Source organism: Phasianus colchicus, chromosome 14, assembly GCF_987193195.1.
Source record: "Phasianus colchicus chromosome 14, bPhaCol1.hap1.1, whole genome shotgun sequence".
NCBI lineage: Eukaryota > Metazoa > Chordata > Aves > Galliformes > Phasianidae > Phasianus > Phasianus colchicus.
The window spans coordinates 11124876-11232686 of NC_143449.1; the positions used below are offsets into that span (position 1 = coordinate 11124876).

The window sequence follows — 107811 nt, forward strand, 5'->3', positions numbered from 1 at the left end:
CCCTGTTAACAATTTCCCTTAAGTAAAAATTCAGCAGATTCTGGGAAAAAGAAAAAAAGAAATTATTCAGAAAACAACAGAAACCCAGGCAGACTTTTCCAGCAGGTCAGTCAGCAGCTGACAGTGTTAAGTGGTGGAGGACTGTAACCAGTGCTTACAGCAATAAGACATGCACCACTAGCCCAAAGGTTAGGGAAGCTGACTTGAACAGTCACCCAAGCAGTATGGGGATCTTTTACTGCTTTCTTGCTCAAGTCCCATTACCACGTGCCAATAAGTCAGGTCTCTTTGAGAACTGTACTAGGTTAAGTTAACATTTCTTTCTCTTAGAGTACATCTTTACTAATGACAGGAGGTAGCATCAGATCCTAGCAACCTCCCTAAACTGAATGGAGTTTACAAGAGTTATACAAGAGGCAAAATTTTACCAGACACTTCTGCTGACTCTGCATAGAGAAAGACTAAAATCATAGGCTGAGAAAAGTCTCTCTCTTTACTTCTAACTTAGAGCTTGAATAGAACAGGACAGTGAAGTGCAGACGTGCAGTGACCTCCAACCCCCTCAGCCACCATCCCATCCTGCCAGCAGTCAATCACTCCACCATTTACATTTTATGGGATAGCAATGCTGGCCTCTCACATATATTTGCACTGTAACATCTGATTTCCCAGCACATGACATCAGCAAGAAGTGGAATAGATAAGCATCTTCCACCAAAACATAGTTCAGTGACCTAAATTACATATTCAGCAGTGGGAACGTTGCAAGCCCTAAATCTCACCAGCATCTCTCCAGGATCAAAGGCTGCTCCTGCTGCAGAGCTCTTTCTGGATGAGGAGCAATTTCTTCCTGAATTCAGACTCTCTCCTGAACGCTTCCCAAGATCAGCTACAGCAACATAACCGAGAAGGCAGTCCAGAAACAAACAAATTATAGAGAAGTCATTAATTAATGTAGGTTCCGAGCCACTGTCGGATGTTTCTTTGTGCAAGAGTAATGCAAATATCAGGGAAATACATTCCTTCTCCAAGTTGCTGCTTTTAGAATGGTAATTAAATCATAAAATATACTTCTGCATGTATGTTTAGAAAACACTTTTGCAGCCTGCAGGGCAAACATACATTCATTCCCAGTTTGCCTGCACCCATGACTGTGTGCACTGACAGCTGCATACGCACACTCACACAGCAGCAGTGACACAGGCAGAGGCTGAGGCACTTCTCCCATCCTCATGGCATAAGCAGTGATGAGCATCAGAAGCCTTGTGTAGGCTCAGGACAGAAGTCTGACAACAAAACTAGATTGACTAGATTTTCTGAACCACTTGTTTTTAAGACCCTTTTGTTTATAAGCATGCTTTGTTTTCAGCATGCAGGGAAGTCTCCCCTCCATTAGGGAGCCTCCCCTACTTCTAATTTAAGATCATGAGGATGCCTAATTTCTTCTCTTCCCTCCGTGGAAATACAACCAACCACATATTTCAACCCCCTCCAGTTTTATAAGGGGGATAACTTGTATCCTTCAACTCACAGGTGAGATAAAGACCTTTCCTGTATTGGGAGAATCCTTATCCCAAATATCCGGCCTTAATTAATCTAGCTGTGTATCCCCAGCAGAGTAGCACTGGGTGGTGCTTCACATAGAACTACTGCAACAAAGCCATACTCAAACCTCTGCCAAAGCTCATGTGCTTTGTCTTGCTATAGCTGCACTCTAGCACCTGATGGTGATGGGATCACCCATGGATCCCCTGGGAAAGCTGCTCTGCATCTTTGTGCTATATCCAGCATACATGGTAAAGAGCAATGGCCATTTAAGAACCACACCAACATTCCATCACCCACATTTTTACTATCTCCTGACCTGTGGTCTCAAGACACAGCTCTGCCAGTTCAAACTGGAGTGATGCCTTCATAAATCCAGTACTCACAGCTGGTCAAAGCAGCACACACATCTGAAGAGTACACGTATACAGACATACTGATCTGTGCATACTACACTGGTAATAAACCCCCATCACAGGTAGTTGAAAAATCCCAATCGCACATCCTCTCTGTGAAGGCTCAAAGACAAGGTCTGGTTGCCCCTGCATACATGAGATCTCCTCATGGGCATCAAGGGGATATACAGAGTGCAGTGCATGCTTCCCCTCTAGTCAGGTCAATGAGGTACAGAAGGAACTGTTGTATGGTGTATCCTCAAAATTTTGAAGTGGCTACACTAATAAACCTTTTTTAAATTCATCACTAAGGATGTTTGAAAAACTAAAGAAAAAAAATCAGAAGTTTGTATGAGATAACCAAAAAGAGAAATACCAAGCATTTTGGTTTGCAGATTTAGGAAGAGATCACCACAAACATATACTGATGCACAGGAAACCTAAAGAAAATCACAGTCTTTTATATCAGTTATGCCTCTACAGTTCTGAAGTTACTGTGTAACTAACTCTTCCCAACTGTCATTTCTTTGCCCTGTGAAGCAGTACAAATAAATGACAAGAACAGGATTGACCAACTTCAATCTCTTATCAAAGGATAATGGATGTGGTGCCTCGGGTGTCACTTTGATGCCATTTTTCATCAAAAATAGTAAATTATGCAAAATCCTGTGAACGCACTTCTTACTGCAGGGGGTTTTCTACCTGAAAAGGTTGAAGATCCTGAAATCTTGAGAGCCCTTGCAAGCAAATTAAGACATTTGTTTCCATCCTGACAAACTCCAAGCATATAATTTACATACTTCTAGTAATAGGAAGAAAAAAGCTTTTCTTCTTTTCCAGTCACCTCTGCAACATCAAGTGGTTTTTTTCACCCTGTGTACCAGCTGCATATCCACAAAATAATACAAAGAAAGACCCCAGGAAAGTGGCTAGCCAGAAAAACAATGGGATTTCTTGAACTACTTTTTTCTCTTCAGGTCTCACAGGAAGCAACACAGAACTCACCAAAAATATGCATAAAGAAAAGGGACTCTTGTTAACTTGCATTCCAATTCATAAACTACCAACTGTCTCATTACTACTGAATTATCATTCAGTTGCCACTAAATTAGTTGAAATTTCAGTTTCCCAAATGCAGTACATCCAACCCTTTTCATTAAAAAGACAGCACAATATCCCCTTTCCTATAACAGCAGGGACTGGCTGGCTACTCCCAGGCTTCTGGTCAGAATAGCTTTGCCCAGGAAGTACAAAAATAAAAGTACAAAATTATCACAAGTAGCTATATAAAACAAGAAAAACAAAAAGCACATAAATCAAAACACAATTATACTTAAGTAAACTGATGAAATGAATATGGGCAAAATATAAAGAGCAAACCCAATATCCAGCTCTTAATAGAGCCAACATTATTTCTAAGATTAACATTTCTCACACTGCTGTCCAGAATAGTCCACCACCAGCACTATGCAGACACTGGAAATATGCATTATGTACATGAACTTAGGTAACATGAAGAGAAAGAAAAAAGGAGCAGAAAAAAGTAAAGCAGAAGAGCACTTTGATGTTCAGCATTCAGCTGCATTGAGCGATGGGTAGATAGAGCAAGGAACTAGACATCCAGTTCTGTTTCATTAATATTAAACTTGTTCTACTAGAAAAAACACAACATGAAAACCCTTCATTTTAATTAGCTTTGATGTCATTGCAAAAGGTTTAAACTTCAACAATGCTTTGGTCCCTTTATCCTTTGAGGGGCAATTCTGGAAGAGCCCATTCCCTAGGAAACCAGGATAGCAGCATCGCTCCCCAGCCCTGCAGACTTATTTCAGTGCCTTCAGCCCTACTTCTTGGCTTTCTGCTTTTTGGTCAGCCAGAGAAAGGGGGAAACCATGAACTTGGCACAGCTGCAGCAGGATTTGGTTTTTGTAGCAGAACATCAAAAACACAGCTTTATACAGAGCAGAATCAGTCCTGGTGAGGGTATAAGAGACTAACTACTGAGTAACACCCTCCTGCCTTTTCTGAGAAACCATGAAAAAAAATGAGAAAACGGTGGGAAGAGCATACAGAAAAACAGGATGCCTAATTCTTCCATTAAACCACTGTGTTTAGGTTCAGGTCAGCCTCCCGTGGCAGTACACGATGATGGAACAAGTTGACCTTCTCTGGCATAGACATGATTTCTCAAGCAAATTAACCTTTTTCTCACCTACAGACAGAACAACAAAAACAAAACAAACAACCCATAAATCAACCAGTAAACCTGTTATTTTAGAAAAGACAGAGTACTGGAGTAAATTCTTCCAATATGCCCTTACATCATTCATAGAGACAGAAAAACAATTACAAAACAAATCAGATCTTTTCTTTAATTGATTGCACTCAGAAGTTCTTTACTCAAGAAGAGAAGTTGCCAAAAATAAAAATCGACGTGTATTTCAGTTCTAAGCAGTGGAAATATAACTGTCTTTGGATTCTTAATTTTCTTTCCAGCAGTCTCTATGCTACAAGAAAGAAACTAAAATCTTCTTTGATAACTCCTTCAAAGATTGAACTTCTACATACTGAGCCTTATTATACATAAGAGATTATTGAAAGAGGGTAAACCAGAGTGGAGGAGAAAGGGTTATTTGTGTGGGTTGTCTTAAAATAGTGTTTTTTTTTTTTTATGAGAAAGAGAAAGATGGGTAATATTTGCCTTTTCTTGCCAAGAAGTGAATCCAGAGCCATGCAGTTAATAGCCCCCATCACAGTTAATTGCTCTTCCCTCCTTCCAAAGAGGGCAGTAAGACCCAAAGCCTACCATTCTCTCTATCAGTGTTAGCCAGGTCCCAGTAAGCAGCTCTGAGTCTCAGCAGAAGCTGGAGAACAGCAACTACAACTCTAAAACTCAGCTGGACATAGGCTAACTGAAGCAAAGCCCAATTAAAGCCATAAGAAACCTGTTCAAATTTCAGCCTCCTCAAATTTAGCACAAAAAGCACAGCAGCCACGTGAGACTTCTTCAGCTTGAGCATTACATTAATTCAAAGTTCCTGCCCCAAACCCAACTTTGGTGGGCTCATGCCCAGCTTTCTGCATAGTCTTTCTCACCAAGCAGCTATCAGCCACTGCCCCAGCATTTCAGCTCAAACACCATTGATAAATTCCATTACACGTGCTAGCAAAGCAGGCTTTGATAAGTGCATGAACCTAGATGGGACTCCTTTCAGCAGGCTCTCCTGAAAGAAACCCTTTCCCCTTCATGCAAACTCAGCTGGCACACCTCCCACACTATCACATGTGTGATCAGCTCTAAGATGAACTGCCTTGGTTGCAGGGCATGAAATATCACAGTACCACCAATGTGACTTCACAGGGCTAATGAAAATTTCAGCCAAACTGGAAATATTTTTACCCCATCAAATATGACTTGTAGATCACAGCATCCCTTCACTAAAAGGGCTGTTGAACTGATGCTGAAGTCACCAGTATGTGCTAATTGCACTAGAGAAAGTTTATCACAGTGAGGTTAACCATGACAGAGATGTGGGGTTTTTTTTTTAATTAAAAAAAAAAACTATGAGACAAATCTAAAATACTTCCCACTAAGTTAAAATCATTTGCACTAAAAGCTTTACTGCTCTTTATAACTAATGACAAATTAAAGATGGCCATGTAAATAAGATGTGGGTTGATCTGGTTTCTGCACTTTTCTGAAATAAGTGACATATCAGTCAATTCAAAGATGACAAATATTTATTGTGAGAACCAATATTTACAATTAAAGCTTTCACTCTTCTCCCCTAAAGTACTAATCTGCAAGGAACACTTCTACAACTTGTGCTGAAGCACACATTCTGATGGCATTCCCACATGAGATGTAATTCCAAAAGGGGAAAGTTAAGAAGAACTGGTTTCGTTTTGCACAAGAAATTTCCATTCCTGTTTTTAGGCTGCTGCCTTTCTGTGAAGAAATGCAAAACATGGGAGATAGAAAAGGAAGAGCAAGGAAGGTACAGACAGTTTTCAAGACTCTTTAGCAGGGTCTGTGATGATAGGAAATGTTTCAAACTAAAAGAGGGAAGATTTACATTAGACATAAGGGAGGGTTGTTTTATACAATCAGGGTGGTGAGGCTCTGGCACAGGTTGCCCACAGAGGTGGTGGTGCCCCATCCTTGGAGACACTCAAGGTCAGGCTGGACGGGGCTCTGAGCACCTGATGCAGCTGTAGGTGTCCCTGCTCACTGCAGGGAAGTTGAACTGATGGCCTTTAAGGGTCATCTCCAACTCAAAAATTTTATAATTCTTTGAAGAAAGGCAGACAGAGCTTTAAATACCAAGCAGGGTTGGAACAATCACAAGTTGAGAGCATAGAAAGTGATGAGAAAAGCAACAGGAAAAATGGAAGGAAACCTTAGAGAGAGGTAAGAAAATTAGAGCAGCTTTCAGGTACTCTGCAGCAGCAGGGGGCTGCAACAGAACAGGCTGCAGGGCAAGGCATTATCCAAAGAAATGACCACGTAAATAAAGTGCCTTATGTTCCAGAAAGTACCTAAGTTTTGTGGTTCTTAGACACACAGAACACAGAACACCTAACTCACCTGCATTTGTTGCCTCAGTTTACTGGGAGTCTAATAGTCATTTTAAAAATTAGCAACACTCTTGCTTTGAAATGTTGGCTTTACAAGTATTCCAGAAGTATCTCAGTGACTAAGGAGAACCATAAAGTTAGATATTCTTGCCATAGAAATCCTGTCATCGAAAACAGGGGGGGGGGAAGCACATGTGGTAAAAGATATGTCGTTTTTATTATTATTATTATGTAAGCGAAGTCCTCCATCAGCTCCATAGCTTCCTTTCTGCTGCCACTAGAGGGAGAAGCGTATTCCTGGGATCTCACGGCTCCTAGGCTATTTCTGATTCAGAAATATTTGTTGTATGGAAAAACGTTTGTCCCTGTGTGATAAGCATGGATAACGCAATAGAGAGCCTCTAAAAATAAAGTGGGACAAACATTGCGGCCTCTTCCCTCAAATAAACTCCAATTACAATCCTTAAACCTTTCAAATTTAAACACTGATGTAATTGTTCTTTTTTGCTGGTAACACAAATCCTGCTACTGTGTTTACTCCCATTGCATCCAGGGCAGGGGAGGCCAAACAGGAAGAAAGCAGAATACTGCATTTCTATCAATATAGAACAAAGAATGTTTTTTAGTGGCTTAATCCACTGCTGATTAAAGAAATCTGCTAGCTGTGTGGAACACTGGAAATACATCCTGGGCTGAAAATAAATCCTAGAGTAACATCTAAATAAACCAGAAATCCTGGATTTACATATTCCCTTCTTTTTCCCATCCTAACTCAACTGAGAAACCAGCACTGAAGAATACTTTGTGTTAATGCATTTTAAACACTCAGACTAGTAATGATTGCTTTTGGTGTTTATAGCAGTGGCAAGGCGATTCTGCTGGTATGGAAGTGTTGTTGTAAAACATTTTTAACCATAGGTGCTAAACCTTTATCCAATGAAACCCACCCTCCTATGCCAATGTACAAAATCTCAGCCATGCTGAGTAATTGAAACGAGCTTTGAAACACAGGCTGCTGGTAGACATCAATGCTAATCAGGCCTGGCTTCGTAACACAGAACCAGACAATCTCAGAGGAAAAAGGGCCATTCCCCCAAACAGGGCAGTTTGCAGGCTCAAAGCATGACCACATTTTCTTGGATACTCATTGTCCTCTTCCCCTGCCATAAAGAACAGCAACACTGACCACCAAGGTCACATGGAATGAAACTTGGCATATCTTAGATTTAATTGAGCCACAGGTGCAAATAAAACTACCTAGAGTAAAACCTTGCCCCTAGATTATTCTTCCCTGTCTTTTGAAGGCAGTTGCAAAGCAGCTCTGTTAACTACTCATAAGACAGCTCCATTTGGACTGGGTCTCCAGAGGCTAGGTTTGTCCCCTTGTTGATAAAAGAGCCAGCTTCAAAGGCAGGACCTCTTCCACCTCTGAGTGTCAATTCCTTCTTCACAGGGACACACACTGCTGCTTCCAATCCAGCTTGTCCTCTAGGACACCCATGTGTTCTTTCCTGCAGAGCTGCTCCCAGCTGATCTGCAGCATGTATGGCCCATGGAGCTACACCAAACCAGATGACTTTCAGTCATCAGCTCCTGCCTCCATCCTGTCAAGGTTGCATTGGAGGGCAGTCCTGCCCTTCAGTTTCATGTCTGCTTCCCTAGTTTGCTGTCACCCTCACAGCCATCCAATCCCACATTCACAGAGCCTTTGGTCCCTAGGGTGCTGTACCAGGGTCAAAAAATTGGCTAAGCCTCCACCTCCAAAAAGAAAAAAAGAATCTTTCCCCAATTCCTCTATCCTAACCTACAGCTACAGTCCAGTATAGCACCTAATCCCTACTGTGCCTACTGAGTTTCATTCTGAAGTGGAAGATTTTACCTACACCATTTAGACTGGAAGGTGACCAGCCTCCATTTGCTGTTCTGGCACTGTCCCACAGCTCAGGGCTGAAATATTGCTGCCCCATCCACACTCAGCCTAAGCCCTGCCTCTCCCCACTACGTGTTACAGTAGGACAACCTTGTTATTTCAACTGTCATACAAATAACAAAAAGTGAGAGAAGAGCAAGCAAACCACAGGCTTCCACATGCAGGGGCTGGCACTGAAGCACAGAGGGGAACCACCTTTCCATCAGCTACACACCTGGGTGCCAAGGCACCAAGCAAAACAAGATTTTCTTTCCCCACTGCTTTACTTGGTGCTTTTTCAGAGCAGCTGCAATACCTCCCTCACTGAATGTGAGGTCACTTTTGCACTGTTGCTGTAGAGAGGCTGGAAAATAGAAGTGTTCTTAAAAGTTTCAACTTATGACCAATCATGGCTGCAGTATTTTTGTTGTTTTCATCAACATGAGGATGAGGTTCATCATTCCTGGATTTAAAACTGCAGTTACCTTTGTTCCAGTCAAATGATTTTCTTCTCCTGCAATGATTTCATATCAAAGCTTAAGACAACATCCCAGATGCTTTCTCCTTTTGCATTCATATACATATACACATATGCAGCAACATTTCACAGTAAATTTTCCTTTCTGAAAGGATTTCCAGCATCTGCCTTACAATATAACAGCATATGCAGTACCTCTGCCACTCAAACAGGTCCTTTAAATCCAAAGTTTGTGTCAAAATCTGCTCTGAAACAACTCTATGATACATACTGCACATAACCCCTGGATTGCAGGTTAGGGTACATTTTAAGTATGAAATATTAAATGAGATCATAACCGTTAAATCACTGTGCTGTCACTCCAACACTAACTCAGGTTGGCAGAGCTCACGCTCAATGATGTCACCAACACTACCTTGCTGCTGTTGTGAACCCAGCCCAGCTCGCATCAATTTTTTCTGATCGATGCTAAGTATTAACATCTATTTTTACCTTGACTTGCACTTCAAGTCATCAGTTGCTTCCTAGTGCTTTAATGGGTGAGGTAAGGGGTAGTTAAAACTGCAGTGACAGTGGCAGGAGTGTGCTCAGAACATGGGACAACACAGGAACTGGAAACCAAGTGCCATCCATTCTGCAGGTTGGGGAGATGGCGGAACTCTAGTCCTGAAATGCAAGGACAGCTGCAAGATGGATTTCACTCACCTTTTCACACATTAAACACTGTCCCACATCAGCTCCCACTGAAATAAACAACTCAGGGACTATGCAACAAAAATAACAGAACAGTTAGGAAAAAAATTATCTCAGCCTTCTAAGAATAGCTTCCCTTGGCTAAGTTGCTCCTTTATGGCTTTCCTTGAAGCACTGATGAGCAGAATAACAATTGGGAAATGCTATGAGCATTGTTGGGAGGCATGTTTCCCCACAGTTTCCTGCTTCACAGAAGGTGAAATGTTTTCTACATCTTTCTCTCAAGGCTAGAGATACCATGCTGCCCACACCATGCTCCTCTCCACCCACTCAGTTTCCAAGACCTATGTCTGTGCATACAAGTCACAGGTGCAATGGTTACCCCCCAGTTAGGGTACTGCTGAGGAACATCCATACTGAACCTGCCCCACTTGCAGAACATAGCTCAGGGAATGGAGTGGTCTCCTCACACCAACACCTTGTGGCAGCCATAGCCACACTGAGTTCATGCAAATAAGGTCTACACCACTGCTCTGAGGCATTTCCTTGGCTTGTTCCCAAAGCAGGAGAGACTTGAAAGAAAAAAGGCTGATTTCAAAGGTATTTGGAGTGGGACAATGCTATCCCATGACTGAAGTCACTGAGATTTGCTGTGAGGACTTTACCCACAGGCACAGGAGGCTTGCTGTCCCGTCCAACATTCTGATATGCTCTGGAGAAAGAGATCAGGGCAACCAGAACATCCTACTGTCCCACATAGCAGTGCTTCATGAATTCCCCAAACCATCCTGATAAGAAAAAAAAGCATCTGCACGAGCAGTACTTCAGATATATGGGTCATTAGGGAAGGGACTGACAGGAGTCAGTCGCTGTGCTAAGCATACGCTTACAGCCAAATGAATGGACAAAAGGTCAAATCAAATACTATCTGCACTCGGTTTATTTCAGGACCCCTTCTTCTATCACTACTGGGGAGCCATGGCCCTTTCAGAAACAAGCTGTTCCTGCTATTGCTGGCTTGGGACAAAAAGCACACTGCTGCTAACCTCTTACATAAAGTGAACAGACAAACAGCTGAATTGCTGACCCCTAATGGCCTTTTCCCTAGGATTTGTGGGTTTGCACAAAGAAGCCAACATTTTACATGCGGTCCTTGATGGAGTTTGGAATTGTGCAGCAAGGCTGTTTAGAGTACAGGCTCTTAACCCAATTGTTTGTGTACAATGTTTCTCCTTACTAACGCCAAACACTGTAGGTCTCTGGGTTATTTTTTAAGCTGCTTGGTCATAGTTTGAAACCCTGCATGTACCTCCACTGTCACCAACAGCAATACAAGCATGAGCTCCAGCCAGGGCAGCTTCTGTTCTGCTCCATCCTTTTTCAGATGAGCCACGCAGCTCAGAGCACCCCAATTATTGGGATCTTAGCTGGAAGTGCAAAAGTTCTCTTCTGTATTTGCACACAGACATGTACCTCAGGATTATTTTGAGTGGGATGTGTTCAGCAAGGTCAACCTGAGTTTTGAATGTTTTATCTTCCTTGTTCCTTCCAAACTGATCAAATGATGACCACAGATCTTTATAATTGTTATCAGTTAACAGGAGTCTATAAGAAATACCTAAGCAAGTTCCATTTTGCTTCGCAAATGGATAACCAAGTGCACAAGGTGCCAGCCTGCAGCAAAGCAGCACATCTCCATACTGAGTAATCTGCAACAAGCCTCCATTCCACCCACCCACATCTGATGGTGGAAGTACATAACACTGGGGTTCTGAAGATCACAAGCTACCTGCTACCAACGCACAGGCTGTGCAGCCTAGAGAAGAGAAGGCTCAGGGAGACCTGAGAGCAGCCTGTCAGTATCTAAAGGGGGGCTTAAGAAAGAAGGGGACAGACACTTTAGCAGGATCTGTAGTGATAGGGCAAGGAGAAATGGTTTCAAACTGAAAGAGTAGAGCTTTTGACTGGATATAAGGAAGAAATTTTTCACAATCAGGGTGGCACTGGCACAGGTTGCCCCATCCCTGGAGACACTCAAGGTCAGGCTGGATGGGGCTCTGAGCACCTGATGCAGCTGTAGGTGTCCCTGCTTACTGCAGGGGGGGGTTGGATTGATGGCTTTTAGGGGCTCCTTCCAAATCAAAGGGTTCTGTAACTATGGCAAATATCCAAACCTCACACCTCAGAGAACACCTAAGTGCAGGCAGTCCAGCAGTTACACTGGTGCATTTACACAAACACGAAGCAAGCTGAGGATAAAAGCACAAAAGCACAACAATACTCAATTCAACAACAACAAAACAGCATTCAGGCATAACAGCAGGCACAAAAATCACCATTGTACATTTGCTTTCCACTCATTCTGGCACTGAGCTACTGAGAACCACACTACATATTATTCTGCACTGTCCAACCACACCAAATTCTACTTTTGCATTTTTGTTTTAATTCAGAGACACACTAATTGTTGTGAACACAAAGTGCTACCTGGGATAACACTTCACATGCAAATTGAGGGCTCTAAAATTATTGTAACGCAAGAGTACCATGGTTTATTAACAGCAGATTTGCAAGGTTAATTTTCAATTATATATTTCTTATTAGTTTCCTAGCTGTCTTGCTATTATTAAATTTAAAGAGGAAGATACTTTCAATGTGTCCGGCTTCTGTGGCATTATTGCTGATAATTATTCCTATTTTCCAATTTGTGTTACTCTCGTGTCTTGCAAAATTTGTAATTAATGAGCAAATAATTATAGCAGCACTTACTTGAGCTGCTTTAGTTAAAGCTGTGTCAGCTTTTGCATTAGGATCCCCATTTTTCAAGGGTTTATAACTCAAGCATAAAAATTCACTCTGGGCAGAGCCTTATAGTAAGAGCTGTGTGCTGAGCATGATTTTTCGTTTTTAAATGTCTCTAAGCAGCATTATACAATTCCTCAAGTTACACAAGTTTTAAAAAAAACCTTAAAAAACCTTAAGCTTCAAAAGGCATGAAGTTTACAACTCCCCATTTATCTATGCTCCGCTGTCTCTAAAATAAGAACATTATACCTTAGGTGGAGGCATTCACCTTTAAATATATTGAATAAAATGCCTCAGTATTGCCAAAGACCAGAAGCAGGTCTAGTGGTGGTCATTAGCCTCATAGACAGACACAGAGCTTGACACCCAGAGATGCCTGTGCTGATCACAACCAGCCTTCGCACTTAGTTCTACTAAGGCACATGAACAGTCCTTAGAGTCAACAGGGCACCCAGACAGGCACACACATTCACTGCCCAGATTCAGCAAAACAAAGCACTGAGTTTGAGGAAAGTTTTTGGCTGCCCCTATTTGCTGCATGCTATTGTCCCCACTGAGCATCACAGTGCACCGTTCCTCAGGATGCCAAGAGCCCAGAGGCCCTTCAGTCCCACACAGGACGTTCTCCCCATGACACTGCCAGGTCCTGTGGCTCCTTCTCCTGCCCAGCCCTGGAGCAGACACCCAGCTCCAGGCATAAGGAAATACTCTTGGAGCTGCTTGATCTGAATGCTGAGCTTAATTAACTCAACACCACTGTAATTCAGCAAATTGGGAATAGCAAGAAATCAGCAGCACATGTATACCAGATTCAGTTGGGTGTGTTTTAGCTCTGAAGAGCTGGGGTGGTTCTAGCAGAAAAGCAGCAGGAAAAAAAGCAGCATTTCTATGACATGCAGCCTGAGACGAGACAAAAACAGAACAAGGAAGCCTACCTGCTCCAGCTGGTCATGGGAAGCAGGGCTTGTCCTCCTGTAGCTCCCCACAACCCAGCCCTGACCCTCCTCACTAAAGGAGCAGCCTCTGCCCTCAGGGCACCCTTTATTCATTTTCCTTTAGTTGGTGTCAGCTGGGGCTCTCCACACCCTCCTTCTCTGTAATTATCTCCTCATCTTTGAGTTAATTGCTGCTTGGGGGAGCCCATCTCCTGCTTACTGTGTGAGTCAGCCTTGCACCAGGGCACTGGGGTTACCGTTCTGACCGAGGGGCTGCAAATTCACCTCCCTGGGACCATCCTCGTACCAGTGGTGGCATATCCACCAGTAATTCACTGATATCTTTATTTCTGCAAAGCATGTACACGGAGCATAGCCCAACTATGATATTTTTATTCTGCAATAAGACCTTGCTATATAAACCAGCTGTTCCTCTTATTAGGTGTCTGTCTATCCTTTAGGTAAATATTTTCTCTTGCTAACCTGGTGTCATGAGCTTCCCCAGTTAAGATTGGTTTGAGGAATCTATATGCGTTGATGTCCCCTAGTTGCTGATGGTCTCACATTTTGACTGTAACCATGGTGCTGCTGGATTTATCATGGCTGCATGGCACAATGTGTATCTCATTATTCTTCCCTGGCAGCTTTGTATAGCTTTTATTTAGCTGTAAAAATAATTTACATTTCTTGAGCATCTGAATTAAAGATAAAATAGGACTATGACATCAAGGGCTGGAGATTTTATGCAAATTTATTTATAAAAATAAATCACATTTAGAATACAAAATTACACAAATGTCTCCTACAAATCACCCATCCCTTTAAAAAAGTTAAATCTTTCTTTTTTTAAGAACAACGCCTCAACACGTTATCCACAGAGCTGCCACATGAACGGAAACACAGCAGAAAATCCGGAGTGAAATCAGGGAACCTTGGGCTGATAACATCGGTGACGTGACAAGGAAATTTTTGCACCTTCATCGCCTGCGATTGCTGCAGGTCACCAGCCCCTCACTCTCTACTTCAGTTGTTTCTGTCCTAGGATGGAATTCTGCCTCCGTTAAGTCAACGGCAAACTCTTGGTTGACTTTGCTGTGATGCTCAGCTGGAGGAGGTGAAACTCAGGAAAGGCAGCAGCATCACAAGTCCATCTCAGCACAGCCAGGCACCCATGTCACACACATCACTCAACTGCACGGACTGATCCAAAAGTTGTAGTGTCCAAATGTTCTGAAATAGTGTTCCTAGGAACGCCCCGCAACTTGCACCTAATCCCAACACACTCAAACATCAGAAAGCCCACAATTTTTTATTGTCTTCTGGGATTTCAGAATGGTGTAGAATACATAAGTGGGATCTTTGACAGTGGTTTTCCTGACTCTGAAGCTAATTGAAGTAAACAGTTTAACCACAGTTCTTATTATTTCAAAACGGTTATAAACTTTGAATATGAATATTTCTTTCTGCTCTAACCTCAGGCTTTTCCCTTAGTCCCTTCTGGTGCTTGGTTATTTTAACGTTGTCTTCTCTTACACAAGATCTCTGCTTTATATTCATGAAAGAGAAATCAATAGCTGTTTTCTCGACTTTCCATTGAAATAATCCATATGGGGGTTCAGCTGTGATCCACACTTTCAGTATGAGATCTCTTCTGTATGCAAACCTCAGCAGACATCTCTGCATTTCCATCATTCAGGACTCCTCACTGCACAGTGCTATCGCCATCGCACTTCACACAAAAGAGGTCAGAGAATTGTTTCCTAAAAAGAAAACAAAAAGGATTAAAATATGAACTGTCAGTAGGCGTACAACAAACCCCACAGGTTTCCATTGCACAGATGTGCTCCTGCAAAGATGGGCGAACGGCACCGGCTGACACACTGCAGGCAGGAGGCACAACAGCGCTGCCCCGTGCAGCCTTTCTGCCTGCCTTGCTGTGCATCTCCTTTCAGCACAGGCATGGAAGCATGGCTGCTGGTTTGGGGACCTCCTGTCACAGCCCTGTCAGCACAGATGTGCAGGAGTTGCCTCGCGCAGGGCTCTGCTGAAGGCCGAATGCTGCAGGCAATGCCGTGCTCCTCCTTTAGCTCTGCTCCCACGCAGAGGCCAAATACAGCTCCTGAATCAAAAGCGACACAGGAGATGACTTCTCCTGCAGTCAGAAAGCAGCGCTGTGGGGGGTTGGCCATGCTGAACCCCTGTCATCCACGCCACCCAAATTGCTGAGCCTCTGCCCGTTGTGTGAGCTCTGGAAGCATCACACTGCACTGTGATCTTGCAGAGTACCTGCAGCCAGCTGTCCTCTCAGAAACACTACAATGGCTATTTAAGTATTTCATGCTGTCATGCAGCTTAACTGGTCAAGTGAAATTGGTTACATCAAGCTGAAATCAGCAAACAGCATTAGCTGTCTTCATTTACCCACGCAATGAGTTTGGATGCTGTGCTCCCCACAAGAAGACCTGTGGGATTTTGTCATTGTTAGAGGGAGATTTTGGTTCCATATGAAAAACCCAGCTCGCCCCACAACTGTTATCACACTGCTGTTCTTATTGAGAGCTCTTCACTTGCTTCTAGAAAAGGGGACCTTGGGAGCACAGCTGTTGGTAGACAGGCGCAGAAGGAATACACTTTATCACCTGGGTGAGACCTTTCCTGGTCAGCTCTTGTCTCATCAGCATACACGAGAGTGCTCTGGGCAGAATTTTGTGTCCCATCATTGTTGGCATCTACAATGTTATGTGCATAGGGCAGGAGAGCGATGCTCAGCTCCACATGTAGGCTGCTGCTGGACCAAATGCGTTCATTCATTAGGGCCTCCAAACCATGGAGGAGAGATGAAGAAATGGAGAGGGGAAGGAAAGGAAGATGTATGAATTAGAAATGTCATAATTAAAAAGAGCTAAGTTAACTGGAGACTGATTTAACGAACACAGAGTAGTTTGACATCTCAGGAGGGAGTAATACTGCGACAACCTCAGGCAGGGCTTCAGGCCTCAGCCAGCACAGAGCTGATGTGTTGAATCCCACTGCAGACAAATGGATTTCAGCACATGTTTAAGTACGGGGCCAGGGAGGGATGGTTTGTGAGAGCTCTGTAAAAGCCCAACCTTCCATTCTCCCAAACCATATGGGTTTGACTTCCCATATGGAGTGACAAAATAAAAATATATTCTAAAAATAGCTTTCAAAAATGCACTGGCTGAAGGCTGCTTCCTGTGCTACAATTTGATTAGTCTTGTGTTTTATTTCTACAGCAGTGATTCCAATTTATCTCTGATTTGGAGCTTGAAAAGCTGCTTTTATAGTTATAGGCAGAGGAGAAAAAGGCATCCGGGAAGCAAATATAGAGAGCTCTTCTGGCTTTATAGGAGCTGCAGGAACAAGCAAAATGATTTTAGAGCAGCAAAAAAACAAAGTGATACTGGGAGATGATCTATCTTTGCAGTCTGTATTTAACTTCTCTGTCAGCCTCTCCGCTAGGATGGAACATTACATATTCTGTGCAGCTACAAAGCAACCTGAAGGAGCCAAAAATTGTCAGGGAAGAAATCCCCCGGGTGGGAAGGAGCAGTGCCAGCACCGCCTGGCAGCAAACCTGGCTGCCACGGCCACCGCACCCTGTGCTGCCTGGTGGCATCCGATGCAGAGAAGCTGGCAGTGCAGGCGGAAAGTGGCTAAAGGTATAAGCAGCCCCACGGGGGCTCTGCTGTAATGAGCCCTCTTAAAAATCATACCCTTAAAAAAAAAAAAAGGACATGTGAAATTAGATGCCAAAAAGCTTTAATCCTCTTCAGCTAAGTCTGGGAGCAAACCACCCAACCACCCATGGGCTCCTTTGGGTCCACTGCTCTCCAGTTCTCACCCGAAGACTTAAAACACAAGTTCCACTGCTGGGCTTAGCAAGGGGTGTGTTCTCCCCATCGGTGTGGGAGCACAACTGGCCTAGCATTACTGGCCTTGCTTTTCCAGCATTATCATTTTCCCACATTCAATCTGCATCCTCTTCTCCCTCTTCCTCCTCCTCCTCCTCCTCCTCATCCATGTCCCACCACAGCTCCTGTGACTGCTGTCCCCATGTGCTGTGCTGCCGGCTCTGTCCCCATCTGCAGCACCAGCAGCAGTGGCAGTTCCAAATAAGGTCTGTTGTTTTGTTTTTTTTTTCTCACTCCAGACTATTAAAGCTCTAAGAATGCCTTTTTGCAATCTTAGCAAAAGCTCTACATTTACCCTTAAAGGAGATGTTTATAACATCCCTGCAATATTGAAGCCCAAAGAAGGAGAATAAAAGAATATCAGAATGGGAAGAAGCTGAACTGTGAAAGGATTAGAAACCAGTTTTGTCTAAACATTTTGTAGGAAAAAAAAAAACAAGCAACCAACCAACCACACAAACAAACAAAAACCAACCACAAAACACACCACTTTGGAAAGAATTATTTACAAATTATTACAAAGTTCAAAGTATTTGACACTGTTTGCTTTGGTATGATAAGGGGCAACAACAACATCCCTAATCATAGGGGCTTACCCAAACTACTTCTGACAGCAAAATTTCACCAGAAGTATATTTCTTCTAGGAAGGATACTTTGCTTGCTTAAAAATCATTCTTACATTGCTAATAAGTCTCTTACCAGTAGATTATAAGTATCTCTTAAGTCAGAAATATGTTCCATGCCCTGAGCGCAGCCAGCAGCCCTTCTCAGAATAAATGCTATTGAAGTTGGTGCAAATTTTGCCTGAGGAGGTTCACTGCAGGTGTTTGGTTCTGTGTGCATAACGTGCTTCAATACAGAAACTCCTACCCACTATTGTACAGTGCCAGTCTTCAGAAACATGACGCAGTGCTATTCTGACCTTTTCACCTTCCTTGCATGTAGAAATGAGGGGACGCTCAAGGTAAAGGCTGGTTGGGCTCTGAGCACTTGATGGAACTGCAGGTGTCCCTGCTCACTGCAGGGCAGTTGGAGTGATGGCCTTCAAGGGTCCCTTCTAACTCAAACGATACTATGATTTTCAGTACTTCATGACCAGGGAGCAGAGATCCATGCCACACAGGCTGGGTAAGGCCACTGACCTGAGTTCTTGGGACTGCAGAGGACATACTTCTATTAGAAACATCCTAAACCTGCTGAGCCAGGGAAGTATTTAGGACAATAGGAGGATGGAAGAATTTAACTTCAGTAAAGAAGTGATGGAATGGCAGTCCAGCATGGCTTGATGGCACTGGGAGGTGTGAGGAGAGGGAAAATGAGAGCCCATGAGAAATACAGCCTGTGTAGAACAAGATGTGTGCAAGGAGATCGGTGCCAGTAGACCTAAGCAGATGTGGATTTAGCAGAAAAAATGGGGGGGCGGGGAGCCTGGGCCAGCCTTCAGCATGCCCCCATGAGATGCAGCTGAGATGCACAGCCTTTATTCCACACCTGGATCAAAGCCAGGGCACTCCTGGGAGCAGCTTCTGCCGTTCACCGGAGGCAAACACGGCTGCTCTGTGCTGCAGGGTGCATCAGAGACAGCTTGTCTCAGAACGCTTCCTGGAAACCAGCACCGTGTCTTATTTCTAACACAGAGATGCTCACTTGTGCATAATAATAGCAATAATAATAATAATAATAATAATAATGAAAGAGGACCAGCGTCTAGATGTTGTTGTTCTGCACTAGTCAGGATGAGATGTGAGGTAGGATGAGAGGCAATGGCCTCAAGTTGCACCAGGGGAGATGCAGGTTGGATATTAGGGAAAATTTCTTCTCCAAAAGAGTGGTGAGGGAGGCACTGGAATGGGCTGCCCAGGGAGGTGGGGGAGTCACAGTTCCTGGAGGTGAAAATGGAGATGTGACATTGAGGAACATGGTTATGGGCATGGTGGGGATGGGCTGACAGCTGCACTCAATGAGCTTAGAGGTCTTTTCCAACCTTCATGGTTCTATGAATCCAATTTTTGCATGGGTGGGTCACAGAAGAACAGAGATTGGAGATGCATACTGCCAGTCAGGCTGTTGTGAAGCATCTGACAAATATACAGATCTAATTCCTGCACCTAGAACAGAGGCTACGGAAGTTCTTAAATCAAATCACTTATTTTACTTCCTCACTTTCCTCAATATTTTGTTGCAAAGGCTTTGTGGCAACTCATGTCAAAGAGCCAAGTAAATGTTTTCTTGAGCTGTGTAGAAGATGATGTCAGGCAGTGATAGAAGTGAAATACTGACTTTGTACAACTGTTTGTACCTCAGATAGAATTGACTCATTTTGTGAGATTATAGAAAATGCATTCCGTGATTATATATGCCCCTAGAGGCCTTCTGGAGGTGAGATTATGCATCTCACAGTGTTATTCTATCAGGAAAAAAATGGACTAAGTAAATAAAAAATCTGCAGGGTGTGACTTCATCATGCACTGTTGACATCTGCTTATATGATTTAAAGGATGTTGCTGTGAATATCATAGTCACTAATGTAAATGATGAAGAAATCATAGGTCAATCATATAATAATAAATATTAGCATAGGTTTCCCAAGGCCAGAAATAGCTGAAATGGTAATTGGATCTATGGTTTTACTCTTGAATTATGTGATACTGAAAACGCTTTGGTCGCTGCTGCTTTCCTGGAACCTTTTCCATTAAGGCCAGACAGGTGCACTCTCCAACCTTTCTTATTCCAAGAAATAAAGTCACCTTTCCATAGAGATGATTTTCCTTTCACCACCCCACCCTGCATGAAGCTGTGACGTTGGGGATGCAGTGCTGCACGCCCCAGTCCCATCCATTTGCTGCCCTGGGCTGGAGGCAGGCATCCAACCCCGTCCTCAGTAGCGAGCTCTTCCTGCTTAAACACCCAAATAAAGTGCTCTCAAAGTGCATTAATGCAATAGCCACTATATTAACTTTGATGAAAGACTGGTCTGAGCAGTAGAGTTTAAATTGACAAAACACCTGAAACTCACAGCGCTATTTATGACACTGCTGAATTAGTGTGGACATACAGCTGACACAAAAGCCTGTGGCTGCAGCTTTAGCGTAATTCATTTAGAAGTTGTCTGGCAACACCCTGAGCTGCAGAGCCTGGCCCAGCAGAGGTGTTCTTGCTCCCCCCGAAGCCCAAAGTAAAGCCAAAGGCTCAGCCACAGGTTGGGAGCAGCTGGTTGGAAGGGATGCTGCCTGGACCCTGTGGGCAGGTGGGGACCTTCCCTCTGCTACCAAAAATCAGTGGCTGCCAACATTTGGCTGCTCAGTGGGCAAGGGCACAGGGTTGAAGCCCTCCCCATCCTCCTTCACCTTCCCACCATCCCCAGCTCTCCCCACCTGGGGCCACGTGAATTTGTCCCAGAGAGGCCTGAAAGCCGGAAGCTGCTACAAGATAATATTTTAAGTAATAGCAGTTGTTGGGCAATTACTGTATTACCTGGGGATTCCTGCCAGGCACTGCACATGGTGGGATGTGGAAATGATGCTAAATCATATTTTACGGGGGAAAAATAAAAATACAACACAATCCTGTAATGCTAACTGAGTGTTGCTGTGCTGTGTTCCTCTAATGCCTGCAACTCCTTAATGACAGTTCTCGTAGCAGTCGTGTTCTAGTTGTTGTCTGATCCTGAAACTCTCTGTAGAAAGAAATTCGGATACTGTGTATTTGAGAGCAGTTACACGAAAGTCTAAAATTAGGTCATAAATTATATAACCTTGCAAGGAAACAAGAAATTTAATGACTATGCCAAACCAGAGATAAAAGCCAAGGAAGGAAATAGCATCTTCCTCATTAAATATTAAGGATCAGATCCTTCAAACATTTTCCAGTGATGAACTCCGTGGGAGTTTGGCATCTGTATTTCTGTGTATTCTATAGAAGATGCTTATACATCATATACAAGTGCTAAATGTGATTTATGGGGCATACTCACAGGAAGTGTATTTATAATGCATAAATATATTCCATCAAGAGCAGAGAAGGTGATCAGTGACAGTTCTTTAAGAGGTTCAATCAGATACTGCGGTGGCTTATTTCTAGTGCTGCTCCAAAGGGGTTTTTAATTACGAGGAGCAGGTAGGGGCATTCCTTTCTGGCACTGACGGAGGCAGCAGATAGCACAGATGCGGAGATGAGCCCGGTGCCTTCTCAGTGGGATTCAAGAAGTGCTGTACAAGAAGAAAGATTACCGGCTTCTAACAGAGGATTTGAGAATTCCCTGCAATGCTTGAATCCCTCCTTCATTTTCGACAGTGCCATTAGTCCTTTTTCTAACCTCACACAAGATTTCATCTATTTAAAATGACGCAGGGGTGAGACCTTGCACATATCCCCCTAGAAGTCCTACATGATTCCCCCGGACCAGCAGTACGTGCTGATGCCCTGAGTGCGGTCACAGACGCGGTAAGGATGTCTGATACAAAACGCACTCCCGACCTCGCCGTTGTCAGAGTCCCTCTGATAACCACGTCCATTTTTTCAGGTTTGAGTCATTTGTGGTTTGACTCTATAATCCTCGTTCTGAAGCCTGAGAAAACTGCTGTTGATGCCCTTGGCAAATTCTTATCCTAAAAAAGCATGAAAAAGAGTACCAAGTAATTTCAATTCCATAAAATATATTAAGTGCATCGCACAGGTATGTAAATGGGAAACTCCATAACTGTAATTTGCCCATTTAGAGCCTGATCTAAAGGCTATAAAAGTTAATTTGAAATCTGTTCATTGATTTTAATGGGCTTTAGATCGGGCCCATATTATTCACCATGTATCATGTTTGTTTCAGTGCGAGACTGCATCTATCTAAAACACGAATGTTGTGGATTACAGCTCATGCCCATTCTCCAAACACAAACCTTAAGAAATTTATTGAGTTGGTTACACACATAAAATCTAAAATGCAAAGAAAAGTCCCAAATAATGATTACGCTTTTTAAAAGTGAGATAAAAAATGAGGAGGCCTTCTTTTCATTATGTACTAATGCAATATAAATGTATTTTAAGCATCATGAAATCCAAATGGAATTTCTCACAATTTCTCTTTCCCGACTGCACTGGTTTTACAAAAAAATTACATGTAAATGATTCAAAACCTCTCGAAGAAACAGCGTTGTTTTTTTTTCTAATTTGAGCAGGAGAAAAAAGTGTTTCAACCCAAGCTCAGCAAGGGATAACAGCATTACAGTCACTGCACGGAGAATTTAGGCACTCATAATTCTAAATCCTTCTGAAACGCTTTATTGCTATAAGGTGGCTAATACCAGCCTCTACACAACAGGGCTCCCATAGCATTAACCATGAGAGATAGGCTTCCAGAAAGAAACTATAGCAAAGTAATTGTAAATCTCTAATGATGCATAAAACCAAGCTGAATTGGTCCTGAATTCTCAGCATAAAAGAAATGAACCATCAGAAGAACCAATTCTGGTGGCAGTATAACATACCCCAGTGTGGAAACTGTTTATGGTGTTTGCTGCAGTGGAAATATTCCTACTAATATGCAAGCAATACGAATTCATTAAAAAAGCCCAAATGATGCAAGTTCTCACAATGCCGTGTGCGACATTAAAAACAAATCATTAGCCAAAAGAAAACCTCATCTGTACCCAAACAATTCACTGTCTTCTTTTTCAGTCACAGACACTATTCTGTACAATGAATTCCATGAGTTTTGGATGTTTTTAAGCCAATGTTACAAGGCTTTCAGTATGATATGTACTTTGTGGCAGGCACTGCTCTGCAAAGCTGTGCCAGCTGTGCTGGGGTCTCCAGGATTGGCCTCCATTTGTGTGGTGCCATGGACATGTGTTGGTGGGACCTAAGGAAGCCCAGAGCCTCACATTTCCTTAGCTGGTTTAAGCAATTCCCGCTGGATAAGCATCCAATAAAATATTTAAATCCATAATTAATTATACCATTTAATTAATTAATGATGCAATCTACAAACTATAACAATTGACCCAGTTTATACCAGAAACCTCAGTGCACCAACCTGGACCTTCACCCATTAATCTATCACTGTCCAGAGGCACCGTGCTCCAGAAGCAGACCAGATTGATTATCTGAGAGACCAGAAATCACATACTGGTGCACAAATCAGGCACAGCACACACAGAGGTTATGCACATCTAACTTGCAGAAGCTTCAGCATGGCCAGAAAGAAGACTTCTTTCAGGATGAGGAGCCAACTTTACTTTGGTGTCTAGGAAATCTCAGGCTTTTTTTGGAGGCTGCCAAGAGGTATTGCATGGGATGATGCTTTTCTAGTGCCAGGGCATCTGTCCACTGAAAACTAGATTGACGAGGCTGGAACTGTTGTTTTCATTTGTTATATCATTTCACAACTCGAAGAGCCAGACATCTGAAAGCTAGGAGACATCATCGCACCGTGTCAAAATTGGCGAAGGCACAGATTTGAAATCTGCATGCGTGGACAAAAATAGGGTGCATCTGAAATTAATTAAAATTTCTAGGCGCTACCCAGAGAACAGTATTTATCCCTAATAAGCGTGCATCAATGTATATCATATTTAGTGCATGCTTTTTAGTGAAGCTGCAATTTTCAAGTCTTGCATGTATGACTTTAAGGCTTAGCAATGAATTTTCATTTAAAAAAAAAAAAAAAGAAAAAGCATTTCAAAGAATTCTCTTATTAAAAATAAGAAGTAAATGTTTTAAGTGATTTAAAGTTACACCGACATGAAATGAATTGCAAGTGGCCCACTGGGGCTTTCTGCTGCTGTTGCAACTCTCTGTATCACATACTGTATGCACACTATAAGGCATACCATAACTAGGTACATGGATTACTGCCTTATCCGTAACCCTTGCAGAAATTATGGGAAGAAAATGTAAACAAATCTCTGAGAGAGTTGAGAAAATAGCATTGGTCTAACTCTTGTCCTAGTGCAGTTAATGAAAATTTCAGCACAGTTAGTAGTAGAAAAAGTCTGGATAAGTGCAAAACCTGAAGAAATTGAATTTCTCTAATTAATATAATCCTTATATATATACACAAAAATAAAGGAATGGGAAAAAAAGACTGCTGAGAGAGGAGAAAAAGCCTGCAGGCACAAGACAGAACTGAATTGGTTCATGATGTTACAAACGCCATTCACACCAGCAAGGTGCTGGCACCTGGTGCTTGTTTTCTGCTTGTGAGTGAAGGGTCTCCCTGTAAGGAGTTTTTATGGCTGTTCACTTTGGAGAAAAATGTCCAAACAATGTGACTTTTGGTTGTAAAACCTCACACCATCAGTACTATCCCAGGTATTCTGTTTTACACCTCTATGTTCAACTGTACCTTCACTTTTTCTAGTGAAATCAGACCAACACTAGTTAAATTTAAACAAGAAGCTAAAGTGAGATGAATGGTTTATAGGTGCTTCATGCTTCCCTACACTGATTAATAGATAAAGAATTCACACCTCTGCCAAATTAGTTGGCAAACCCTACAGTAATTTATTCCTTGTACATGATGATCTGTAAGCACAGTGCCTTCCAGTAGGCTCTCTCCAAATACATTTTGTGCTGGTTGGCTGCACCCAGGTATTTACATTCCACACACCTTGTGTTCGTAGTCAAAGTTCCTCAATAAGGTTTTCACTTTAAATCAAAGCAGCAGTGATTATTCTTGCACAAAATGCCATTATTTGTCAGTGTGGGCAGTTGTATTAGATTGTGCTGTTTCTTGGTGACCAAAGAATGGCTCTGTTTTCCCTTTTGCTTTCCCTTATGGTGTCTTGCATATTACTCTGCTCTATGTATGAAAGAAATCTCATTTGCTGCTCACTTATGGTGTTATTTTGCCAGAAGCATGCATTTTTCACTTTAAAATTGTGCTCTTTAATCCCCAACCTAATCCAGAACATGCCTACCTCCTTCTAAAGCACAGTATTACAAGGAGCCCCATGGCCATGGATCAGCCAAAATTTTCTCCCTGGCTGAAGCCACCCAGAGATGGACTCGAACTTTTGCAGTTGGGACTGAGATTATTTTTTTGCAGGTTATTTTTAGAGCAACATAGATCAGGTTAGGGGATGCACCAGGATTCTGGTAAGAGATGTAAATAGTTTAATCTGACTCAGCAATTACTTCACAGCTCAAATTTTCCAAGGGTAACACAGACCTCGAGATGGATATCCCTGTGTTAGTTAAATGGAAATCAATAAATTCATTTAGAAAAACATAATTTCATTTTGCTTTTAAACCAGAAATTGAGATACGTGCATTTCTCCCGTATCACTCCTCCCAGACTTAAATATATCCTGTGTCATATAAGTAATCGTTTTGAACCTACTCTAGGACACAGCCAGAGACATGACTCCAATAACACATTATCAGTAAAACAAAGCAAAACAGTTTTACGTCCCTGCTGAGTTTGTGTATACACTCTTAAATGAGCAGATTCTCTCATTATTCGCTCTGATCTGGTCATCGTGTGCTCAGTCACAGCTGTCACAACAGGTGCCCAAGTGTTCCCCCTCTTCATGGCACTGTGTTTTCTTCCCAGAGTTCATTGTCACATTCCTCTGCTGTCTTTCTTCTCTCCAAAGCTGTTCCCAGAGTCAACTTTATAATTACTTTGAAAAGCACCAGGGCTGGCTGTCTCTGGATATGAAAATATATTACCTTAAGCATCAGATCTTCTTTGCTATTTGATGATCTTTGTTTCATATCATGAAACCAGTTTCTCCACCAGTTTTGGCCATTCTCGATTTGTCTGGACCCTTTCTCCATCTTGCTTGAAATCTCTGATCATTTCCCCTAACTACAACATACAACCCTGTACTGCAGAGTGTACACGAGGACTGTGCAGCAGTTAGAGGCTGAGATCCCCACTACATCAGGTTATTTCCCTTATGCCAAACAAAAGCAGGAATCTCCAGTGACCCAACGGTTTGTCCAACATTACATTTAGCATGAACACTCTTTGAAACTAACAATGATGACCCAAAATATCAGCTCATCACTGTTGTTTCTCTCTAACATCCTTGGGCAGCAGGTTGGGATTCCCAGAACACAGTGCAGAACCTGTGCCTGCACACTGACACGCTGCTCACTGGGGGTCTTCCACTGCCAAAAACCCTATGAGCTCCAAAATTACCAGCAATGTGCTGCTGTGCACTAACATCTAATACAACAAACACAACAAACATTTTTAGTTCAGTAACAAATGTTTGCTTAGCTTGAAGAAAGTCTCTTTCGATACTAAAGTGACAATTTCATATGTGTGGGTTTTTTTTGTTTTGTTTTGTTTTGTGATTATTTTCAAGCTGTATGTTGTACGTTGATGGCAAAATATACACAATTCAACCAATTCAGGATCTGATTTCTAAAGAGCTATGACCCACTGAATTGCAAAGGCTAGTGAGGGAGACTAGCCTGGAAGCCAACTATGTAACCTATATCAATCCCTTGAAGCACTGAAAAGACTGGCACAAAATGCTAAGGCAAAAGCTTTCTACAATTTCTCTTCAATAAAATTACACAGGAGCAAGGAAAATATCCAGCTTTTGATCCACAGAACAAATAGATTCAATGCAGTGCTAATACCATTCAGTTTGTTTTCTCCCTGAAAATCCACAGTACGGGGTTGAGACATGCATTTATATCTCAGGTTTCATCCATTTGGGACTGAAATCTTTTTTTCCAGCATACCCTCACAGTACTGCCTTCCATGCCCTACAGCACAGCATAACCTCCCTACAGCAATTACAACTGCTTACAGTTGAGAACAAAGTATTGCAGAAATCCTTCATGCGTCTGCACCACTTTTAATGCAATTTATCAGCTGACAAGCAAAAGCAGAGGCAGTATCATATATCCATTCGCATTTCTGTTGGTTACCTACAGTTTGAAGAATTTATCCTCTACGTTATCTTTACAGCTCTTTGGGAATATTAATTAACATGTTGCACTGAAATTACTTAAATTCTTGCTGCTTTAAAACTGAGCAGAGAATTCATTCCTCTCTTTCTTATTCCCTCATTTTTTCCCAGATTACTTTAAAAGCAAAGTAATTATAGCTGATGTGTTCTTCAGGGAGGTGGAGGGTTATTCCCTTCTCTTTGCAGCTGTACCAGTTCCACTATCAGCATGTTTTGGGACTGCTCACGGCTCCTTTCAGGACAGCATCCCCGCTTCTCGCCTTCCCAGGGTGGGAAATATTTCCCTACTGTCGTGGAATCACTCACTCAGCTGGAAGGGGAGCAGCAAATCTGTTTTGAGGTGGTGCAAATCTGTCTGGCTGCAGTTATATACTGATCTCAAAGAAAACATAAACCTACAACAGATAGAAGGAAAGGAACAGAGGTGAGCAGAGCTTCAGCGTGAGGCTTGAGAACCAAATCCAAACTGAAAGGCAGTGCAAAAACCCTAATGCAAAGAATGTAAAGGATGAATGAGATGAACCATACCTTTTTTTTAAAAAAAAAAAAAACCAACTCATTCTAATTTATTAATTTTTTGCTTTGCTTAACTTTCTCCAGAAACCATTGGATAGAACAGGAACTGCCCCCAGGTGACGTGTGTTTCTTCCCCCATTCTTCACTTCCCAAGCTGACTGCCAGGCATTTATTTACCAAAAACCGAGTGAAATCACTGCTATGTGCCAGAAAGCAGCAGTTTTGAATGGCCTTCTAGTTTTACACTGCATTTCTATAACCATAGAATCTCCCTGGTCCATATTATTAACCTCTTTCTATTCAAGGATCCAGAAAAGGTGGCTGTGTCAGCTGCTCAGCCTGAAGTTCAAGACCTTTACGGGTGAGGCAACATTTTAGAGCATAATAACTACACAAAATCCTTATCAAAGACTGTCACAGAGTTGGAATTACCAGCGGTTATCAGTCAATAATTGTTAGAGTAACTGATGGGTAAGCAGTAACCCTTCACATGCAATTCTTCTCTGGGAATGAGAAAAGCAGCTGGAAAGAATTCATAACAAGAACCTTGCAGAGCTCAGAGAAATGTGATGTATAAACAGATTATTATTTCCTGTGGATATTGATGATAAATGAACTGGATTCAGTGTGTCTAGGAAATATCTCCACACTCTAAGCCAGCTGAACTCCCTGTGGCTCAAGGTAAAAACCTCTCCTGTAGCTTACAAGAACTCAGCATAAAGAAAGCACTAAATATCTAGGTCACTAGAAATACAAAAGTTGAGCATTCCTCTTATATACTTCTCATTCAATTAATCTTTCCTGCGGGTTTTCAGTGTAATGAGTCATTGATTATTGCAAGGGGTGCTTTATTAGGTAAATTAGTTCATAAAAGAGAAGCAGTAAGAACGGCCAAGTAGCCACATAAACAAACAAATGCAGTATGTTGGTCACTGGGTTGCAAGTCAGCCTCAGGGGACTCCCAGAGATTTCCATTGTAATTCCTCACGACCTTCCACTGAGACAGTCAAGTTGTGAATCAGTACGGATCACAAAAGGTTTTGCACCACTAAAAATTCCTCTCTACAACTCCCTGCAAGGAGACTGTGGCAAGGCAGGGTCAGCCTCTTCTCCCAGGTAACAGTGATGAGAGCTGATGGCCTCAAGGCACACCAGGTTCAGGTTGGGTACAGTGGTGATACATTGCCATAGGTTGCCCAGGGAGGTGATGGGGTCACCATCCCTGGAAGTATTCAAGAAACGGGGAGATGGAGCATTGAAGGACACAATTTTGTGGGTGGTAGGTGGTCAGTTGGACTAGATGACTCTTCCAATTTAATGATTCTGTGGTTCTGTAAGATTTATAGTTTATGAAGATCCTGAACTCTCTGCAGTGTTGAACTGCAGAAATCTAAATTAAATGTTGCCTGGTATTTTGATCACACATGGAGTTACAGCATGCATGCATATCTTAGCTCTTTTGATGGCTTTCAACATTGAGAAGTGTTCCTATCATTGCAAGGATGTTTACCAGCAGCAGTCTCATTTTGTCTCTGTTAACATGCCCTTTGCTGTCCACAGCCTTGGAAACTGAATTTTAGGTGTTTGCCAGGAATATGCCGTGAGCATCCTAGCAAGGAACAGTGACAAACACTTCATTTGGAAGATTCGTACTGCAGAGAAAAAGAATACCTATTTTACAGTGAAATATTCATAGAAATCATTATACCTTTAAGCAGGGAAAATGCTAAGTTCAAGCAATAAATTAGTCATTTATAACATGCATTTAGATCTTTCCCAAAATGTGCTATTAAGTCATTTTACACTGCAGCCCCCATGGGAGTAAGAGCCACGTCTTCCACTATAGGACTGGTAGAGCCAAATTTAAAGCACATTGATGGTACTCACCGAGCACTAGTATTACATAATGGCCCCTCTGAGCTAACCCTGAGCCCATGGCATTGATGCCTTTGGACAGAATAACTACCACAGCAATGAACATCTATCTGGCTGTATAAAACAGAACTAGAAACAATAATGTAAGCATGGTATTTAAGAAGTAACATGGAGTCCTTGCACTCCACGGAGTTCTCTGGCTTTCCAAACAAATGATGGATTATAACAAGCCATTGTGTATTCTTTTCTGTTTGTCAGTGACCTAGTTCCAGTGCTGTCTGTGATACTTCAATGAGAAACTAAAGCTTGGGGGTAGATCTTCAGCGGGAGTAACTCACCCTGCTCGCTGTACAACGCACTGCGGGCAGAAAGCATCTTCCAGGGAATAGGCAGCACTCAGAAAGGCTCATTTCTCAGCTTGAACAAAGTGAAGAAGAAAGATGCCTCTGCAACGTCAGCAAACAGGTGAGTACAAACATACTTTACAGTTTAGGAGTGACTTCAGTGACAGAAATTTGGCTGTTTGATGACTCACAAAGATTTTGAGTTGTAGATCTCTGATTAATTTTTTTACCCAGGAAGTTCAGAGGGCTGATGGAATTGGGCTTTTTTCTTCGTCTGATTATTACAATTAACGTGAGTGTGCTGTGGGAATATGGAAAAACTGCATTCTGCCTTATTATCATCTTGGTAGTGTTTTTTTATTTTCTAGAATCGCAAACATTGCACACTGATGATCCTTGCAGTGATTTACAGATAAGGCATTTATACATCATTTAAATCATACTTTATAATTTATAGGTTAGTTATTTTATTTTAGTGTCAATCAAAATCAGAAGCTGTATGAAAGCTCAGAACAGGAGAAAGATTTTTCATGAAAAGCCTTAATAATCTAATGATGATATTTGAAGAGTTAGCACAGATGAACCTGCCATTAACACCACAGTTGTTGCTATTTGTTTAAATAGCCCATTTCATGCTTGTTTGTAAAAAGTTAATAATTACAGTGTAGCTAAACTTACATAAATAAACGTGTCTGCACTGGATGAAACCTGAAACAGAGCTGGAGCTCTCCTTGAACAGTAAAGAGTGGATATTGAGATTTCAAACTTTCTCACTGCAGCACACATCATCCTTGTGTATTTGAGCTTTTGGTTGGATAATTCCCCTGAGACTGTTGAGGAAGGCAGCATCCCCAACCCCATCCCATCCCAGCAGCAGGAATGCCTTTGCAGAGCACTTCAGTACTGGTGCTGCTGGTTTAGCCCAGACAACAGCATGCACAGCATCTGCACAGGAAGGCAGAAAATGAATGTGAAGTGATCCCCTTTCAGGTGTCTCTCCCTGTCCCTCCTGGGCTGGAAGGCTCCCAGCGGTGCCACAGCACAGCCATGGAATGGTGGCAGCCCTGCTAGGCAGCCACGTGCCTTCTTGTCTTCTGGAAGCTGGAATACATACACACCTTTCTAATTACACATTTTTATTTACACTTACTTTCCTGTATTTGTCATTGAGATCTTATCAAAATGCTAACAAAGTTTTCCTCCCTTTTGTGGCTTATAGCACACACTGGAAAGAGTTGGCCAGCAGCCCACTAGCATTGGTTTGCCTGTCAAGCAGCAATATTGTCTCCATACAGAGGTTAATCTGAGAGAACCGACCAATGTAACATCCCACAGCCCAGCACAGACTGCTGCTTTTGACAGGCTGTGAGCAGACAGGCTGGGACAAAGCAGGGCACCCTGACTCCTGGGGATGGCAGAAACCCAACACTGTTCTGTGTCCCACCCAATGACATGGTGGTTGAATACCAACTGCTTACTGCCTCCTTCATACCTGGGAGACCTCTGCCAGTTGTTGATGAATGCATTTTCATGGTAAAGGGATGCTGTCAGAACAACACAGGACTCCAGGTCAGATGATCTCAGACCCTCAGAGGAAGTGTAGGGGAATGAGTCGTCCTGTATGGAGAAACCCAGTTTCTCTGAAAGAAAATATCCCTCTTACAAGGAGAGAAAACACCTCTCAAACCTGACCCTTCCAGCTTTTGTACTGCCTAGAACACACTGTGCTTTCCTACAGTAAGGAGCATTCTGTCCCATATGATTTGGAAATATCATTTGCCTTCTTCCCTACAGATGGCAAACTCTTTGGTTTCTGCCACTGCTAAACATACAAATAAATCATCAAGATATGATCTGCTAACATATTCAAAATGATGTTTGGTCTCATTTTTTTTTTCTAGCATCAAACATCAATTTCATTTCGTAATGAATACGTTTCATCTCATAACATTTCATTTTTCATACATTTAGCAAAATTGCTTAATATGGTTTTTTTTCTTTTGCAAAAACAGCTTTATTTCTACCATAAAAACATGCAAATCTAAGACTCATACACTTATATAACATGCTGAATTCCCTACTGTCAGTTCAATACCTCAATCATAAAATATTCATCATCTCTACGTTTTTGTTTGTTGTTGTTGTTTTTGTCTTTTAACAAAATGAATTTGGTATCGCAACTCTTTAAAGTAAGTCCTGTTAAGGTACCTGGACAAAATGTTGCTGACCTCTCCATGCAGCTGGTTCCACTTCCACGTGCCCATTTCCACCTCCACTCCCCACTTGCTGCAGCCGTATCGGCGCTGGTGAGGCACATCCCATGCTCACTGCACAGCTTAATGCCCTCTGCAATTCCTATCTGAGCAGCTGTTAGCTGGAGACAAGAAGACTTATTTCTATTCATTCCCCGCATAATCCACCTTATGAATTCACACCTCACCTATCTGTGCATTCAAGGACCCAGAAATACAAAATATTTCCTACTGTGTTTTAAACCCACATCCTCCTGGATACAAGATAAGAGCTTAATAGCTTTGACACCGCACTGTTTTCATATTCATGCATAAGTTATGGATATAGCAACAGATCAGCACTTCTTTGTGCTTCTCATTGGCTCTGGTTCGCTGCCTTAAACTGTCTGAGTCAAGGCCACGTTTTAATGCCATAGACGTTCTATTCAAATACCAGTATGACCACATTTTAAAAGCCACCCTGTACCACTTCATTGCCGCAGATGTCCTTTACATCTGGCAAGGGCCGTTTCTCTGCATGTCAACAGTAATTCAGTTTAACAGCTGTCTCTTTTGACAAGCTTAGTGTCAGACTCTGAAATGACAGGGTGACAGTTTTCCTTTTCTTTAACAGAACATAGTGCAAATTAACCATTTGAATGCAGGATCGCTGAACGCCTCCAGAATACAGTTTTCAGAGCAAACTGAATAGGACTTAGGAATTGGTGGTATCAGGACCAAAGCTGAAAATCAATAGGGTTTGCAAAACTGAGGCACTTCTCCCACCACTGAGACTTGGACCTGAAAACTAAGCGTTCAAAGCCCAGAAAACATTAAACTGAGGTGAGATAGACGTTGGAGATAAACACTGAGAATTTGCAAACTGGTTTGATAAGCACTTTTCCTGTATTGCATAAATACACAGGAGAATTTGCTGTATATTTAGTTAAAGTGCTTGTTAATAGAGCAGCTAATGGTGTCGTATCAGCTTTCAAATGGCACTCGCACACACATCGTTCTCCACAAATGCCACGCGTACAAAGCACCTCTCAGCATCATTTCCCCAGAACTAAAACTATGCCCAAAATAATTCTGCACATATGAATTACCGAAATCTTCAGCACAAAATCCAGCTCTTGGGCAGGAACGAAGTGCCACCACCATTTCTGCACGACTGACAAATGCTACACAGGCCTTGCAGAAATCTGGTGCACGAGTGAACTTTATGGGTCTGGCTACATTAGGCTGACATTAAAAAAAAATATGCAAAAACGATGCTACACTTAAACTGCAGATCAACTGCAAGTTGTATGGCAAAGCCACTTTGCTGTGCTGATGTTCTACCCCAGCTGCCACAGTGAGAATGAACAAAACATCCCTGACTGAGCAAAATGCACGCCCTATTTCCATCCTTGAAACCAATGGCAAATCTCAAGGTGATTTCAATGGGACCTGACTCTGGCTCACACAGTTTATGCTATTTTAAATAACTATGAATACATTTCTGCTGTTTGTTCCTAGGTAAGCTCATACATCTAAAGCACTACAAAAACTCTGGGGTGGAAGGGTGATATGGAAAGCCTAACATTTAAACACTTTTAATAAATACATTTGTTTTCTTATTTTGATGCTGCAGTAAGTACTTCTATGTGTCACCCATTGCCATAACATCTGGACATCTCATAACATTCTGCAAGAATCACGTTCAGATGCCTACTACCATCTCTATAAAGCATGCAAATTTGTATGAGCTGAAATGAGAACTTTTCCTGAACTGTTCAGTCACGTAGTACAGCCAAGCCCTTCCTCATTATCCTGCTCTTTTTACACATAAATGTGTAATAAATAAATCACTTCTTCTCAGCCACTCTATACGGCCTCTCTTATAGGTATGCATTCCAGTTCAGTACTTCCTTGAGCCATCGGGAATGAGACAAATTTTGATCCCAAGGCTGCAGGAAGAGTTCTCCACTGGCTGAACAAGGTCTGGTAAAATTAACAGCCTTCCTCAGCCGAACCTGAGGTCCCCACTCTGTGGGAGCTAGCACAGACCTGATGATGGAGCTCAGCTCCCTGGTGCCTCATTTCTCACCCAACATCCTCTGGCTTTTCCTTTTCGTGGCTCAGAAATTTGTACATTCATGGCCAAAGGTGAGCCCCTCCAAAGAGAATATGTTGCATTTTATTAATATACCATGAAGCTAAATCAGCTCCAAACAGACATTTTCAGCTCAACATCAGCTCCGTGGGAGTGAGCAGGACGTCGGGTTTGGAGGGGTAGGTTGTTATTAGTATTGCACACACATCTCAGCTATACAAAGCACACAGAATTATTTATAACACTTAACCTCTCTAGAATCTATCACGTGCCTGAAAAACTAATAATTCTATAACTTAAGCTAAACAGAGCACTATTCAGTTGTAAATTTTATGGCTACTATCTCCACCTCTTATGAAGTGTGAAAAGAGGCTTCATATCTGTCAGTCTTTTCTCAGAAATGACTTTCGCTGATTACTTAAACTTTCGTTAAATAAGCTTTCCACAAGCTGTAAAAACAGAACACAGTGGGGAAAAAATTGGCTCTCTTTTAAAAGTGCTGTAAAGTCTCTTTTTGAATGAGTAATTAGAAATGTGTAAACTCTTTTATGGATATGTGAGAAGCACACACAAAAAATGTGACATTCCATGCAAGTATTTCTGTGTGCTATCAAATTTCATTGTATTTCACAGAGACCAAAACTATACAGACCCAAAATACACATACATTAGTGGACATGGGTTATTTGCCAAGAATGAATTTACATACAGTACAAGTAAAACATCCTAATTTAAATCTACGACAATGGATACTCACATTCTTAAAGAGAAATCAGAGTTGTTTGTCTTTCCACTCATATTTATACAGATTGCAAAGCTGTTGACAGAGCATGATTTGAGCTGGGCCTTTCCAACTGCTTACTGTTATTTTTATTGCCATTGTCAGCTATCTTTTTCATATCAAGAATGGAGCTTGGATGAAGATGCTCTGATTTTTCAAAGCCATAAACAAATAAAAGGAGACGTCACGTCACACAGGATCTGGGTATCGAGTGGGCAGTGGGGAACCTATTGCCGGCCATCATCCCCAAAAAATCTCCCTAAAAGGCCTCAATTAAACCAATACACTTTTTTGTCTTCATTTCCTTTTAAGACATGGCTGTTCTGCCTCTTTACAGGGATGCTTTGTAAGACAGAGGCATGGTCACTGAGTGGGACTTTGTCCTCAGCTGGGGCTCCTCAGACTGTAAGAAGCCTTGCTGCATAAAATCCCTGCAATACTAGAAATATTAGATAATAAATAGGAAAGCAGCAGTGTTTGTGCTCTTTTGAAGTGGGATGCACAGAGAGGACCGCATGGTGAGTCACACACTGCCTAGAAATACAAAGCTCCAGGGGTGCACATTTGGGTACGTCTGTGGCTGCCAGCCCAGATGAGTGCTCTGACCCCAAACCAGACTCTGCAAATGCACCACAACTCCTTTGTACTGTAAGTGCTTTATGGCAACCCCTCTTCCTCACCTTAAAGCTCTGATGTTATTCATGCTGAGAACATAACTTTGCCTTTGGACATGGAGGCAAGTCTTTTAGTGTAAAAATAAGTAAAAGATACCCATATATTTGCAAGGGCAGATGGGTGCTATGCACCCAAAAACACCTGCCTCCCACATGCAGGGCAGTTCGGGGCCCCATCCCCCCAGGACAGCTGAGCATGACCCCCTCAGGCTGGTGGGATGCTCTCTTGAAAAGCTGGTGGACACCATGCTGTGTACACGCACTGTGCACTATAAATAGTAATGTCTTCTGTGCTGCTCTCCATGGAAAAGCCGGCAGGAGGGGAAATAGTCTCAAATCTGTGTCGTTTTCAAGCTAAAGAGAGCCAGACTCATTCTCTCCTCAGTGGGGAAGCTGTAGGTGGGGGGTATGCCCCTGTAACCCCGTGGAGGCTGAACAGCCAGAGGAGGAAGCAGGTTCCAGCTAATAAACCGGTGGGGGGGGGGGGGGGGGAAGAGTCCCCCAAAATCAAACCCATCCCTCCAAGCACAGCATCATAATGCAGGCTGCACTGACTGCCCAGGCTCCTCGCTCCCAAAAACGGCTCAGGGCACGGGGTGCACACCCCATGGAGCAGCTGTACCCCAGTTCTCCTTCATCTAGAAGATATCAGCACCTTCATTTTATTTTCTCATGCCCGGGAGCACAACTAAGTCCCCATCTGCAAAGTCCAGCAGTGATGCTGGCAGAGCGCGGTGCCCCCACTCCTGCTCTGAGCACACGGCTGGCACGGCGCTCACTGCACTGCTACACAGCCACCCACAGCACGGCTGCTAGGACAAAAGCATGCGAAAGGGAAAGGCTTCACACATCTTTAGTGTGGAGAATGTATTTAGTGCTCCCAGAAGCTATTAGATGGGGTGATACGGGCAATTTATTGTTTTGTCAATATCTTTTATTTTGATTTAATAACTTACAAAAACTGGAGTCTATCTGCAGCACAGCCGCAACTTTTGCTATACAACACCACTTAACTTTCAAACACTTTAACTTTCAGGTCAAATCTCTGTCACGTTGATAAATGGATCTATTTAAATTTTTATCACCAGAGAATTCTCTCTGGTGTCTTATTCACTATCAGATTTCATGCACAAAATAACAGGATACTTATTATTTTTTGTTATCCACCACACACACACAAAAAAAAAAAAAAGAAAGAAAGAAAGAAAGAAAGAAAGAAAAAAGAAAAAAAGCACAGATGTCATTGTGAAATGTCTGTAATTTGTCTGGGGACACAGATGCGAAGATCTTGCATTTATACAGGGAGCATATCGTTTCTATTGATTATTAGCTTAAAACAGAGGTGTACCAAGTCTCACTCGAAGCGTGCCACGTTTTGCTCTTGTACACTTCAGCATTGCCAGTATGGATGCCCTGCAAAGCCACAAACGTTCCACAGAAACATTCCCAATGTTTCTGAGAATAATATGCAAAAACATTGGGCAGAAAAGTCTACTGTAGGATATATACACTAACCACAAGCTATTCACAGAATCACAGAATTGTAGGGGTTAGAAGGGGCCTCTAGAGATCATCAAGTCCAACCCCAAATCCCTGAGTTAAGAAGGAAACATCAAAGAGTTCTATGCTCACCCTCACGAGGCATTGCCATACAGTGCTTGGAAGGGTGGTTAATCTGATTTGGCTATCTGACTACTGCTTCATTAAGCAAAGTAAGAGGAACGGCTGCAAGGTCAACACATTTTTAGGTATTATTGTAAATAATCACCTGGTTTTCCTGCCAATAATCAGGACCAAAAATATAATCTGTATAGCACTAACTATGCTATATATGTTTAACCTTTACTTTAAAATGGCATTAAACACTGAACACTGTGGCTACTGTAAAGATAGTAAAAACAGATATTGGAGGAATATAACAGTGTTTAATGACAAGTTACAAAGAGTTCTACTGAGAGAAAAGCAAGAGTGAGAGAGGCTAAATAAACAGAAACCACGGTGCTCCAATCTCACGTTAACTTTCAATAACTGGCAAGTAAAATCTATACTATATATGATTTGATTTCCCCGATTTGTGCGTTAAATATTTACTTCTAACCATAAACTTATGTGAGACCCAAACAAAAACTAATTTGCATTATTAATGATGCAAGAAATGTGATGCTTAGTCTCTTAAGATTTGTAATAAAGAAGGAAATATGCTAGAGATTTACTTTCTCTTTTTCATTTTACAAGGCAAGTTAAAACGATAAAACTTATTTAATTAACAGAGACTCTATTTATGAATTAGTTGTTCCTGCCAGAAAGAATGTTTAAAAAAAAAACTGTCTGAAATGAGGCTGAGACTACAAAGAGTCCATTTTCAGCTTCAGAGTCTCATGGGAAAAATCAAAGGGTTTCTTTCTTTCAACAGTTTGGGTGAGATGATATTTTGAGATGTTGACAGCTGCCGAACTGCAAAACCAGTGAAGAACTACCAAACTGAAATCGTTTTTATCTTTCTGAATTTCCTCAGCATTCAACTCAACTTCCTTTTACATCTCATGACTGAAATTTCAACGCCAGTGAAAGGTTTTTTTCCTGCTTCGCTGCTTGCGACTACCACCAGTGCAGGTCCAAAGATGAACTCCCTCTCTTCTAAAGTTAACCATAAATAACACAGTACCACTATTACTGACTATTAGCAGTCTTCCTATTATTATTGTTATTTTCAAGGGTGACGCTGCCCTGATCTATGATCAAGGTGCCACCGGGAAGGCAGCCTGCACATATAACAGATGAGGTAGTACCTGAGCCAGGGAGCACTACTGAGAGCCACAACCCCAATGTGCACGGCTGCAGAAGGAGCCCAGCCCCCTTGGGGAGCCCAGAGGGCCTCTTATCCCTCTGCCATGTGCCAGGCGGCGTAAGATCAAGACCTAAAATCGTATACTTTCAAGTGGAAAATAAAGTAATGCTTTAATTGACAATTACGTGCTCAGTGTGGAACCATGTTTCAATGGTTAATCATTTTCATCGTCTATCTCCATGACACTGAATGTTTTCACTGTATTTGCTTATGAGATATTAATAAGACACAAGACTTTTCTCTAAAAAATAAAGCAGAAGTTAAAGCCTGCATTTATAGCTTGCTTTCTTTCTGGTAGAAACTGTTTAGAAGATACAAAACAAACTGTCCCTAAGTAAATAAATAATAATTATTAATAATAATGCTGTCAACACAGCTTATATTGTTCCCTTTCCGTTTCCTTGCTAAATCCTGCTCCCACTAGTAAAATTATCCCTTTTTTTTTTTTTTCAGCCATCAGCCTGAGAAGCAACTTCAGCCCCTTCCCACCAACGCCAGGTCCCACAGCACTGAACTGGAGACACTCAGGTGGGTATGCAAACTGCCAAGTCACCTCGTGCTGATCAGGAACATCTGTACCCCTTTCCATTTCAAGTTTGTTTGCTGAGGGAAGTCCAGAAACATCCACCAAGAAAGAAGGCAATTTGTGTTGTATTTTGCCATCACAGTAATGAGTGTCTTTGCAGAGAACGTTCTGGAGTGCTGCCACAAGGCAGCACCATGCTCCACTTATACTCATGGATCACTGAGCAGAACGTATCCATGAACTACTTCACTGTTACATGTTGAACTAAAATATATATATATATAGGTTTGTAAGCGCAGAAAGCAGTACAAAATCATACATAACTTATGTGGGAGTCCAAAAAGAGCTGAGTTTGCCTCTTGTTATTCTCATATTCCCCTACTCTAGACCTTTACATTGGAGAACAGAACAGTACTTGTCTTGTCCACAAACCAGCATTTGGTTGTGGGGCTGATTTTCTTTTTTTTTTTCCCCTCCGAATCTGAATGTGACCAAATTGAATACAAATGAAACAAATGCAAAACCCTGGATGTCTGGCATCGAAGTGTGGTAGGAGGAAACTATCGGGATGGTGTTCTGGCATTAATGCAACAGTAAAAAGGAAAAGCATATGGGCAGTGAGTAAGCAAATCCTGCTGAAATACGATTGTCAAGATAAGAAAAACCATGAAAACTAAAGGGCAGGTAAGAGGATGTTAAGTGCAATATAAAGGGGGATTTGTGGCACATGTAATTCCTCCTTTAAATGTTGATTAAACTTAGATTTGCCTCAATTAGAGACCATTGTGTTTCTGTCTACACTCTCTACAAGTACCAGTATAACCTGAAGGAGCTTGGCACATTTGTATCTACTGTATGTTTGTATTTTATTCTTGCTCACTAAGAACACATATAACTTCAGATGATAACAGGAGAAGTAAAACAAAGGATATGCCATAAAGTATTTTTGGCTTTCTGAGAAAGCATGTCGATGTTGCTCTGGAAGATGATGGTTTTGATGCAGCCATGACTCAAACCAAGCTTTATCAATTGCCATTTATGACTAAACTTCAGAACACAATGTTAATTCCATGCCATTTGCCAGAGTAGGAAGTCTATTGTAATGGGATGGAGAAACTGTATTTTTATTTTGCAAAATTCTTTGTGTCGATGCAATCAGCTGCAGATTTCAATAAGTTACGAATTGAGAGTGAATCATCACTCCCACAGAAAGGGTTTATTCTCCTGTTTCTTTAGATGCTCACCTTCAGAAAAGGCAGGTATGTGCCAGCAGCACTGCCTGCCCAGCACTCACCATCCAGCCTTGCAAGACTAGCATTATACTGAAATAAATAGGTACCATTCTCCTGCTATCAAATCTGCCTTCTTTTTCACTGTATGGGAAATCCTGAGTCATGCTGATGGCTGAGACTGAGCACATGTGATGTGTGCTAGTATTTCTTGTGGCCAGTTTAAAAAAATCATATAATACACTGCAGGTTTAAAACAGAATTTAAACCCGTCAAGTCTCATAACTTCCAAGAAAGCAAATTTACCATAAAAATAATAGTTTCCACTCACTAGATTTTATATTCAGGTCTCTGGCACAGAAGCTTGCCACCAAAGAAATCTCTTATGCAAGCACATAATCAGCGGAAGACTTCATTTTCGTTGCGGTTAGATTTAATGTGATAATGAATATTCCAGTGTCAGCTCTGGGTAAACTGATGGGATTTCACCTCAGATACCCTCCTCCAAATACCGCACGCGGGCACACGCTTGCTGAGTGGTAAATAATTTAGCAGCAACAGCACAAGGACACCTGAGACGTATTCACAACACGGATGTACCTTGCTCGTATACTGGCCTGTTTCTGGTCTTGTAAACAGCATCCACAGCACAGCAAAGAGAGTAAAGGGTTATTAGCTATTAATGCCACCCCTTACAGCTGAGAGCAAACGGGGAAAAAAAAAGCCCTGCATATATAGCCCTGCATATATAGCCCCGTTAGGCACATGGTGTCACCATATTTTACTCTCATGACCTAATCAAGGCTGCCTACAGTAAGAGGGCTTTCCAACATATTTTTTAAGGAGTTGTTATTTCCTTGGGTTTTTCACCTATTTTGCAGTTATTTGGCTGACAGTTTTCCTCCTGTTCTTTTTCTTTCAAGTTTCAAGTTTCCAGTCCAACACCAAATACCACTTCTTTCTCTACTGCTGTTAACACTATGCAGATCAAACAAACACAAAAGTGTTTTCTCAAAAAATAATCATTAAGCATATCATGTGGTTTAGTTCCAGTGACAGCTGAATATTTGTTTCATTAATAAGTAATTTGCAATTAATTCATGGAGTCATTTCTAAAAGAACATTGTGATGTTTCCATGGATTTAAGTGGCAAAACACTAGTCATTTTTTGACAAAATTTCAGTACAAATTGCTCACATGCATCTACTGGTAAAAATCCAACCTCTGCTGAGGTTGTTCCCTTGATCTGGGAGCACTGCTGGTGGGGAGGCACAGTATGCAAATAATTGCTGTATTTAGGATTTGTATTACAGCTGCATGGTTGCTCCCGCTGCATCGCTCAAATTATTATTAATGAAATCACTAGGCTTAAGGTTTTTGTTTTCATGTAGCATTCATAAACAACTCTTCTCCAAAGAATAATACAAAATATCCACTGCAAATTGCTAGATCAACCTGTTTACAGTCAAAAGGCTGGGCATACAAGGGCCAACTTCTCAAGTCTACTAGGATCAACTTCTGTCCAGAATGCGATGCGCACCATTCACTTTGACTTTTTACTTTCAAGTGCTGAACAGCACCTTACTATCTCTCACAGTGTTCTTTCCAACCTTATACTGGCACAATTTTTGAATAAATAACACACAAATGTTTTCAGTCCTGGACACCAGCACCACTTTCAGTCGGAACTCCAGGATCTGATCACAGTATCATTTAGGTTGCAAAAGACCCTTCTTCCATACCTGGCCCACAAAGACTAATTTCTAAGCCACAGAAACAATTACAGGTTGCTGTATCACCTTCTCAATAACCTTTCCCCAAAACTGTAGATTAGAGAGTTGTCTGCAATCATTAATTGCCTGAAGGAGAGAGACAGTACCAAGCAACAAACCTTTAATCAACAGAGAGCTCTGCAGAAAAGAAAAATAACTCCTTAGCAAGCAAGTTGCAATGTTGTTTTTTGTGGTTTTTTTTTTTAATACATCTACAAATACATGAGTTGGCATATATAATAAGCATTCTGCAGTTGTGAAATAAAACTTTCAGAGAAAAGTGACCATCATAAGTTTTTTGCTCTCTAGGAGTACAGTTTGCCATAATAGTGGCTATGGATTGAGGTGTGTCCAGGTTTTCTTATTCAGCAAGAAAAGAATCAGCTATATTAATGGACTAATACAGCTGATGGGACATAAGAGGGAGCTGATTATTACAAAAAAAAAATAATAATAATCAAATATTTGTTTTTCAATTAAAAATGAAAAATATATTTTTACATTTTTTTTAATAAAGTGAGGATTGAATGGAAATGTCTGGAAAGCAAAGTTCTAGACCTTTTGAAAACAATCTTTGAAAAGGTTTTTAACTTATCAAGAAGATCATGCTAGATGTATTTTAAAAATTGGTGGAACACTATAAACTTATGAGCTAAAAAGTAATAAAACCGAACTTATTCAAAATCTCCAAAATATCTGGCAAGAAAATACATAAACAATCAACTGTTTTACATCTTCTGTCAATATATAATGCTTTGCTACACAATGATTTCAGTGATAAGATGTAGCTTTGCCTTGAATGCAATTTGCAGCCGATTAGCTTGATCCAGTTTCCACTGAAGTAAATGAGAAGATTACCACTGACTTCAATGAAAGCTGGATTAGACTGTTCACATTCACAGTGGAGAAAAAGAAATCTTAATGATTGTTTATGCCAGAAATACCAGTGTAAAAAGCAAAACGGGTGCAACTGTGCTGAAGAATATGAAGAGAAAAATGAGCGCAGTGGATATAAAATATGATTCCAATAAAAATTATAAGATTACTAATTACTCTGGATAAGCTTATAGAAATGCTATAGATGTAATTTAATTGCACAAATATACTTCCAAATCCAATTACGGCAATGGAGCAATGATTATACAGTTGCATTAAGAGTTAAAATAAAATATGATACCAGATAAATGGGTATATTAGAAAGACATTATTAGATTTTCTTGCATTTAGCCACCATAGAGTGCCACCAACCCTTGAAGCTAGAAACAGATAGAAAATAACAGACAGAGGAGAAAGATTGCATTTGCTTGCTAAATGTAGCCAATGACAGCAGAGGTATTTCTACTAGAAAAGATAAATGGAGAGATATCAGATACCGACACATGATCTGCACAACAAATTACAGCACTGACTCAGGCTCACAGTCCTACAGTCTCACCAGGATTAGCAACTTTTGCAAGTACCCAAACATAAAAGAAATAAAACTGAAAAGGTTTTTCTACAGAAAGCTGAAACATCCCAGAGAAAACCCGATGTACCAATAAAGAGCCAATTATTACAACCATCAATACTCAGCAGTGGACTATCAGAGACAAAGATATGTAGATTTGATTAGGAGAAAAATACTCATGCCTATCACTTGGCAGAAGAGCATTACTTATAGACAGGAAAAGGGGCACTCGATTTGTCTGTAGGTTTAAATAATAATTTGAAACTTTAGCCATTATGACAAATTAAACTTTAGATTAGAGGACACAAATGTATGCACTGTGTCACAGTGAGTGCCTTTCTGATTTCAAACTAAACTGTCATCCCTTGCTTTGCTCTCTCCACTCCTTGAATTTAATACTGACTCTGGAAGTACAGTATGCATCAGGTTTGCCAACTTCTCTAGCCCAAAGGAAATATTCGCCAGTTGCCAGGAGCTCATAGATCACACTTATACCAGTTACAACCTTACCTGTATTTGAAAACCAAACATAAAACAGGGAAAACTTGCATGGATTTTTTGTGAGAATTTCTCTCTGGTGGATTGATAAATGCTTCTTTGGGAAGCTTCCCATTAACAACCACCTACAGCTTATTCATATTTTGCAGCCACGGGGAGGGGTTACAGAGGTTAGTGTACAGCGTCACATGGACTGCAGCTGCTCCTGCTGGTAGGTGTTGAGAACCAGTGTGAGCATTAGCATCGTTAAAAAAGACCCTTTATCCCACTTTTTCTGTAATACCATAAAGACAAACATCTACACACTTGGCCACAATTTGACAAATGTCTACGTTTCCCAATATGACTGTGATTGAGAGAGAGAAAGAGAGGGAGAGAAATCTTTACCTCTCTCAAAACTGAGTCTCCCTCCTCCCTTCAGAGGCCAGAATATGGAAGTAGACAACTATCCCTCTGAAGGCTGCATTTTATAGTAGTCTGATGAGATGCCTTTGATTTAGGAGTTTGCGCGAAGGAAGAAAAAAGTCCTCATGGTTTGCCAGTTCATCTAACCTAACTTTAATCACTTATTCTGTAGACAGCTATATCAGAGCTAGTCATCTAAAATCCCTTTAAAGTCAATGGTGAGAAATAGATGATTTCAGGATGCAATTAATTGATTGGAAGGAAGGGGATCTATCACATACAGAGAAGAATTGTGGCCCAGAGGGTTCTGCTTTTCTCTATTTACTTCACAGGGAGTTTGAATGTTTCAGTGTGGTTATCCAAAAATTGCTGAGAAGAATGTCACAAATCCCTATATATATTTTTTTAATTTATTATTCCTCTTCCCTTCTGCACCTAGTCTCTCCTGGGACATCAGTTCAGGTTTTTTACATTATCTCCATTAACCTATCAAGAAAATGAGTTCATTCCTCTGATGGTAATAAAAAGTTTGGGGTCATACATCACCACTCAATTGGGCCAGAAGAACAGATCCTTCACATTTAAAAAATACATTAACGGATAGCTTCATGCCAATTGCCACATAAATATTCAGAACTGGTAAAAAAAAAAAAAAAAAAAAAAAGAGTAAACTTCCACCCTTTTTCCACTCTAAGGCCCCATTAGTCCTTCATCCCTCAGAACACCAGGTCACATCACAAAAATACAAGAAAATTCTGGTGGTAACGAACAACCCAAGGAGCTGGGCTCCATAGTTTTCATGAAGACAGAGAAAAGTATTTCCCCTCGAGACCACATGGCACATCTTTCGACTTGTTCTACAGACATCTAGAGAAACCATACAGCTGAAATGCCCTTTGCTTGATTTAACCACAGAGGTTTCTGTGGCACACATCTGACAGAGGTGGTTCATATGTGTTGCCAGTAGCAAGCATGAGGGAATTATGAGGAAAGGGAATTATCCAAATTCTCAAATACTTCCCCGGTATCCTATCGTGTATCTGCAGAGGCAGGAGTTGTTGCTAGGTCACTGAAAAACATAGCAAACCTCAGGGGGAAGAAAACATAACAACAAAATAGTTTTCATTAAATTTTTTTAAAGTTTTCATTCCAATGGAGTCCTCTTGAATTAAGTTTTGCCAGACCTGGATATTGTGGAGACCCCCAAACACACTTCTGCTGCATCTACCACCCAATGGATAGCCCTGTGAAAATTTGCTCTGCTGCTTTGCCAAGCTGGTGAACCAGCCCATTTCCTCTCACCCACCAAAGAGCAGCCATTGTGCTGAAGATCTTTTGAGAAATCTGCAGCACACTCTGACATAAGGGAGTAAGTTTTGTTTCATGTTTTCCTTATGCTGGGGCATTCATCTTCAAAGTGCCTCGCACACAACCAGGGAGCCTTAGAAGCGTATCAGGGGCAATTCAAAGAGCTGTGCGTGGAGCAGGAGGGGGCTCCTGTTCAAAGCTGCAGCCTTGCATCTGCCAGGGAAGAGCAGATTCAAACCCGACGAGGTCACTTCACCTACCTGTAGTGGGATCTCATATTCAGAAGACTCCAACTAAAAATAAGGGATATTTAGACAGTGTGATAGCTGAAACCCTCCAGGCAATGCTCTTTCTCTCTTTCCCTCACATACAGACACACACAGAGCAATGCCTTCTTTAGAAAAAAACTGAAAACCACTGGAGACATAATGGTCTCCCAGAAAACTTACTCACAGATTAGCTCTATCTATAGCATCCTCCTGGTTTAAACATTAAAGTTTCCTACAAACTGGACCACCACAACCCACTGTTCAAACCACCTGAAACAAGGAAATGAGAATAATCAGTTGTTCAATATATGGTAGAAAGGTAAAAAAAAAAAAATGATTTCTTTTAATTACCCAATCTAACATCATATAGAGGAAACACGACATTCATTTTACAGATGGCAGCAATTACCCGTTCTGTGTTCAGATCTGAAAAACCCAGCATAAGACAAAAGCTGTGCCATGATGGGAGCTGCCTAAGCACAGAGTCCTACAGAGCTGCTTGTGGCAGAGTTCATCTTCTATGCGAAGTATAGAGGCATAGTTCTCATTCTACACACGGAAAACTGAAACAAGAAGAGATGCAGTGTTCATGCTCAAGCAGATCAACAGATGTTTAATGTCACTGATGATGTTAAGGAAATCAAAGTAGATTTTTAAGTGAAGCAGAAGTATAATAATCTAGTAGATTCTCTAAGGAGCCTTCACATCAAACACTTGACTTCATATTTAAAACATTTTAGATTAATTCTGTGTAACACAAGGGGTGTTTTTGTTTTTTTAAGATGTAGGTAGCTCTGCATCTGCAAATCTCATATTTTCTACTGAGAAGGCAGTTGCATTTATTGAATTTAACCACAAGGTCCCAAGTCAGAGGGCCCTGTACCTGTTCCAACAGTCACTGCCCATCTGGTACTATCCATCTCCCCCTTCCTTCAAACTTAACCACCACAGATATACACCTTATGCCTGTTTCTATCACCCATAATAGTTTTTCAGTATATAATGTCTTCAAGGGCTTACACTTCCTGATCTTCAAATACTAGGTTAAAGCATTTAGCACCCTACACTCATCTCTACCCTCCTTTCTTAGACTCATCATGTTCACATTAAAATCAGCAAAGTCTTTTGGACAGTCTTTGAATGTCATATTTTTATTAGAAGTACATTTGTGGGCTTTTTTGTTTTTATAAACTCATCTTAAACACTGCCTCCATTGCCATACACTTCATTTTACTGCAGTGCTGAATGCAACATTCCAGACTCAGTGCCTTACTCTGAGTTCAGTCTATAAGAGCAGGCAAAAATGGATCATAGACTTTATGTCTGATTCTGCTTCTTAGGTAAGATTTTTTGCTTCTTAAAATCTCATTCTTACTTAGCACTGCGAGTGTATTATTTTTTTAATGCTCCCGATCAAATATATGAGGAGCTGGGAGATAATTCCAAGAACTTCATGTAATTGCATTATGCAGACAGCACATACTCTGTCATCACCCATAGCTGATGTGAGGCAGATCTCAAGAAGAACGAAGCAAGCTGAGGCCCTCTCACACACAAAGGCTGTAGCATATGCTCTCTACACACAACATGCCTGCATTTGCATCGTGGATTTTTTCTCAGATTTTATGCTCCTTTTTGTTGTTCTTGCAGTGACCTCACCTGGAGCAACAAGGCTGCAAGCCCTCCATAACCCTTTGCAGGAAGAGCAATTGTTTTACGCTCCATATATTTCTCAGGCTCTGAAACAGCATAAGACTACACTTTTGGAGCCTCATACTATTTTTCTTCCTGCTGCATGCACTCAAGCCAGCAAATACCCCTTACTGGAAAGGATTGGTGTACCTGACCCACAGCAGCAATGCAGCGCTGGGCCCATTCCCCCTCACTCACATCGCTGCTGCAGTGCTGGTTCTGCTCCTGCTGAGCTCCTCAGGCAGCTCTGCAGCACTGCTGCTCTGCACAGTGCCTGGTTGGAAGGAAAAACCCTGACTGTGAATGGAACACCCACCTTTGCCATGGAAATACATGAATTATTTTTAAAGAACTTTACATCATTTTGCGTATTGCAGAAGTGACCCCATATATCTGGGATGTCTGAAACTGAACAAGATTTAATACAGCTAAGAAATAATCACGGGAAAGTGTTTTGTATTCAGCCAAGTATGAAGTAAGGCAGTCTATTTTCTTCAAAGAAAGCTGAGGCTACCTTTCATTACATCAATTATACAGAGCTTTACTGGAAAAGGATTAAAAAGCACAAGGGCAAAACAAACAGCATTACTGCAACGCTCAGTGGGATGACACTGCTTCCTCACACAGTGGGTACAGTTACAGAATTACTACAGAAAGGTAGGAGAAAGGAATGGAAGGAGGGATTTCATGAGGATCTGCACCTCAGTCAGACCCACTGTGACAGTGACACAAACCCAAGGTACTGCAGCACACATATTTGAGGAATTAACCCCACGTCCACATGCTCTGCTCCCTGACAGAGCTCACATCTCAACTCAATTTCTGTATTTCAAATTTACTTCTTAGCAAAAAAAAAGTACATTATTTCATAAGTGCAAAACATTACATAATGTTGCTTTACTCTAAGTCTCTATGAACTGTTTCTGTGCTGTCCCAGATCACTTCAAGCTATTTTCTTCATTCTATTTTAGGCCACATTTCCCTCTGCAGGATGGGAGCTGGTCAACTCTGTATTCCTAAGAAGTTTGAGATCAGGCTCTTCACGTGCCTAATTTGGACTTAATTTGAGGCTGGGATAAATCATTACAACTCAGATGAAGTCAATAAGAGCACAGTGACTTACATCAGCTCTGTGTCAGTAAATACTGACAAAATTGATCTCAAACTTTTTCAGAACAAAAGATTTTTGAAGATGGATTAAACAACATAAATGCTGAGCTGTTTTGCTAGACTGCAAATGGCATAACACATGCTTTGTGTGACATCTCTGAATTATCCCTTCGTGGCAATGTTGACATTATATGGTATTGACTCATGGAAGAAGCTTAAATACCCTTTTAAGTTTTCAAGACTCTTTGACAAAGCACCATTTCATTAACAAAATGTTAATGGAATCTATGAAGCCTGAATATACAGCATAGCCTGCTGGTTTCAAGAAGCTGTATTCACTGACCTAGAGGAGTGACTGCCACAGAGCACTGCAACCTTTATTTTTAGAAGCACCTTGTACAGGACACCCATGGGCTGAGTAAGGAGGACATGAACCTCTCCTACTTTCCCCATAAAACAGGATTATCACACATGCTGGAGAAGGTCAAGACGGCACTGACATGGGAAATGGATAACACAAGGTAAAGCAGGAGGGACAGCAGGGTTGGCATTGACTCGAAGCAAGGAGGAAGACCTAGAGAGCACCACTTTGCATAATGCATGCTCTGAAGTCATCTTTGGGAAAAGAGCAGTGATGTGCCTATAGCTGAAGCTGTTGGCCCTAATTACTTTGCTGACCCTCAAACAAGTACAGGTTTTTCTATTCGACATGCCTGTTGCTCAAAATAGATCTCAGTTTCCACATTCTTGACCCAACCCAGAGCAGGAACCCAAGAGTGAGACCAGGGCAGACCAAGGCAGTGCACAAACACTGCGCTGCTGCATGTTTGAAGGAGGTTGGCCCCTCCCTGGTTTTCTACGAGAAGGCAATAAATGCAACAAAAGTCAACCCTGGAAGAACAGCAGGTTTTTTTTCAGACATGTTTTCCAGTGGAGGAACAGATTTTTTTTTTTTTTTTTTTTTAAATCATCAGCCACCCACAATTTTTTTTTAATCAATAAACTAGTAACTATTTATAAAACTGGTGACTCTGACGTGCTCACAACGCATATTCAGCTTTTAACTCTGTGAATACATCACTTGTAAGTTCTTTGCATGAACAGTGACAGAGCTTTACAATGACAAAATTTACCCACACACTGAAAAGTCAACTTCTAAAAGCCAAGCATGTCTGCTGTTTTCTCACTGCTTTATATAACACATTGTTATAAACAGATGAGATCAGAATGGAGGGACAGGGAAATACTAAACTTCCATCCACTCACTGTCTTCTACATCGGGTGGCATTTGGTGTGCCATCAGATTCTACATTTCCTCCTGAACAGTCCATTTCATTTTTCACATGGATTTGCATAAGGTAAGAAGGGGAAGAAAATCACATAAATTAGAAACTTAATGAGAAAAACAACACATAAACACAAAAATTGACTGATGTACCCAAGGGTCACCTTGCAACCTGAAACTGTGTGCTTGCACACAACTCGTTTTTCCAAATGCCTCGCTCACAGGCGCAGAGCAGAGGAAGGCTGCACCACCTGGAGCATGCTCAGCTGCATTGCACTGACCCAAGGGAGCACTGCCGATCCCTGAAAGCAGGATCCGTTCAAGCACAAGGCAATTCCAACTTTCAGCTCATCACCACTAAATGGAGGATAAACTTGCCTGCAGCACAGCAACACAGGTGAAAAGCACTGCAGACTGTCCTGCAAATGCAGCCGTTAGAGGACAATTAGCTGGGAGGCATTCCTCAAGATTTCAGTGCAACTGTGTTAGAAATAAAAGACAGAAGCTCTTCAAAAATAAGCAACCATTCAGGACTTTGTTTGCTAAGGTAATTAAGGGAATGCCAGAATCAGCCAAGTTTAATCTCTGCACAGAATGAACGTGGCACATAAGCAGAGAATCCAGGTGAGCTTTCAGGGCTCGGTATTCATGTGTGGAAATACAATAACCTAATAAAAGCAAAAGAAAGATCACACAGACCATCTCTCAAAGGTTTCGTGGAGAATATTGTAACTTTTGGTATATAACAGAGTAAAGGACATACGGAAGAATCAAAATTCAAGGGAATTACAGAAAGAAAGAATTTTCCATCTTGACAGCAAAGTATTGCGCTCAGTCAAGAACAAAGTTCAGTGTGATCTCGCTGGGGCCACAAATGTTCCAGATGAATTAACAGAAGTCCATTGATCTGCAGGACCAAGAAGGATGTATACTGGCTGAAGATTTGCCCCATGATGCTCACATCCCATTGCCAGGAAGGCATCTCCCACTCTCCAGATAGCATTGGTCAAAACCCGCTGTGAATAACCACTTTATAATGCAAGACACTTACTATGCAGTGGGTCACTGGTAGCAGAGTTGAAAAAGGGACATTCAGATCTGCAATCACAAGCCTCTATAGTCAGCCCAGAAAAAATTAGCTGTGTCTCAAAGGCTCTTGTAGACCCAGGAGGATCAACACCAGTATTCAAAGAACAGAATGCTGTGATATGTTAGCAAGGGTTAAGGAAAACCAAAAACCTTGTCAACTTGCAAATCTATCTGTATACTGCAAAAAAGTTTTTCCTCTTTCATACTCAAGATTGCATTTGTCACACTTTTAGAAAAACCTTTAATGGAAATCTCAGATATACCCTGATAAAGCCATAAATAGAAACAATAAGCACTAGGAAAACATGCATCCCATACTGACCATCATTTTCCTGCTTTTGAGCAAGACTGCACCAGTGCAAAGACCCAATGACAACTGGAAGGAAGAAGTTCACCAGATCAGGCACCTTTCTTTTAGATTTCTACTTCACTGCTTTGCATAGGTTTCCAGCACTCTGAAAATTAGGTATAGTTACAGCCTCATTTTAACTCAGCTGCCATACTCTCACCAACACCAAGCACACCTCCCACCAGCTGCTCTGCAATGAGGGCACTTATCACTCCAGGAGAAGACCACCTGTGTAGTATCAGACTACTGATTTTCTTGAGGTAAGAGGTTATTCACACACCTGCAATAAAGTTACAGGAACCAACTTTCTTCTTTTTAGTTTCTGAATAGGTCTTTTAGTAAAAAAATTAAAGAAGCAGAAAAGTTGAATGAGGGTTTTGGGAGGAACAGGATAAAATTTTAGAGGAAGAATGGAGCCATGGGATATTTGATATCAGCAAAAGACTTTTGGGCAGCAGTCAGCAGACAAACCCCAGCACACGTGCATGCATGCAGCAGAGCTAGCACAAGAATCCCCAAAATAACTTCAGCTGTATTCTTCTTCTCAACCTGGGAAAAGTCATTCTACCAAGGCTATCGTGGAGCTCTCCTGAGGGTGCTTTACACAGTGGAAGGAAACGTGGCTGTGGACCTGTGTGTCTGGAGGCACTAGGGACATGTGCAGGAGCCAGCCATGATTACTGTAGTGATGGTGCCCAGTGTAGTAAAATATCCAATCTCTTTAATGAGGCTTTCAGTAGCACACTGCTTTGAAGTCCTTCAGACCATGAAAGCAATTAACTGAAGACCCATCTTCCCTCATGTTATTTTATCTACTCTCACTTGAGATCAACACCTCCTCTGATGACAGTGCAAAGTCACACCCCCCAGCTACAGGGAGCTTGCAAAACGACCCAGTTACAATTACAGTCACAATGTGCAGTTGCTGCAGTGTTTGTGGGCTCACTGTGATTGTTTCTCATGGCCTCCATTTTGCAGATGTAAGACTGTAGGGCAATCCACCACTGAGTGCATCAAGCTGTGTAACCCAGTGCACCTACAGATGGGGTGGGCAAGGATGGCCTTACACAACAATGCACACAGGTGTGCTGATTAACTGTACCTCCTCTTCATAAAACTGTTTCCAAACCCATCTCACTTCTACATGGCACAGACCTCCACATGCTCCAACACCTTCATCCAAATGTATGCAATGCGTATTATTTGTACTGAAGATTATTTATGACAATGTGCAGAGGAAAGCAAGTATGACATCACGTGGAGTATAAACAAATGTGATTTTTAAAAGCTAAAAAATCTAGCTGCAATAGGATTTTCTCCACTTTGAGAAAAATAAGGAGACAGCAAGCAGCAGATAGGCAACAGGGAAGCATTAATCCAAAAGTGCCCTTGGAAGAAAGTTTTTCAAGGTTTTCTGTTTACTTGTTCCTGGTTGTTTTTTTTGTTTTTTTTTTTTTTTGGTTTGTTTTGGGTATTGTTTTGGAAGTGAGCAAGGATGAGGATAAAAGGGAACTAATTCCCCACTAAAGGGCCTCCTACAGCCCGAGCACGGCGGCCTGCTGGCTGCGGCACAGCGCCGTAACCTCTGCACGCAGCCACTTGAACAGGGTTCAAGGCAATGGCTTCACATGGAGGCAGAGCGCGAATGGCTTTAAACCACCGCAGCAGTGATATAAAATTGCAGCGCGGCAGCAGGGGGGGCCCTGCAGCCTCACAGCGGGGAGAAGGGGTCTGGGAACAGCCCTCTGCCAGGGCAGGCAGATGTCAGAGGGAAAACAAAAGAGGATCCGAAGCCTTCTCCTCCGAGCATCACCTGCATCCACACACCGCTCTGTTGGCCACCTCAGAGCCCTGAGGGCACGGCAGTTCGCCCCTCTGAAGTGAAAAGGAAGGGATAAATAGGCGCAACCCGGAATTTCAGTTCTGTGAGAAATTCCTGTATTCCAGCAGTCCCTTTGTGCAGGAGGGAAATGGGACCTTAAAAGATTCTTGTAAAATTGAAGTGGTGAGGACACGTTATCAAAATGTTCCATTTTAATGACGCGCTGTGTTGTAGTCAGAGAGCGTTAGAACAATCCAAACATAACAAAACATAAAGCAAAGCATGCAACAAACGTGAGAACCACACCACAAATGCAAAGTGGGAGCCTGAGCAAATTAAAACGTATCTGCATCCTCAAAACGAAACAGTTCAACATTACACCAGCACGGATGAAAGTCAAATGAGTCGCTGGAATACGTTTGGTCTCAAAGCAGAGTGATCAACAATATTCCTACGGAAAACTCCATTTTCACTCAAACTGCATTGAGCTGTTTGAACATGTTGTGACTGCCAGCACTCAGGATATTGCTGCCACCACGACCTCCCCTGCCAAGGTGAAGCAGCGAGCAGCACAGCACTACTCCTCCCGACTGAAGGAAACCCTAAGATCTATATTTTCTATAAAATTGGCTTATTTCTCAGCCAAGATGCTATAAGCAGAGGTAAAGCGAAGCTATTGCTACTGAGACCTCCTTACTGTAAGAAAACATACCACAGTGCATTTACTGATATGCTATGAAATCACATAAATCATTCTGACAACATGATACTTGTCAAAATAAAGGCATAAAATACGGTTTGAAATAAAATATCTTCGGTCCTGTTTATTCATTTGCTTACTCATGCCATTTGGCTTTTCTCAATGGGTTTCCCAATCGTTAGGGTGAATTAGTGAGGTTCTGCTGGAAATACCTAACCACGTGCATATTCACAGACTTATACATGCTGAATATCTGCATATAGCTCTGTACAGTCATTCAACTGAACTGAAAATAAAGCTTTCAAAGGACACTTTTCCTGTAATATTTTTCTCTCTTCCACTCTTCCAGTATTTTTCCCCTCCCCCCTCAATATTTCACTAGTGCTTAACGGTGGCATGGTTTAAGGGAGTCCTGCATGGAAAGCTCCTTCAGCTGCTTAGCCCAACAGCATAAATTTGATCTCGTAATTAGTATTCAGCTCAGCATCTTGGATAGAAACCAATGTTACAGCCAAGAGGTGGTTTAAATCACATAAATCATAGATCAATGACAGAACTCTAAGCACTGGATAGATTACAAAAGTAAGCTTTAGTTAAAAATAGATTAACCATTTCCCTGCAGGAATTCCTTCAAAAAAGCCCTGAATATAAAACAAATAAAATTAAATCTGATAATTTTTTTCTAATGTATGCATATACTAGATGAATTGTTCTTTCCCTTGACAGTTACACACTGATTAAAGAAATGTGTTAACATGCTATTTCAATGGAAAATATTGTAAGTTGTGGAGACTTTAATTTTTTTAATGAGGTTTTAATAGCCAGAAAGAACACACCAGAAATGTTGTGCACAGCTAGGTTGATAGCAAACATCACAGCAGCTTGCAGATACTTCTTCAGTTGCTGTTTTTATAGAAAAGAGTAAAAATCCTTCTTACGCCAAGAAAAATGTTTTTGAGAAATTTTGTTAAGGTATTTTATGTTTTTAATTTTAGCTAATGAAGTGTCCAGTTCTAAGAAGTATCACAAGCTGTCTGCTGCCAATGTAAGCAGCCACTGGGGTACTCAGCACCCTGAAGGGTTGCACCCAAGGTCCCCAAATCGATAGAAGTTCAGTGGGACAGAAGATGAGGGGTTAAAACTCTTCCCCTTGACCGAGGATGGAAGGAGGTGCTGAGCCTGGAATCAAATTCTCACCTGATGTATACCATCGTTACAACAAATAGGAGTGCACAAATTAAAAATGTTTTCTAGCTCCTCTGTATTTTACTGTGTTTTCTTATTGAGAGGTCAGACGTCACACTATTGTTCAAAAGAAAATTAAAAACAAAAATCTCTTAACCCTATCAAGGAAAAATTGCATGTCTATTTTGTTAGTTGCAGAATTGAAGCTGAAAATTGTATTAACAGCACCTCAACCACTCCTCAGGGTGGAGAACTGCACAATTCTGAGCCACCGCAGCTGGAATAATGTACTTGAATTCCTCCCATTGACTGGCAGGCACACAGAAGGCAGAGAGCCCTTTAAACACACACACACACACACACACACGCTCACAATTCGAGGCAGTTCAAGCAACATCAAACAGATGAAAGCAGCCTGAACATCAGGCCTCCAATCCTGCCACCTCACACGCTCTGCTTACACTATTTAAATGCAGCTTAACATTAGTTAGAAAATGATCAAACAAGCTGATTGAAACTCAGAATTTCCTAGCCGTGGATTAACAAATTTAGATCAGATGGAGAACTGGAAATACTGGAATTCACCCCGATAAATAGTTGCATATTTTGAACTGATAGTCACTATAGCCATAACGTGATTAATAAAAAATATTCTTGAACATTAATACTTGCTTCCAACTTCCTACAAAACACAAAAATGTGAATATAATTGCTAGTCATATCTAGAATTCTTAAAACAAATAATAGTGCTTTCATATGCCTTACATTTGTTTTCAAATAGTCAGATCCACCAAGAAGAGCGTTTTTAAACTTTTAGTGCTTTATGGAAATCACAGCTTTCAATTTCCTGAGGCTTGTTTCGCCATAAGAAGAAATAAAAAAGCAAGCTGCTTGATGGCTATTTGAGGAACAGCGTTCAAAACTGGCACCCTGTGTGATAGAAGACTGCAATATATGCAATCAGGAGATAGATTCAAACAATAATAACTAGCTCAGGCTCCAGGGCATAGGAGAATGTGTCATTTACTACAGACCTGAGCCTTTAAACATCAGTCCTGTGAACAGTCCGGTGGAAAATAGATGGCACTGCTCACATAAGTACAGACTACTCATACAGGGAAGTTTTCAAAGGCTCTTCATTTTCTAAGGGGCTGAAAAATGCATATCGAGTTTAGTAAAACTACAGAAAAAAAGATCTCTTGTAACAAGCCAAATTGTCAGTGAGATGTCAGGGTTAATTTTTAAAGGCACATTTCCCTCCAGCAACAATTCTCTTTAATTATTTCAATGTGAAACACATTATCAGACATGTTTGTTCCCTGTTCTCAGCTCTCAGTAGCTGACACGAGGCACACACAAGATGTTGAGTCTCTTCCCTGATGCTCACACACATTTAGGTATTGAACCCTTGCGCTGCACCTCCTGCACTGAGCTTCTGGGGCTGCCCCTTCATAGCCACAACCCCAAAATGCAGAGCATGCCCCATGGAAGGAGGTACTCATTCATCACAGGGCTGCTTTGTGGAGCACTAAGTAACCCTGGCCAGCATGGTGAGGCTATAGTACATCTAACTGCCTTCCAGCATGGGATTTCTCCAGATTTTTTCTTCTTTGTGGATCAATAGTCATGCTGAGTAGTTAGCACAAGCAGAGAGGACCAACGAGCATGCTGCTAGCACACCACCATGCATGGAGTCTGTAGGACATAGCCACACAGTCTGAACAGTACTTTTATGTTCCTCCCAGTGGACAGAGAACCAAATAAAACAACAGCTCAAAAGCATGAGTGACAATAGGAAAAGTCCAACAGTGGCTTCAAATTAGGTATGTAGAAGAAACTTTAATCTCATGGATCACTTCAGTTGCAGCACGTTTGGTATCTCAGGTGGGGAAGGTGGGTTTTCCATTTTCTAAGATAATTTCCAACTTGAGAGACGTGAATTTTAACTCACGTGAATCTGTTCAGCTCTCTCATCTTGCTGCTAGGGAAGTCCAACCCTTTTCTTGAGGGTGAGGGGACAAGGGAACAGGTTTCAGTTTCGGACAAACTCCACCAGATCGGCAGCAATCTAATGGCTTTTTTTATACCACCTACAGTAAAACTCTCTATATAGCTAGTCATAAGATTAAAAGCTTTTCAAGTTGCTATCTTGGGAAATTTCTTTCAAGGAAATTACTACAAAGCCTTGTTTTAGTGTGTTCCCCTACTGTGCGTCCTACTGTGTTTTTTTAATAAGGAAAGCTATCCATCCATAGAGGTGTATCCTGTTCTCCATGCTTGAGTGTCTAACAGCAGGCACATACAGTAGACACTCTGATGTTTTGCCTCTTTAATTTTCACTCCATAACATCGATGCCTGGTTTTCCTGACTGCACCTTCACAGTGGTTTAATTATGGGCGTGCACAGAATTTTGAGAGGGGATTTTCAGCAACAAAATTCAGATGTCACGAATATGTATGATGCGGAAAGATGTTCAGAAGTTTTTTACCATAAAATCAAATCCTACTGTGCAGTTATCACGGGATGTAAGGTACGGTAAAACTGCCAAGAGAAAACATTCAAACACTTCATGACTAAGCCAGAAGAGGACAGATAAAGAGATGTTTCATTTCAGGTTTTAAAAAGACAATGGCCTGTTAAATAAAAAAAGTAAGCATCCTTTCAAATAAACAGGATGCAGCCATAGGGTTCTACACTCAAACTCCTAACTAAATGAAAACAGCCTGTGACACCAAATTTATTAGCCCAAGGATTTTACCGGTGATTATGATGAAATTTTTAAGAAACAAGTCAAGCAGCTCTGCAATAAAAGGTTACTGTACCACTCAAATACCAAGCTCGAAATGTCTTTTTGTAATAATGGACCAGGTACCGAGTTATAAATGAGCACTGCTCCATTGACTTCAGACGGGGTATGAAAATTGATTCAATGGAGCACCATCAGTTCTCACCAGCTGAGTATCTGTCCCTGTAATCACAACTAAAAAGATTTCCTTAGTCAATTAAAGGCTTGAAGCCTTTACTCGCTCACACAAAATCCCTGCTGAAGTTGGTGCTAACAATGCATTCATTTAAATCTTAACAAAGTGCAGTACATGCACTGCCTGGTGGCACTGTTAGTGTTTTATATTGAAATACGCGCTGCTGCGATCCTGAGGCACTGAGGAAGCACTACGTACCGTTCCATATTGCCTCACGTGGTCCAGGATAATACCTGACTATCCTCCAATTCTGACGCGTTTCTTTAGTAACTGACAAAAAAATTAGCACATTCATTATTTTTGCTAACAGGAGTGTGAGCTGTACGGAGAAAACATGTACCTATGCTGACAGAATGGGAGTACTTTAATTTCCAAATTACACACATAAATAAATCAAGCCATATAACCTGATAAATGAAAGATTATGAAAATAGTAATATCCTGCAAAATCTTGAAAGGCATCATAATTCCTCAAACAATTATCTTCTGTCATATTTGTGAGTGGCCCGTGTAGTTCAAGAACAGAAAATACAAATGTGCTCCTTTAAAATTCATGAAACCACTCATTCTGTCATAAAAGCAGGCATCTTTCATGGCTACTTATTTCACACGGTCTCATAACTAATACTGACAGATACTTGGAATGCAAAAAAAATGAGCACTGGACAAAGAACCTGAGCTGCTCAATCCTTACATTTTAATGCTGGAAACCAAAAATAAAACCATATATTATGTATAGTTAAAGAATTTCTGGTGTAATTAAATTAAAATTTGTAGATAAAAATGAGATTGTACAAGGACTGGTGGTATACCGCTACCAGGATTGGGCTGTGCTGCATCCATGACAACAGGATGGAAGGTTGCTTTTAATACTATTATCTTACATACCCACAGCTGAATGCTAATGCAGCTATACTGAGGAAATCAAGTTTCAGATCTGTATCCACTGAACTTACATCCACTAGGCAGAGAGTTTAAAAGCCAAGCTAGCATACAAAGACTAATATTATAGCTCTGTCAGCTCCCCAAAGGTCAGATATTTCAAAAGGTACACACAAATATTAATTGTCAGATAGTTCTGTACGAAGATCGGAATTGAGGCAAAAATCAGGTTTTGCAACCATATTTTTCTTCCAATTCAATTTTATAAAATGGAGGTGCAGAAGAAAACAGAGGAGATAAACTCAGATTAATTTATGTACTGTACATTAACACATGATGGTTTTATTTCATATAAACATTGCCTCAGAAAGGATTTTACCTGTTTTTCCCAGGGAAGAAAAGAGACAGAAAATGTGTGGGAAAGCAGCTGGACAGCCTCGTCTGCCAGCGGATCCCAGCAGCTCAATGGGCCCAGCCTTGTTCTGACTGGGGAATTCAGATGCTGAATTCAGCCTGCCGGGTGCCTTCACAAGGAGTGTGTGAAATTCAGTGTCTGCCCAAGTCCCTTCTACAGACATTGCTCCTCATTCTCAGTTTATCTTCTTCAGGATTTAAAAAGAGTTTGCTATAAAATAATATTTTTTCTTTCAAGACGAACAGTTAGTTTACTGTTTCCCAAGTCTAAGATCTCTGTACAGATCTTTGTGAGCTGTCTTGTAAAATCAATGCGTCTCTTCCTTGTTGGTGCCAACAAAATCAAAATGGCTCAGTGAGTCCCCAGGCTAAGAAGCCCTCTAAAGCCTTGTTCTATCAGAAGTGATACTGTGTGACTGGCAACACTGATCCGTCTTACAAAGGTGACGATAACCTCACAAATACTTCAGGCTGTCCTTAGCACAGAGGTAATTTTCAGACATCCTCGTGCTAGCTATTTTTTATTCTCCAACTGACTACAATTCTGAATGGAGAACTACAAACTATTTGAGCTCCTGTTCACTTTCCTACAGCAGGCTGTAACACATTGCTACCCAGCTCTACATCCAACTTATTTATATAACGTGGGCTTATATGTTGTTATAGTTTGTATACTTCAGGTTTATACGAGTGTGGGTTTTTGGCTTGCTCTATCTTGCTCTTGTTCCTTGCAGCTATAGTCAGGTGTGTCCAGCAGGTAAAAATGCTCTGATTTTTGTTTGTTTGTTTGTTTGTTTGTTTTTGTTTTTTTTTTTCATGGATGTGTCCATAGGATTACTATATGGGAAATAAGTATGAAACAATTCAACTAAAATAAGGCATTTCACACAAAGTCTCTAGTGCATAAGATGTATTTGCAGGAGACTAAGCTAGCTATCATGAAGATGAGAATTCACAAATAAATCCCTGCAGAAGTGCAGTTCCAAAGATCTTTTTCCACCTGTATCCACAACAGGATTCACAGCATGCTCTCTGCTCAAAAACATGGCTTCCGTTGGGCAGCAAAAAGATGCTTCATTTAAGGAAGAGTACAAGGGAGTAACAATGTCCACAATGCTGAAAGTGCTGGCTTCAAAGGGAGAGAAAGACAGAAAAGTTGAGTGTTTTATGCTACTGTAATTGGAAAAAGTATTGAGTTGTTAGTGGAAGTGTATTTAAGAAAAGTACCACACGTGTATGTAATGGAAAATTAATCCTCAGAGCACTGAAAGTCCCTGAGGATGGAGAACACATCACGAAGTTACCTACTGCCCCAGATTTTCTTGCTGCTTGCTTCTGCTGACAACAGTTGTCTTTTCATTAGAGTATTGATATCAATTTACTCAGACACCAGGGACAAAAAAGGATTCTACTTTCCTCATCAGAAAGACACTGATCCACAGAGTTAGTACTTTGAACAGATGCCAAGGTAAAATAGTGACACGTTTTCTAACTAATAACCATAGGTGGCCACAGCAAATTGTCCAAAGCCTCTCAAGGCTGCCCGACGGGAGCTACCACTGCTTGAGAGCAGTTTCACAGCAACACTTCTTTCCAGGGCAGGTGCACAGTTAGTCTGGTTCAGGAGGCAAATAAACAGTCTGTAGAAATGAAATACTAAACAAATTTAGCCACTTTTAAAAATAAACCTTTGAAGAAAGTTACTAATTCTGGGAGACAGTCTGAATGGCTGGAATAAAAATGCTCAGATCTATCTACTACTTCCTCAATTTGAACAGTCTGAGCGTGCAGGTGTATAATAGTTCCAATGTTTTTACTAGGTGTTTTAAGAGTAGGTATACGATTTGGTATGATTTTTTAGTATTTACTTCAGACAAAAATCTGAGGTCATATTGTTTATGAAAAAAATCCCATTTCCTCAGTTAGTTTTCCACTTGTCATCAGTTAATGCTGTCTTCAACTCAAGAATTCAGGTTTCATTTATAACGGTCTCTCATGTTCCTTAAGCTGATCCCCCTGTTTTGCCAAATACTCACCAAGAATTATTTATATTTCTATCACTAATACGTAATTTTTACAAGACAGGCAAGTTATGAGTGAGATAGTCTGAAGCTCGAGCTGACACCGAGTACCTTTGAAAAACTTGGTCTATAAACACAGCACTGGTATTGTTACAGCATCGTAAAGTCACAGTCATGCCCTGTAAACATGGAGATGCCCAACTCGCCATCTATCTATGTCTGGTTGCTGGCTGGCGTCAGCAGAGCTAGGGTACAGCTCAGCCTTTGCAGCTGAGGTCCCTTATCCTCCCCTGTATATCTGTAGGTGCTTGGGTTCTGCAGTCCCCAAATTGAAAGGCAGACTGGATTCGACTTCCACCCAATGAGTTCAGATACGTTTTTCCCACTTTCATCTGATTCTGTTTTCCAATAACTGCTGGACGTGCTTTTCTCAGCTCTGTTTGTGCTGTGGAGGGGGCCTTTCCCTCCCTGATCAGCTCTATGGCAAAGATCCCATATGGCACCCATGTGGCAGCATTCGCTTTGTGGGATCGGGCAGAAAAGTGCCACATTACCAGTAGCAATCACAGCAATAAACAGCGCAACGACACTCAAAGAAATGAGTTCCAGATTTTTTTTCCTGCAATGTTGAGGAAGCATACCTATAAAAAACATCACTTTTTTTTACTGCAACTCACAGTGGTGATAACATAAGATGGGTTTGCAGCACTGTGTTTTCTTTAAGGCATCCTCAGAAGGTTTAACACGGTGAGGTCTTGGCTGCAGGTAGCCTACACATGATGCTTCGTAGCATAAGATCTAAAGAGCAGGGAGAATACATTTGCTACAGCCAACTTACCACAATTGAGAGCTGTTTGAGTTTAATATACACTCTTTAGGATTCTCTGCATTACAGGGAAGGGAGCTATATAAACATACTTGAAAAAAATGCATTGCTCACATTTTTTAAAAGCTGCCTCAGGCAGTTATAAGTTACATAAAGTTGCTCCTGTTCCTGTTGCAGTTATGCCAAAGTTACCTCAGGTGAATAGCACAAAATGACAACTCCGAACTCTGAAAACAAGGGTTTCTAAATGGGGCCTTTTCACAGATGTAAAATCAGAATATAACTGACAGCCCACAAACTTGGGCATGATTTCAAAGTTTCATTGTAATTATGAGAGTTATTCTAAGAACTTTCCAAAAAAATATACAAAACATCTACGCTTAAAAACAGAGTAATTACCTGTAGATTAGCAGAGCCTGAAAGAAACTATTCTTGTTTTCAGTAGTTACTTTCATGGACTTCATTTAGCCTGACATTTGTGTAAAAATGAATATTTGGCTGAGTATTTATTCCCTGCACTCATGACTTCTGGAATTGCTTCAAAAAATATCACATTAGAAAGAGGAGAGATATTCTGGGGAAAATTACTCGCTTTCTCTTAACATTCTCCTTCCCCCACACACATTCTCCATTTCCCACACATAAATTCAAGGCACTGCGATACAACATTTCAGGAGCCAAATCTACAGGAGAAATCTAAAAGTAATACTTTCAAGTATTTTAAACTAAACAAGATAAAAATCTCCCCCAACTAAGTGTAACAATAAAAAGTTGTCCATCCTGTGTGTCTTTCATGAGAGAGAGAGAAATGATTAAAAATGTACCAAGAGCCACGAATGCCATTTTACTGTCATTTCCTTTGATTAACCTTCACCTGACCTCAATCCCTAAGGCAATTTCAGTTTCTTTTTGTTCTTCCATTTAAATTCTTCAGTACACCAGGTGAGCACCTCTCCGTCACTAAGCACACTCACAGAGGGCAGATTGTTTCTGCAGAGGATTTCATAGACAACATTTGCTCTGGAGAATGATTTCCAAAAACTCAGGAGGGACGATAACAAGTCACATTTACTCCAAAACCAGGATTTTAAAATCCCTGTGGAATGATGCAATTACATTTCCCAGGCATTAGTTATAGGGCTACTAGTTGATCAGAGTGGGCAGGGCTCTCAGTGCTGCTGGCTGGCACGGACTCACCCACGTGCTGGTGCTGGCAGCTCTTCGAACATCCCTCTGCAGCTGCAATGGTGTCAGCTTCCACGGGAGGCACAAAATGTAAGCAACTCACCCGCTAGAATGGGGGAAAAAAAAGAGCTAGCATAAATAAAACCTTAAAAATAGATTATAAACCTTTTGCGGTACGATCCTTCAAGTTTTGAGTGGAAAACATTAAATGTTTGATACTTAAACTCTGTTTATCCAACTTCAAACTGTATGTTAAAAAAAGAATTGAAAAGGGGAAGAAAATATCTACAAAAATCATATAACATCTGTAAAATACCCTTGATGATGAAATACCAAGGAAGTCTGACCTATTTAGTTCATCAAAGACTGAGCTAAGAGATGAGTTGATCATCATCCCTAGGAATTGATACGATGCTGAATAGCACATCTTTAATCTATCAGGAAATGATATCAAGTCAAGTTAAGCTTAGAATCGAGATGCATAGTTTTAGCTGCTAGGAACAAGTGGGAGTCACTGGACAGTTTACTTTGGGATGCAGAGATACATCATCAAACATGGCCTTTAATATCATTCCAAAAGGCATTCCCTAATATAAAAGAAGGATTCAGTGTAGGCTTTGTTCTTCATTGCTGTCAGCCAAATGTGTGATCAGACTGGAATCGTAATATCTGTTTCATATTATTCACCCTAGATGAGTTTCCATCTTGAGTTTCCTAGATTCTTCTTTCCATCATGAGGAATCGTACCAAACTGTGACACAGTGTCAACATTTCTTGCAAAATGCCATCCGAAAAAGCTCAGGCTGGGCTGATTGAAACTTATGGGCACAGGTCACTTAGAAATGTTATCTTTCTTCTGGATTTTTTTTTTTTTTTGTTATCTTGCTATCTGTAGAGAAGGACTGGAGACCAAACACCAACCTGAAGTGTTTCAAAGTGCTCGAATGGACTACCTGGGCAGCTGCCAGACTCTGCTGTTGTGAAGGAGGTAATTCATTAAGTCTGGTCCTCCCTGTTGGTAATTTTATCCTCCCCAAACTGGCACTTCCTGATAACACGAAGGAGTTGCGGCAGAAGAGTCCTGTTTATCACAGTCATGATCCTCTTCTGACCTTCAGTATTTAATATTCATAAAATAATTAACTCAGACTCTTAGAATTCAGCTACCTTCAACTGATTCGCACAAACTCTGCTTCTCTGTCTCTTGGAAAAGATAAATCTGCACATTTAACCACGTTGTCTGATCTGTGACAGATTCTGCACAGTTTTCCATCGCATCTCTGCTGAGTTCCAGTAAAATGGCCCGTGCCTTAACGACAGATGTACTCACCTGATAGAGTGCAATACTTAAATGGAGGAACAAAAGGATTTGAAACTGCCTTAGGGAGTGAGGTCAGGTGAAGGTTAATCAAAGGAAATGACAGTTAGATGGTATGCACAGCCCTGGAGATTGCATATATGTGTTTTGTTGGGAAATATTTAACTGCTTTTTCTCTATTTGGAAGAAACCAAAATGAAGTGCATTTACAAAAAAATAAAAAAATAAAAAAATCCATACCTGCCTCTTAGCCCAGTAGGGCTTGTGTTGGTGTGATTTGGACTTGCCCATTGAGAGACAGAGAAAGCCAAAAGATGGCAGCTGTTCAAATGGTTTCACTATTATAAAATATTTCACTGTTGTAAAATGCAATACAATAGCTAGGGAGCTAGGGAAATTCCATACAGCTGCTAATGAACACTGCCTATTACTTCAGCTCTTACTTACCTTGTTCCCATATTTTTCTTCAATATTTAGTTGGCTTCTCTCAAATAGGAACTTGAGCTAGCAAGGAAAAACTACAGCTGGAAATTCTGTAGACGTCTACAGAAACTCATTTGTGCCCTGTAATGAATCTGATTTGGCCATATTCCTGCCTCATTTGCATTTCCTTTCAACAATTTTCATACATTTGGATTTTCACTTCCAATGATACTTGCAAAAACTGCATGCATGTGGCAAAGGATTTTAAAATACGCTATCTTCAAACATTTAATCATAAAATTATTTGTCCTCAATTAATTAGAGAGGTAAACCAATACCACGTGACTTATCAATCACAAATAAGTAACACACCTTGGATTCTGAGTTCCAGTTTTGATTAGAAAACCAGCTAGTCAATAGAAATCATGAAAAAAATTAACAACTATTTTTTTTATTCTTCCCACAGAATAAAAGGTAAAATTCACCAAATGAATTATTAATTACGAGTTATTCATCCAGCTCTACTAAAAAGTAATCTGTTTCTTTTTTTTAAGCATCAAAAAGGTCTTTCAAATATAAGTTGCAATAATGAAAAATGGCAGCAGATCTTGAAATGTGCCCTTACCCGGTCTGCAGATATGTAAAAGGTTACAGAACCAGAGTTATTAAACCCCCATCACTCTGACAATTGATTTTGAACACAGTCTGTTGCAGTCTTTATAATGCAAGATCATAAATGTTCAAAACTAATTTATTGCTCTTTGTTCCACCTGGCAAAAAATATACTGTCAAATTGAGTTGTGCTGTAGCAAAGATGCAGATTAGTGTTTGAATCTTATTTTTATTCTCATTTGTACATTTCTTTGCAGTTCTGTGTGTGGTTAGAAACATTCACAAAAGAGCAAAGAAGAGGAAAGGATCATGTTGTTTTTAATAAACAGGAAATGTTTGTACAAACAGGAAGAGGTATTTGTTTTAAAATTAATGGGAAAAAGTCAGAATGGATATTTACTGGTTTAGATTTGCCAGTATTGGTATTCCTTGTTTGCACTCTGTTAGCCGGTATCTTCCAGATTTTTAGACACACATAAATAAAAACACTTGCTCTATGTGTATGTCTGTGTGTGCACCAGATGAAGATTCCCCCACAAACCAATGAGGAAAATGCAAAAGTTATCATCCTGCATGTTTTTCCTAAAATTAGCCATTTCTAAGCCAGAACCAATTCCACTCCTAACTTGTATTTTCTGTGTGTTGCAGCTGTCACTGTTCATACCTATGGCAGGGAATTAGACATTTCCAAAGAGACAAATCCAAAGAGGAGGAAGAAAATGAATTCTGTGGGGCAGTCCAAGAGAAGTGTGACGAGGCAGATATCCTTCTGAGAACAAGGAAGGAAAGCCAACCTGTGCCTGACCTCTGAGGGATGCTTCTGCCTGTACCTACAAACTGTGTGCCCAGATGAGAAGCTTAAAATGTGCCACTGCATATCTTGGTTATTTCTGAAGCACATATTTTTCCTGCAAATGCAATTGTTTTTAATCAATAATTATGTGAATAAAACTGGGATCTCACAAGGCTGTATGACAATAAAACGTTTCCAAACTACATTTCTGCTTCATTCTTAGATTACACGCTGCTTTTCTTGCTCACTTCCTTACATTTTCTGTTTACTTGTGCTACATGGTCCACTTTACACTGATGTAACAACACAATCATTCATAAAGATGAAGGGTTTTTTTTTTAATGATCAAAAAGAACATATTAGGAGTAAATTTATTTTCAGAATAAAGTCCTGTCCCATAGAGCAAGCACAATGAATGAATTACAAGTTTCATAAAGCCAGCTGCTGAAGCACACAAAAGAAAAACACACAAAAAAACCAACAGAAAACAGCAGAGCATTTCAGCATCAAAAATACCCCCATCCCAAAGTCCCTGTATCTCACAGAAATTTTTCTCAGTAGAAAGATGAGCCTGTAAAACTACAGTTCTTTTCGAAACAACTACATAATACTATTTTAAATGACACTTTCTAATCTTACACATTTTATAGTTCATTCTTTAAAACTTCCTCTTTCCATTATCTACAGGCAGAATCATTTAATTGTGCTGGCAAGTTTACTTCTTTTGAATTATTATTTTTACCATGATTATGAAGAGGAAGCTATCTGACTGTATGCTGGAGCTGCTGCATTCATGGCTTGTAGACATCTGTCTGATATTGAAATTAATTTCCAGTATAAAACAGTTAACAGAATAACCCTAGATAAAGGCAAGAGTAATATTAATTTCAGTCTTTTTGTTGGCAATGTTGTAAAGTCCATTGCTCAAGTAAAGAGCACATTCCTGAGCCAGATACAAATTAATTTCACCATTCTTCTTCAAATAAGAGTTTTAAAAGTCAGCTAAAGGCTACAACAGCTTTGAAACATGTCAGTGATTGTTTTAATTAGCTATCATACAGCTGTGAGATATTGAAAAAGAGAGGGGTTGGGAGAGCAACACCTGGTGTATGAACAGTTGCTTTCCTGACATAAAGAAAAAAAAAATGGTTTCCAAGCATTTAGACCAACCAAAAGCTCAGCAAAGTCACCACAGATTCTTTTATCAGTAAGATAATGCCGTATTTTTATGCCATAATACATGTTCTTTTTCTATCAACAGCTACTTTGACTTTTAGATAAAACTACTGAATCTCCAAATATTAAATACGTGAATCCTGGAAGCTCTTAAATCTTGCTCTTCAACCTGAAGTTGGTCCAGAAGCTACAATAAGTTGCTAAAGGCACACATGGGGCTTCTTCTTAGGGTCCCTTTCTATTGCAAAAAGCTGACAGCACTCTTACGTGCAACTACACAAAAAGGCATATTTTTGTCATTTCAACCCTTAGCAGAAACGGGATCTAGAGGCTGCTAGGACATCTGATGGCCTTTGACATTCTGGCTTCCAGCCTCTCAGCCATCAGTCAGTGCTGAGGTAACAAAAGACCACTAAAATGTACAGTTGTCATCTCCACGCTACATCTGTTGGCCACGCTGCTAGGAAGTGTTGACCCCATCATTTCACCGTAAACACTGCTGAAATCAACAACAACAAAAACAGAAATGAAAAAGGAAACTGGATGTCAAAAGTCAGGTCAGAGCATTTTATTTGCACATGTGTCAGTAAAGATAGAAGGAATCGCTGAATTAAATTAAATCAAAGCAAACCTGCTAATTAAAACAGCTAAAATTATGTTTGTGAAGATGTGTGACTGGTTTCCTGCTTATCTGCAAATAAGCTTCCCCATAATATAAACATGTTTCCATCTCCACTTCATTTATAATAAGTCTTTAGGCAGATTGTAATTAGTATTTTGAGTTTCTAATAGAAGAGCTATTGTGTTACGGGAGAAATATTTTTCCTGACCATCAGAACATTTATTATTTCAGCTCTGCTCTCAAGGGTTCTCACCTGTTCTTCTCATGCTGGTCAAAGTCTCGTATCCAATTTGCCTGAATCAAATTGTTTGGGTGTGTGTCTGAATAACATCATCTTCATAATGTATTGCTTGGAGTTAGCCACAAATGCAGGCATTGTATTCAGCTCCACCTACAAGCCAAACCAGAAATTATTACCAGTTTTACTTGGATTTATTCTGTAGTTTGCTTTTCATTCAACACTGAAAGAATGATCACAACGATCACATTGCGGAACAGAGAAACCGTGTGAAAAAGAAACTTTTATACAAAAATGATAGTACCAAAAAATCAACTTTTTCTGTTTGTTTTACTTATTCCCAAGTTCACAGTGCATAATTTTGTACAAACCCAATTACATAGCTCAGTGATTTACTGGCAAAGCTGGCCAGAAGAAATTATCTGGCTCTAGCTAATGTGTATGCCTATTTACAATCAAAACAAATCCACTGAAAATTGCAAAATGGCCACAAAGAAAGAAAAAGTCAAGTCAAAAACGTATCAGAAGTGATGCAGTATGCAAGCTGTGTAGACGTTCCACACATACTGTTTTCACTGGGTAACTAATAAACCATGTTTACAAGTATGGATTCAGTCCTTCAGATCATGCACCAATCCATTCAGTGTCTCGCATTAAGCACGTATGGAGTTTCACTGGCTTGGGAAACATGGTGTTTTCTTTTTGCCTTTTTCATAATTATGTTTTAAGGATTAGTTTGCACTGTTAACAGATGCACGGGCTGACTTCAGCAGCATTGCTCAGATGTTTACCATTACTCACGGGTTCGAGGACTTTTTTTCAAATTCCAGGGTATAAGGCATCAGGCTGCATGTGTATCACATTAACAAATGGCTTCACAAATGTACTGCAACCTGATGTGGGTATCTTGAACACAGTGATTGCCACCAGTAATGCTGCAATAATGCCTGCATGTTACCTACGCAGAAAAATATCTATATTTTGTTGTTAAACATTTCTAAAGCAATAAAGAAAGCCCTGGAAGCACACAGGCTCTTTTTGATAATAGTTGGTATAAAGTGACATTTCTACACTAGAAATATAAACAAAAGGCTAATCAATTTTTAATTGCACAACGTATAATTTCAGACTCCTATATATATTTTCCTTGAAATGACCATCGGGCACAGTTCTTAAAGAGATTTTGTTGGACATGGCCCAGAGTTCATCTACTTGCTTACCTCAAAGCAATAGCCTCCTAAAAATACATCAAATTGCAAATATGCTAAAACCCCAATTTTGCTGTAACCGCATGTGCCAGCACTAAGTCCTATATCAATAAGAATCCCCACTGATGTCAGCATGACTTGTGACAACACAAGATTTCCCTCCCCCCAGCACAGCTATAAAACTGGATCCTTGGTGAGGATGTTTGAGTTATGTGGATTATATACGATTAAACAGATTTGGATTAAATCATGGCAATAGGATGGCTTATCAAGAACATACTGACGGAACCACACTGATGTACAGCAATCGAGGTGACCCCATAGACTTATAACAGCCCATAGTGAACTCTGATCAACTTCCATGGATGAGGATTTTTTACTCAGCATAGATCAGGCTGCAAGATGGAAGGAGTTAAAATGCTGCTTTCCTGATGAATAGTTTTCATGCCTTAAAATTATGATCCAGGCAACAAAGAGCAATCTTTCTTGCAGGGGAAGCCAATCTCAGCTAAACTCTTTGAGCTTCATTTTATTCACCAGGCTGGAAAATATATTTGACTGTGCCTTGTCCTAACGTGCAAGAAAACACAAACACAAGAGAACAACTCCTGAGTCAAGAAATCCACCAAAATCCCACCCGATCCAAGTTCACCCTCTTATGTTATTACATCACTGCATTATCTCACCCAACAAAAAAAAACAACAAAACAAAAACCTCTGAATACTGCTTACTTTTTATCACCATATCTTTTGTGAAGCTTTGCAGGTTGTGTCATTTGAAAAGGTGGTCTTCATTTAACCAACAAAAATAGCCAATAATTTCTTGTGTAGGCTTACAGTAAGGTTAATCAGAACGCGTTCCTTCCTCAGCACAGTAGCAAAGATGTAGTCACAATAACTTTCAGCTAATTAGAGCTATTAACTCCAAAAGGTTCAGGCTTTGGGGTGTTCAGGCTGCTGCCTAAACAAGCTGCAGCTACAGTCTGAGGACTTTAACAGCCCAGGAGTGTGTGCCTCGTGGATGCTATACACATACCCATATTTAATATGGGTAACATTTGGGAACCATAGCTACAGAGGTCACGTTGAGGGCAGGGAGTAAAAAACACCTTACAGATATAAAAATGCAAAAGGACCTAGGCAGCCAAAGCCTGGGGGTTGGCAGCATAACAGAGATAAAGGAATCATCAGCACAGCTTTCCTGAACAGAGGCGTTCTGATTTCCGTGCTGAATCCCATGCCTCTCTCCTTTGGATTAAGAGGTCCAGAAGTTCCTGAACGCATACATGACTTTGAAGAGAAAGAGGAAGAAAAGAGGGATTTAATGGCAACAATAATGCTTTCCTGAAGTTTACTTCGAGTTATACATCAGATGAAAAAGACCTTTAAACCAAGATACTACATAAAAATTTCAAAAGGCTTCTTGGGGGTGGAAAGCTGTTATCTAATCCATTAATGCTGCAAATAGTTTGTACTGCATTGTAAGTCATATGAACACAGGGCCAATAAACACTCTGCATCCCTAGATCTGCCACATCTGCCTCCAAGGACCTGCCTCATGCAGCTGGGCTGTGCTGAAGCCGCAGCTCTGGAAATGTACCCCTTTAGCACTCACGTTCCAAACCAGGCCCCCACCCTGGCCTCTCCTGCACCAAATACATTTTTAGTAAGATTTCTGTGCAGCTAATTACATTGCCATAGCATCCAAGTACCACATAGTCATGAGATCTAGTTCTCATAACAACCCTTGGTTTCGTATAGAGAAGGTAATTGGGAAACACTCTTGCATTTGGAGAACTGAGGCACAAGAACAAGGAATACATCCAGCATCTCTGCAGAAGGTCACCAAACAGACTGAGTGCTCCAGCACTGCACGGTCACAAACAGCCTATCATCCCCAGAGCCCCTTTCAGGAGGCAGAGCTGGAACTGTGAACCTTAAGCAAAACTTGAGTCAGGCACCCGCTTGTCTCCCCCCGCACCCCTAGCAATGTCAGCAGCCTGCCTGGTAACACTTGATCAAACTGAGCAGGCCTCTGCCCAGCCTGGGGCTGGGTGTTACACACTTGGCATTCCCACACTATGAGCTTCCCATACACAGGGGCTTGAAGTGAGCTCCCACTGCCCTGTATTTCCTGTGCCCTAACTTTGCCTGCAACTTGACTTGTCTGAGACAGCTTCTTCTTCCTTTTAGCTCCTCAAGAGCAGAGCACTAACCTGAAGAGCTATTTTCTCCATGCAATTCCTCCATGCAGAACAGAATTACTTTTTAGTTCTAATGCCTCTCATTGAGTACTCTCATCTATTTCCATTTCTTCTCCTAGCAGACTGTTTAGTCATATCAGTGCTCCTTGATGAGCTCGGCCATGACTCACAGCACTGCGTTGTTGAGAGGCCCATTACTTCTCTTAGGTCACTTCCAACCTTGTGCTCAGTTCTTCGGCATTGCTCTGTCATTGCTCTGTTTCATTCTATGTAAGTGTACGGCATTTTCATCAGTTAATTATTAAAAAGCAGCTACAACAAAATCAGCAAATTGAACCCGAGTAGAAAGTCTGAGCCACACTTGTGTAAGGAGCATCCAGCTCCATCCCACCTCGCACCAGCTCACCCAGCTTGGTGGCAGGAGCAGGCTCCACCACAGCAGTTTGACAGGCTCTTAATTTATCCAATTAACATAAATTCACAGAACTGCTTCCTGAACCTGTCAGCCAGCTGAACTGAACTGAAATAAGACAACCAGCTGAATTTTGTTCCGTATTCTGCCAACTATCCTACTGCACAGAGCTGGTGTCTGCTGAAATTGAGAGCAGACTTCAACAGCCAGGATGGAAAGCCTTTGGCCAAAGGTGCTACTCATTGGAGAGCTCACTTCAGCAGCAAAGGTTGCTCAGATCATCACCAAAAATGCACAGATGTCATGCGGTCAGCCTGCTCTAGGTGACTGTGGGCAGTAGCAGACATTAATTAATATCAATAACAGAAACAGTAGCATATAATCATAAAGGAGAGAGCTAAAAACACATATTTTTTTTTTATAGCACAGTGATGGCATTTTTAAGTTTCCAGTCCCTCTTCAGCTGCATATTTAGAGGAATAGCAGTAGGCCAGATCGAGCTGTGAATAGTCTCTGATGGACAGTGAGAGGAAAGAAACCTCTGCCCCTGGCAATTGCACTGACACTTCCAGCTGCAGACAAATAGCTGCCTCACTACTCATTAGAGATGGAATTTGCCATATACACTCTGTGATGCTCTGTTATGCAAGGTAATGCTGTGTGTATTCTCTTCTTCCAGAGAATTGTAAAGGCATTCCTATTTAGCTCTCCCATCCCCCTAAATCTCTTCCACAAAGAACACTGTCACAACCAAAGCTCTGCAACAAGGAGCGTTTATATATCTGACAACCTTTAAACCCCCAAAGAAAGGAGAAAGGAAGCAGTAAAGCTCTCTGAAGAGCTCTTTGGTGGAACAAGCAGAATTATGAGCAGCAGGAGAAATATGAGTAATTAAGACAACAGTATATCTATATCTTACAGCTGACAGAGTGAAGCTGCAAGTTCGCTCTGGGCAAGGTGTTAGCAGAGGAAAGAACTGAGCAGAACGTTTCTAATGTTATTGTTGAAAAGGCAATGCAGGAGAAAGGCTAAAGGGACAATTTCATTAAAAAGAAGGAAGCGGGTCAGCTTAAGAGAGCAGTGGGATGCAGACCTGTAACATTAAAGGAACAGGTCAACAGCTATCTGTAACGAGACAAGTAATCATTTTTGGAGTTAGCTAATGTGGTGCTCTCACTGTTCTTGAAAGAAACCATTCTAAAATTATCTATTGGCAGGTTGTGCAGAAAGCTAAAGCTACACACTAGCACAGCAGTCCCAAACAAAACACGAGGGCAGATCAAAGCTGCAGGAGAGCAAAAGGGAAAAGACACAACTTTTTTCAGTGAGCAGCCCAAAGCTGATTTGGGGCAGCCAACACCTGCACTGAGGCAGTGACAGCTGAGATGCAGTACTGGCCTTTGGGGTGCGTCACTGCATCACTGTTGGTGCAGGAGCTGAGCTGAGCTGCCAGCTGTGCTGTGCAGGGCTCCAGGCACAGGGATGGGGCTGGATCTGCTTCTGTGCCATAGCCTTTTTGACAAGTGCATAAACTCCATTCCCCTTCTTGCCGCAGCCCCGTGCAGGGCACGCTCCAGCGATCCCCAGCTGGCAGAGCGCTCTCTGTGGCTCCAGCAGCATGCTTTATAGCAGCCCTCAGGCTGTGTTTTCCATCTAGTATATATAAGTGAATTAGTGCAAAATTTGAGCTTGCACAAATCACAGAGCCAGCACGCAGTTTGTCACAGCCAGGCAGCCTTACTCGTGACTGCGGTAGCAGTAATGAGGTACACTAAAGGAACTGTGGGCTGCACCCTTGGTTCCTGTAGAAAGCTGGGGTTAGAGCTGGGAAGTGCTTTTAGACTAGAGGGGGAAAAAAAAAAAAAAAAAAGACAAACATCAGCTCCCATATCTACCCAGATCGAGTATATGGGCTGCTCAGTCACCTGGGGCCCACAGCCAGGAGATCAAGGCATAGATATCAGAGGGAGGAGGCTTCCTCCGTGCCTCCAGACCCATCTGCGTGCAGGAGGAGGTGGGAATCACACAGAGGGCAATATTTATGCTGGAGAAATGGCAGAGAGGTTGCTCCAAATTTACGTTATTGTAAACAAGAGCAGCATTTGTCCAAATGATAAGAGCTGTAGCAGAGGAAGAGCCAGAGGGCACCAAACGAGGGTCACCAGCTGCAGCTGCTGCTGCCACCCAAGAAGAGGAGCGGTTGGAAGGATGGGGAACAGTGGGGCTGGGAGGTGCTGAAACCTCCTGCTGCAGCTCTCAACGGAGTGCCCTAGAACACCTCTCACAGCACTCAGCATGGCCAAGTGTCTACCCCCACACAGCTGATTGCCCCAGCATCCTTACCACCCACTTCTTGATGTGCACCACACAGGTACCTGGAAGTCTCAGCCCTACTCAAGCCCCCACCAACAGCTACAGCTTACTGAGCAGAACCAACTCACCAGAAAACACACCTGGAATACACACTCTATACTGAAGAACAGCATAGGTGCTCCCTACTCTTTTTCCATTCATTCTCAGGAAGCACAGCAGTGAGAGCTATGAATCTTGGCCACTCCACTCTTTACGTGGCATACAGACTGAAACTGAGGGTTTTCTCTCTACAGACTGTTCTCTGCCATTTCCCCTGCTACATTATGTGGTTTTCCTACACAGTGTTGAGGGAAAGGCTGCACTCTGCATATTTCAAATCACAAACTAATGACTCCTTAAAATACACACTTCTATTCAGCCCATAAATCAAAACAGAAAGTCAAATCCAGCTTATAGATCTAAATCCTTTTTACACTCCTGTGTAGCTCCATTATGTACCTACGGTGTCACACTGTCTATATATTTCTGCCTCCAGCCTAACCCACAGCCTAGCACTGATTGAGAGCACTAGAGTGTGGAGCTCTTAAAAACCCAAAAATCAGCACTACTATTTCTCACTTTCCTGAGCACTAAAATGCATCTAAAATTAGGAAAAATGACCTCCTGTCAGTTTGTTGACTTGCCAATGAGTTTATTTACTCACTCATCCCACACAGCAATTGTTTCATGGAAATGCAGAAACATTTAATACTCCACAGCAGCACGAGACCGAGGTACCTGAGCATCACCCCTGTGCCCAGCAAAGACAGGGCTGAAATCCCTCCTGAGCTGCGTTTTGTAGAAAGGTGAGGATCATTACAATTCTTTGGGATATATGCTGTTACAAAGTGAGCACAGAATTTCATATTATTATCATATTATAGACGACATTCCTTTGACAAAGGGTCAAAGTTCAGGAAGACATGAAAAATAAGGAAATAGAACCCAGAAACGGTTAGATCTCTAGCTGGCATAATTGGACACTGAAGTCCATGGAACTGTGTCCATTATCAGGAGTGGATGATCTGACCCATATGCTTACTACTTTCAAGTGTAAAGATTAAAACTACATGCCTAACAGCAGAAATGGGGTATATTGCATTTCAGAGACCCTTGGATTTCCTAAAATTCCGGGGAAATTTTCAACCTGCCATCATAAAAACTTCAATGCTGTTTATGCAAACTTTTCAATCGCTCCATCTAAAAGAAGATGATGAGCAACTATGTTCAGTACCACAGATTTTAATGTAGTCTGTTGATAGTTTTAGAACAATTTCCAGAATAGAACGTTTTTTAAATGTCCTGAACCTTTAGCATTCTCACTTTGATCATCTTCCATCACGTTATGGTTCAGAACATAACGTGATGGAGCCAGGCTAACGAATCTGCCAGCAATGACATCAGAAAGCCAAGTGACCTGAAAAAAAAGTGTTTTATTTGAGCACCACAGTCTTCTTGAACATTTTCCTTTTTATTTTTTATACATTTTAATTAATGTTTTACTTACACTGCATTTATTTTGCTTGCATAAAAGCTCAGAGCTAGCTCTCAGAAAAAAAAAAAAAAAAGACTCCTATTGAAAACAAAAGGAGCCTTATTTGACCTAGGAAAGACTGTAGGAGGTCCTTAGATAACAATAGCTAACAATTCTTTTTGGGTTTGAACAGTTTAAATAACAAATGAATTTCTTAGGAGGTTAACTCTAAATAATAATTGTAGATTTTGTATAGTGTGGAAGGGAGAGATTGGTCCTTGACAGAGTTTATATTACTAACCTGATGCGTGCAGACAGCTGCAAAAATGAAGTGATATCAGTGATAAAAATACTCTTTCTGCATTAGGCATAGTAGGAAAGGGCAAATCCTGCTGCATGCATGTAGCAGTCTTTATACATGAAGACAGTGACTGAACAAAACAGCACAAATGAGCAGAGTGCTTACCTATGTATTGTGCGTTTGCTTCAAATATTTTTGAGTGTCTCACATTAAATTGCATAAATACATCTTGTATTCCATCAAAAAAAAAAAAATCAAAAAACAAAAAAACTTAGCTACACCACAGCATTTATCGCCCTGTTAATACAAGCCATCTTAGAAATGGCAAATTAGTTGATAAAAAAAATGTTGCAACGATGCCCCCCTTCCTTTTTCTCTGATGTAGGAATAGATAATTTCTAGTACTAAAAGTGATTAAATTTGGTGGATTTCCAACTTGTATTTTAACAATGCATTACCTCCTGAATTGCTGCATAAATATTAATAGACAGACTGATATGGAACTTTTGCCCGTAATGCCCTTGGAGAACCATAATCACAGCAAGTGGAGCAAAAGAGATGAGAGAGTGTGCTGAGGTGGTGGCACATCCCCGAGCTCCACAGAGCTGCCCTCAGTCCGGTGCTTCCCATGCAGTGCCATAGATGAGAAGCATCTCAAAGCCTAGGCTTTGCTCAGCAGGAGATGGCACTTGCCTAAAATACAACAGAAAAATGTTTCATTGATACCAAGAGGTGCTGCGCTGTTTTTTATCCAAATTAGCCACGCTTAATGTTTGACATTGTGTACTTTTAAATGTCATCTGCAGATGTTTGTTAGTTAGATCATCTCCAGAGCTATTGTACAATGCTTATCTGTTTAACATCCCAGTAAAACAATCTCATTAAAAGCCGTGGTTGTATTGGCTGCCATTTAAAAGAGGGGCTGCTGACCCAGTGAAGCCATATTCAGCTTTCTTGAGAACTGGCCAATGGACTTCATGGGCTGACACATGGCACAGCACCGGGAAAACCTTTTTGGATAGCCATCAAGTGCACTGTAAACACGTTTGCGTTTTCTAAGAAGACAACACCACCAATTTTTGTCACTGCTAAGTGAGAACCTTACTAGAAACCTTAGAATTTGGCAGTACAAAGTGCAAGGAGAAAGCTTCCTGTTTGCCAACATCTATTCCATAGCTGTATTTTGGACACCGGTGGACTATGCCAAGGGTTAATTTAATTTAACTTTCACCAAGTTAGAAAGCTATGAAAGTTTAATCACAAATGAACTCCAGTGGGCCATTTGGTAGCTCACAGACAAATGTTCTCATTTCTATTCTTTATAGGCAGTGCTCAAATCATCATAAACCATATTTAAGGAGGAAGAAATTTCATGAGGGGTGGGAGCTGTTTTAAAAAAAAAGGCAACTTACTGTTTTAAAATTTAAATCGAACAAAATTACCAGAAATACTGCTGGAAAAGAGAACACTGAGAATTCATTATTTTGTTTCAAAGTTAGTTTATCATAAATCTGCCCTCTGACACGTAATAACTAGTAACGTTTCGGAGGTTATTTGATAGTAAGTTCAACAGTGTAGGTGACTGAACATGTGAGCTGCATGATAATGAGTCCCAGGGGAAATCAGGCTTTAGGATGCAGGGTGAAGCATCCCTAGGCTTGTATTCAAATGGAAAAAACATATTCAAAAGTTTATTGTTTATCTCATAAGAACATCAAATAATACACAGTCCTTCAAATCAAATGTATAAGGCACACGAGAGAACTTATTTGCTGGGGGAAAAATACCTGATTTGATCCAAATTCAAAAAATCCTAATAGCTTGTACACTGAAATGCACTGGATGATTTTGATATGAAAAATGAAGGGGAGTATTTGGGTTTGTTCTTTTACAGAACTAAAAGGCACAGCAAGTCAATTTGTTCTTGCACCAGAATCTAGAATGTGGAGCTAGAGAGCATTAAAGCCAGTTGTTTTCAAATCTTCTGCGTTTCAGTACAATAGAGTTCTTTAAGTGTGACAAATATAAATTGCACTACTCGTCCTGAATTTAATTTCAAAAGTATGTTGGCCGTAATTGATTAATTCATAGTGTACAAACTAATTTAAAGCCAATAATGAGAGCAAAAGATTTTATTTTTCAGCGGGGAGGCGTGGTATATACATCACACTCCAGCAGTATAATAGATCCCCACCTCTCAGCTAGTTAAGCTCTTAAATAGTGAATCTGGTGCTGTCCTTACCGAAGTCAATGGTAGTTTTGTCATTACCAATAATAGAAGCAGAATCGGGCCCATTAGCTGTGCCGGAAAAGCATGTAAGACAGAACTTTTTTTATATAAACTCCCTGTATCACAAATGCCAAGGGCAGCCAGCATTCCAAGCCCCTAACTACCCCTCTGCTGGCAGCCTGCCACCTGGGCTGCATAGCGATGCACCGCCCCGCAGCACCCACCTCCTGCCTGCCCCCAGTGCCGCAGGGCTGCAGCTCCTCCACTCCAGCTTGTCCCCAAAAAGCTCTGTGCGCGATGCATTGTCCCGTTGGTGACTTTGGATGCATCACGTATACTATTCCAATACCGGATTTCTATCTTAAAAGAAACATCAGGGAGTTTGAGGGTAAGCCAGCGTGACTCGTGATGTTTTAGGTGTACAACCACACCTGCCTAGCATAGCTGCCTTCTTTTCACACAGTTATATATTCCTCTTTGTAACAAGAGGCTGCAATTTTATCACGTGTTTTGGGTATTGAAAACAAAACCAGACTGTACTTTTGTACGTTTCAATAATCAAAACCCATTTTCTGTACATCTTTTTAAGCTATTCTCCCTTCTTTATTCATTATTTAAATTGTTACATACCCTATTCTTAAGTGGTGAAAAGTTAAGCAGCATATATCTTACTCAACATCACTCTATCAATCCGAACCCTTAATATTTTGATGGCTTTTTCACAAATGTAACTGGCAGCAGTTTACTGACACATGGTAGATTCTAATTATCTCTAAATCTCTCAATTCCATATTGACAAAAATCAAAGATTGAAATGCACTTGACAAGCTCTGAAATATTGAATGAATGCTTGTTTATCTGCTTCCAGCACGGCTATTTTCCACACCTTAGCTCTGGGAAAACAACAGCATTTAAAAAGGCACCCAAGGCAAGGATAAATAAAAGCCAGCAAGCAGGCAGTAACGCCGTCTGAAATGCTTTTTACTCTTCGTAGTGAGGACGAACACTCTTCTCACAGGGAGGACGAACGAAACCAAAAGCTAACATGATCTCGAAGGTTACAAAAAAATACCCTCAGAACAGATGGATAACTTTCCAGATTCCTTCAATAAATTACCATTACGCTCTATCCGACCTTTTTTTTTAATGTTTACACATGTAAGATGCACAGAGAAAATTAGAGCCGCATTAAAATACGAAGGACATGAAGAACGGCCAAGGAGACGTTCATACAAATATTAAATAAAACTCATATAAAAGAAGCCGGCCAGATCGGCAGTGAACTTTTATTATCGTTGCAGAAAACAGCTCGGGCTGTGTGCTGCTCGATGAAGTTAGTTCTGCAATATTAAAAGGTGCATAAATCAGCCCGCTCATTTTCCTATCAAGCATAAAGCTTCTGTCTGCTAGTTATCAGAGGTATTCGCAGATACACACAGAGCGAGTCTATTCGGGGTCCTTCCTCTGTGTGGTCTTTTAGAACTGTCGTTATCAGCTTTCTGTTTATTATTGTGCTCAGTTTAAAGGGAATTTGCCAAGTGATCCCTGGACTCCAATCTTTAGGCCTGTTGTCAGGACAAATTAATTTCTGTGGAAACCCACTGTGCCTCAGATACCATCTAGGAAATGTAGGATTAATGGAGTCCCTGTACAACAAGCTTTGTAGTGTGGCTGCTGGGGGAGGGGAGCGAGTATTGTGAGGAAGTGAGGAATAACAAAAATAAAGCCACTACACTTTGAGTTACTTTGGGGGGACTTTACACTTTTTCTTACACAAACTAACATTAGGAATACTGAAAATATAGCGCAGCAAATGAATACAAACATAGCACTTTTTTAACAAAACAAAATGCCTATTGGTAAAGATGACGGAATTGAGATCTAGTTATCAATATTTTGTATTTTACGTGGCCAAGCCAATCTCTCTGGTGGGCGAAAACGGGCTTCCATAAGAAACAGCATCCCGTGAATCTGAGCAGAAAATAATGAAAATAATGAAAGTCAGTATGTGATCTTTTGGAAAAGGGGTATTACAGCAGGGTTTGCTACACAGCCACGTCACAGCTATGTTAGCTGACATTTGAGACTCTTTTTTAAAATTGTATATTACTTCATTTTTTAAAATGTTCAGCTGTCACTGTTCTTCTAGTAAGTACTTAAAAAGAGACTTTCCCACCTAGGAAAAAAGTAATTATTTTCTTGGGAATGCTAAACTACAACTAAATTTAGAGCTGTAACGGGTAAAACCCCATCTGCCTTCATGTTTCTCCTTTGTCCACAGAATAGCAAGGGAGGAGAGGAGAGGAGAGGAGAGGAGAGGAGAGGAGAGGAGAGGAGAGGAGAGGAGAGGAGAGGAGAGGAGAGGAGAGGAGAGGAGAGGAGAGGAGAGGAGAGGAGAGGAGAGGAGAGGAGAGGAGAGGAGAGGAGAGGAGAGGAGAGGAGAGGAGAGGAGAGGAGAGGAGAGGAGAGGAGAGGAGAGGAGAGGAGAGGAGAGGAGAGGAGAGGAGAGGAGAGGAGAGGAGAGGAGAGGAGAGGAGAGGAGAGGAGAGGAGAGGAGAGGAGAGGAGAGAAGAGAAGAGAAGAGAAGAGAAGAGAAGAGAAGAGAAGAGAAGAGAAGAGAAGAGAAGAGAAGAGAAGAGAAGAGAAGAGAAGAGAAGAGAAGAGAAGAGAAGAGAAGAGAAGAGAAGAGAAGAGAAGAGAAGAGAAGAGAAGAGAAGAGAAGAGAAGAGAAGAGAAGAGAAGAGAAGAGAAGAGAAGAGAAGAGAAGAGAGGAGAGGAGAGGAGGACTTCAATATGATTTTATTGATCCTTTTCTCATCTTTCAATTTTTCATGCCTGTCCATGGTTAGATAAACAGGTTTAATACCTTATAAATTTGGAATTCTTACCCATATTCTTTTCCCTTACAAAATAAATTGGCTGAAAAGCTCTGGGACAAAGACACGGGGCACACAGGGCCACATTCTGTATTGTTGCCTCTTGTGACTCCCCTGCAAAATCTGCCAGTTGTAAATCAGCCCCAAAGTTACCCTAAAGTAGCACTGAAAGACCTAATAGATTGCAAAAGAAACGAAAGATACCACTCCCTTAAGGTCAAATGCCATACACAAAATTTGACTTCCTAGCATGCTGCTGCTACGACATGAAAGTGTTAAGAGCAGTGCTAATTGTGCCGCATAGAACAGTGCATTTCCAGTGCACTTCTCAAATCTTACAAGACTGATGGACGCGGGTGACGAAGCTGCAGCAGAAGGCTCCATTAACATTTCCTTCCCATCTGCAAATACCTCAGTGTACTCTGCTTCTCCTTCAGAAAAACAGGCACAGCAAGAGAAAGCATGGCGTTTGTGTGGTGCCACACTGTGTTTAGAGCAGCATTTAGGGAGATCAATTTGGAGGAGGAATTTTATTAGTCTCAAACTCTCGTGCATCTGAGACTACTTTCCTTATATTAAATATTCCAACTGAGTATATTCTTACCTAACTAAAGCATTTAATCTTGAGAGACTTTATGTGCCGGTTTTTACTATTACAGAAATTGAATTAACTCCATAATTATGAACAAAATTACCATTGAATGTTACATGCAATTTGGTGGTAGTAGCTACACAGCACACACATATACGTTGTTTTTTCATTAAAGACTTATGCTATACAAGTGTTTAATTGCAGTAAGTGTGTTACTTGCAACCAGTGGGCTGGATTCCCAGCTGATGGAGAGTCACCCAAACTGTGACAGTTTGCCACAACTGCCAGCCCAGCACCACGAATTCATTCTACTACACACTCAAATCCACAGCAAAGGCAGTGAAAGGATGCCCAGGGATTTATGCAAGGAGAAAAAAAAAAAAAAAGAAGAAGAAAAACTTGAAGGAGGAAGGGAAGCTCTACAACATCTTTAAAAACTTTATGTACAGGCACTGCCAAAAAAAAAAAAAAAAAAAAAAAGCTGCTAGTCAGAGGAAAGACTGCACATGATTGCCACAGCTCTGCTCTTAAGAGCCCTCTGCAACAGGCATGATGAATGGGTGCTTCGGGGTGGGGCTGGGGGGTCAGAAGGCACGACCTGTGCGTCTGTGCAGACACGCCGCCTGGCAGCACCGCCGCGCTGAGCCAGATGCAGGTTGTGCTCGGAGCAAGCGGGGTGGCTGCACGCTGGAGCACCGCCAGGCAGATCCTGAGAGCACTTCAGTGCTGCTTTAGAAATGAAAGTGCGTCAGTTCTTCTGCCATGTAAGAAAGCAGCAGCCTGTGGTCAGCCAGGGGCCCAAGGACATACGCTTGTTTTTTTCAGACCAAGATGGCTAAAAGCAAAGTTTGGGAGCACGGTCATGGCGTGGTCTCACTCAGGAAAGGGAAGATCGGAGTGGCACATAGGTGTCTCTGCAGCATCTGCAGAAATACATCTGGCAATGGTCACCACACATTCACTTGCTGCCATCACACAGTTCAAACATGTGTGACATCTCCCGTGTCACAGCAGTCATTGGCCTCTTACTGATGATCTCCATTCGTGCATTCATCCCATTAGATTGATACCCTGCACCTCCTTGCACACTGGAGCTCGGGTTGCATCACTACCACACTACTCTATAAGGTAAGGCAAACTATTTTGGACTTCTATAAAGAAGTCCAAACTATATGGGCTAAGATTATTTCAGAAATTATGCAGAATAATTCTGATATCACTCATGCAATCTTTTGCTCAGTCCAAGAAAATCTGCAGTTCATGTAACCCAGACTAACTTCCTGAATACCAATAGTGCTACATCAATTTACATCAGCTGAAGGTCTGGCCCCAGATACTCTCCTCAACCTACTAAGAACCCATTTCTGCTGACACAGTAATTACTACAGTGATCTCCAGCTTCACCTGCCCTTCTTCCTATACAAGTCTTTCCTACCTACAAGTGCACACCCGGGAGAGAATCCTGCAACACTGCAACCAGAACTTTACAAGAGGTATCCACGGACAACACAAGAAATCAACAGTGGCTTATGATAATCATCATTCAAGTAATTTAGAATCAGTTACCCATGCGATTTATCTAAATACAAAGTGATCTGCAACTGACAAATCTGAATTCCAAACGTGGTCATGTGAAACATCGAAACACAGGATACAGTTACAGCTCAGTCCTTGGTGGGTGCTAGTCACTACTAGAAAACTGTTGCATAGATCATTTATTCAAAAGAGAAGAGTATAGCAAAAACAGAGGTTGAAGCACTTCCAGATTTGCCAAGGAGCTGGTCTTACCAATGAGGTAAAACATTTAAGCTTTAATGGAAAAAATATAAGTGCAAATATATATAAAATGAACCATGAAATAAGCTTCTTATGGAAATTTGTGCCTCATAACAAGAATGGTACATGCATTTCGTAACATGCCAAGCCCCCTGCATGTGTACTTTCATTCCTTCCTCACTCCTGGCACAATAACCACAAGAGGTGTTTAATGGCACCGGTAAAAGTTTTCCAATTTGGGGATATACAGTCAGTATCTCAAGAACCTGGACAAACACACAATCTTATGAAAACAGACAGAAGGAGAAAAGATTTCAGTGGGAGAAAAATATGCCTGGTGGGAAGGAAACCAACTGCTGTATTTTGCTGCAGCTAAGTTTGCTGGAGAACTTCTCTCAACTCCAGTACGATCCCCATGCACTGCAGTTCTAGGCACATAAAGCAAGTCCTGTGCAAGCCAGAGCCACGAGATCCCCGGCTCCCGGTTCAAAAGGAAGTCCCTGTCTGACCCCGGGCACCGCCAAGCGCAGCACCGCATCCTGCAGCCATGCGATGGGACAGAAGCACTCCTCGCATCCACAGGCACTGCCGGAGGCCTGGGAGCAGCAGGACCACACCCAGAACCCCTCGTTCAAAGTGTACAAAACATTCCCGATCCCAGGGTGGGGTCTGGATACATCAGTAAATGGAGCTGCTATGAGATTTGTTTTCCCAAACAACATCCCGCTCTGCTCTGCCGTGGAAGAAATTTAGTCCTTATTCCTCTTTAATATTCATAGAGCACTGAGCTACATGGAGAGCGAAGTTTGAATTTCAGAAGCATTCTGACAGTTACAAAGCACAGATTCCAGCCCCAGTTTCACACTAGGTTTTTTTTTTTCATTATGACTGTTATTACTAGTATTAGTATTGCTGGAGAAGTGATTAAAAGGTCCTGGACACGTTATTAAAATAGTCTAGATCCTCACTTCAACATCAAGATGACGTCTGTTATTTTATAAACAAGAATGATGGAATCCGAAGCACTGCCTATTCCTGTCTTCATTCGGAAATAGAGGTACTTTCACTATTAGAACTGTCTGTGAGAATAATTCCAAATATTTGAAGCAGAGGCAAAAATATTTACTGTACAACACTGAACACTATCCAGATCAGCTCCGAAAATGTGAATATAATAAAAGGCCAGGAGGAACCAAGTCCTGCACATTGCCAGGGAAATCAGGGAGAAAGATACCTGACGGACACCTACAGAATTGGTCCCCACGTTTATTTTCAGGTGCTCAGTTGCTGAAGCACAGGCATTCCAGGCTTATGCTTATAGAGAAAGGGCAGTTTGAGCTGCAATTTTGAACAGTGCATTTTTGCTCGTGGAGGGGGCTCAGCAGTTTAACTACATATGTTTGTGCATCAGCCCTCCTTTCCATAGCGTTCACTAAAAAGAAATTCAGAAGTCTTAGGCATAGATTAAATGCTTTCAAAAATCAATTCTAGGCTGGCATATAAGTTAACCAGTCTGACCTTGTGATTTACAGAGTAAACACTTCTTTAGGAAACAAAGTGTAGGAATATTTTATGTTTCCATAATTATTTGAGATAGAACCACACATAAAAATGAGGAAACATGGCAATATTTAAGGACATTTATCTGTGGATAATTGCTTGAAGTATTAAAATAGGACTCATTCTGAGGTTTGGGATATTGTAATATTAAAATATGTTAACAAAGGCAATATCCAGTACACAGCTCAGCCAAACTGTAACAAATGCTTTGAATTTCACATGGGGTTGTGAAGATAATCATGTAACCTGGTTCCTACTTGATCACTCCAAGTGTTTAACTGGGGGAGCTTAATATCAACACATAGAATGTGATCATGGAAGCAGCAGTGTGACCCACAGTTATTCTGCTGGCTAAAGAGCATCTTTCAAGCTACTGTAGGAACCACGCAAAGCAGTCATAAAATACACTTCTTCAGTTACATATTCCTAAGGATGGAGCACGTAGGTAATGCCCAAGTAGTAATGTGCCTCACAACAGCATTTTTTTTCATTCTTACTAGTGTCAACAGCAGTGTAACCCCAGAGCTTTCAAATAAACGTTTGCCTTAGTTTGATCATAGAAGTGTGCTACCCAGTAATTAAATCCAGTTTGTATTTGTAAAGTGCACACTGAGCAACACTGCGCACAGAGCTGAACCGCGCCGTGTTGGTATCCACCAGCTCTCAGTTCTGGGAAATCCATAAATTCATTTGTCAGAGGTAGAAATACTTACACCAAATTCCTGCTAAATCTTTTGAAACGGTTTGCTCAAACTCCTGACATAGCGTTTTGCTCTAAACAAATTTCTAGACAACCCTGTGATTTTCCATCTCTGAAAATATACTGTTTCCCCTCCACGAAACTAGAACAGAGGGTCTGAGAGAAAGGAAATTATTAAGCATTCTAGTGGGTTTTTTCCAACAAAAACTAAGATAGAGGTCAATGAATAAGTATGTGCAGGCTGGAACTTAAATCCTCTGGGGTGACTGTAGGCTAATTAATAATTAATGCCAGAGACATGGTGTTTGAAATGCAGATGTGATAACTGGAGGCCTGGCAAAGCTGTTCAGAGGAAGCAGATTTGGATGCTATAGGGAATAGGCACTCCCTTGCCGGCTGGCTCTGAAAGCAGACCTGGGTGCAAAGCAGGGCCTATGGTTTAGATTATATTCCCCTCAGCTGTTAATTACCTGAACCTACTTTGAAGTTTTTCTCTTTTTATCCTCTGCATGAAAAGAGATTGGTTCAGCCAAGGGACTTGAAAAAATGATCAAATACATGGAGTAGAGGAGGGGAATAGAACTTCAGATATAAAGAAGATAAGGAAGAAAAACACTCAGGGAAACATACAAGAACACATTAGGAAGTGCACAAGTGTGGCTGGCTGTCGGAGCACGGCGTGCTGCTCTCGGTTATTCCAGCCATTAAGTAAACCCCTGCGCATTTTATGAACAGATTTGTTAAAAGGAACCTCTCTCTATATGTATACGGTTTACATTAATTATTTGATGAAAGTACCGTAGGTGATTTTCTATGCTATTTTTAATTCAATAAAGTCATTTAAACCTCCTTATGTTTGGGGCTATTTAATGAGGTGTGCAACATTAGCAGAATCACCAATGAGCTGTTACTACAAGGATTCAGATTTTGCAGAAACCGCTCCTTCTCGCAAAGGAGAGAGGCACGGCAGCACCGGGTTCCGCCCTGCGAGCAGAGGGGCAGGTGCCGGAGATCCTTCAGCCCCACGGGCTTTTTCCACAACGGGCACGGAGAGCGGGCAGCTGGGACCCGGGCACCCAGGCTCCAGGCCTCGCCGAGGGGAGGGAGAGCCCGCAAAGACGCGTGGAGCTCTGGGGAGCCCTTCCCGCAGTGCCAACCGGCCGCTGAGCACCGCGGTCGGGTCGCGCCGAAAGGCTCCGGGCTCCGTGACGCTGTGCCGCCCTGGCAGCGCGGAGCCGGGCGGGCTGGCTGCTCCTCGGCCGTTCTCGCTTCGTGGGGACACGTCGCTCCCTGTTCAAAGTGTCTTTTTGTGACGCTCTTCCCTACTCGTTAGAGCTCGTCGTTTCAAAGGCTTCCACCACGAAACTTCCCAGCAACTTCACTAAAACCCCGTGAACAAAACGGGTAGGGGGGTCTTCTCTTTTTTTTCTTTTTCTTTCTTTTTTTTTTTTTTTTTTTTTCCTGGAGCACGGCAGGACGAGGCTCTGTGCCTTACGTCACGCAGCCCAGCCCGCCTGCACACACCTGCACGGCGCTCCCGCTGCGGGCGGAGCGGGGCATCCCCAGCCCTGCCGCCCCAGGGCGCTCCGAGGGCTTCGTAACAGCATCGGGGCGTTGAGACAGTTTGATATTAAATCCCGCTCATTTCCTAGGTGAGGGCTGCGAAGTGAATGTGAGGCAGCATTAAAAGGGAATTGAATTTGCATTCCTTCTGCTACAGGCACATGTTTACATGACCTTTAAAACAGAATTAAAGCTGTATCATCAGCAGCTGTAGGCAATTCACATTACTAAGGCAATCAAATCAGAAGGCTAAACTAACTATAAAACATAAATTAAACTGATAGAGAATCACCCTAATTCACTCGGTTTACTCGCAGTTTACTTATCCCCTACTAGTAATTTCGGAGCGGTTCGCAGAACGGGGAGCACTCGGAGGTGGCACTCAGAGCCGCCGGCCGGCGGAGGGGCGGCCCCAGAGCACAACAAAGGCGCAGCCGATACCGGCGGAAAGTTTGCGGATGGTGTTTCCCGGCCCCCCCGCCGCCCCTCGACTTTGATTTATTTCTATTTATTCCTAGCGGGCAGCGGAGCGCTGGCACGCCGAGGGGCTGCGGCTCCCCTTTAATGGCTCTTCTCCCGTGCGCGCTTCGATTTGTCCTCGGGACTGCTCTGATTTATGGCTCTCCCGGCTCCGCACGCGTGCGGCCCCGCCGCCCCTCCACCACCACAGGGAAAGGGCCGCCGTGGCCTCGGGTGGCTTTAAGCAGGAGAAAGAGGTGCAGGGAGAGAGCACGGCCGCGTGCTGCGCGGTGCTGGCCGCTCTCTTCACGCAGGCCGGGGCTCGGGCCCTGGGGCTGTCCCGAGGGCAGCGGGGGGGGGGGGTCGGGCAGGGGCCGGGCCGCGCCTTTGTGCGCTGCGCTGGGGGCTGTCACCGCGCATCCACCTGCGCGGCACCGTCCCGTGTGGCGAAGCGAATCGCAGAACCCCGAGCCTCGTGTCCCTGAGCGCTCCCTGGCATCGCCCGAGAGCGATTCGCGAAGTAAACGTCTTTCAGCGGCGCAGCCCGGCCTGAAAGTTCCGATTTTATAACGGCTTTGATTGGCGCGACGTGGATGAGACGGGGAGTAAACTTGCCACCAAAGTGTAAACATTTCATCTGCGCGAAAACAAAGAATTAGCGGTGCCACAGAGGTATTTCTAAGCGTAAACCGAGGAGTGACGCGGCACCTCGGGCTGCAGGAGGCGTTGAGATCCCTCTGCAGGACCGCGAGCATCACAGAGCGATTTGCGGGCTGAATGAGAAAGGTGGGAAAACGTATAGTTAAAAATAAAAATAAAAACACACATTGAAATTCTTCGGTAAACTAAGAAACAACGACGCAGGGATCTGTCATCCTCGGAACAGAGCTATTTGTCTTCGATGTCTCCTTAGTCAACAGAGGTTCAATAGCACGCGGGTTGGTGCTATTTTCAAATCCAAGCCAGTCTCCTTTCAATATGCCCGAGCAGGACTCTGCGTTCGGGAATTGTGTTTTAACTAAATAATGAAAAAGGGAGGTGGGCCCTTGGGCTGCGAGGCGGCCCTCGGCTCCCCGTGCCCGGCGGAGGGGGAGCACGGTGGGCAGAACCGCGGCGCTCCGGTCCGGGAGAACCGGGCACAGCGCGGGGACCACGCGAGTCTCAACCGCACGGTGAGGAAAGCGCCTACGTAAAGGGAAGCGATCCGCATTGTCGTGCAGATCTATTAACTCCTCCCGTGACCTTACAGCCATGCACGGCACGAAGCGAGCCCCTCCGCCTGCTCTGAGCACAACAAACCCGACCTTTCCCTCCGTGGATTTAATCCGGGGAGCGCACGACCCACGGCGAGAGCGGTGCCACGCTGCAAATGGGCGTTTTGCAGAGACTTCCCGGACTATTTTTGCTCTCAGCTGCAAACCAGCCAAATGTTCGATGCAGTACCTGCCACACAGCCGCCGAGCTGGCGGAGAACATGACGTGCTCGTGCACAAATGAACGACATTTTTTTTTTTTTCTTTTCCCCAGCAAGTACATTTCTCAAACATTAACAACGTGGAAAAAAAAAAATTAAATATAGATAGAGAGAGATAATAAATGGCGATCGGAGCAGAGCAGCGAGGAGCCGCACAGAACGATTTGGAAAGCTCAGCGGTTAGAAGACAAATGTCATTTACCTTGCGGTTCTCTGCCCGTGCCTCGCCCATTGTCCCTGCCTACCCTGCTCCGTGCGCTGCCCCGCCGCTGCGGGGGGGTCGGTGCTAACGGGGGCAGTGGGGGCTGCGGCCGCTCTGACATTGGGACAGCGTTCATTTGCGATCTGTCCGTCCGCCACAGCTGCGGCTCTGCGATGGCACTGCGCTGCTGCGGCTCTCCCTCCCCTCCCTGCACAGCGTTTACTCACGTTCGAGAGCAGCCAACAGAGACCAAAAAAAAAAAAAAAAAAAAAAAAAAAAGAACTAATTGAGCTTGTGTCGGTATTGGCTAATTTCTGCTAATACTCCGTAAATTCCTCTTTTCCTCCCAACCTTCCCCCGTGCAGGTTAGGTTTGCACAAAGCACCTCCGGAGCCCGGCGGTTCTCGTACCAGCGCCTTGAAGTACACAATGAGAACCTCAACTCCTGGCTCCGGGAGCGCCGAATGCCCTCCCCGGCCCCCCCTCCCCGCTCTGATTGACTCTGTTTGGAAATTTGCACTTGTTCCCACCGAGCGCAGCCCGACTCGTCCTGGCTCCGGAGTGAACTTGTGTTGAAGGTGAAGTTTTCAATCTAGAGGTCATGACACCGAGCCACCGCTTACCGCTCCGAGCTTCATGCCGTATTAAACACAATCAAAACGAACCCCTTTTAGACCTCTTTTTTTTTTTTTTTTTTTTTTTCCCCTCCTCCTCCTTCTGCGGATGAACAATGAGAAAAAAAAAAAAAATCTCTAAAATATAATAAACGCGTGATAACAACACCGTTCCTCGCGCTTCTCGGGCAGCTCCCCGCCGCACGGAGCCGCATCACCGCACCGCTCACACCCGCACACCCGGAGGAGCTCCGGCAGCCCCGCACCGGGCACAGCCGCCCCGTCCCCCCACGGAGCGCGGCCGCGATGACGGCTCTGCCTCCGCCGGGCTCTGCCGCTCCGCCGCCCGCCCCGATCCCACGCCGGGAAGGGCGATCCGAGCCGGGGGGCTCCGAGCAGTTGCCCCCCGACAGCGGCCGTCCCGGCCGAGCCTGCGCCGGGCGCGGGGACTCCGCCACAATGACAGCTCCTCCACTTCAAAGCCGGCCTTTCTCTATAGCGACTTCTAGCTGCCCCGAGACGGTAGGCTTCCTTCGGCTATTGTGCGAGCTTTTTCGTGCCAAAGATTTAGCAGGAAAGAAAAAGAAGAAAAAAAAAAAAGAGAGAGAGAGAGAAGAAAAAAAAAAAAGAAAGAAAAAAAAAATTAACGCCGGGGGTTCGCTGGGGAACGGGAAGTGTGGAGGCACCGGAGCCGAAGGGCCGCAAAGCTCGGTCCGAACCCAGAAACTTTTTTTACTTTAATGGGTTCCAGTCTATGAAAAATAAGTTACAAATTCTTGCAACAGTAGCTTTGCATGTACTTATTTTTCTCCCATGTCCAGACGGGGTCGGCTATTGAATAAGGCTCTTTTATTCTGCATGGGGCAGGGGATTTGTGGCCATGGTCCCCCTTTTATTCCTCTCTCTATGGAAACCCAGATCATGGGGAGAAATATGCGAGGCTGAATAAAGAAAAGCAGCAGAAAGGACCGCTTGAGAGCGGCATCTGTTACACTTGGGAAGTTAGACTGACAGGAAAGAGCTAAAGAAACCCTCTCCAGCAGATTAGTTAGAACAGCGCCGAGATTTAACTATATGCAGATAAAAACACTTTAAAATACCCCAAACGCGCCCAGAGGAGGCACGGAACCTCCTCCGACGGCAGCGCTGTCCCCGACCGCAGCACATCGGCGACAAATCCGAGGATGGGACGGTCGGGTTTATCTCCCTGCCACGCTCTGCCTTCATTAAGCGGCGGAGCTCCGCGTCTGTTTGCACGGGCGGATGGGATTTGAAAAATTGTTTCGGAAGTTCAAGCGCAAATTAATTTTAAATAATTTAGTTACGTTTTTATACAGCGTGGAGATATATATAAATATATATATATATCCTCTTCCGCGCGCTCCGGTGATATTTATTTTGAGAAGCTCGTGAAGGCGGAGAGGGGAGGGAAGGAAAAAAAAAAAAAAAAAAAAAAAAAAAAAAAAAAAAAGAAAGGAAAAAAAGAGGAAAGGGAAAAAAAAAAAAAAAGCGGGCGCTGCGGTTCCTCTTTATCCGCCCTCCGCGGTGATGAATGCGGCGCTCCGCCGCTGCCCTCCGCCGCAGCCGCGCCTCTCCCAGGGACATTTGTCATCCCCTGACCTCCGCGCTGACCCCTCCTCTCGCTCCCGGCCGCTTCCCGAGGAGCCGCAAACTTTCGGCCGTGTTGGCCCCGGGTCGCGTTGCCCGACGCGACCCGCACCCGAGGACCGGGACCGAACCCGGGGAGCGGAACCGGGGGGCGGCGGAGCGGGATCCCGCGGTGCCCCCGGGCGGCCCCGGCCGAGCCCCACTGCGGGCAGCGCCGTGCCGGAGCCCCGGCGAGAAATTCCCGGGGCTGTTATAGTGGTAAAGTAGGAAAGCGGGGCTGGAAGGGGGCCGGGGGGAGCTCACCTTCTTTCTATCAATTTTCTCATTTTCTTGAATTTTCTTCAGATCTGTCTTCTCAGGGAAACTAATGCCTTAATGACTTTCTGGTAGCTGCAAGCCTTCTTTTATTTCTGCTAAATATATGAAAATGTATGCAAATTTAAATCAAGCTTAACCTAGGCGCTCTTGCAATATATTTAATGGAATTTCAAACCAATAAGGGCACCGCGCCGCGGCCGCCCGTCAGCGGCACCGCCAGTGCGCAGCGCGGAGCCCCGCACGGAGCGGGACGGCGCGGGGAGGGGGAACGGCGGGGTGACGGCCGCGCCGGGCGCCGTGGGGGTTTCTCCACGGCTTTTAGCGGGTTTTATTGTTCGCTTGTTTGTTTGTTATTTTCTCTCCTCGGGAGCGCACAGCCCGGGGCAGGCGCTGGGCGCCCGGTGTGACGCGGGGCGACGCGCGGCACCTCGGGGAGCGGCGGGGCGGAACGGAGCGGGGGGACGCGGGGCCGCGCTCGCCGGGGTGGTCTCGCGGCCGCCGCTCCCCCGCCCGGCACCGCCGCCCGCCCGCCGCTCGCCATTTAAGCGGTGCCCCGCGGCCCCCCTCCGCCCCGCCCGGCGCGGAAGGAGTTAAGCGGCGGGGCCGCGTCGCGCCCGGCCCCCGGAGCAGCGGCGGAGTGATTCACTTCCTGCCTCGGGCCCGCGCGGCGCCCGGCTCCCAGCGCCCCGCCCCCCCGCCGGCCTCCTCGTCCCCCATTGGCCCGCGCGGCGCGGCCCCGCCGGCGGCGCGCCCCCATTGGGCGCCGCGGCTGCCAGTCGGCGGGCGGCCGCTGCCCGGGCCGCCGTGCCGGTGGATGTCAAAGGCTGAGGCGGCGGCGGCGCCTCAGTATAACTCGTGGGGGCTGCGCGGCGGCCATGGCCACAGCCGCCTCCAACCCCTACGGCCTGCTCGGCTCCGGCTCGCTCGCCCATGCGGACGGCGCGGGCATGCAGCAGGGGAGCCCGTTCCGCAACCCGCAGAAACTGCTGCAGAGCGAGTACCTGCAGGGCGTCCCCGGCAATGGGCACCCGCTGGGCCACCACTGGGTGACGAGCCTGAGCGACGCCGCGCCCTGGCCCTCGGCGCTGGCGGGCGGCCCGCTGGAGCAGCCCGACGTGAAGCCGGGCCGCGAGGACCTGCAGCTGGGCGCGCTGCTGCACCACCGCTCGCCCCACGTCTCGCACCACTCGCCCCACGCCAACCACCACGGCGCCTGGGGGGCCAGCCCGGCGCACGGCGGCTCGCTGGGCCCCGCCGGGCAGCCCCCCCCGCTCGGCGTGTACCCGCAGGCCGGCTTCGCGGTGGGCGGCGTGCTGGAGCACGGGGGGCTGACGCCGCCGCCCGCCGCCGCCGCGCAGCAGCCGCCGCCGCCGCAGGGGCTGCACCCCGGGGAGCACGGCGAGCTGGGCGGCCACCACTGCCAGGACCACTCGGACGAGGAGACGCCGACCTCGGACGAGCTGGAGCAGTTCGCCAAGCAGTTCAAGCAGCGCCGCATCAAGCTGGGCTTCACCCAGGCCGACGTGGGCTTGGCGCTGGGGACGCTCTACGGCAACGTCTTCTCGCAGACCACCATCTGCCGCTTCGAGGCCCTGCAGCTCAGCTTCAAGAACATGTGCAAGCTGAAGCCGCTGCTGAACAAGTGGCTGGAGGAGGCCGACTCCTCCACCGGCAGCCCCACCAGCATCGACAAGATCGCGGCGCAGGGCAGGAAGAGGAAGAAGCGCACCTCCATCGAGGTGAGTGTCAAAGGCGTGCTGGAGACGCACTTCCTCAAGTGCCCCAAGCCGGCCGCGCAGGAGATCTCCTCGCTGGCGGACAGCCTGCAGCTGGAGAAGGAGGTGGTGCGGGTCTGGTTCTGCAACCGGCGGCAGAAGGAGAAGCGCATGACGCCGCCGGGCGAGCAGCAGCAGCACGAGGTGTACGCGCACGGCGTCAAAACGGACTCGGCCTGCCACGACCTCTGACCGGGGCTGCCGCCGGCTCGGACCTGCCCGCGGCCGCCCGACCCCCCCCCGCCGCCGCCGCCGCCGCCCGACCCCGCGGAGGGGCGGCCCGGGCTGAGCGCCGCCCGCGGATGGCCGGGGTGCCCGCCGCCCGGCCCTGGATGGGCGCTGCTCGCGGACACGGGCGGGCTTCGGACGGAGGAAAACAAAGCAAACAAACAAAAAAACGCGAAAAAAAAAAAGAAAAACGCGAACAAAAAATACAACAGAAAGGAAAAAAGACAGACGTGTGCCTATGAATAACCTTCCAGCGCCTTGGTTATATCAGCTGTATTTCAGGTGAATCTGTTTTACAATAGACTAGTTTTGCATTTTTAAAGACTTCTATAGCGTTTTTAAATGGCTGAGGTGTTTTACTACAAACTGTACACAATATTTGTGAGCTAATTTGTACCGAATCGAGCAGTCCCGCGTCCTTCCCTCCCCGCCTGGCACCGAGCGGGGACGGGGCAGGGCGGCCGCCACCCTTCGTCCCACCCCCGTCCCCTTCTCCGTTCCCATCCCTCTGCCGTTCCCATCCCTTTCCCCGTCCCCATCCCCTTTCCTCTCCTATTCCCGTTCCCTTTCCCATCGCCGTTCCCGGGGCTCCCTACCACCAACCAGCTCGTTTCTTACCGCTTCCCCCTTCCGTCCCAACAACTCCCCCCGATCAATCGGTCAAGTTCCAATCTCTGACCTCCCCCCTCCAATGAAAAAAAAAAACAAAAGAAAAAGAATTAAAAATAATAATTTCCGAGCGATCCGAAATGAGGCATCACCCCCAGCCCGCGGCGTTTCGTACCGCCCGGCGTTCGGGGCTTTTCGGTCAGCGCCAGACGGAGAGGTCTGTAGTAAAACACCTTCGTAATTCTGCGCTTTGGCTTCGGAAATCAGTTTCTCTGTGTTTTGTTTCGATAGCGAAAAGGGGAGGGAGGGGGGGGTCGTGATTTAGGGGGAGGGGGAGGGGGGGCAGCATTTGGTTCACGCTGAGCTTATTTCCGCGTCACAGGGATGCTGGATTAGCGGAAAAAATATATATATATAATTATACCTATATAATATTATATATATATATATATATTGGACCGGGAGGGGGAAAGGAAAAAAAAAAAAAAAAAAAAGAAGGAGAACAAAGTCAATACAACGCTAATGCCATGCCCCATTCTTTCAGCATAGGGAAGTGCCGAGCCGTGCCGCCCCCTGGACGTTGTGCACAAGGACGGGGCCCCGAGCGGTGCGGGCCGGGCTGGGGCCGTGCCCCGCTCCCCCTCCCCCGGCCTTCAGATTTTTTCCTTTCGACATTTCTATTTTTCAAGTATTTTTCAGTAAGCGCTATAAAAAAAGAAAAATAAAATTAAAAAAAAAATTAAAAAAATCTCGACACTGAGGACCTGCCTATTTCTGCCAACTTTATAACTGTACAGTTTTGTATATTAAACGTTTTTTGGAAGTTATTAATTTAAAGAAAGATCATTTAGTTTATTCATTTAGTAACTGATGTATAATAAACGCTATTTTCATTAAAGGTTGCTTTTTTCAACTATTTTATCCAAAATTGCCTATTGCAGTTGCCAACAATTATTTATTTTCAATAAATTCCGCATTATGTTTAAAGAAAAAAAAAAAAGTTTCAGAAAGAAAAACAAAAAAATAACAAAAAAAATAAAAAATAGAACCCAAAGCCGAAGGCAGCAGAGGGCCCAGCGGTGCGGGGCCGCACACGGGGCAGTCGCTGTACGGGTGGTGCTGGCCGGGCTCGGGCGGAGGGGTTTCTACCGACGCAATATTTTGTTGTTGTAAAAGGAAAAATTCAAAAAAAAAAAAAAATCAACGTAAAAGAAAAAAAAAAAAGATTTAAATAAACGTTTTTACAAAACGCACGGACGCGTGGTGCGGTGCGTGCTTTGTGCGCGGGCGGCCCCCGGCCTCGCCGCCTCCATCTCCGTACCGGCCGCTCCCGCTCCGGGCTGCGGGGGACGCGGCGCTGCCGCCGGGCGGGGAGAGGCGGGCGGTCAGACGGTGAGCGGTGCCCGTGGGAAGGGGTCCGGGCCCGGAGCGAGCGCGGCCGGCGCTCCGCCCCGCCGCCGCCGAGGAAACTGCGGTGCGCGGCCGTGAGCGGCGGGGGCTGAACGCTGAGCGACGGGCCCGGCCGGGCCGGGGAGGGTCGCGGCTTCGCGGGCGTCGCCCCCTGCTCCGAGCCGGCTCCTTGCGGGAGCGAGGCGGGAGGAAAAGGACGGCGGGAGGAGGAAGCGGCCCCGGCCCCCCGCGTATCAATCAGCGCAACGAGACGGCCGCGCCGAGCCGCGAGCTGACGGCAGCGGGTTGCGAACGGCTCTGGCTGTTGGCCGCACGCCGCTCGGCCCCAGAGGGGAGCGGGGCCGAAGGGCGGACGGGTCCCACCGCAACGAGTCCGCTCCGAGCCGCGGGGCTGCTCCGCACACAGCACAGGGAGCGCTGCGTTCGGGTCGTCTTTCAGCCGTGTGCCTACAGCCAAAAAAAGAGGCGATGAAAGAAGTAAAGTTCATCAGCGAAAGTACTTCAAGGACTACTTGAAAGCCGGAGAAGAAAAAACAAAAAACAAACAAACAAACAAACAAAAAACATCAAAAACAAGGAAGGAGAAATTTATTTTAAAAAGACAATTCTCGTCTCACTATTCCCTGTGCACCAGTGTTCCTGCGAGCAGAAGGAAACTCGTTTGTGCCACCTAATGTCAAGCGCCGAGCACTGTGCCGTGCCCCACGCGGCCGGCACCCCGAGCACAAAGCGGCACCAGAGGGGGGAGGGAGGGAACCTGGACGCTCACGGGTCAGGGCTTCCTCTGAATTTAGGAGATTATTTAAAAGGCACAATAACAACAATCATCACCGAGGCCTGGCACGGCCACGAGGAGGACTGATGTTGCACACCCACAGCCACTCGCAGTGATGGGAGACGCTGATTTAGTGCTGGGATGTCACACCCGTTCTTGCAAGAAGGGGCTGGAAGAAGCATTGCTGGTAGCAACGAATTACGCTGCTTTGGGATTCTGATGAACCGTTCAGCACGTTTAACAATTTTTGAGTCTGAAGCACCTTTCCTTGCTAAGGTATTAGAAAAGAAGAGGATGTGAGGCTTCCTCCGTATGCAGTGTCCAAATGCAGCAAAAGCTGTGCTCTCCTGCAGCAGAACAGGGCCACAGGAGGGGGTGCACTTGGAAGCAAAGTTACGGAACCACACAGCACCACGGCCTCATATGGCCCAGCACGGGAATGGGGGTCCCACAGCCAGCTGCCTCTGACCAAGGCTTAAATTCTTTCCTTTGAAGGGTTTTTAAAGCTTGTCTCTCTTTGTTTTTAAGAGTGGCTTTATAGATTGGGGCCAAGCAGACCCCAGCATGCAGCCATATGGGTCCTTCAGCACTGGGTCTGATCCCACGGGCACAACTCATCCCCTCACACACCGGGGCAGCTTCCACTTAATGCAGGGAGATGGCTGCGCACATAAGTCCTTCATTGTGCCTTCGTACATCCCAGAACATGCAGCCTCAGGCACAGCCCTGCTGCGTGTCCCCAAACCCAGTGTCAGCCCCACGCTGCACCGCTTTCCCCTTTCCCTACACCGTGGCCTGCAACCAGCAGACCAGAAAGGCTCCACAGCAATTACAGAGTTAGGAGATGTGAGAGCTGCAGTTAAGATCTTGAGGGCTGATTGCAGGATAAAATTTACTTCCAATGTGCAAGAGCCCATTTTTAAACCACGGCCTTTCAGCTGGTTTCCATTACATATATTCTGAAGTATCAAAAGCAATTAGGGTGGACAAAGTCTACATGGTAAATAATTTCCAAATCAGACTGTCGTTAGAGCAAGCAGCATCTATTTTTGTTAGCAGTAAGATACAGAGGGGGCCAAACTAAATAACTTTTGCTTTCATATCATGAAAAGAAAGCAAGGCTTCTGCTTCCACCCTGAGAGCAGAGATGCAGGATTTCAAGCAAGAAAAGAAGAGCTTCGAAAGCCCAAATGTAGTGGCGAGCTGCAGTGCTGTGCTCCCACCTGACCTCAGGCTCTGCAGGTCTGCCCCGCTCAGCACCGTGCCACAAAGCAGCACTGCAAATGCTCTGCAAAGCAGAATTTGTCAGAACACCATCTCGCAGCAGTGGTGAGAAGCAGGCAGCAGCCTCTGGCCGCTGCTGGGCACTGCTGAGGAACCCAACGTGACCCCACGTTCCTGCCCCTGGATTTTTTTCCTCAGTGGTGCCATCCCTCAGCATCTGCATCTCGAGTACAAATAATATTTACCCGGCCTCCAAACACCATTTTTGCACGGATGTTGTTTTCTTTTTTGGCTGAGGCGTGAAGTTCTGTTTTGCATCTCTATCTTTGGGAAGGAAAATAATAATAATAATAAACAAAACAGCCTGCAGATCTCATTAACCAGAACGTGGCTGGCTATGGCTAATGGTGTGTCTGAGCTCCTCCGGCCATGGCTCTGCTGGAGGATGGGATCTGTGTCACACTGCTGCTCTCAGGACCCTGCGATCCGCCTCAAGCAGACCGAGCACTATCTGCTGGTGCTGGGAGCTCTGTGCAAAGGCTATGCTGGAGGGGGGCAATAAAGTCAAAATCCAGACAAAAACACAATTGCAGGAGGGACAAAGTCAGCCACAGCTTTTTCCATCTCCTGCAAATGGAGTTGCTAACACAGAATTACAAACACTGTCGAGATGTTGTGCTTTGCGCCGGGCTTCACACGCATTGTATGGACACAGCGGGTCCTTCCGAGCTAAGAAATGCTAATTCAGGGCTAGAACGTGGGGTTTGCAAAAACCATCCTGTGAGTGTCATGGGGGGATTACCAAACCAACAGGAAGATTACAGCTCTGCATACGTTTAGACCCCATTGATTTAAAACTTTATTACTTATTACCTTTGATGTAGGGAAGCAGCCCAGCAGCAGGAGCTCAGCCCGAGGATGGGGACTGCAGGCTGATCCTCTGCGTGGGCAGTGCTGCACCGTGTACATGCAGCTCCCACACCCTGCCCTGCACTCAGCCATGGCAGAGAGAACACAGCACACCCCAAATTATATTGCCATGATACATTTTAACAAAAAAATCATGGAGTTAGCAATACTGTCCTACAGCACCCATGCTATAGCAAAGCTGTAGTAGAAATCTGCCTGGGCTCTTTCTTCTTGGCTGACTACTGCTGAGCTGCTCCAAATGCTGTGCCAGGGACAGAAATGGAGAGCTGAGCAATTTAACCCCAACTCTGCAAAGCAGTGCCTGTTGCATTCATTCTAAATCCCGATTCAAAAGTTAAGCTTGCCTTGCCTGTTATATTGAGGCCAGTCACTGCGCTGCACACAAATTTCAGCTGATTTCCAACCGTACCACATTTCTGGTACAAATTCTGTAGGTTCTTCACTCTTGATGGCAAAGCACTTCTTGCTATTTCATGCCAAATATCCTGGGCATTTTCTCAGCCCAAGCCCCAGCACAGTGGTAGCATATCATGCATCCCCCCCCCCCCACGGAGGTGGCAGCTGGCTGCAATGCTCCGACCTTTTGGACGTTGGTGCTGCTGGGTGCCCTTTGCTGTGGCCATGCCTTGTGCTGGCAGCAGTGCCCTGGGGGACATGGTGTGGTGGGGGCTGGTCAGGTGCCAAATATTGAAAAGGTTAAAGCCTGTGTTTATGGGTCTATTAAATGTTTATAGCCTTTCACAGACTACACTGGGCATTAAAATTACGGTGTCCCATTCTTGTAACAAACACTGTAAAGAGAACAGAAAATGGCAAAGCATGAAGCTTGACAAAATCTGCAAAGGGAATGCAATGACAACACAGTATTAATTCTCCCCTTTGAAACAGCCAGAACAGAAGAGATGATGCCAGCAACCCAACCCACACAGCTCGGCAAGGAGTTGCTGTAGAACTCACCAGCATCACACCTCTGGCACACACACAAGCAGCAGCTGCCCACAGGGAAATTAGGAGACCTGAGCAGAGACTGGAGCTCTGAGGAGCTTCAGTCCTCAGAGTTAGTAAGCTAAAATGTAGAAAATAAAACTTCTGGGAGACCCCTGATACGCAGCAGGGACAATGCCCCCGGTCCCACAATCTCCTCTTAGCCCGCTTGGAACACTGTATACTATCCATCCACTTGTACATGACAATGGGGTTTATAAGCCAATTAAACACTGTGCATGTATATATATTTTCTTTTTATCTTTTCTAAATATTCTTCATAAGTTAGCTACCTTAACAAGTGCCCTTGGAGATGGACAGTGTGTACTCAAGCTGCCAATGCATCCAGCCCCAGCATCAGTCCTTTCTGGACCTGGTTGTAGGAACCCATGGGAAGAACCCTACCATGAAGGAAGAGACCCTACCACAAGCACTGTTTTGGTAACCCAAGATGAATCAGTGCACCTGGGTCTTTGTTTTTCCTGAGGGATTGTAGGTGGAGAGTGATGGACCATGGCCATTTTGGATCAGTTTTCCAGTCCTACACTCTATAGAGTCTTGGCTAGGGCAATGTGACAGGCACCAGCTAGAACATCCCAGCAGTTTAATCCTGAACAATTTTATCCAGGAACCACAAAGGTGAATTTTAAGGCAAAATTTGAAGATGCTGCTGAAGATGAAGATTTCCTCAGTGTGAGGAGCAATACAGAAGGAAGTAATGGAGAGGGATGGTTCTTCGAACTGCCATGAGTGGTGATATAAAAACATACATAGATGGACATAAACATAGAGAGAATCAAAGGAGCTAGCAGGAGTCAGAGGCTGTGCCAGGTCTGGAAAAGATCCCTAAAAGTGGGACACCAGTAGACATCATCAGACTTTGATGACCAGGGAGTGGCCAGAAACTGTAATGGAGGAATAAGAAAAATTCCTCCGTCCTTGTAGTGGATTGTATGTTGCAAAGTTTCTATCAACAACAGGAGAGCACAAAGGGAAACACAAAGGGTATTATTGTATGACCCACAAAATCACAGAGAGCTGCAGGTTTGGTGTTACTGTGGCTGCCTTCCCTTCTCCAAAAGTTCTGTGTTATGAAACAATCAGCTATGAATCTGAAAACCAAACATCTTCAACAGCCTGTAACTTATGTACACCTGTGGTAACACCTGTAACGTCCTCAAACACCATCAAAACACAACTGATTCCCTGCTGCTGCCAATATGGATTTTAGAACAAATGTAAGATGAGGATTAAAACATAGAGAAGTCAAGGTACATCTGCTTTACCTGGATGATCCTGGTATTTGCATGGTTGACGTTGCACCAAGAAATGAGAGCGCTGGCCACAAATCTGCAAACTTCCCGATGGCTGCTGGTACCTGCAGTGGTGATGGAGAGTTGGCAAAGGTGCTGTCAGAATAGGGGTGAGCTAGCATAAAGCACATTGAACTCTGAACTAGCCAAAGCTGGAAAGAGAGGAAGAGAACTGGCGGTAGGTAGGGGGAGGTGGGTGCAACAAGGATGGCAGTGCAGAGGGCAAAAGAGATTAATAGGGGTTTGTCACACAAGAGCGCTGACTAGTAAAAGCATCAACATTTTAAGGATGGTCTCCAAAAGGGAAAGAAGCATTCTGCCAAAGGATCCCTTGAGAAGTAGAATGATGTGCTTAGTAGCTGAGAAAACAGGTGAAGATCCCTTGCTGTCACTCCTCACCAGGACCTGGATGTGTTACAGAACAAAGAGCAACCATGCCATCAACCCATCAAAATGAACCAAATCATGCTGCTTTAGAGCAGCTCCCCATATATCAAAACAATATATAGATGAAATTATAGGAACACGAGAATAATTTTCTCTAAAATCCAACTTTTTTATTTGCTTTATGTGCGTTAATAGCTCTCTTGCTAGCATCCAGCTTCAAGGCAGTGATCACAGTAACTTCTGTAAGGAAGGAAGCATTTTCATCAACAAACATGTAATAAAAGTTTTGAGTGCATTCAGAAATGGAAGAGCCTTAAAAAACAGTATTTCACAGTGCAGGAGCCAGTCTCAACAACTTTTCCCTAAAGATGAACATCACAGCAGGATATTGCTGCCTAAGGGCCTGGGGATCCTGTAAAACCTTTGTCACTGCAAGTTACTGCATTTATACATAAATTCTCCTGGAAAAAGAATAAACTTAATGTTCCTTTTTGTCTGTTGTAAGTGACGAAGATATCATGCAGGAAGCAAAAAGTTCCCAGTGAAAAAAATATCTTGTGTTCTGCTGCGCTCCTCTGAAAGAATGAACTTCCTTGGAGGAGCTTCTGCTTAAAAGGAGCCATGAAAATAAAACATACAAAATAAGCAGATAAACTATTTCCTAGTATTAACTCAAAACGTTGCTAAGGAAAAAATCAAACTATATACTTCTTTAAAATCACTTTCGATTCTCATAACTGGTAATGAAAACAACAGGTCCTTCAAACGGCAGTCATTACAAGCACACAAAAGAAGCTAAAATGACATCAAATGTAATGATGTCACTGATTTTTGTTTCATTGTCAGCTATAGCACTAACACGACCTTATTTGTTTATAATCGAGTATTAAAGACCTATATATGTAAAATATCATATGTGGGAAAGGATTAAAAATGCAGTGTGGGCACAACAGTAGGATTAGCATTACTTCAATGGAGTTGCCTGACTTAAGTTAACTAACACACCATACCCAGCAGGGACTGAGGTACTGACATGGGAGCATAGGACGAAGAATTAGGGTTACATGAGGAAATTCACTGAAATGGGCTACTGTGAGCCTGATGTCATGAGCCTTGATGAAAACCAGACAAATTAAGGGAGTCCCACAAGGCTTCGCAGCCATTTAAGCTCAGTCACAGGAATTCAACGTTATTTCTTGGCCTGTCTCTGTCACTTGCCCGTTGTGCTGAAATTTTGCAAAATCCCCAATCAGGGCTGGGCTCCCGACATCCCAGCCCTGTGATGACAAGCCCTGATTGACCTCTGAGAGGAAGAAAAGGGGACGGGAGGGAGAAAATGAGCCCCAAAGGTAGCGAGACGGGAGGTTTCCTGCAGCACAGCCTCACTGCGGGGAGTAAAAAGGAGGAAAATCCATAACTGGGGCATGGGATGCTGCACATGGCAAGTGGGAATTCATAGAGGAAAATAAAATCCCCAAGTTGGATTTTTTTTCCAAAGGGTCTGTTGGAAACAAGCAAAGCTGCTCCTTCCCATGCTCAGAGCAGAGAGCATTTGGGCTCAGTTCGAGAGTATCAGTTTTTTTTTTTTTCTGGAAAAAAAAAAGTGTTGAGGACTCTGAGCTCTTCCACAGAGAAGCGCAGGCTGACCATTCATTTTTGCCTGCTTGCATGTGAAAACATTCATGTGACACATTCCCATAGCAAAATCTGCAACTATACTGGAGTGAATCAAAGCAACCACGAGAATACAGCGGGGTCCTGAAAACGAGGAGCTGCCGAGCTGAGCCGACAAGCCCATGATTAGACAGCAGTCGCACTTTGTAGCGGTGCTCGACTCCTCACATCGCATCTGAGCAATACGTTGTGCAAACATCTGGCGCTCAGCAGCACCACGATGGCGGGGACGTGCGATCAGACGCTGCGTCCCGCGGCCCTGCGCGCATCGCTCCTCGCCGCCCATCCGCCGGGCTGGGGCTGCTCCGCTCCCCCTGCGTGCGGCTGCGGCAGAGATGAAGCAACTGGGAAATCAGCAAAGCAGCAAGCTGAGCGGTACAAATTGGTAAAAATTATTTAATGCTGGGAGGCTGAGCTAGACACCCCCTGGTAATACTGTCAATTAAGAGTACGAAATTAATATTAATTATCAATAATGAATTGTTTGCAAGTGTAATAATGAATAGAGAAAATACGAAGGAACTCAGCGCATTTCAGATGCAGAACTGTTGGCTGTCTGTGAATATTTTCTCTGAAATCTGTTTTGGTTCCATTAAGAAATACATTCATAATTATATTTTCTTAGTATTTGAGTTGCAAATCAGCCTAGACAGATCAGCGAGTGCCATAATGCAAATACATACACTGAAATTCTGTCTGATCCACAAAGTTATATTCATTAAAATTAGAAAAAAAATAATCGGAAAAAAGCCCACAGAGATGCTCAGCAAGAGCAGTCATCTTTGGAAAGGAGGAAATCAGCATCACTTGGCAAATATTTTAACAAGAGAAGCACGTGCTGGAATATCGCTCGCAGCTCATGCTGATGTGCTGGTGCCTATCAACAGATTGCAATAACTTCCTTCTCAAGCCAAGTTAAAAAAAAAAAAAAAAAGCCAAAAGGAAAATGTAGATACACCTATAAGCAAAGAAATCATAGAATCATTTGAGCTGGGACACTGAAAGGTCACCTAGCACAACTCCCCTGCAGTGAGCAGGGACACCTCGATCAGGTGCACATCCACCACCTCTCTGAGCAACCCATTCCATGCCTCACCACCTTCACTGTCAAAAACTATTTCCTTACATACATTCATCTCTAGATCTGCTTCCCTCCACCCTCACCAGTCTTCAAAATGCCCTCACATGAAACCTGAGGTAAGCAGAGCCAAGTCCAACAGCACAATGACTCTTCAGCACCAATTTTTTTTATTTTTTAGAAACTTGCTGATAGAACACAAAACAATTTGTTGAGGTGAGGAAGAGAGGGCAATACCAGCTTAGCTGAGCTGAAACATGGCACTGGTTTACAGGTTAGGAAAGCATTCGGTATCCAAATTCCAACTAAATATGGGTTTCCCAAGACTGGGCTCCAGTTCTTTGCTTTTTTCCCTTGTTTTTGCTTTGGTTTTGATTTTCCCTTTTAATTAAACTATTTCAGAGATCAAACAGCAAGCATAAAATCCAAAGGGCATAATTTTACCCCAAAAAGAAGAAAGCAAAGTCGTGGGGAGGGAAGCACACATGCTGGTGTTCTGACTGAATCCACCACTCAGAAGCTTCAGACAGAAATCAGTTTACATTAAAAGTAGCCAAAATCCTTTGAAATTTATGGACTGCAAGAAAATAATTCCAAATAATACAAGTCCTTTGACATTCTTCTCATTCTTTCTTTTTTTTTTTTTTCCTTAATAAATTGGTTGTAGTTTTATTCTTAAGCCCAAACCTTCTGCAGCTCACACCAATGCCCAAGGGAGAAGAAAGGAAACCTTCAGCTGGTGTACATGGTACACTGGAACGTAAAGGAATTGGGAGCATTTATGCCTAATAAAGGCCCGCTCCAGAGTGCTGCTCCAGATCCTCTGAATCCCTTCTCTTTCAGCAGAGGGGCTGCCTGAACGTCATTCACATTGCCCTTTATTTTTATCCATTAGACAAACAAATGAATGATCACATTTCTGCTGCGGACAGAAAGCAGACCCCACAGGCTATGTGCGGTTAAAAGAGCTCTTTCTACAGAGCAAGATAATACTTGAAAAGGTGACTGAAAAGACTTCAGCAAGGAGGAAAATGTCCCTGTAGGACCCTTCCTCATTCTGAGCTCTTCAGTAACGTCAGCCTCACTAATCCATACCTAGCTGCGAGTTCAAATGAAAAATTCATTAACTTTGTGTCCTTTAATTTATTAGGTGTAGCAACACTCCTCATCAGTGGAAGGGCTGCAAGGAGGAGGCAATCAGTGCTCTTTTATTCTTTCTGCAGATCTATGGGCTCACAAAGGGGAAGGGCTGGTTCGCAAGGAATTACGCTTGCCTAATTAGAACGGCTGCTGGTTGCTCCGGCAGGCCTGCTGAAGGAAATGCAAAAGCTGCACCAAAGACCCAAAATGGCCACGGGAAACACCATGCTGGGACCAGCCAGCAGCAGCACCACAGCGAACATTGCACTGCGCAGTGGTACACACAGAGGGAGTAGGAACAAGAATAACAAGTTTTTTTACATGGCAAATCAGAACTGAAATCTGGACAGCCTGCACCACAGCAGGACTAGATGTGAGTTACGTGTGCTGGACAAAGCTGCCAGATACCTCTTGCATTCATCCTGTGGCACTACAGAACTACAAACTGCTCCCATCACAGTGCTGATGTGACAGTGCGGTTCTTTTCACATATGTCGTCCTTAGGTGACCTGCACCGGTGTCCCTTCCCTCCCTCTTTGGAAAGGGATAAACAATTATCCCCACTTTGTGCCAGGAAACACAGATAGTGAGCGGGGTGACATGGACTGCAGCCAGGGCAGAGCCCCAAGCAGAGCCCTGCCTCCTGCCTGCCAGAACCGGGACCTATTAATGCCTAATTAGTGTTTACATTTTCAAAGCAAAATGTAAACACGTATCTGCACCAGCCAATGCCAGCTGGGACAGGATAGCGATGTTATCCAAAAGCAATTTCCTTTCTTTTCACAGGGGCATCTCCAGGAGGTAGGAGCACAAAGCGGGATCCGGAGCGCGACAGCGCACACCGTGCATGCTCAGAGCAGCGGTGCCAGATCTCCAGTTATGAAACGAGACCAGCAACTGCTCAGACACAAATATAAGCTAAGTAATGCAGTAGGAAAAAGCACAAACCAAAAAAAATACCAAGGGTTCAACAGCAGTCAAATACGATTTCAATTATGGAAATATAAACTGTCTTGATAACCATCTGGATAAACTCTTTGAAGAAACAAATTATTGATACCAGAATTAATTGTTCTTTGGAACACCAGAGAACTCTGAACAGCTGTAAAAAATGTTCACAATGAAATCTGAGTCTGGTTGAGGTTAATCTGGGTTTAAATTTCTTTACAGATAGTAAAATGGAGTTCAGCTGGACTAGAAGTCCATGAAATCAGCCGGTTTCTCATGCCCATATCTTGCTCACAACAGCAGTACAAAGTCTATGGCTTTCAGCCCTCCACTCTCTAAACTCACGCCCTGTTGACCAAAATGCCAAGGATTTCCCACTTTTACCATTGGTACCTCTTGAAGGCTGGCAGCCAGCTTGCCTCATTCCCTGCATCCTGAGTTCTCCCACTGCAAGGACCACGTAGATAAACAGAGGAGGAATTCACATTACTGAGGATTTTCTTCTGCAATGGCTGATAAAGTAAATCTGCAAATATTCTGTCACTGATATTCCCAAAACCTCTGTCACATGGATGCTCATATAGCAACTGCTCATAGTTTGACAGGGGATGGATATGATTGGAAAAGGCCAGCTTACGTCTATCTATCATCAAATGCCTTTGAGGCTT

The 107811-nt window shown here is 43.2% G+C and overlaps 1 protein-coding gene and 2 long non-coding RNA genes across 3 annotated transcripts; 2 read left to right on the top strand and 1 right to left on the bottom strand.

Moving 5' to 3' along the window:
- Positions 1-14952: 14952 nt before the first annotated feature.
- On the bottom strand, positions 14953-90577 carry LOC149916015 (uncharacterized). The gene is made up of 4 exons (XR_016471068.1): positions 90129-90577; positions 68761-68898; positions 63576-63669; positions 14953-15098 (listed from the first exon to the last, which is right to left on the bottom strand). It is a non-coding gene; the product is annotated as an uncharacterized LOC149916015 (long non-coding RNA).
- On the top strand, positions 29916-48836 carry LOC149916016 (uncharacterized). Its single transcript, XR_016471069.1, has 3 exons — positions 29916-30056; positions 39021-39095; positions 48685-48836. It is a non-coding gene; the product is annotated as an uncharacterized LOC149916016 (long non-coding RNA).
- Positions 90578-93512: 2935 nt separating the features above from the next.
- On the top strand, positions 93513-98141 carry POU3F4 (POU class 3 homeobox 4). Its single transcript, XM_090150241.1, has 2 exons — positions 93513-94953; positions 95825-98141. The coding sequence occupies exon 1, from the start codon at positions 93544-93546 to the stop codon at positions 94633-94635; it is 1092 nt and encodes a 363-aa protein (XP_090006367.1). The 5' UTR covers positions 93513-93543; the 3' UTR covers positions 94636-94953; positions 95825-98141.
- Positions 98142-107811: the final 9670 nt, after the last annotated feature.

Coding starts and splice junctions, on each gene's coding strand:
- POU3F4 (XM_090150241.1), top strand. CDS start 93,544: ATGGCCACAGCCGCCTCCAACCCCTACGGCCTGCTCGGCTCCGGCTCG.